This window comes from Mya arenaria, chromosome 1, assembly GCF_026914265.1.
Source record: "Mya arenaria isolate MELC-2E11 chromosome 1, ASM2691426v1".
Classification (NCBI taxonomy): Eukaryota; Metazoa; Mollusca; class Bivalvia; order Myida; family Myidae; genus Mya; species Mya arenaria.
The window spans coordinates 60,499,274-60,643,452 of record NC_069122.1 but is presented as its reverse complement, the minus strand read 5'-3'; the positions used below and the strand labels follow the sequence as shown (position 1 = coordinate 60,643,452).

Sequence of the window (144,179 nt, the reverse complement as noted above, 5' to 3'; positions counted from 1 at the left end):
GGCCAAATCCTAATAGCCTCTTATAGATCAATACCGTAATCAAGTCGTTTAATTTAACAACTTGATTACGGTATTGTTCTATAAGAGGCTATTAGGATTTGGCCGGCGTGAGGATGTATTTTGACCCAAATAGAACCACGAACCCCAGTCAAACTTATCGACTACCGGCTCAAAATGTTATGACTCATGTATATTTAATAAAATGATACCGGGGAGTCGTTTATCTGTGGATGTCGAAAATCTGCTTAAAGGGGCTGTACTCCGTATGATAAAATAGCGAAAAAAGGAGAAAATTGTCGAAAACTGACATAAACTTGGCATCGATGTGTACAATGCATTGAAACTTACTAACTGAAGTACCACATAGTTTGCAATTTATTTAAGTTTAGCAGTTATTTCGTATTTTTCCATTAAAAAGATTACTGGGTATGTCTACCAGGTAGAATTCATTCCATATGCGTGATTGGCTAGTCGGTGTTATCACGTGATATTACCGAGGTACGTGTATAGCTTAATTATGTAATTAATAGAGTTAGCCATCGTAGCTCAGTGGATACGACGCTGGACTGCAATTTTGGCGACACGGGTTCGAACCCAGTCTCCGACACATTTTTATTTTACATTTTGGTACTTTTTTTACAATTATGATATCAAAGCGAACACACTCCATTATATAATTGTCCTGAGATTCGTTCCAGAAAAAAACTTTTTTTTGGTGCGAATCTGGTGTACAGTCCCTTTAAGGGTTCATTGTACTTTGCGCTCATTATAAATAGATAAATGAAGGGTCTTCGCATTTATACAAAGCTTAGTTCCTTCATTCACAGCAACATATCGTTGATATACGCGAGATTAGCACTATCAGTAGTAGTATATGATAGATAGTAGAAGGAATAGTAGAAGCTGTTGATGTAGAAGTGGCAACAACAACAACAACAATTCAGCAGGAGCGGCAGTAGTTTTAGGGGTATCATCATCATCATCATCATCATCATCGTCATCATCATCATCATCATCATCATCAGTGGTGGTGGTGGTGGTTGTGGTTGTGGTGACGGTGGTGTTGTGGCGGTGCTGTTGGCAGTGGCAATAGCAGAAGCAGTTGTGGTAGAATCAACAGCAATAGCTGCAGCATTACCACCTGTATTACTAAGACTTAAGAGCACACGTATTGAATGACCAACATAGTCGGTTTTGTTCGATGGGGTTAAATACCTATTTACAGTAACGATCGTTGGGAGTCATGTTATTATTTGGGGTGTGGGGGGGGGGGTGTCAATATTTTACAGAAAAAAAGTCACTCAAGGGCAGTGACCATTGTCATGATTTTATGTGGGTCAAAATATGTTCTTTCACCGGTCACTGTATGAAGACAATGCCAGATGAAAACAAATGAACGCAATTTTCCAGATTGAAACATTGCAAAAACAAATCGCAATCAGTTATACGAAAATGCATTTTAAATGCCTCTGAATGTGTTCATGATGATATGAACAAAATTGAAGTAAATATAACATTCGGAGATTCAGTTTCGCCAATATGATGTAAGTTTCGTTTGTATTTTCAATTTTCCATGGTGTATACGTATACTGATGAACTCAATATTTTTTACAGTGAAAAAAACAACAAAGCTTTAAAAATGAATAATAAGAGTGTGTGTTTTTGTTAAAAAATGCGAACCCAATAAATTTGACATTTTAAAATCAATATCCATACGCTTAGTAAAGCATAGCCTTAAATATAATTCGACCTATGAGACGGCCAGATTCATATATAATGTAATATAGGTAACATTTTCATTCCAAATAAAACGGTTGGTTAAGCATACCATTTTCATTAACATCTGTCATATGTCTAAAAAAATAATGTTACTTATAAAAAACAACATATTTTTGTTAAAGAATAAGTAAATAATAAGTTTTAATAAATTAAGTACTCAATAATTATGTCTAACACTTGATACTTCTTCACGTCTTTCTGGGCAAAATCAAATACATTCTTCCAAATCTTGACCCGAACTACAGCAACTCCTTAGATATGATATAAGCATTAAACACATGGTCAGATTCTCGGTCAATTAGGGGTTAATGTGTAGCTGAAATTGACTCTCGTGTAGAAATGAAAAGTAGAAACATTGGTTGGTATATATCTTGGCATGCAGTCAGCGGATTATTGAAGACGGGTGTAGACCCATATACTAGGATGTTCCTTAAGAATACTCCCCGCATTTCCCTGTAAACCAATACTATGAGCATATAGGGATCGCAATATACCTGATGTTCCCTAAGAATACTTCCCGCATCTCTCTGTCAACCCATATACTAGGCATATAGGGATCGCAATATACCTGATGTTCCCTAAGAATACTTCCCGCATCTCTCTGTCAACCCATATACTAGGCATATAAGGATCGCAATATACCGGATGTTCTTTAAGAATACTCCCCGCATCTCCCTGTAAACCAAAACACTGAGCATATAGTGATCGCAATATATCGGATGTTCCCTAAGAATACTCCCCGCATCTCTCTGTCAATCCATATACTAGGCATATAAGGATCGCAATATACCGGATGTTCCCTAAGAATACTTCCCGCATCTCTCTGTCAACCCATACACTGAGCATATAGGGATCGCAATATGTCGGATGTTCCCTTATAATACTCCTCGCATCTCCCTGTAAACCAATACACTGAGCATATATGGATCGCAATATATCGGATGTTCCCTAAGAATACTTCCCGCATCGTTCTGCAAACCCATACACTAGGTATATAAGGATCGCAATATATCGGATGTTCCCTAAGAATACTCCCCGCATCTCTCTGTCAACCCATACACTATAGGTATATAAGGATCGCAATATATCGGATGTTCCCTAAGAATACTCCCGCATCTCTCTGTCAATCCATATACTAGGCATATAGGGATCGCAATATATCGGATGTTCCCTAAGAATACTCGCCGGATCTCCCTGTAAACCAATACACTGAGCATATAGGGATCGCAATATATCGGATGTTCCCTAATAATACTTCCCGCATCTCCCTGTAAACCAATACACTGAGCATATAGGGATCGCAATATATCGGATGTTCTCTAAGGATACTTCCCGCATCTCTCTGTCAACCCATATACTAGGCACATAGGGATCGCAATATATAGGATGTTCCTTAAGAATACTCCCCGCATCTCCCTGTAAACCAATACAATGAGCATAAAGGGGTCACAATATATTGGATGTTCCCTAAGAATACTCCCCGCATCTCTCTGTCAACCAAAATAGTAGGCATATAGGGATCGCAATATATCGGATGTTCCCTAAGAATACTTCCAGCATCGCTCTGTCAACCCATACACTATAGGTATATAAGGATCGCAATATATCGGATGTTCCCTAAGAATACTCCTCGCATCTCTCTGTCAACCCATACACTATAGGTATATAAGGATCGCAATATATCGGATGTTCCCTAAGAATACTCCACGCATCTCTCTGTCAACCCATACACTATAGGTATATAAGGATCGCAATATATCGGATGTTCCCTAAGAGTACTCCTCGCGTCTCTCTGTCAACCCATATACTAGGCATATAAGGAATCGCAATATACCGGATGTTCCTAAAGAATACTCCCCGCATCTCCCTGTAAACCAATACACTGAGCATATATGGATCGCAATATACCGGATGTTCCCTAAGAATACTTCCCGCATCTCTCTGTCAATCCATATACTAGGCATATAAGGATCGCAATATATCGGATGTTCCCTAAGAATACTCCCCGCATCTCTCTGTCAACCCATATACTAGTGTCACAGTGTGTTTTGTATCTTTCAATAAAACAATCTTTTCAACCTGTTAATAATATCTGTGTTACGAGTACAAGCTTGAAATTGACAGTATAATGTCGTTATACTCTGAACAGGTATTAGTTCAAGGAATTAGGAAATCATTGAAAGGTAATGCCAAAAGAACTATGCTGCAATAAGGACCAAACGCCACCCTTAATGACATCTTAAGGAAATTAGAGAACTCTTTTGCAAATATTGCTAGCAAGGATTCTATTCTTTCTACATTTTTCATGGCAGAACAGAAAAGCGATGAAAATCTTGTAGAATGGGGAATACGTCTTGAAGAAATGCTAAGACAGATAGCAAGAAAATCTAGGTTAGATTCAGATGAGAGGAAAGAAATGGTAAAGAAACGATTTGGGGGAGGACTTCATAATGAGGACTTGCGAAATGCTACAAGAGTACACTTTGAAAGTGGCATGTCCTATAAAGAATTAAGGAACAAGGTCAGGGAGGAGGAATATGAAATGCAGTTGACAAGAGAAAGATCGGGCCAGAGAAAAGTGAAGGTACAACAACAAGTTGCGGAAGCTGATGAATCGAGACTGATGCTAGATAAACTGATGGCGAAGCTGACAGATCTTGATCACAAGTTTGAAGAGTTGAAGAAAGACAATGAGAAGATGAAAACAGCGCAGAGTGGCCAAAGTGAACATAGAGAGTAACTACCCACGCACCTATAGGGGCGGTTACTCCTCGAGAGGTCGAGGAAGAGGCAATAACTCCGGAGTCAAAAAGCAGGGGGATTCAGAGAAAACACACAATGAAGCTTTAACCAGTAGATGTCTGGGTTGCTGGGCAAACACCAGGCAATGATTCTTATAGCCCTAAAAGGAAAGTTTCTCTCTTTGATAGGTTGGTAGGTCATAGCAATGAATCTGAGATCGTGATTGATGGCATAGCTACTAATGCATTGATAGACTCTGGTAACAACTATAAGTGAGCAATTTTATTTGGATATGGAGCCAAAACCGGAGTTACACAAACTTGAAGAGTTTCATTTAAATATTTGTGGAGCTGGTGGTACCAATGTGCCTTATTGTGGTTACATAGAAGTCGACGTTTCAATACCGCGAATTTCGGATGAAATTTACACGGTCCCGGTACTTGTTGTCACAACAACGGACTATAATCTAAATATACCAGCTATATTAGGAACAAATGTTCTGCGATGCCTTTCTAAAAGTGACTCCAATGATCTTCCTGACGAATGGAGAAATGTTGTGATGGCAATACACAGTGGTCGAGTTGGTGTAGTGAAGTCCACTAATCTTAGGCCAGTTGAATTACAGCCATATGAGACAAAAGTATTGTCTGGATTAGTAAGGAATACTTGCGATGTTACCTCTGCCGTTACCGAAGGTACTAGATGAGCTTCTAGTAGATTAGGCATTTGTCCAAGGGTAGTAAGTTTAGACAAACATGGTGTCACTACTAGAGTACCAGTTAGAGTTTTTAACATGTCAGCAAAGGCAATGTCAATTCAACCAAAGAGCGTATTGTGCGAATTACAGGATGTTAAAGTTCAAAGATCAGTGGATTCACATCAGAAACAGTATCCCGAAAAGGAGCACGAATTGGACTCGGGCTTAGCAAAACAAAAGTTCATTGAAAATATCAAAGTCGATTTGAGCCACCTTAGCGTTGAAAACAAAGACGCACTGGAAGATTTCTTCTGGAAATGGAGAAACGTTTTTTCTCAAGGGCCACTTGATATAGGGAATACTGACCTCGTCAAACATAAGATTGTCCTTGACAACCCAGATCCTTTTAAAGAACCTTACAGACGGGTTCCCCCTGGTCTTATTGACGAAGTAAGAGAACACCTGCAGGAGATGATTGACATGGGAGCTATAAGACCATCCCACAGCCCTTTTAGCTCGAACGTGATTATAGTAAGGAAGAAGGATGGGTCAATACGTTTCTGTATTGACTACAGAAAACTCAACTCTCGCACGCATAAGGATGCTTATCCTCTACCACGTATTGATGATACTCTCCATCTCCTTGCGGGCGCAAAGTACTTTAGTAAACTCGATCTAAAGAGTGGTTACTGGCAAGTTGAGATGAGTGAGTCAGACAAAGAAAAGACGGCGTTCCAGGTTGGTTCTCTCGGGTTCTTTGAGGCAAATCGTATGCCATTCGGGCTCTGTAACGCCCCAGCTACCTTCCAGAGATTGATGGAAAGATGCATGGGAGAGTTGAATTTGAAGGAGTGTTTGATATATCTTGACGATATAATAATATTTTCTTCAAGTTTTCATGAACATCTTAAACGGTTGGGATCAGTTTTCTTAAGGTTAGAAAGGCATAATCTTAAGTTAAAGGCATCAAAATGTGAATTTCTCTTAGATGAGGTTACTTACCTTGGGCATGTAGTGTCGAAGTGTGGTATAAAGACTGATCCCGCGAAGACAGAGGCAATCAAGAAGTGGCCGATTCCTAAGAATGTGAAACAAGTGAGAAGTTTCCTCGGTTTCGCCGGCTATTACCGGAAGTTCATCCAGAATTTTGCCAGTATTGCTCGACCCCTGAATGACCTTTTGGTTGGTTTATCGGATGAAAAGTCTTTGAAGACCAAGAAGAAGATATGCATACCGTTTACCTGGGGCGAGAAACAGCAGCACGCCTTCGATATGATCATTGATAACCTGTCTTCGGCGCCCGTGCTTGCTTATGCTGACTACTCGAAGCCATTTCGCTTGCACACTGATGCATCTTCTAGTGGTCTTGGAGCTGTGCTCTACCAGGAGCTGGACGATTGTGATCGAGTTGTTGCCTATGCATCACGAAGTATACGTCCCCCGGAGAAGAACTACCATGCAAGTAAACTGGAATTTGGAAATGGGCAATAACTGAGAAGTTCCATGATTACTTGTTTGGAGTTCAATTCGAGATCCACACAGACAACAATCCGCTCACGTATGTCCAGTCCACAGCAAAACTCGACGCATGTGGGCAACGTTGGGTCGCTGCTTTGGCTAGTTTCGACTTTTCCATTAAGTACAGACCAGGAAAGATGAATATCGATGCTGACAGTCTATCACGACAGACGCCCACCGCACAGAATTGGCGACACGACACCACAGGTTGCAACAGTACTGAAGACTAAAGACTGGTGTAAGGGTCAGGAATCGGACCCAGTGCTCTCCAAAGTTAGACATATACTTACCTTAGCACCACACACCGCTGAAGTAAAGGCAGGACTAGAGCTGGAGGTACGCAAGTACTTGAACAGTAAGGACAAATTAATCCTTAGAGATGGTGTTTTATATCATCAGGCAACAATTCGAGGGGAATGTGTCGATCAGATTGTTCTTCCCAAATCTGCCCGTGAACACGTTTTTAGGGCAATGCATGATGATCTCGGTCACCAGGGTCGGGACATGACAGTTTTCTTACACAAAGAACGTTTCTGCATTGGCCTGCATCGACTCTGACATTGCCAATTTGATTCGACAATGTGGTCGGTGCCTAAGGCATAAGACTACTGCCACTACTGCAACTGGATTAGTCAACATCAACTCTTCGACGCCTATGGAATTAGTGTGTATAGACTACCTGTCGCTGGAAATGTCGAAGGGGGGTTTTGAAAATGTTTTGGTCATAACCGACCACTTCACGCGTTACGCACAGGCAATACCAACGAAAAATCAAACGGCCAACACTACAGCGAGGGTATTATTTGAAAAGTTTTTCGTCCACTACGGGTTTCCAAAAAAACTTCATAATGACCGTGGTCAAAACTTCCTCTCTAAAGTCATCACTCGCTTGTGTCGTATTGCCGGAGTTCGAAGGACTAGGACCACTCCATTCATCCACAAGGAAACGGACAGTGTGAACGCTTCAACCAAACGCTTTTGAAAATGCTTGGAACATTACCCATGGAGAGAAAGGCGAACTGGAAAGAAGCTGTTCCAAGCCTAGTTCACGCATACAACGTCACCTTACATGAGTCAACGGGATACTCTCCGTATCAACTTATGTTCGGTCGCCGTCCAAGATTAGCAATCGACGCAGTTCTAGGGCTAGAACGCCAACCCATTACAGGTGCATCTCCTTCTGAGTATCTTTGAAAACTGGAGAAGAATTTAGAAGTTTCCTATAAAATAGCAGACAACACGGCGGCTCGAAGTGCAGCAAAAGCAAAGAAGTATTATGATCGGCGAGTAAAAGAACACAAAATCTGTGCAACCGATCGTGTACTTATTAAAAATGTTGGTCTGAAGGGCAAACATAAGCTGGCTGACTTGTGGAGTGAACAGGTCTACGTAGTTGAAGATCAACCAGACTCGAACATTCCTGTGTTCCGGTTTCGAAGAGAGGACGGCGTAGGTGGGATAAAAACATTACACAGAAATCTGTTACTTCCTGTCCCACATTTACCCTTGATTCGTGCTTTCAAAAGCGGCAGCGCAGATAGCTTGTCAGAGGATACAGTGACTGAAAGAACATCTGTTTATTCAGAGCTTGCTACTCATTCTTCAGATGATACGAGCACTGCAAGCATCGGGTTTTATCGACCACCACATTTGCGCAAACCGGACGAGCCTGGTCTTCTCTCGCGCCGTGTTGGTAGAAGGCGACTCCCACCATCTTGGCAAAGATCAGGAGATTATGTCATGCGCTAGTGGTGCACTTATTAATATTGGCTGTGTATTGTTATGGATCAGGAGATTATGTCATGCATTAGTGGTGCTCTAATTAATATTGGCTGCAGAATTTTTGTGTGATATTAGACACTGTAATGATTGATCTGTTTAACCAATGATGTATTGAATTATCAAATGCTATGCTTATCGTATTGGACAATTTATAGTTGCAAATTAAGTATGTTATTCGCGCAGGTTGAGTTATAATGAAAATTAAACTATTGTGTGAGTGAAAATACAGACCGGTGTATTACCTTTTGTTTTGTTTTAAACTGGTAGATTCACTTACAGTAGAGTAAGTTTGGTAGTTTGATTTTGCATCAACCTGTCGTTATATTGATTTGCTTGTGCGCATAGGTCATCTAGTGAATTGTTAGTTTAGACATCACATGTATTTCATACGGAAGAAATATGTTTAGTGGATAAGTAAGTCCATCGGATGACCATTGATTTATTTCAATACGCCTTCGAGTGTTGAGAGTAGTAAGGTAGAGTGGATTGATACGTGATGAAGATGACAACGTTTAATTGTGCATTATACGTAAAGGAATGGTAAATTCGAAAGGACTTATATTGAGGCTTTTATTTCAAATAGAAGTTACGCGAGATTTATTGTCGACAATTGTGTACGGTTTCGTTGAATCTGTATTGTCGAGGACGACAATTTAGGAAAGGGGGGAAATATGTCTCACAGTGTGTTTTGTATCTTTCAATAAAACAATCTTTTCAACCTGTTAATAATATCTGTGTTAGTTATTGGCACATATTTAGTACTAGTGGTATTGTACAGCGTAATGTAACGTATCACTTAGGTAGTAGTTTAACAACTGCTAACAATGGCATGCGTTTCCCACCAGTGATCACAGTAACGGTGTGTTCAGTCAAGTGTGATCTTATCGCCTATTGATAAATCGAATTCACTTGACGCTTTGCTTACATACTGTTTGGTTCACGCAATAAATATATATTCTATATATACATTACAGGTATATTATTCACATAAGGTTTTTGTCATATTTATCGATTGTTTTGTATTTGTCTTTTATTTTGCTATTTGCATTCACTAAGTTGCTTATTGTTCATGTTAATGCCGTCGACAGATGATTGCTAATGACTTGACGCTTTGCTTACATACTGTTTGGTTCACGCAATAAATATATATTCTATATATATTGCAGTCCTTCCCGTTGATATAACCCGTAACGCCCATACGGTGACACTTGGTATATATAATGATCGCAATATACCGGATGTTCCCCAAGAATACTCCTCGCGTCTCTCTGTCAACCCATATACTAGGCATATAAGAATCGCAATATACCGGATGTTCCTTAAGAATACTCCCCGCATCTCCCTGTAAACCAATACACTGAGCATATAGGGATCGCAATATACCGGATGTTCCCTAAGAATACTTCCCGCATCTCTCTGTCAATCCATATACTAGGCATATAAGGATCGCAATATATCGGCGCAATATATCGGATGTTCCTTAAGAATACTCCCCGCATCTCTCTGTAAACCCATAAACAGCATTTAGGGATCGCAATATATCGGATGTTTCTTAAGAATACTCCCCGCATATCCCTGTAAACCAATACACTGAGCATATAGGGATCGCAATATATCGGATGTTCCCTAAGAATACTCCCCGCATCTCTTTGTCAACTCATACACTGAGCATATAGGGATCGCAATATACCGGATGTTCCTTAAGAATACTCCCCGCATCTCCCGTAAACCAATACACTGAGCATATAGGGATCGCAATATATCGGATGTTCCCTAAGAATACTTCCCGCATCTCTCTGTCAACCCATACACTAGGTATATAAGGATCGCAATATATCGGATGTTCCCTAAGAATACTTCCCGCATCTCTCTGTCAACCAATATACTATAGGTATATAAGGATCGCAATATATCGGATGTTCCCTAAGAATACTCCCCGCGTCTCTCTGTCAACCCATACACTATAGGTATATAAGGATCGCAATATATCGGATGTTCCCTATGAATACTCCCCGCATCTCCCTGTCAACCCATACACTATAGGTATATAAGGATCGCAATATATCGGATGTTCCCTATGAATACTCCCCGCATCTCTCTGTCAACCCATACACTATAGGTATATAAGGATCGCAATATATCGGATGTTCCCTAAGAATACTCCCCGCGTCTCTCTGTCAATCCATACACTATAGGTATATAAGGATCGCAATATATCGGATGTTCCCTAAGAATACTTCCCGCATCTCTCTGTCAATCCATATACTAGGCATATAGGGATCGCAATATATCGGATGTTCCCTAAGAATACTCCCCGCGTCTCTCTGTCAACCCATACACTATAGGTATATAAGGATCGCAATATATCGGATGTTCCCTAAGAATACTCCTCGCATCTCTCTGTCAACCCATACACTATAGGTATATAAGGATCGCAATATATCGGATGTTCCCTATGAATACTCCCCGCATCTCCCTGTCAACCCATACACTATAGGTATATAAGGATCGCAATATATCGGATGTTCCCTAAGAATACTCCCCGCGTCTCTCTGTCAATCCATACACTATAGGTATATAAGGATCGCAATATATCGGATGTTCCCTAAGAATACTTCCCGCATCTCTCTGTCAATCCATATACTAGGCATATAGGGATCGCAATATATCGGATGTTCCCTAAGAATACTTCCCGCGTCTCTCTGTCAACCCATACACTATAGGCATATAGGGATCGCAATATATCGGATGTTCCCTAAGAATACTTCCCGCATCTCTCTGTCAACCCATACACTATAGGCATATAGGGATCGCAATATATCGGATGTTCCCTAAGAATACTCCCCGCATCTCTCTGTCAACCCATACACTATAGGCATATAGGGATCGCAATATATCGGATGTTCCCTAAGAATACTTCCCGCATCTCTCTGTCAACCCATACACTATAGGCATATAGGGATCGCAATATATCGGATGTTCCCTAAGAATACTCCCCGCGTCTCTCTGTCAACCCATACACTATAGGTATATAAGGATCGCAATATATCGGATGTTCCCTAAGAATACTCCCCGCATCTCTCTGTCAATCCATATACTAGGCATATAGGGATCGCAATATATCGGATGTTCCCTAAGAATACTTCCCGCATCTCTCTGTCAACCCATACACTATAGGCATATAGGGATCGCAATATATCGGATGTTCCCTAAGAATACTTCCCGCATCTCTCTGTCAACCCATACACTATAGGCATATAGGGATCGCAATATATCGGATGTTCCCTAAGAATACTCCCCGCATCTCTCTGTCAACCCATACACTATAGGCATATAGGGATCGCAATATATCGGATGTTCCCTAAGAATACTTCCCGCATCTCTCTGTCAACCCATACACTATAGGTATATAAGGATCGCAATATATCGGATGTTCCCTAAGAATACTCCTCGCATCTCTCTGTCAACCCATACACTATAGGTATATAAGGATCGCAATATATCGGATGTTTCCTAAGAATACTCCCCGCATCTCCCTGTAAACCAATACACTGAGCATATAGGGATCGCAATATATCGGATGTTTCCTAAGAATACTTCCCGCATCTCTCTGTCAATCCATATACTAGGCATATAGGGATCGCAATATATCGGATGTTCCCTAAGAATACTTCCCGCATCTCTCTGTCAACCCATACACTATAGGTATATAAGGATCGCAATATATCGGATGTTCCCTAAGAATACTCCCCGCGTCTCTCTGTCAACCCATACACTATAGGTATATAAGGATCGCAATATATCGGATGTTTCCTAAGAATACTCCCCGCATCTCCCTGTAAACCAATACACTGAGCATATAGGGATCGCAATATACCGGATGTTCCCTAAGAATACTTCCCGCATCTCTCTGTCAACCCATACACTATAGGTATATAAGGATCGCAATATATCGGATGTTCCCTAAGAATACTTCCCGCATCTCTCTGTCAACCCATACACTATAGGTATATAAGGATCGCAATATACCGGATGTTCCCTAAGAATACTCCCCGCATCTCTCTGTCAACCCATACACTATAGGTATATAAGGATCGCAATATATCGGATGTTCCCTAAGAATACTTCCCGCGTCTCTCTGTCAACCCATATACTAGGCATATAAGGAATCGCAATATACCGGATGTTCCTAAAGAATACTCCCCGCATCTCTCTGTCAACCCATACACTATAGGTATATAAGGATCGCAATATATCGGATGTTCCCTAAGAATACTCCCCGCATCTCTCTGTCAACCCATACACTATAGGCATATAGGGATCGCAATATATCGGATGTTCCCTAAGAATACTTCCAGCATCTCTCTGTCAACCCATACACTATAGGTATATAAGGATCGCAATATGTCGGATGTTCCCTAAGAATACTTCCCGCATCTCTCTGTCAACCCATACACTATAGGTATATAAGGATCGCAATATATCGGATGTTCCCTAAGAATACTCCTCGCATCTCTCTGTCAACCCATACACTATAGGTATATAAGGATCGCAATATATCGGATGTTCCCTAAGAATACTCCCCGCATCTCCCTGTTAACCAATACACTATAGGTATATAAGGATCGCAATATATCGGATGTTCCCTAAGAATACTCCCCGCGTCTCTCTGTCAACCCATATACTAGGCATATAGGGGTCGCAATATACCGGATGTTCCCTAAAAATACTCGCCGCATCTCTCTGTAAACCCATACACAGAGCATATAGGAATCGCAATAAACCGGATGTTCCTAAAGAATACTCCCCGCATCTCCCTGTAAACCAATACACTGAGCATATAGGGATCGCAATATACCGGATGTTCCCTAAGAATACTTCCCGCATCTCTCTGTCAACCCATATACTAGGCATCTAAGGATCGCAATGTACCGGATGTTCCTTAGGAATACTTCCCGCATCTCTCTGTCAACCTATATACTAGGCATATAAGGATCGCAATGTACCGGATGTTCCTTAGAAAACTCCACGGTCTCTGTCAAACTGTATACTTAGCACATAGGGATCCCTCAACCCCTATCCAGAGCACAGCTGCGCTTGCTTACCGACAAGTACTAGAACGTTGGTGATTAGTTCTTAACAACTTTCGTCAAAAGATAACTATACAGAAAGTGACACAATCAAAGTCTCCTACTTGCATCAGAAAGCAAATTTTACAAATATTCTTTTAACTTTGCATGTACAACACAATTAATCGATCATGTTCTTACTAATCAGTATAATTTAAGTGTTCCTTACTTGAATAATTGCCAAAAAATGAACACAGCAGCTTAAAAAGCATGCTTCATGAAAGTTGTTTTTTCAGTAAATGTATGTTTCATTGAGCATGTACTTCTGTCAGACCAATCATTAGGTAAAATTAAACCTTATTTCAGCAGTGACCATGAAAAATGAAATAAGCAAATTTTAGATTGGACTAGTTAAGTTATATATAAGTTCATTGCCATAGAAAAAATAGCACACACAGACAAAATATTAAAAGCATGTATTCATTCATATTTTTCATCCAAGCATATTTACTTCAATACCTGTACATGAGTCACAAGTGAACAAACTATCAAAGGTGATGTGGATGTCTACAAAGCAAGTTGTATTGGTGACACATTAATAGACACATTCATACCTTACTTTCAGTGTGAAATTTAACAGTGTATTTTATTACTTATGGTCTCATCAACTGTACAATGACAAAACAGAAAATGCGATATAACTGATAAGTTTCGCTATGAAACATGTGTTCAAATGCTAAAATTTAATCCGGTATTTCCCCGGTGTATATCCTGATATAAAATACTTGGTACATAGTTGTGCACAATTACAATGAATTACATCTTAATGGCTGTCTGTTATCAACAATATAATCACTTAAGATTGTGATAAAATACTAAGTATTGCCATCACACTCCATGGCCTCATTTACAATAACCCAGCCAACATTGCCCTGTCACTGGTACTCTCTGCCTCCTTCAGTAATGAATCCACCTCCTGATAACCGACAGCAGAGTGCTGAAATTGAGAAGTGCTTAACATTGATGAATGGAAATGTCTGACTTCTTCACACCATTACTATAACATATGATATTGGATGTTATATAGACACAACCTTACTATAACATTTAACATATGTCAGACCTAAATGATCTAGAATATTCATAGAGATCATTCCTTTGGATCCTTTATAACCAAAGACATTTTTAAGAAATTAATGAGTATTTGAGGTGCATGTTGCAATTTGGATGGTTATTAATCTTAACTGAATTAAACAATAAACAAAAAAACTACTTTTTATTCGGACCATCATTTGTGATCCCAGAACACATCACAAACGCTTCAAGCAACAAATCATTATAGTAATTCCTATGCAGTTTTTGAATAACTAAACAACATTACTCTTACAATTTGCAGAATGACAATCATTGCTTCCTTCTGCAACACTTTTGACAGGTAACACTCTGCCAATCTGTCAGGAAGTGTAATCAACATTAATTTCAGTCAGAGGAATCATTTGAAAGAGGAGGCCTAACGTGCATTTTTGATCATTTGATCTTATAGCCGATTTCACAATTTGTTTATTTCGCATCTCAAACCAAGTTTCTATGAGCTTAATTAACCACTCATTTACAAAAGTATATCATATTTGAATATTTCTTACCCAAACTCTTCATTAAACAAGTTTGCAAACTCCTTGTTTGCAATGCCATCAATAATGTGGTGTTGACTGCACCTTTTGGCCTTCGGGCAAATGTCCTGCCAGCACCTTTTGGCTCTCGGGCAAATGTCCTGCCAGCATCTTTTGGCCTTCGGGTAAATGTCCTGCCAGCACCTTTTGGCCTTCGGGTAAATGTCCTGCCAGCACCTTTTGGCCTTCGGGTAAATGTCCTGCCAGCACCTTTTGGCCTTTTGTTGTCTGTGCTTCTGCTGCCGTCCCTTGGTCTACCAGGGATTCCTGTCAGATTGGAATACTTTTATTTCAACATACAATGTTGACATACAATATAGCCATTAACATGAAATAAAATTTCTGCTTTGTATAACATTTCTGTATTTGAAAAAAAGGTAGTCAGATGGTAATTGGAGTTAAAAAATAATTATATTATTAATTTAAACTGTTAGACTGAGGAAAGAAGTTCACTGCAAACTCCTGTGCAAGAAATCACATAACAATGTCACATATGAAACACAAATTAATAACACGATATAGAATTTGACAAACTGTTAAACACTACAAAACACTAAACCTTACATAATCTTGAAAGTTGGATTGGTTTGTGTTGGTAGCCCTCTGTTGTTGCCTTAGTACCCGGGGCTTAAATGTTGACAAATAATAATTAGTGAAGGTTTCAGTTTTCCAACTAGCCTTTCCACTTTTACAAGAAGAATGAATTTGGTATTACAAAAAATCGTAACAAAATATGTCTTTATAATGTTTAATACACATTATTAATCATATATGATCAGGGTTTAGTGTAAGGATATCATTCACCTGAAATATTAACAATATATTCATATTTGCTTAATATGTCTAGCCTCATAAGCTACATAAAGCCAAAACAATGCACCATCAATCTGAACATTGGAAAATACATATTGTAACATTTTATAAATACCCAGTAGTTCATTCTGCATAGAGTGCAGCGAAATCTCTCCCCATCTCCCAGTCTCTCAAAATCTGCTTCAACACAGTAATTGGTGAAATGATAGGACCTACCACAATCATCACATGGAATCTGCAACAGATAGCTATTAACTAGGAAACTTAAGAAAAAAGAAGAAATGAGTGAAAGTAAAAATATTCTTCAGCAAAAATTACTTACACAAAAGGACAATTTGGTACATAGGTACATTATTCGAGTTGTATATGATTACCGTTTCAATATGGTACAAGTTGCAATTACCAATACGTATATTAAATGTTAAAATTTGGCAGAACAATGGAAACAATGGCAAGATATTTACTAAATCAATCTTTATTTTGTTTAAACATTTTTATACAACTCTTTCACCTATACAGAACCTGCGTGAATATACATGAATAAAAAACAACCTAATTGTAAGAATTATACCTTTGCCTGCTGTCCCACTCCTGGCATCAATTGTTGGCCAGACTTTAACAGGTCATCAGCGTCTACAGGTTAAAATAATATTTCGTTATTTTTCAATGTCAAACACAGCACTATAATTCTTAAGGAAATTTGCAAGTAGGATTTGATAAAGATTTAATAAAAATGCATAAAAACTTTTATTGTAATTCAATATAAATATGTGTGATGGAATAAAGGGACTGTACACCAGATTCAGCAGATTGGCACCAAAAAAAGTTTTTCCTAGGTTTGAACCCGTGTCGCCAAAATTGCAGTCAAGCGTCATCATACTCAGTGAGCAACGATGGCTTTCTCTGATCAAGTGACATAATTAAGCTATATCCTAACCTGGTAATATCACGTGATAACACCAACTAGCCAATCATGCATAAGGAATGAATTCTATTAGGTAAACATACCCAGTAATCTTTTTTATGGAAAAATACGAAATAACTGCTAAACTTAAAGAAATTGTAAACTATGTGGTACTTCAGTTAGTAAGTTTCAATGCATTGTAAACATTAATACCAAGTTTATGGCAATTTTATCATACGGAGTAAAGCCCCTTTAACAGAACTAGTTCTACTTGAGGTACTTCTCCAGTTTTGTTAAAATATTTTTTTTACTTTACTTGTACTTAAGTTTTCTGTATGATGTTTTGTCAATGATTATATTTAAAAAAATCATATTCTAGTAAAAAGGCTTAAGCAAATACAAAGATAGATTAAGAGGACACTGAGGTTACAACTGCTACTTACTTAAAAACAGTTAATCTTCTGATAATCTAAAATCATTAAACATGTATGATGTTGTATGAAGTTTTACAGCTGTAATTAGTAATAATTTGGGATATCACCTGTTTTGTTAAAAGACATGGTCAGCACACTATCCTGAGGGATAACCTTTAAACTAGAAGATACATGATGTTTAACCCTGGCAGCAGTCTTCAGTACTGAAAATAATAAAATAAATGTAACATCAAAACCATAAAAAAGACCAGAGATCTTAGCGATTGCTCAAATATCCCTTGATATACAAAAAAAGAAACCATGAAATGATTAACATGTGATATTTGTTTGGAAAAAGTAAAACTGTAAAATTGGTCATCATTTCATGCTTGTCAAATGTAAGTCAATTTGTTATATCATTAATTTAACTCATGGACCAATAGATGATTATCAAAGATTAATTTATGCACAGCTAGTTTGCAAGATAAAATTTGTTTTTGTTCAAGTTCTCAGTATGGAAGGCATGTTATAGGGTCTGTCATATTGACTACTCTATACTTTGTGCAGGCTTATCTGTTGAAGTCAATAAGTGGTTAACCAGTTGTAAAATGAAAAGATTTGCCAGAATCCGACACATGCACCTGCCTAAATAAAGTCCTAGTATAAAAAAACCCTTCTGTATTAATTATTATGCCCCCAAAAAACAAACCTTGTTTTCTTTTCCAACTTTGTTTCTTACGCATCTTGAGAGAGCCATTCAACAACACTGAGGGTCTCCTCCCTCTTATGGTGGGCCGAAGAAAAAGACCAGACTGGGCCGGGATTCGAGATGCCAGGTTCCTATGAACCAATAGGAGATCAACATAGATGTCTTCATAGTCAGCTGCGTCCCGTACCAAAAACATCATATTTCTAATAGAGGCAGCCAAAGTTTTACATGTGGATGCTATGGCCACAGGTTTTTTGTTAATTATGCCACCACTGCACATGCTCAGAGTTGCCTTCCTCTTTGCAGAAACATTTGCAAATGCAGATGCAGGTGAGTCACCAGAGGCATGGTCATGAACTTGACCTTCAACAAACATATCACTGTCACAACACAAATGTGGGGAATTAATAAAATCCTCTGACAGTGTGTGCCAACTGTTGCCAGGAATGTTTATCATGACATGCAACATATGCTTGCAAGGCCAGTGTGTATTTAGCCAGTCTTTACAGCTGCAGCAAGGCAGAGCTTGTCCCAAGTCAACAGTATAAACACTGTCAGAATCATAGCTGGTGACCTTTAACTTTCTTGGTCCTACTTCCTCTGCACTTATGGAAGTTGGATGGCCTGGTGTAAGCAGTCGTCCAAGACAGTGGTCAACAAACACTTTGGGTTTGCAGTGCAGAAATCTGGGAACTTCACTGGCATATTTCTTGTGTATGCTTTTGATGTTGTATTGAACATACCTAGAATTAGAAATAATACAAGCTATGATAAACAAAAATTGGCCTAGTAGTATTGTTAAGTGTACACAAATTGCTGGATGGTGTCTTTGTGGATATTGGTAAACCATAGAGCTACAGTGTCATGCCATTTCAATACTTTTGTTGGCAAACAGTTTAGTTAAAATGAAGTTAACTAACAAACGTTCCACTTATGTAGATTAATCCATTTCAGATTTAATGGATCCTTTAATAATTAAGGGCAATCTCCCCTGTATTTCTACACAACCATTTCATAAGTCTCAACATGTATAGTTTGAGAGACATACATGCCAACATTTTGGAGGAGTTAAACTTCCAAAATCGCACACACTTGTGACAAGAGCTCCCACTGTCACAAAATATGCCCATCCTATTTATAGAAATCAAATGTAGTGAGAATGGTTGTAGGTTACAACCGAATTGAAAGTGTAGTAACAGTAAATCAAAGTTTGTTTATCTGGAATAATGACTGAGACAATGTGACTAGTAATCAATCCCAACTGATATATTCTTTCCATGATCATTTTGACCAAATTAGCTGATGATTGGACAAAAGCTCCTGAGGTTATTCATCAGACAATAATGAATTTAGGTAGTATCTATAACGCAACGGCATAACTTTCGAATGTCTGACGCAATATGTCTGGTTATCAAACATGCTGGAAGCTATTATGACCATACACATGCATTCTGATAACATTTGGTGAAGATTGGACAATGATTATCATAAAGTATACATTTACCTAATGTAGTGCTCTGGAAGGAACTTTTTTACCAAAGTAGTGACCATACTGCTCAATGACCCCATCGTATAGTTGGCCAAGTAGTTCTCTTTAAACTCCTTGTGCTGCCTTTCCAGGCCATTTGTAGTGTTCACCCGCACAATCAAATATGTCTGACGGTGGTATTGTACCCATCTCTTCAAACAATAGTAAAAAAAAATTCTTCAAATCATTCTTAGGGCTATTCCAGTAAAACATATAACCCACGGGGGGAATGCAGTTTTTTAAATGGTATATATAGGAGGGTGCCCTTTTTCTCTAATTTGGACCCATATAGGGTAAATTTGCTTCTGTAGGGGGTTGGCATAATTGTAAAGTGCCTTCCCCCCAGGGGTTATATGTTTAAATGGAATAGCCCTTATGCAATGTAAACAAAATATTGAAAACTCTTATTCGGAAATGTAAATAGATGACCTGAGAGTGACAAATACAATGTTGTGTGCTTATTAAGGTCAATTGAAGGTCATGTGCAAGTGTTTCATCATGGTACATCCATATTCAAGGTATAAAACACTGGTCTGAAGCAAGCATAATCAATGAACAGATATCTGTGTTCTGTTTTAAAATAAAAATAATGTTAATCACCTAGTCAAAATGCAAACTGTCAAAACCACATTCATGTTTTTAATTGAAGTATTTTCTTCTGTTAAATATTAAATTGAAAGGGTCACATGCTCTCGTAGAATCACTAAAAAGAGTATATTTAAGAACATTTATTTATGAAATAATCTGTATGTATTTCATGTGTAAAATATAAGATATGTATCTGGTCTTAACCACTTATCAGCAGCTTAAAACATACATATAAATGATTTCTTAAAATGTCATAAAATGTCATAAGAAGAACTCTCAAATTCTGACATATTACTTGTAAATAATTATGATTTATTCACTTGATAAAGTGATTCTCTATTAACATAGACATTTGTGCCTTTATATCACCTCTGCCACAGATTAACAGTGTCTCTGAAACCATGTGTGGAACTTGTGATTTTCTTTCCAATCTACAGAGTCCTTGAGGGTTTCAACAGCTACATTGAACTCTTCCTCTGACTGAGAGTTGGCAATCCTCCTCATTCTGAAGCAGTTGTACATATGAATAATGATTTTTAGTTTAAGGATCATACTGGCATTTTGATGTTTACAATAATAGCAAACAAAAAACAACAGGATTAGAATGCAAATACAACAGGTCCATGTTTAATAATAAAATCAAATTTTGGGGTGTCTGTATTGATTCGAATCAGTGATTTTAAAACCAGATTTTCAATGCATCGAGTGAATCGTTGCACCTCCATAGGACATACTTGAATTGTATGATTGAAGACTACAATAGTAGATTCCTTCTGCAACAAGAGCTTTGATTCTGTTGATGATGACTTTGTCCAATGGCTGAAATGTCGATCCAAACTGAAAAAAGAAGGAATCAAAAGGAAAAAGTCATTTCAGAGTTCATCATGTAATTCCCTTGGCTCCACTCACTGAATGTCACCATCATCATAACATGTCAACAGAGATTAAAAAAACTAGTTAAAAATTACCAAACAATACTTATTTGGTCCATATAATGATTTAAATATCTAAAAATGATCAATGACAAAATAACCTTTTTATTAAATTTATGTACACTGCTTTAAGGTGATTCCTATAATGGCACAAACCATCATCAAACTGTTAAAGTGCCTTTTTAACCTTATCAGGTAAGACATCAGATGATGGCTGCAGAGTAAACAAGCTTAAAAAATAACAGAAGGTGGATTATCTTAACACTAGCTGTATTTCCTATCAAAAACAAGGAAAAAAGGGTACGTGTGAATAAAAGTCATTTTTAATAAAAGAAGTAACTGTATTTTCATTTTCATTCTGTTCCTAGTATTTTTTTTCCTAGTCTCAAGTTAAATAAAAATTGTCAACTAATTGAATTTTTTTTTTTTTTTAAATGATCATACCTCTCCTCTCACATGGTATTTGTGTTCAGCACTTTCTGGGGTAAAGCAATACACCCGATGTTCCAACACAGGCATGACTTTGTTCTGTAGGTCACTTTTCAGCCGATCAATTTGTGTTCTACATTGGTAATTGGAATCAGAGTGTATCTGAAATCATTCCGTAAACTTAAGCTATCACAGAAGTGATGAATTCCCCAGACAAGGCCTGGACACAGGAGTAGTAAAATTTCAACAATCATCGCCATAACTCTTGAAAGACAAAGTGGAATTTGACAAAAAAGTATGTGCATGCTCAGCCAAAAAGGTTCATGAGCCTGTGTGCACTACTATTGGTTATATATATATATATATGCAGACCAAGCTTTTGTGTAGCGACAAAATTTTAAGATGTAAAATGAAATAAATGCCTCCCAGATAATTTAACAAAAAACCCTCACTTTTAAAAAGAAGATTGCAATACATAGAAGTGCATTTAGTAGATTCCTACTTTGACTGCTTTATAGCAACCTGAACCCTCAATCATGCATATAGCAATGTATTAATGTCTTAATCCTTTAGCATATCAAAACCTAAATGTCTGATTCAAGAGTGGCTACATGACATCACAATGGAAGAGATCTGGACCAATGCTTAACATTTTATATAGAGCACCAGTTGACAGTGATTTTTTTTTTCAGACAGCTACAAAACCCACAGTTGTAAATGCTCTTTTTGGCAACAATTTCACACACTCTAGAGAGGTGTTCACCTTATACTCCGGAAACCTGACGATATATCGCAGCATGATGAACGCAGGGCAATTCCGTTTGTGGGTAGGCTGGACAAGCTTCCTTCCCTTTTCTTCTTAAGGATGATCAACCTTAAAGATGAAAACAGTTGTTACTTTATTAACCTTTAATCAGCCTCCAAAACACTGATCATATGCATGTCAGTCTTACATGGAAAAACAACCTATGCCCTGACAGAAAAAAGTGATAGTTGTTCACAATGATATGAAACATATAAATTTCAATTAACACTGGAAGCATGGCCTATTGTGAAACTAGGTTTTCAACTTGTTTTGGAAATCAAGGAGGGGCAAAATTATTTAAATAATAAAGCACAAGTAAACCTGATTGATATTGGTATTGAAATCTTTGTATTATTCTGATATTTACAAAAAACAACAAAACACCTTAACACAAATATTCACTTAGTTCAACTATAAATATTGAGATATTGCGTGACATTTTTATTATTTGATTGACCAATTTCATACAAATAAAAGGCAATGTTATCAGTAAAATTCATTATTGTATTTCTTCCCATGGTAAGTGTAACTTATGTTTTGTGACACAATACCCCTTCTATCCAACACAGACATGTACAAGTTTATCGGTTAACTTTAGCTTCATTTAATTGAGTATTCAGGGTTACTTTTTATTATTTTGTTATCTTTTTGCTATAGTCATAAAATCGTCAATACCTACCTTTTTTCTGTCTTCCATCTTTTTCTTTTTACCCCGATTTCTATCCGGCCCATGAAAACATTTACGTCGCTGCTTCCCAACAATTATCAAAGGAACTCCATCGTAGGAAATTGGGTTTGAGTCACAAGAATGCTCCCTCCAAAAAAATGAATGCTCGATGGATCCAGCTGAATAACAAAAGTAAGGACTGTCAGCAATTTGGCCCCTGTTAGCATATCCTACAACCCTAATTACATTCTTTAGAATTGAATAATCATGTTTTTACTTCCAAATATGGCCATTTACCTATAACAATTTATGTCGTAACAGATGTAGTACACCATGGCATGCAAAATGCAACAGTCAATTGTGACCATGTCCCAAACAGATCCAGGATAAACCGGGGTAAATGTGCTATGTTTTTAGAAGTGCCAAGTAAATGCGGTGGTTTAATTTCGAACCAAAATAAAGCGGGAAATGCACCATGGCTTAGTGCCAGGAAATATCTTTTCCTTTAACTGAATTTATACACGTTTCAGCCAAGCTTTTCCAGAGATTGATGAGATCTCACAAGATATTTAAAAATGATGACGCCTCATCCTGATTCTCGATCAGATAAAGTAATGGCTGTGGTCATGCTTGAAGGTCAATATAACTTGACCATGACAACATTCGTGACCCTGACCAACTTCCATATTTATGTTAAATATCCCACGTTAAAAAAATCAGACTTCGATCCAAGTGTATATTTTGTACTAACTAAAATCTACTGGTTGGAAATTTGTTCACCTATAAGGTTTGCACTGTTCAAATATGGCCATTTTGATCTCAAGACTTGTGGACGGATGCACACTCTTGATCCGTGTCATCTCAGGTGCCGCCGCTTTAAAATATTGAGAAAAAGGTGTGTTTTTTACGTCTTGTGTCGGTATAATTGACATACACGGCAAAGTCCCGATAACGGTTTTTACCTTTTATGGCCAATTTGAGGGATAAACACACGAATTAAATGGGCTAAAGTATGGTTTTACAAGATGCTTCGAATGGTAGATTGCTAAAAGTCGTGAACACCCGAATCGTGCAGAAAAGGTTCAAGAGCGGGTTCGAAAACCTGGTCAGTAAATGAGGAATGGGCATTTTGGAAATGTATCGTTTAACTCATAAAGAAGTTTAAGGCTAATCAGTCATATGCTATCGGAATGGTTACAGCAATAACAACTGAGTGAGGGCTATCCGCTTTTCCTAGGCACCAGCTAAAGAGTAGAAACGGTTTAAACCGATGTACCATCTCGGTGCGTATTCAAGAGCGGTTAAGAACACATTGGACAAAAGATGAAAGCCCAAATAGCCGTAAATGCTATAATATTTGGCATTTTCTCTGAGAAAAAACAACATCATGTTACAAAAACGTTCATGTCTGCTTAATTGAAGTGCGGTCGTCCATCTGTACGAGTAAAATAGGCTTTCAACGCTGACTGCGGCTGGTGAAAACACTTTTTTGTTATATTGTTCACTATTTTACACCTGGATTTGGACAAACTGCCAGGTCTTAATAGATATGATAATCCAATGCCGACAGAAAGGTCATTTGGACGCTAGAAAATCCGCCGTTATGGATTTTGCAGAAAAAAAGTGCAATGAGTTTTACCATGAATGCCACTTTTTTTTGGAGTAACAACTGCTACCGGGAACCGGGTTATACACATTTACCGGAAATTCTCTGTATTTTTCGGTTTCAAAAAAGATCATGAAAATCTGTTTTATTCTGTTCTACTGGAAATTAAAAAGGCTGTGGTCGGTCAAGCAAAGATTATACAAAATATAATTCCACGTTAGATCGAACCTCAGCGTACTCGCATGATGAATTGGCCGACAGAATTATAAAATGAGGTTCCGTATACACAACTTTTCACAAAGTTACATTACATTACCTTATTTTTTAAATAAATATTCTATTAGTCTATGATTTGCAAATTGTTATTTGTCAGTCAAATTTGTACCTATAAGTAAAAACGTTCGACTGCCAAATTCATGTAGGCTGTGGTCGGTCAAGCAAAGATTATACAAAATATAATTCCACATTAGATCGAACCTCAGCGTACTCGCATGATGAATTGGCCGACAGAATTATAAAATGAGGTTCCGTATACACAACTTTTCACAAAGTTACATTACATTACCTTATTTTTTAAATAAATATTCTATTAGTCTATGATTTGCAAATTGTTATTTGTCAGTCAAATTTGTACCTATAAGTAAAAACGTTCGACTGCCAAATTCATGTAGCCATAGGTACAATAATAGTTCGTATATATTACTATGTATACTGTATATATATACTAATCAATCTCTATTTAAAAAAACAACAACAACAAAAAAAGAAACATGTCTGCTGGGTGACTAGTCCACCTAAATGGCCGTCAACCAGTCTTTTGACAATTTTTAGACTATGGCAGACTGGTGACAGGGATACACATGAAATGTCAAAATAATAAAAAAGTATCCCTGATCGCTCATTATTGTAGCTACTGGGTGACAGGCAATAATATTACTTCCGATAGGTTCAGCCGAATGTCAATGACATCTTCGCAGGGTTGATAACTAGGAGAATTGTTTCAGTGTAATATCGTAATAGTCATATAATAGAGTTCATCCAATTTGCACAATAAGATACATTTCATTCACTTTTAATGTTCACTGGGCGAGATATTTTGCTTTCTTACATTGAAACGGGGGTTGAATGCCATTTAATCACTTTTATAGATAAAGGCAGCAATTCGTATGCAGAAACTGTAGTGTCATTTCAGAAATTATGTCATCGACATTGTGTTTAAGCTCTGTGCTTACCTCTCTTCTTCTTTCAATAAAGTGTGTCACCAATTAATAGGTATCACTGCACTGTTTAATTGTCACTGAGGGGATTGAATTTCATAAAAATGGAAATATTTTTATGATATTGTCACTTTCTCAAACAATGAAATATCATATTCAAATGATATTCTCAAAATTCACTTCTTTCACAAGGTGAAATATCATGCAACATGATATTGAAATAAACATTTTTCTTTTACTATATCCACAAAAAGATGGCTATAAAATGACTTATTGTACATTCTATATGAAAGTGATTTTATTAAGGAAATTGCACCGATGATATTGTGTCCCAGCCTTGTACATACTGAAGTTCAAAATAATGCGAGAACAGGAAAATTTTCGAAAAATTATCTTTTATATGTGCACTGTTTGAGATGATCAGATATCTGTTTTATTTCATGGAAATATCTTTTTAAAGCATATAGATATGAACAAAACCTCATGGTATACCTTTTCAGGTTCAGTTGGAATCTAAATATGACTACAAAAATCCCTCAACTACTCAATGATCAGCCAAATTCAAACATACCATAACATGTTCAGTATTTTATTCAATAATATAACATAGTAGATTATAATAATTTCCACAGGTCTATCTATGGCACAATTATGGTTAATGATTACAGAATAACCTAGAACTTAAAAAGAACATATAAAACAAGTTTGATGCTAAAATCACTAATGCTTCTCTTAAAGCTACACTCTCACAGATTTAATGTTTTTACAACTTAATGGAAGTTTCAAGTTACATAAAACATGAAAATCGATAGGAGATAAATGCAGTACTATAAATAAAATATGTATCAAAAAATAATACATATTTTTAATACAAAGACACAAATTAAAGAAAGCAGACTGTCAGGCCATGATAAAGATTTGTGGAGACATAACCTCAAAGGCATACAAAGACATAAGACTGTGAGATGCCCTTTTAGTACATTTCAATGATTAAGAATGGATCATTAGTTCCACTAACTCTGACAGAATTTACTTCATATCATCTAACTACTACATAAAATATCAGAGGTCAAATTCTTAGGCAATACTAGCAAGTGCATCCATGCAAAGACACACAGATCATAATATATCCACATTAAACACATTTTTTAAAGATGCACTCTTACTCCCAAAAAGGTTTACCACTACTAATACTATTGTTTTAATATTGCGAAAAGGATGAATGAATGTTGAAAGCAATGGTTCTCATGAAGGATACCGAGTTTGATTTGAAAGAAATGTGCATGAAACATGGTGTATCTACATTATGAGACTATTAAAGTAGATCACAGTAAATCTTTTAGCATTCACCAATCATTTAATATTTTTGCGTTTTCTGTTATTAAATACAGGGTTACAAACTTGTTACCAGTAATAAATATGTTCCATCAATGCATTATTTAGTAAGTAGTTAAAGGTTTATCACTCAAAATGTATGTTTGTTATACATGTGTATGCATTGATTTTGAATAAGAGTGTCACTTTAACAATTAATTTGATTTAAAAATTACCCGACAAGAATTAGAAGGAGCTTAAGAATATTGAATTTAAAAAAATAATAAAGCAATACTTTTCATAAAATCAAAAGCAGGGCTCTCGCGAGGGGGCTACTTGGGCGAAGTGGTCGCCTAAAATTCCCAGACTTCGCCCATTTGTATCATCAAAGCGACATTGACTTCGCCGAAAATTTTAGCACATTGTAAATCTGTCAATCAGCGAGTATTTGGCCAATGTCCCATTAGTCAAACCATCACAATAAGCCATTCATACAAATTGGTAATCTCCTAATCCGATAATTGGGCCGTGTCATCCAATTACCAAAACATCGCCAGTAGGCGGAGCTATTGAAAGTTAACCAATCAGAATGTACATTCAGAAGACCCTGATCAAATGATATAAGTTCGTTAAAATGAGATAGAATTGGAGACATAATTATGAAATATTGTGTCAAGCATTAATTTAAGTTAAAAAGTAATTAATATATGTATTGAACAAACAATGCAAGACATTTAAACATTGTTGCTTTTGAAGCAGACGGTCATAGCCATCTCGGGCCATCGGCAAGTAGGCGCTAAGAAAATCAATAACATGACGTATCACCAAATATTTGATTGGTTTTAGTGAAATGTTCATGATAAAAAATGATTTGTAAACACAAAAAAATATTATTTTTTTGCTTTATGTAGAGTTTACTTACAGTAATTTTCTCCTGTCACAGTTACGATGTCAAAAAAAAATCGGCGAGATCGCCATTTTGTCAGAACAATTTTCCGAGTTAATTTTTCAACTTCCCATTATGTATTGGTAAATTTTTCATCAAGGACACTGATTTAAATGTCATTTGGTTCTTAAATGTCAGCATATTTAAAATTATTTAGCCAGAAACAAGTAAATAACAGCACAGCTGAATGTGACATTCGTACCCTATCCCCGAACATACCAAAACAAGATTCGTCCACCTACTTTATTGACAGTTCATTTATGAGGTCATTATGATTATTTCAAATCCTTAGATGTATTTTTTGGTTCATTTTAGATGCTATTTGGAGATAAACTATGTGACATTGACAAATACACTTGCTGAGCTAAAAATGATACATTATTTTATGAACATTTTATATAGTTATAGCAATCAATTTGAATGTGAATATAAACTGAGGTGTGTGGTATGGCATAGTTTTTGTATCAGGTGTTATAAAAAGCATCACTTCTCCCTAAAGTCTCCCCACTTCTCCCTAAATTGACTGAAGGGAGAAGTCACTTCTCCCAAAATTTTCAGCCTAGTGAGAGCCCTGAAAAGGCAGCAACAACAGTCACAGTATGTTTTAGCATATGCTATTTAAAACAATCTCTCAAAATGGTCCAACTCGTACCCTACACATAAAAAATACAAGTTGTATTTAAAGATAAATTCATGGTAAGTAAACAGCTACAAATTTAAAAGAAGTGACACTCTTATTCAAATTAACATTTTTTGTATTTTTAACAATGTATCTTCTTACATAATGATGTAATATGTGCTTGTCAAAAGCAATAGAAAAATCAATTTAAAAAGTAAACAAGAATCGTGATGTGACAATACTTGTTTTGTTAATGATTGGCAGAAGAAGTTTCAACTGCTGTCTTCTATTTTTGTAACAGTGACCTAGATCCTATGCGCCCAAAACACAATCTCATGAAAGTTCTCAATAAACTCTTCCTATATATCAAGTTTGGTCACAGTATATCAACCATAACTTAGGTTATTCAGTACCAAAAAGTAATATTTTTTTAGTAACAGTGACATTGACCCTAAGGGGCCCAAGGCATTCAAATGAAAGCTCTCCATTAACTTGTCACATATATATATATACCGCCCAAACAATTAGCTTTCAAAAAACCTGTTAAGAATATATAAATATGCCTGACATAAGAAATAAAAATGAAAAAAGGGCAATAATTTGTATTTAGGGTTAAAATGGAGTTATGTCACCTTATTGCAAGATGTTCATCATTAATTGTGCAAGGTATTAAGTCCATTGAATGAAGGCTATTGAAGTATTAACCTCATTATGTAATGACCCTGAACAACTGTATGGAGTATTAAGTGACTTTAATGAAGGGTTTTGCAGTTATGAGTGAAAATCCCAACTTGGTCTTAAACTTTAACCGGACGCTAAAGCCAAAGCAGATGCTGAGGCGAGTGGTATAGCTCTCCTTATTATTCAAATAGTCCAGCTAAAAATGTTGATAAGGGCTATTCCATTTAAAAATATAACCACTGGAGGGAAGACATTTATTAAGTTTTTATGCCAACCCCATACAAAAGCAAATGTGCCTTTTGGGGTGCAAATTAGCAAAAAAGCCCACCCATATATTATTAAAAATCTGCCAAACCCGGTGGTTATATGTTTTAGAAGAATAGCCCTAAGTGTTAATTACACTAAATATCGCCTTATTACAGCTTTGTTATTGACTTAAGACATGAGATGTTTATAAATGTATATTAGAGAGGTCCAATATCTACCATTTTTGTTAAATTCCCAGTCTAATCAAGATATCAAACTGGTATGTACCGGTACTCCCATATTTTATTGAAATGATTCCCTTAACACCCTTATCTCTGTTACTTAAAAATACAGTTGTCATAACAGAGCCTGTCCTCTTTAAGTCCACATTGGCAGTGAGATTAAATTAAAATGTGATTCTGTTCATTCTTCTTCAAACAGCATTCATCGTGAATCTCGGACATCTTTAATCTATTGGAAATAGAAAGACCTTCATTGAAATTATTTCCATTTTCAGTTTTATGTATTTCATCATTATGGCTATTAAATAATAGTACAAATAATATCAAATTATTATAAAGATGATTTTGACTTCTGTCATCTTCATTGCATCTAATCCATCTACATTATACTATCCTTTTACAATTGACATCTTTTTTAAATATATATATATATATATATAAATACTGAATGTCTAATAAACATTACCTGTAAAAGTGTCATGACTTGCACCCATATCTGTTTTAACTGAGTCTGTATCTGAAAAGAGTGCATAAAATCAAAGCTTCACATGTAATAAAGAAATATATAATGATGCTATGAAGACAAACATGCACTTATAATAAACTAGAGGCCTATGTTCTACTGGCTGGGTTTGTGTGGTCAACATCACTGTTTTTGAAAAGAACCAACCCCTTATGGATTCTGAATACTCATTTTTTCATACTATCAAGGCCCATAATCTTATCATTTCAAGGTTTTTCGAAAGGAACTGAGCTCTAATGGATATCCAAATACTGTACAAGTTTCATCAAGATACAATCAAAACTGAAGACTGTATCTTGTTAACGAGCAATTGTTTACTGACACACTGATTGTTTTACTATCAAGGCCCATAATCTAGGCATGCATGGGCGGATCTGGCTGGTTTTCAAAAGGAACCAAGCTCTTATGGATATGTAGATACTGTACAAGTTTCATCGAGATACAATCAAAACTGAAGGCTGTATCGTGTTAACGAGCAACTGCTTACTGACACACTGATTTTTTTATACTATCAAGGCCCATAATCTAGGCATGCATGGGCGGATCTGGCTGGTTTTCAAAAGGAACCGAGCTCTTATGGATATGTAGATACTGTACAAGTTTCATCAAGATACAATCAAAACTGAAGGCTGTATCTTGTTAACGAGCAATTGTTTACATGATTTTTTATACTAGCAAGGCCCATAATCTAGGCATGCATGGGTGGATCTGGCTGGTTTTCAAAAGGAACCAAGCTCTAATGGATATGTAGATACTGTACAAGTTTCATCGAGATACAATCAAAACTGAAGGCTGTATCGTGTTAATGAGGAATTGTTTACAGACGCACGGAGGCACATACTACGTACACACTACCATCACATAAGACTAAATGACTAAACAATAAACCAGTCCATTAGTTGAATAATTAAATTTTATGATTTGTAATGTTCAGTCAACATTTAATGTATTGCACAAGGTCATGGTTGTTTAACATGTTAAACTTGTTAGGAATTAAATATCCAGTTATAAAACATATTATTCTTTGGGTTTAATTGCTGTAACGTTAGTTATTCAAATTAAATGACGCAACATGTTCAAATTGTCAATTCAGCCCATTTCTAAATTTACCATTACCTGGTATGTTTGAATTGTGTTGACCAGGTGGATGAGGTTAATGGAGCAATGGATGATAAAGCGGCTGACTGCGAGTGCTGACATCTCTTGGCTTCAGGAACTGATTCAGAAAATTAATTGAAATTAATTCTTCTTGTATATTTATGTTTTTTCCCATTAATGATTTTAAAAAAACATAATGTCATTGCTTTTAAAGTATAAGCATGACAGCAAAAACAAATACTATAAATAAGCATATATATGAGAGACTGTCCAAATTTCATTAATCTGCACATTTGTAGAATTCATCATGAAAACTGGGCACATAATATTTGTTCTTTCTGAAGTTATTATGTGTGAATTAACTGTATTACAAAAATTGTAATCAGATTTTGACTAGATTATGTACTGAACACATATGCCATGTAATAAAATAAAACTATGGCCTACATTGCTGTTTCAGTTCTTGTTTGGAGCACACCCAATATCAATGCAAAAGCTGCATCGCACATTTTTGTTCAAGATACATGTTTACAAGCGGCGCCATGTATAAGGCATTTTGAATAAAAAAAAATTCCTTTTGTAAGTAATGATTGAGCACATGAATGAAATGACATACAGAATGATCATATCAACATTACAACAAGTTTATAATATTACTTGTTTTCCTACCACAGATTCTTCATGTTCTTTATGAAAAAGAAATTAAGAAAGTAGTGTTCATACATTTTGAATTTTTAATCCAGTGTTCTTTCTTACAATGAATGTAGTCAAATTATGTAGGGTTGAAGTATGTAGTTGCATTGAAAACATGAGAAAACTAATGGGACATAAATCATTCAAAAAATTGTGTGCCTATGACAATCCTTTAAAAGAAAGAAGTTTGGAAGAAATTTATATACATAGAAAAAACATGATTTATTTGTAGTACCGGTAATTCTTTTGCAAGGCCCAGAATCACGCAATGCATATCATTTGGTAAACAACACATTTTTCAGGCATGTGGGAAAAGGCTGTGACCTGTACTTTTGTTTTTAAACTAATATACGATACATTTAAGGAGGTTGCAATTATAAGTAACTTCAATGAAATCGGCTCGGGTTCATATAAATCAGAAGAAGAAAGATACAGAAAACGAAATGTTATATACTTAATACTCTGTGTACAGCACTGATGATGATTGAATAACTGGTTATATACAAAACATTCCATATAATTTACATTGCATCAGGGACCCTCCATCATCTTCAGGGGTTTCATGCGCTGCAGATCCTTGACATGTGCAAGCTGCTATTGCCCTTCTCTCCATTTCTATCTCATTGGCTGCAGGCTGAAATTTTTTAGTCTGCTTAGCACATCATAGCCACTTGGCAGAAGGTGGAATGAATTAATATTAACTTCAGTTATTATTATATGCAGTTATGACAGTAAACAATCCAATGTTCTTCTATTACTTTTGATTAAAGGTTTTCTTCAAAGGACAAAAATGATAATCACAATTCTAATTGAAAAATATTTGCAAGTCATTACATGTATGTGTACCTTTTTTTCTCACAACAAGAAGTCTGCACAGTTCAAACATTTATACGTTCTTAATGTTGTTACTTGGGATGCCTCCTAGGATGGCTCAAGGCACCTGCAGAGAAACAATACTTGTCAGATAGAATATGCATTCAAAGATAAAACATTGGTTTATACACTCTTTTTTATCTCACTATTTGGACCAAATATAATACCATAGTTTTATAATAAATATTAGGTTTATCATTAAAGTTCTTCCAACATATATTTATCCATATCCTTTCCGCTACCATAGCCGCCTAATGCAGACCCTAAATTTGGGTGTCCCCATTACCTCTATCATACACCGGCGAACTACCACAGCAGTGTAAACCGTACTCAAATTTTCGGCTTCTGATTACCGCTATCGTACAGCGTAGGAATACCGCTTATTTTTATAATCTTGTACATGTTTTGCTAAAAGCAGAGACTTAAATCTCCTGATTAAAATGCGTTAGCAATAAGGTAAAATGTTCATCAATTTTGAAACAGTACAAGTTTATAACACAATTAAAGAAATTAATTACAAACATTATATAGTACATAAAATTATATAACATAACACCCTTATAAATCAAGTTTGCATTTCACGAATTAGTGGCATATACATTATCCCTAATTAGGTAATGTTCTAGTGAAAATGTACATTTTTCCTTATACTTAAACCCTTTAATAGACACATTAATACAATAAAATGCATTTTATTGGTTTTATTATGTAATGGCAACTAAAATATTCACTTATTAATAAATATGACATATCGGCATAACTACGCTCTGGTTGACTTCGGAAAAATACAAAACTCTCATTAATACACTACGGATATGATGAATTTTGAACAAATGTAGAAATAACCGTAGACGTGTGTTGTAGTAATTTGACTGAAGACAATCATCAGTAGGTAAACGCACATGCAAAACAGCGCAATGGTAATCCTGTGATATGTAGGTTGTGGTATTTTACATCTTCGGTATAAGCTACTTTTTAATGTTTATAAAACTACTATAGGCGAGTTTTGTAGATAGGAATTACTTATTTGAACAATTTGTTAAGAACATAAAGGATAATATTATGCATTAATACACTCTGGTAGTTCTAGTACAAACCTTTCAGGTAAATGTATTTCAAAATTGCCGGAGACGTTTAATGTTATGATCAATCTTGGAATTATACCACATGTGCATGCATAGATACACTATGGCAGTTTTAACTTTTGTAGTAACTCCATATCTATGTCTGTCGTTTTCCTCATAAATACGCTACGGCTAGTATATGATATTTCTAAAACAGCAATTTTGTACTACAGTAGTAGAAAAAGGTTTTCCAAAATACATTGTGTATTTCAAAAGTACAATGCTTAAAAAAATGTTTGTAAGGCAACGTTGCAAAATGTTTTTTTTATTATTTCAATCATATTATGCATGTGTGTGCTTGAATACGCTAATTTAGCCTGCTTAATTTTAATGCAGACATCACACTATCACAGTTTTTCAGGCACGTCTCATTCTATGTAAAATTCAGTAATAAAACAAAAAGTGAAACTTATGATTTAAGAAGTGGTGTAACAATGTTTGTGTCTCTAGTTCATCGTTATTTGGGTCCTTGACGTGTAACCCTTAACAGGGCCTATTTTTTACTGTTCGACAAATGGTCTTGTCCCTGTTGTTTTCATTATATTATACATATTTTGTTTATTCTAGTATTTACACATGCATAGAGCGATTACAAAACAATATGTTTTTTTATCAAATAAATCAGAAAGGAATTACAATAACGATTCTCTATCATGATATTTTACACACATGTTCATTCATTTCCCATATAAATGTATACTTATAGGACTAAAATCCAAATACGGATTCATAATTCATTCATATATCACGGTTATAAAATGTATAGATCATTTATTTGCATCATAGGAACTTGAGGAATACATAGGGATAAAATCAAACATGACCAAAATCAATAATGATAATATTTTTTCTCATATCAACAAAGAACACATGTACATAATTATATAATAGAAAAATATAGACCAAAATATAAATCAGTTTTGACTGTAACTATTATATTGCTAAAAATATCGCAAGATTTGTCACGGGAAACAACACCAGTATAATCACAGCATGCGATTAATGAAACGGCAACAGTCTAGTGGAGTTTCTGGTGCAATGCAATAGCATCGGTCTGTAAAAAGAAATCACATATTGATGAATATTTGTTATAAAGACACGTTGTTAGCGACAATTGCATCGTATATATGTAATTTCAAAAAATATGTTCTCATTTTAAGCATGAAATGTTTAATTCTATAAAAAAACATTAAAACAAACATTATTTGTCCCTTCAGGAAGAAAAGGTTGACACCTGAACAACATTTTGTTATGATTATTTCATCAATACTATATTGAAAATTTATTTAAATACATGATTGATCTAAACGGCGCTTTCTTGTACTAGACTATGAAATTCAAGATGTGCCATTAAACAGTAGAACTAATTTAATGTATGCATTTTCATGAACTTCAGAGGCCGTTCATTGTTTCGATTGAAGGGTCATTTCAAAATGCAACTATATAAAAAACCATATATTTTTGAAAATGTTTAACATACATGAGTTGTTGTTTTCCGTTCATCTGTGTTTCTGGAGCCATAGTCTTGTTGGACTTGACCTCCACATTTGGCCTTTTCTAGAGGTAATGCCACGATACTAAATAAAACATTCCCTTAAATAAAATAACATTTCATTTGAGTTTTAGTTTATAGACATTCGAATTATACTCGTGCAAGCTGACTCTGCACTGCACATTGCCAAAGAGGTCAAGTTAAAAAATGTCGCTTGTTTGTTTGGATTTCCTTATACGTGTGCTATTCCCGCCGATAAGTTGTTCTGCAACCTAAAAACAGAAACATAAAACATTAAACAGCTGATTGTTTTTTTAAGATGTTGTTCATGTTTCATTTTGGTGGTACATGCAACGATCAATGTGTTATTAAACCTGATTATGGTTACTATTTAACATTCTACAGCATGTTTGTAATATACTGTAAAAAACTATTACCATTCTCTCAAACAGCTTAGCCGGTAGCCGGAGGGTTGACGCTTTATACATGATGAATCACAAGCGAGATGTCCACGGCAGACCACACAAATTAGGTCCACAAATAAGCACTTTGTGTTGGTACACTGTAAATGTTGACTGTCTGCAACACCCATGCTCTTTTTTAATAAAAAAATACTTTGATGCATGTTTTTTTCCCACTTTCCTTTTGTATTTACTTCTTCCGTCAAAACCTTGTTCTGCCGGTTATTTATAATAGGATTGAAACATGTCATCGGGTTGCACACATGTTTTGATTATTCCCATGCAGTGGACATAAGCTTCCGGTCGGAAATATTTCATGCCATGTGTTTCCCTCTGCTGAGCATCCTAACTTTGCCATCTCTTTTCGTGGACTGATTTTGCTATTGACCAATATGTCCTTCCGGTGTTTAATGCGTGACACGAATGTATAGATCTTTTTCCAAACGCCAGAGGAACTGATGTTTTAAACTTGTCGGCAAATACAACATGATCATCCTGTGATGTTTTCTCTACAGTTCTCTACAACTGTTCGAGTCAACCTTACTTCTATCTTTCGACTTAAGTGAGCCTGGTAATTCCTGAGATACCCCATGACACACGGAGCACCAACGATTCTTGAATGGTGACCGTGACATTTGATCAATGCTTCATCGACAGATATGTATTTATGCATGTTGTATTAAGTCATGCTCCTTTCCTATACAACTTTCATAACAGGGGTCACTGTAGTTCCAATGTTACCTTGATGCGACCTTGTGATATTTGTCCGGTTGGTTTATTGTCTATTGCAGTGGTTTTCATGGCAACTGTGACAGCTATTTTGTAATGGATGTTCTGTTGTTATATTTGCAGTCACTATGGTTTCCATGGTAACTTTATAGCGATCACGTAATAGATGTCCGGTTGGATTTATATGAAAGTTATAGCATATATTTCAACAGTTTTAAAAGGAAGCTTTACTAGCGTTTAATGACCTTCAAAGGCAACGTCGCCTTTGAAATGGGTTGTGCTATGTTGATTACGTATTATGTTTATACAGGAAATACCGCTGCGTAGTTTTGCATACTTCTAGATTCAAGAACGCTACCAAAGTGCCCTTAAGTGACTGATTTAGTTTAATTCAAACATGAAATGTCTACCTTATCGAAGTTAACACACAGTCCGTAAACAAATATCACAGTAATACCACTGCGCAGTTTTGCTCATTTCTTAAATTTAACAGTGATACCACAGCGTACTTCTGATACAAGAGGAAAAGCATAACCATGCTGTTTTATTAAAGCAAATTTACAAAAGCCAGAGGCGAATAATGTTGAATGACGATTTTTAAAGAAATACCGTTGCTTATTTTTGCATGGTTATTATATTTGAAAGAAATTCCGTAGTGTAGTAACTGTTTCTAAGACAAAGTACCATAGCGTATTAATGCTGTTTTTAAAATTCACAATCCTTCTTATTTTAATGAAAAACGTACAACAAATTTGTGGAAAATGTGCATTTTGCGGCTGTGGAACTGGACGTACCTACTTTTTCGGTACGTTTCAGTCGTCTACAGTATTCCTACAGTAAAACAGTAGCGGTAACCAGCACCCTTGAAAAATTGGTCTGCATTAGGCGGCTACGGTAGCGCGTCGATGTATGGTAGCGGTATTCGAAAGGATATAAAGCACATAAACAAGGCAACCTGAAACTTAAGGATTTGATAAAAAATCCTCAAGTTTGTAAGCAGACAAAGTTAATTTGGCAATATTTCGACAAATTGGTTTGAGTCTAATTGTCAATTACTGAAATAAACAAAATTATGGAATAAAAATACTCTGTCAATCAGACAACAGGTGGGATTTTTCTTGTTGCTTGTGAAAAAATACAAAGTACTTAATCTGTTGTTTAATGAAATACCTTCTTTTTCATCAGAGGATTGATAATTATAAACCTAAGACAAGGTTTAACATTGCATTATCACTAGTGTACGAGAATGATGAAATATAGGCTATATCTCAAGCAACTCCAGTTATACCCCATCCCCTAAAGATCAGCCAGTGTTATATACTAGTACCTCTTCTTGACTTTAAGCTGAGTACAGTCATTAACTTTTTTTTCCTTTTCTTCTTTATGCAACAAAGTTGGTATCAGTAGTTTAAAATAAAATTAAGTGCACATTACACATTTAATATTACAAAATATTTGAATTTGCTTGACACATCCACTCTAGCTGTTAAATAGATACATGTGGTTTACTTGTAACATTTTTGCTACCAGTAATAATCAAATATATTATCAGTTTGACAGGTTATAATTTTCACCTACTGTAAAACCATTTTCAATTTTGTGTGGTATGAATCTCATTCATAATCCCTTGTATTTCCCACGTTTTTACAAATGCATCTAAATCCCATCGGAAAACATCCTCTTGTATACATTGATCGTATACTGAGGGCAATATACCAGTACTATTTTGCAAATATGTTGGTTAGTCAATAAAAGTTGATTTGCACTACATCTGTCAGTGCAATTATTGTTTGTATCAGAATTTTAGGTTTTTATTTTTGTCTTCTTTGATCCAACAATCTGATCAATTCATCAAAAAATGAAAAGAGAAAGATTGAATTAATGCAAGCCATTTAAGTTCAAATTCTATGGAGATTAATTCTGTTACTACTATATATTTTTATGTTTAATGTTACACTCTTATTCAAAATCAATACAAACGCATGTATAAACAAAAATAAATTTTAAGTGATAAATCTTTATCTTCTTCCTAAATAATGCATTTATGGTGAGTGCTAAAGATTAACTGTGATCTACTATGGTCTCATTGAAATACTGTGATTTCTGCATCTTTCTGTTAATTAAACTTGGTACTTTATACATGAAAACCATGGATTTAAACATTTTTTCATACATTTGGTATATAAAAACAATTGTATTAATTGTGATAAATCTTATTTGGGAGAAAGAGTGTGCCTAGTTTATCATGCAGATTTTTTTTCCAAAGTTTACAAGCAAACTTAAGAGAAAAACATACAAGTACTTTACATAAATGATAAGCATTCTTAGGATAGCAGTAAGCCAGTTAATATCCTCACAAGAGACAATGCTCATCAAGGAATATAAATGCATAGGAGTGATTCAAGAAAGTTAGCAACCATCTTTGATTTTGTCAAATCAAATATAGAAACCTCACTTTCAGATAGCTTTGAACATAACTGTAAACGAGAAGTTGAGCTAGACACAGGAAAGGATAGTGCGATTTTAATTTTTTTCACTCTCGGGGGCATAAAAAATACACCTCAGAAATCAGTGAGATAAATTGGTTTTACTTTAACTTACCCATAAGAACTCAGGCCAAAGAACATTTGGATTCCTCTTCACAAAGAATGGTGGGAATGAAAGATGGTGTGTACTGTCCCTTCTGATGCACTGTATACAGGAATGATACATGTCTATCAATCATTGTTATCACTAACTTCATGAAACATGGCTTGAAACGGGCCAATTTCAGCACAATTAAGAGAAAAAAAATAATATTTATATGACCATAGAGAAATTGTTTGTATTTTGAAAGTCATTTTGAAACTCATATTCTTCACAAAATTGCAGTGTCCATTCATTTTCACTTAAGGCTTGATGGGATAAAATAGTTTTCAAACTATACCATTGAATTGACCTTACGACAGCGGCTACTAGGCCACGCCCCCTGATATCAAGGGAGCGAACTCTGTCTATGTCCGTCAAACAAACAAGGAAGCAATGACTTTGTTTCACCGATATTCCTGACGGTTTGGGGCCAAATTATCATAAATGTGACATTTCACTGCGAAAACAACAGTAGGCAAAGGAATTTGTTACTGGCTGCTACATCGGAAAGCTCGATATATCTTTAGAAGACGACGATATCTAACATTTACGGGCTGAAATCTATCGAAGTCAGAGAAATCGGATAGCCGCCATGTTGTCAACATTGATATCGATACAAAGGAAAAGCGTGTGTGTGACCCATACTGTAAATGCAAACTAGGGTAAGTTTAACTATTAATAACGCCGGTCATTCTTACAGGATTGTTGAAACAAAGACTAAATCATCACACAATATGAGTATATCATGAATGGCCCGAATGGGGAACCCGGAAGTGACATAAAATGACAGTTACATGCCAGCTATATATAACCTTATATTTTATAGTATGAGCAGGTATGTTTTTTTAAGTTAATGCATAACAAGTTTCAGTTCTCAGCGACTATAAACAATAGTGTAATAGTTGACAGGTGACAGTTGTGGGTGATACCAATCTGTAACTTTTGCATTGCTTAAACATTCATATGCTTTAATTCTTGTTCTTACAGAAATTTCACACACTCTGCCTGTTAAGGTAAACCTGGGAGGAAAAGTGCCCCCGGTGTGGGGCTTAAACTCACGACCACCATAATACTAGCACGGCGCTCTAACCAACTACGCTGACCGGGCAGCTGGTTGTAACCAACGCTGCCACCATTAAAGTATTCTGATTGATGGATATAAGGAAGTCCCGTTGTTATTGTCTTCAACAAGCCTACCGCCACAGCCTGGCACAGGGGACCTAGTATAAGACCAGAAACCGCCCCCCCCCCCCCCCCCCCATGATATTTGCCAGTCCGGGCAATGTCAACCGCAAGAGAAAACCAGTGATGGTAAGTTTTACAAATAATCGGTAGGACCTGTTTTAAAGCTTTTTATAACATTTAGTTTTACTTTGCTGTACAAAAGTTATGGACTATTTGTCCAGAAAAAAGACAACAACCACAAAGCATACAGTTAGCTATTTTCTTGTCAATATTTCATTATTATATACATGTAGAAAGCAAACATCAAATGCAGTAGCATTTACAGCCAGAATTAAAATATTTAACAAGACATGTAACTGATTTATTTTAATAGTGGCATCTTTTATTTATTTCAGGAAAGTGTGGTCTTTTGAAGAGAGTCCTTGAAGTCGTTCAGCATGTTGCGTTGTTGGATTCATGGAAGGATGTACCTATGGTGTTAGCTTCAGTCCTGGAATATAACACCAGTTGTTTCATATTTAATATCAGATTAATACATTGTTGTGTTGAAAACATTACTTAAACTTTGACATTTCTTTGGTGCTTATACATGATATTGTAGGTGTACATCTCTTTATTGCAATGGCAAATATATTTTAAAATATATCGCATAAGCAGAAGTAATTTTTCTCTATTAAAGCTGCACTTTCACAGATTGATCGCTTTGACAACTTATAAAAGATATGATTGCATTTATCATATTTTGGCTCAGAGGTTTGCTTTGTGGTTATATATAAGAACTTAATTGAAAGAATGACAAAATTAGCCCCATTCTCAAACAAAAAAGTGTCAAAACAGAAATCTGTGAGAGTGCAACTTTACGAATGGGATAAACTTTCATTAAAGATAATAGATTTACGTAATTGGCACCAAATATAAGAATAACATTGAAATCATGTACATGTTTGACTTGTTCATTATTCATAATAAGAGACTACAGTGAGTCTTTACAGCACATGCTTGGCAGAATCAAGTGAACTCAATAATTGATATAAATGATTTATATGAAAATAAGAAATCTATGAAATTGTGTCGAAATGACTGCTACAATAGCCATTGTTTACATGAAATAAATTGATTTATACAGCAAATAAAACCTTGACGATTCAGACCGTTCTGTTCTAGTTTTTTTTAGGGTGGTTCAGATATTAATCTGATTTTTGGAGGAGGTCTAGCTGATGTGAGCCGGTCCCGGTGTAAGCTTGTCAAATACACCAAACAGTACAGTAGCTGCTTGAGGGTCAGGGTTTACTTGACTGGGTTTCCCGTCGACAAAGTGCTGATATGAAAATAAGAAATCTATGAAATTGTGTCGAAACGACAGCTACAATAGCCATTGTTTACATAGTAACCAAACAAGTAGATGAGATTCGGAAGCATGCGCTGGTTCGGACAAAAATTTAGTTGTACAATAGTTCCTAATTTACTTTGAAAGCGAAGCAGTTTATAAGCTTATATTAAGGTATCAACTAAAAAAGCTCTATCTTGAATGAAATCAATCGTGTCCATGTTGAACCTGATCTTAAATGGCCATTTCTGCCGATTTGACAACACAAGCGAAAGCATAAATGTACGATGTTTAAAGTTTAAAAATAGTAACACTAATTTAGGTCACGGACAACTTCAGTATTAAACAAATTTAAAGCGGATTGATTTGCCCCCCTTATAAGCAACTAACTAGTTATTTCAGAAACATACTTTTTTACAGACGTATAGATCTTTCGCCTTTGAACGATCTTTCAAAATTTCGAAGTTCAACTGTTGGTGATGTCTTCCACAGAGTCTGATCCAGCAATTGCATTTTTCTCGCTTGTTTCGGAAATGGAACGAATTCCACGCCGTTCTGGCTACCTTGTATCCGAATTACAAGTGTCATTACAACACCTTTTTACCATAATACTTAAAAAGGCGAGGAAATGTCAATGCATGTATATGACGGACTCTGGTCAGTTTGACGGACAAAATGGCGGATAACAACACGGCTTATCAGCGCTGTATTCTGATTGGCTGATAGGACCTGTCAATCAAATCCTGTCGTAAGGTCAATTGCTTTCAATATTTTGGCTTTCCATGTCAAATATTTATTGTTATCATAGATGCAAATAAGTCATTGCCTTAACACAAAAGTAAGTACCTAAACTGGTAAATAATCCATTGAAAAGAACTTATATTGATAATTGGCTCCAAATGTAATCTTCTGTAAAAATCAACCTTGCCTTTGCGAGCATATCCCTGGATCTTTCCTTTGATGTTCCATCCTGAACATACTTTGGCTTGCACCATTCTGGAAATGCGGACAATGGGCCTGTAACAATTCAAAACGAAATTTTACAACTATAATATTAAATTGGGGTGGGGCATCATTTCAAGATCTGTTCAAAGACACAATTAAATCAGTGCCTGAATGTACAACAAGGCAATCCAAAGGACAGCCATATCCCCTGCTGTTGTTTTTTAAGTATATTTTGTTTTTTTCTCACAACCTGAAATAACATTCTCGGATATCTGAACATAAGGATATTTGTTATTCATATTGTGTGTACTAAGTGTAGGACCTTTAAATGTTAGATGTGACCTTGACCATTGAGTTATGGACACGGGTCAAGGTCACTGCTAATCATCCCAATGAGGACACATTTCTACCAGGTAATATGGTAATCCATTCCTGCAAGTTATACCCCAGACACGAGCATGTGTACTATGGCCTTTAAATGTCAGATGTGACCTTGAATATTGAGGTTTGGGCCTGGGTCAAGGTCACTCCACATCATCTCAATGACAACATTTGTAAAAAGTTATATGGTACCCATCAATGCATTTGAAATATGGACCCGGATCAAGTTCACTGCACATCATCTCAATAAGGACAACATTTGTAACAAGGAAAATGGTAATCCATTAATGCATAAGTAAGTTAAAGTCCGGACACGAAATGTTATGGACAGACAGACGGACGAAATGCATTCCTATAATCCTCTCCCCACTCTGTTGCAGGGGAATAAAATCAGAAACTTTTTAACAATCATCATTCAATGTCCGTGGACTGGAGTTGCAAATTCAAAAATATTACAACTTAAAGCTGCACTCTCACTGATTTACCGTTTTTCCAACTTTTTTATTTTTTGTCTTGGAATTAGCAAACTTTTGCTTCAATATCTGCAAACCAGTGATGAAAGACCGTTGGCAAAATGTCAGATCGCAGATTTTCATATTTCCATTCCAAATTTAATGTTTTATGGCTTAAACGGTTACTAACGGTTTAAAAAAATGCATAAACATCAATTTTGGAGAGGAAATATGAAAATCTGCCATCTGATCTTTTGTCATCAGTCTATTATATCTGGTTTTCTGATATTTATGCCAAAAACTGCTTGTTCCAAGACAAAAAATAAAAAAGTTGTCAAAACGTTCAATCTGTGAGAGTGCAGCTTTAAGTCAATTTACAAACTATCAAGGTACTGAGTATCAGTGAAAGCAGCGTTCGACACTAACGGGAGTCTGGTAGTCCGAGACTCCTAAAATTCGGCTCGGACTACCGGATTTTCCGTCTAGGCAGTCCGTCGGACTCCTTCATTTCAAAATCCAATTGTACACAAATCGTATCCGAAGGTTAAAAGTATCCGAAAGCTCGTATGTAATTATTTTGCGACTCGTCAAATCGTTATCATTTAGACGCTTTTTAAAGTAGTAATTGACGTCATTGACTGGTATTCATGTATCTTTTAATGTTTGTAATATGGTAACTAAATCGATAAAACCCGTCAAACGGTGTTTAAAAAACATTCATCGTTGATTTTAGATGTAAACAATGTTTATGTCAATGGTAAAATGGATTTCGCCACCGGCTGCGAAAAATAAAAGAACTGAAAAAGAAAAAGAAAAAAACAAAGAGTTTGTAATTTATAGAGAAAGGAAATTCAGCAAGCATGGTTAAAACAATAGTCTTGGCTGATGTTTGAACTGACATCTGTATATGAGTACCTGACTGTAGGGAGCTTTTGTCACTGTGCGCTGTAAGGTGCGATTGAAAGCCATCAACAAACTTTTAAGGGCCATGATAATATTATAAGCTAAGAAAATGCAAAAAAGGGAAAAATAATTAAATTAATCACCAGCTGGCTGCTTGTTAATTCAGCTGAACAAAGCTATCTTTGACAGGTAGTGCATTCTGTTTATGGATGCTGAACATTATTCAAAAATAAGGACAGTCCTACACAGACTATGTCACCATGTACCAAGCTTATATTGCAAAGTCTGTTAGCATTGGCACAACATATAAGGCATGTCAGTGTCTCATTGCATTGATTGCAGATGAATGTTCCAATTAAACAAAATTCAGTATTTGATAATGCCCCGTTCAATTCCCTTATATCTGATGGCTCCACAGCCGCTTCACAAGAGGCCAAGCTTCTATATGCTAGATCATCAGTTCATGGCAATTTCTTCAAGTCATATTAGAATCTATTAGATAAATAGTTTCAGTCATGTTCATGTTATTTGAATAAAACAATTAAAATATAACATAAATGTGCTCTCAGAATACATTCTCTAGTTTGCCCTTCAGAAATGAAATACCAAAGACTCTGAAATCATTGAATAAATAGTCATCAGTGCTCCAGCCAGGGGGTAGGTCAGAAATGACACTTTTGATGTGAATTAAATTAGCCTTTATGGGACGCTTGCAAGGGCCAGTACTCAACTTTTTATGTAATGTGATGTTACTTCTTTCAATACTTACAGTTTGTTACCACAGCTGTTAACTTTAAGTTAGTGTCAAAAGTAAGTACATTTATAACTCATATCTGACATTGACTGGCAAACAAAAGGACACAGCAGGGTGTAGTAAAATGGCAGCCGGGTACTTGAAAAGGGCAGCGGGTGTCCCAACCTGTTATTTAGGGCTAGCTGGAGCATTTAGTCAATAAATTTGAATAAATGTTCTAATTATCCTGGACTCCTTAATTTTATGCCGGACTCCTTGATTTTGAAATTAAGGAGTCCGGTGGACTCCTTTTCTAAAAGTCTTAGTGTCAAACACTGGAAAGTGGCTTAAACATTGGCTTTCAAGGGGCTTTCTCAAGTAAGAAAAGTAAGATGCTGGGTTTCAAATTTGGCCACGCCGGTTTGAACCCGGTCTCCGACACATTTTTTTTATATCCAGGGTTCGAATTTAACTTTGAGGAGCACTCGCAAAATTTTGCGAGTGCATTTTGAGGCAACTCACAAAATGACAAATCAACTTGCAATTTTATTATTTGCTTTATTCCCTTATAATATTGTCTAATTAAGGTAGAAATGAACACCTAAGACATATTAGGAATATTGAAAAGTATCAATCTTGAGTTACTCGACTACTAGAACTTGTTGATGGCTTATTCTATTTGGGGAGTATGGAAAGACTCGTCTGATGCTGGCAGCTTTTTGATAACAAAGCTGTCCAATAATTTGACATTGTTCACTTTGTATATTTACCCTCGCCATCGGGTAATTTAATACCCATTTGACAAGCACGCTACAGATTTCATTAAGTCTATAAGTATAAAAAACAATAAAATAATAAATTTAAAATAAAAAAGCAACAGTAAATGTAGTGTGGATACTTTGGACCATGAAATATATCGATCAACAAAGTCTATTCATTTTGACAGTTGGGCGGAAATATATTCAAAGGTTGATGGGGTTTACATATAGTGCGCAAAAGCGCTAAATTTAGCCAATGATTGAGCTAGGTGATTACATCATTCGTATTTACTTTGTATTATGCACGCCTCGGAGCATCCCGGAAAGATTCGAGATAAAACTCGGCCTTTTCCGTATTTGTTCTATTTTTGAAAACCTACTAGAGCGTGACTCTGTACTGTCTTCTTTATACTGGTAGTGTAAACATGCCACTTATAGGCTGTTTACACTCGACTACATATCGGAATTAAATTCATGTTTATTCTACTTTCCTTTTAACATTTTGTGGTCTAGAAAAAGCCACTCGCAGAATTTTGCGAGCTTGAATAAAAGTCAAGTGCTCGCAATTTCCAAATGTCGCTCGCATTTTGCGAGTATGCGAGTCTAAATTCGAACCCTGATATCAAAGCGTTACACATTCTATTCGATAATTGTCCAGACATCAGATGGTAAAAAAACCCAGTAACTTCCCAAAAACAGCATAGAAATGTCCATGTGAGCTACCACGAGGCAGATCATTTATAATGAAGATAAACACAACAATTATGTCACATCACTGACATCAGCACAGTTTACCTGTTTAGAAATAGCACATAATGGGTTCCCAGTTAAAAAAAAGCATGGAATGATATGACCTTGCAAGTCATGTGATCACAGGGCTTTTTCTGCCCATTTTGGGAAAAAGACCCTAGACATTTTGGGAAATTTTGCGTCATGAAAATGCGGAAATTGGGAAATTTTACAGTGAAAAGAAAAAGCCGTCTAGTCTCCTGTGAATTAGGAAATGATTTAATATTAGTTTATTTTCCCTTTAAAAGACCCACAATGGCTGAAATGTCAATCCTTGGGGTGTAAATATCTATTGCAATAAATCATGACAGATAATATTTCATATCTCTGAATGTGATGAAAAGCAATAATTTCTGAGTTCAATTACTAAAAAAACTTCACATCACATAATTTATTAAGATGTTGAAAATGAATCAGTACAGGTAAAAAGAATTTCTTAAAAAAAATAAAAAATAAATGTTTTTGTTTTTTTTGATTGGGATTTTTTTCTGAAGATTGGGAAAAATATCTTGTATTTTGCTTTGGGAATGGGTCCGATAGTCGGACCCGTGGGTACTATAGAAAAAGCCCTGGATCATTTCATATCTTAAACTCAACTTTAAAGCAGTGTAGCAATACATATAGCCTGGAATTAACATAACTGAGTTTTTCCATGCCGGTACAAATAAAAGGTGAATTTCTAGCTATTGAAATGCATGTTTCAGTCCAATGACTCTATTGTTTCCAAAGTAACGTGTATATATTACAACGGTTTAATTTTGTTTGTACCGGAGGATTAGGTTGGGAAAACCAGAATAGCTATAATTCCGGACTACAACTATTTGCTGTGACTTTCAGCAGAGTAGACCTTCACTGTGTCTATGTCGTGACTAGCCTTTCAGTATACTAACCAAATCTGTGATATTTATATATTATATGCAAATTATATAGATGAAAAGCATTCCTTTGGCTGCCATTTTAGAGCACCTGCTGACACTGTATAGAAACACCAAACCTAATTGTACCCAAAGACAAAGCAATAATAGTTCCCATAATTGGGTATTGGAACCATGAGTTCACTGGACCACTTTATTGACTTTTACAGCAGGGTATGTATTGATCTATAATTCATTTTTTTTCCACAACAATATATAAAAGTTATGTAAATTCTAGACAATATTTTTTAATTGTGTGCAATTGTATTATGCGGTGTCCCTTTAAAAAATTAATAGTTTCATATCTAAATCATGCTCCAGTAAGAGTACTTAATTCTTTTAGGTATTGGATTTGTATCAACGCTGTTAATAAAACAGTAATGTCATATAATGAATACCACTGACACCAAAATGTATGATTTAGGTGTATAAAATAGTGTTTTTGTTTACTAAATATGTGTCTGTTTTGATGGATTTCTGCAACTGTTTGAAGAAACTAGTTTGGTCGTTAGCTAGTGAAAAGGAGTATACACATTGTTTCACTAAAAGCAATATATAGGTACCCTATGTCTTGATATCAATATTATTCATGTTTGAAGTGTGTGTGGACATTTTTTTAAAAAAAAGAAAAGATTACTATCTTTTGACTTTTCAATGTTATAACCCTAGAGGGTATTTAGCCTTTCTTGTATGCAAGGCTCACACCTGTCATTTTTCGGCTGTGAATTTTAACAAATTCACAGACAGGCTAAAAAACAGACATTTTTTTCAAATATTCTGTTTGTCATGTATAGTATACTATGAGAAATTTGTCTCTCAAACTGTCTGAAGAGTGACAATTTTAAATTTTTGAAAAAGATGATCACACAAGTTAAATTGCACCAGTCAATTGTAACAACAAATTCCCAGGTCTGGGGGGAAAAAAGCGTGGTAACCAATAACTGGTGCATTGCATGCCACTTCCATGAGACAGAATTGTCATATTCGGAGGCAATTGTGCAGAGACCATGAAAAATACCGTCATGTTTACATGTTGAAATTAGACTTGGAAGATAAACAAGCCCAAATGCTTTATTTAACATAAACACCTTGAGACAACCACCTTATAAAATAGAAAAAAATAGAAAAAGATGTAGCAAAAGGCAGATGTGGGAAACAACAGTCCGGGTGCAATACCCTAGCTCTTTTACGAAGAGACCCCTTAGTTCCTTCACGGGCTAGGTGTGAAGCACTGATACACAGGGTGCAACTTACCTAGACTAAACCAGTACTGAATACATCACTTTTTCAAGCACTACACTGCCAGGCACCAGACAAGGGAGCTACATGTACTTGTACCAACTTTTAAAGTATTTCAGTAAGAAGTGGCTTGGGAGTTTGAACCCTGACCTCCAACTCCTTAGGCGGACAACTTTACAACTGGGCATCGGAGACAGTTATAGATATCTACCGGCAGTATTAATTTACTGTGACAATTCACAAACATGTTTTTTTCATTTCTTAACTCCTGTGTACATGGTTGTAAACATCAGTTTATTGGAGCATTTTAAATGTTTGACAACTATTTCCTCATGATAAATTGTTTTATTTTGTTCTTTTACATGACAAGCAGCCAACAATGTGGCTCTTACTTCTAAATAGAAGATTCTGATGTTGGTGATGAAATTCACATACCGTGACGTCAACTTTCATATAACCTGATCTAATAGCCAAATTGCTAAAACATTGGCCTTTGTTTACCACGATCTATTATGCACCAGTCAATTGTAACCAGGCTCCCCCCCCCCCGAAGGTCTGACTTTCGGTCCGGCCAACCCCGGGTAAAATCCCCGCCCTGTGGGGACGTTCTGATGGTTAAACCCAGGCCAAATGACCCGCACCCCAGAGACTCTATATAACGCCCAATCTCGGCTTAATATGGCCCTATGACAAAACCACCACGGTCACCTGGCCCTGCGGGGTCACCTGGAAAGTAAAAACACGGCCCTTTTCCCCGGTATACCCCCAGACCTGGGGGAACCATGGTTACAATTGACTGGTGCATTATTTGATGAATACAGGGCTTGCCTTGGTCATTAATTTCATCTTGTTTGTTGAGTACTTTTTAAAAAAAATTATGCCATTTCATGTAAATACGCTTAAAAATCATAATGTAGCACACCCAGGAATGACCTCAGAAGATTCATGTGCATTTTTGAGGTTTTGTGGTTATGTTAACTTCAAGATATCTATAAATATAAATAATCTTAACATTTGAATTGCAATTGTTCCAAAAAACATTTGAAACAATAAATAACTTGAGTGAGGCTTATGCACCAGTCAATTGTAACCAGGCTCCCCCCCCCCCCCCCCCCGAAGGTCTGACTTTCGGTCCGGCCAACCCCGGGTAAAATCCCCGCCCTGTGGGGACGTTCTGATGGTTAAACCCAGGCCAAATGACCCGCACCCCAGAGACTCTATATAACGCCCAATCTCGGCTTAATATGGCCCTATGACAAAACCACCACGGTCACCTGGCCCTGCGGGGTCACCTGGAAAGTAAAAACACGGCCCTTTTCCCCGGTATACCCCCAGACCTGGGGGAACCATGGTTACAATTGACTGGTGCATTATTTGATGAATACAGGGCTTGCCTTGGTCATTAATTTCATCTTGTTTGTTGAGTACTTTTTAAAAAAAAATATGCCATTTCATGTAAATACGCTTAAAAATCATAATGTAGCACACCCAGGAATGACCTCAGAAGATTCATGTGCATTTTTGAGGTTTTGTGGTTATGTTAACTTCAAGATATCTATAAATATAAATAATCTTAACATTTGAATTGCAATTGTTCCAAAAAACATTTGAAACAATAAATAACTTGAGTGAGGCTTATGCACCAGTCAATTGTAACCACGCCCCCCCCCCTCCAGGTCTGGGGGATAGCGGGGACTTTGACTTTCGGCCCAGCCAACCCCAGCTAAAATCCCCGCCCTGCGGGAACGAACAGATGGTAAGATCCCCGCCAAATGCCCCCGCCCCCCAGGGACCCTAGGTATATTTAAAGCGAAGACAAAACCATCGCATTCACCCGGCACTGTGGGGCCACCTGAAAGGTAAAAACACGGCCCATTTCCCCAGCTATCCCTGGTATATACCCCACCCCCCCCCCCGGACCTAGGGGGGCCGTGGTTACAATTGACTGGTGCATTACAGTAGTGTTTATTCAAAATAGCATACGTATGAATTATAATTGTATGACCATGCACGTATACGGTATATGTGCCCTCCATAGCATAATTTTAATGGTGATTTTCTTTCCATAAAATGAACGATTTTTTTACATAAAAAAATATTAGATCGGGAATCTGTTGTCACATTAACCAAAGATGTTTCATACGAAATTTTAAGTTACAACAAAAAAGATAAGTGTGAAAAAAAATACTTAAAAAGTGTACGGATTTGTATCCTTAGCCTGTATGTAGTCGAAGTAAAAACAAAACAAGAGGCCCAAAAGGGCCTATGCTCTACTGGCATGGCTTTTGTGGTCATATCAATCCAGAGCATGTATGTATGGGTAAAAGGCAACAGACATATATAGTTTATGTTTTGTGTTTGGGTTACCTAAAAACGTAGCACGTTCAACATCTGAGCCCAGAAAGTATTGTAAGCAGATTAGTTGCATGAACTATTTTAATATGTGCCAAGTAAAAGTCATCTGACAAAAAAAAATGCTTTCAAAACTGTACTCATAGTAAAAAATTCTGTAGTTTTAAAAGTTAAAAAAAGTTGGTCAAAGTCAAGGGCATCCTAGGACAACATTGATCAATTTGAACAAACATTCACAATCAATTGTGCTGAGATGGATGCACGAACACACAAAAAGATTTTCAAACCTTTCCAGATTTATGTTTACCAAACCTGTGAACCCTGGGTGTGGCCAGTAATGACACCAGGTGCATAACTTAAACATTCACAAACAATTTTGTTAAGATGAATGCACAAACTATAGAACTTAAAGCTAAAAAATGGCCTTTGGGCTTTCAACAAGAACAAGGCAGAGTAATTCACAAAATCAGCTGCAGAAGCAAAAAGCAAATTGTCTCTCAAAATCCTAGACTTGCAAATTGTCTCCCTTAACTCTAGACTTGAATTTACATGTACATGTAAACTTGGCTAAATATAGAATTCGCTCATGCAGACCTGGCTAAAAATAGAAAGCATTTCTTTGAAACTTTCATGGCCCATAATCTAGGCATTCATGGGCGGATCTGGCTGGTTTTCGAAAGGAACCGAGCTCTAATCTATATTTAGATACTGTACAAGTTTCATCGAGATACAATCAAAACTGAAGACTGCATCGTGTTCACAACCAATTGTTTACACAATAGCATTTTTTTTATACTATCAAGGGCCATAATCTAGGCATGCATGGGCGGATCAGGCTGGTTTTCGAAAGGAACCCAGCTCTAATGGATATCTAGATACTGTGCAAGTTTCATCAAGATACAATCAAAAGACTGTATCGTGTTCACAAGCAATTGTTTACAGACGCACGAACGCACGACCGCACGGATGCACATACTACGTACACATTACCATCGCATAAGCTCTACTGGCCTTTGGCCAGTAGAGCTTAAAAGAACTAACAAATGAAAAACATCAAATATTATTTTGGAATTGGATCGATGCCATTTTCACCGTTGGCTACGACGCTAAACTCAATTCAACAAAGTATTTAAATTACACACATTTAACACCACTTATCTTCTCATGATTTCATACAAACATGCAACCAAGTATGCGTAAGTCTCGTTACCGGCAACACATTTCCTTCTTCTAGGCAGCCATTTTTGTTACAGTCAGCATCACGGTAGTGTAGCACCGCGCATGCCCACACCACGTGACTATTTTAATATTCCATATATGGTAAAAACCGAAAAACTTACCACAGCCTAGTAGACTGGTACCCTACGTTTATTTTTGATAAAAATCTAGGTATGCGCCAATCCGGATCAGCAGGTGCTCGTCAGTTGTCAATGTCAACAAAATGGCGGAACTTGCACCAAAGTAATGAATGATACGACAGGATTTTGGAGAAATATCTCTTGTTGACTGATTTATTTAAGCGGATAACCGCCTATATTCATTTATCTCAGTCAAGGTCCTTGATATCAATTCATTCACACACATTCACATTCACACTTGCCAATTCATAAGCCCAACTGAGTGGTCGTCGTGGCTCGAAACTGATATAAAGATAATTATTTATTGAAGTCTAAAAACTCTCATTAACGTAAACATAAAAACAAATTTTAATAAAACAAAAATAGTCAGCTAGGCTAAAAATAAAATAGTAATCCTGTTATAAGGGACTTAGGAATTTTCGAGAAATTGGGGCCAGAATTTAGCAAAGGTGCTTGTCACATTGCCTGGATACAGTAACACATTTTTTTTTTATTTTTTTTTTTGGTCAAAATAGTGAATATATGTCATTTAAAAATTTATTCCACAATTTTTCATTAAAGAAAATTAGTATAATGTATAAATAAATATGTGACGAGCACCTTTGGAATTTAGCTGAACTCACACCTGAAGGACCGCATATCAAGTTTATAGAGATGCTTTGGAATAATTTAAAAGTGTCACAATAATACATCTGTGCAGATACGGACATTACGGACCAGACATAACAGACCAGAATTGGGGATATAACAAACCATATTTAGGGACATTATGGACCATGATAAATAATTTTTCTAACAGTTTGTTTTAACTTTATAACATATCATATTTGCAGACAATGATATATAATTTAACTCATAGTTTGTTTTTACTTTATAATGTACCATATTTCCGGACATTATGAACCATAAACTATATATCACTCACAGTTTGTTTTAGAACAAAATTTATAAAATGCCATATTTGAGGTCAATTATTGACAATGATTTATAATTTTACATACAACTTGCAATTCGGATTTTTTATATGTTCTTAGAGGTGATAGATTGCTTTCTGAAATAAACTTTGGATTGTCATATTTGTTTGTTTTCCATTTCATCTGTTTTAATTAAAAGGTTCAGTGAAAGTGCGCCATCACACTGGGTTTTCACACTTTCATGATTGCCAATTAAAGGCTGTCAGTATAATGTTTGTTTCTTTTATTATATACCATTCCAATTATAATTACGGGCTACAATTACAACTAATTAACACTGATTTATGCAACAGAAATTGCCAGAAACAGTTTTAAACATCAGTTGGAGTGAATAAATTAAAAAAAAAAATGTTAATAACATTATAAATCATGGTTTGTAAGTTTCTCAAGATGGTCCGTAATGTCCCTAAATATGGTCCGTTATGTCTGGTCCGTAATTTCCATAGTCTGGTTTGTCCGTAATTTGGTATATATAGGGGCCCAACTGTATCGTACACACGGTATGCCACAATATATACAATTTTAACAGGTTGAAATTCAAAAATTCTTCAAAAATCTTCATGTTAATTCACTTACAGCTATTGCTTTATACTACTTCAAGGCATAATTGTAAGTTTATTAATAGCTTGGCATCAAATTTTCTACAAGTCCTGCTATATAAATTACAAAATTTAAGCAAGCCTGGAAAACATTTTACCAGTGCAGGGCTAACAGGCTTGTGTTAATTTCAACTGCTGGCACATTAGCCATTTTTAGCACTGATAAAGTTAAGAAATTCTTAAATTGGAATGAAACTTAAAACAAACCTCAATATTTGTAATATTTACTGATATATATATATATATATGTATATATATATATATTATACCAGAATAAGTACAAAAATCATTAAAAATAGTACAGTAACGAGGGCATACAGTAATTTTATTAACCACCTATGCAAGTAATTTCAATGTCAAAGTTATTTTGGCTATAAAAAAAGAAGGATATATGGTAATCCATCAATGTATAAGTAAGTTAATATGCAGACACGAGCATGTGAACTCTGACCTTTAAATGTCTTGTGTGACCTTGACCTTTGAGGTATGGACCCGGGTCAAGGTCACTGCACATCGTCTTAATGAGGACAACATTTGTACCAAGTAATATGGTAATCCATCAATGCATAAGTAAGTTATAGTGTGAACACGAAATGTTACTGACAGACAGACAGATGGAAAGACTGACAGACGAACAAAGTGCATTCCTATAGACCCCTCCCCACTCTATGGCGGGGGATTAAAAACCCATCAATTAGAATAGGGTTCAATCCAAAAAATATCCCCTTAACATTAATTAACAATTTTACAATACAAATATCAACACTGAAATCTTTATTCATTAAATAATGGTTAATATTCAATAAAATAGGAGAAATTCAAGATACTGATCATCACTTGTAAAAATGAGCATAGACTGCATAGTCCCCACTGCGCGGCCACCTTGAAGGTAAAAACACAGCCCATTTCCCCGGCTATCCCCGGTTTACCCCTAGACCTGGGGGCCGTGATTACAATTGACTGGTGCATTAATAATACAAATAACTACAGATAACATTTGAACGTCCATGAAAATGTGCAAAAACATCAAACAAGTATCCATAACAATTTGCACATAATTTTTATGCAGTTATCATATTTTTGAAACCTCGAACTATTCCAAAAAAGTGAGGGCACATATGTTAAACATATTAAAAATGTCAAGAATAAAAGTAAAAAGTATAATAAATCTAAAAAATGCTATGTGCCATGCAATGAATAGTTAAAAATAACACATTTTATCCAAAAAAATGTATCCAGGTGAAATGCAAATTTTGTCCCAAAAAAGACGGTACCGACTTCTGAAGTATAATTATTCGACTAAGTTTGTCTTTTGGGTAAATAAAGAAATAAGATATCGATAATGTATATTCGTCGGAAATGGAGTGAATAACACCAATATACCAACATGTTATACAAAGGAATACAAAAACGTTTTTACATCAGCTCACCTGATTATTTACTACCTACACCGCCGTTTTGTTTGGGTTCCCGTTTTCCTTATACTTTTCGATTGCACGACGGGCACCTGGTTTAGCTGATATCTTTTTGTAGAAAGGAGAATAAGGGTACCAGTCTACAGCCTAGTGGAGAACTGTCAATCCATTCGGCATTCGGAACTCCTCGGCCATTTTTTCAAAAACAACCTCGGATGTATATGGACGGTTTACATACTTAAAAAGTGGTACGTTTAAGTCCGCTGCAAATAGATCGCGTAGTAATCTTATTTAGTAGTTAAAATTTATGACTTAACTCTTGGGAATCGTAATTATGTTTGTAATAATACACTTCACTGGCAATCAATTTAAACTGAGAGCAATGAATACAACTCTTAAACACTACATTTAATTAATGCTTTTATTAAAAAAAATACGGACTACTTCAACAAATGTACCGGCATACATCCGAGGTTGTTTTTGAAAAAATGGCCGAGGAGTTCCGAATGTCCATTCGGAACTCCTCGGCCATTTTTTCAAAAATGAAAAATGGCCGAGGAGTTCCGAATGCTGTCAATCCGCTTTACTCGGCCCAGTTGTCTATCCTAAATTATGATCGGACCTGCTTGAGGCCATCAGAATTATTAATGTCGTTCATCTTTGTCGTGATATTTTTTTTTTTTACTTTTATGTTATAAAAGGAATGGCAATATTACTATATTATAGTATATTCCATACTTTTTTAGGAGTCTATCATGAACTATTTTAATGCAACGTTTATAAATACGTTGAAACTGTTGTCTATCACAGATTATTTAGCTTGACGAAATAGGCTATTGAGCAAACAGATTTTAGGCTTAAAAGTATCACGTTTATGAAACTGTTGTCCGCATCTCAATAATATGTACATTTTAATACGAAGTTGTTAGTGTCTATCAAAGAAATATTTTAATTGATATTTATGTATGTCATACAAAAATAACCCTATCATATACCATTTCTTTTATGGACATTTGAAGGTACATATTAACAAAATCAATTGATATATTTTAATTTTTGCATCAAATATGTTCTTTGATAATATAAAGAAAAGTACATTGATCAAACAAGTGTAAGTGAGAAAGAAATAGAATTGGCTTCAATTGCCAATCAATAATTTCTGCTCACAGTCTGCAGTCTATCACAGATCAATGAGCAATTGCAATGACCAACAGTTAACACAAACGCTTCCGTGGGAGGGGGGATGGCACACCCAGTACATGCCCCATCACTAAAGTCTTCAAAGTTTGCATTCTATCTCAAAGGAGTGGAAATTAATAAACTACACCTTTCAAATGCCATCATGTGCAGGCGATGTGAACTCATAAAAACAACAAATTCAAACAGCGCAACCTCCTTTAATTATGTCCTCTTGATGTTTCTTCATCCGTATATAAACAACAGTTTCCACGTCTTCCAACAATTTCCAATACTGGTGAAAATGTATCCATCATCCGTGTGATATTTGTTGAAAACAAGAAAAGCATACATGCCATAAAACTGAGAAAAAAGTTATTTTCTCCAGTCTTGTAGCAGAACGCAATCCTTGAACATGTGCAAGATATGCCATGAAGTCAATATCACCACTACTTGAAGGCCACCGATGTGTTATGTTCACTTGTATGTCTTTCTGATGTCTTCACAAATTGTTTACGTCTAGCGGACGGGGGGAGGGGTACGCCCCTTAGGTATTAAATGAGAATCAACACCTTCCTCTGTTTATCTTTAATCTGATCTAAACCAAAGGATGAAATCCTTTTCCATCACGACATAAACATGTATACTACGTTCAACAGCACATTAATGAATACAAAACTGAACTAATTTTCCCCTCCCCCTTGTTGAAAAGTCCTATACATGTAGCATAATAGTGGAGTGTGGAAAAGGATGACTGCTACCTGTAATTAATAGACAAGTAAGAGTTATTAGTTATCTCCTCCCCCAGGGACAAGTTTTTAAGGGTACGCCGAAAACTTAAAAGTAAACAAAAAACATCCAACACAAATGAATCATCAATACAAGAAACTAATTAGTCCTAAAGCGCAGTGGTCAAATTAAAAAGCCTCTAGGAGAAAGTCTTTGCCTTTGACATTGTCAACACTAAGCAGTCTTTGTAACACTAAATTAATGTAATATACAGCACAACTCATGTGGATATCATTCATTATTGTCACGGCGGCAAGGTCTCCGGGATGTCAGCAGCTCCTTAGTCCCTGCTTTATTGTAAGGTTGAAGACGGGCAAGGGCACGTGGTACACTGGTCATAGGCCTATCTGGACTAGAGTTTCGGTGGTCCGACTGGTCAAAGCTCAGACGCTTTGGCTCTAAAGTTGATTGGGTAGTCTGCCTTGGAGTAGAAGCCCTGGTTGGCCTACCTGGTATGCTTTCCGAAGGAGACGCCTTGGTGGGTGTTTCGCTTGAGCTAAGCGGGGTTTGAGAACCTCCTGGTGGTAGTGATGGAGTCAGAGGCATGGAAACCTGTGGTGTTACCCTGGATGGAGGAGGGCAATTGGAAACTTCTTGTTGTGGTCGTTCCACAGCGGGTGTCACCGACAAACCTGGCAAGGGAGTGCCGTGGAAAGGGGTGAACTTTCGAAGGTGTTGTCGGTTCCGGATAGTTACTCGGCCTGTACCATCCACACGGATAACATACTGGTGGTACTGCCTTACCTCTACAACAGTCCCAGTGCGCTCCCACCTCCTTGGATGGTTGCCGACCAAGTTTTGCAGATAAACATGATCTCCCACCTGCAATGGAGGCAATCTGTGCGTGTGTTCATTCCAACGCTCATGATCCCTTGAATGTCTTCGGGCAAGGGCCATCTCTCGATGCGACATCAACTCAGTCCAAGTCTCATGAGGAGAGTATCGACCCCTTAGGATTGGGATAGCATCACGGATGGGTCGTCCAAACAGTATTAATGCTGGGGACGATTTTGTCTCGGGGTCAACAGAATTTCTGTACATCAGTAAGGCTCTCTGGAACTTATCTACATCAAGGGATCCTGTTGCAGTAACATTGTCCATGAGCATGCGTTTAACTGTTTTAACAGCTAACTCCGCCCTGCAATTAGCATGTGGGTTTGCAACGGACGTAATCCTGTGTCGAACTCCCCAGGCCTTTAAGAACTCCTGTGTCTTTCCAGCTGTGAACTGTGGTCCCCCATCAGAAGTTAACTCTTCAGGTATCCCAAATGTCACAAATGTCTCCCGCAGTCGCTTGATAAGGCCCTCCGCACCTGATTCTGACCTGTGTACCATAGGCCAGTTTGAGTATCTATCGACTATCACCACATAATCCTTGCTGTTATAAGTGAAATAGTCACTGCAGATCATCTGAAATGGGTAGTCTGGAGGTGTTATGTCTGAAGGAGGCTGCATCGGGTTGGACTTGGCCATCTTATGGCAGTGTACGCACTGTTCCCTCACCCTGGCAATATCAATTGAAATGTCTGGCCAATACACAGAGTCCATGGCCCTTGCACGCATTGCGCTGACTCCTTGGTGGGCTGCATGGAGTGCATTAAGTACCGGCTTGCGGAGTACAGGGGGAATAACTATTCTTTGGCCCATGAGAACCACACCGTCCACAACACATAGGCCTGCAGCAAAGCGATGAAAAGGGCGCAAGGGCACTGGTAGCTCCCTGCAGTCCTCTGGAAACCCAGCCTCCAGGATGTTGACAAGGTCAACAAACGTCGGGTCTGATGCTGTGGCCTCTCGTACCATGTCCCAAGTAACAACAGTGATGATCGCATTAAGTGCACTGCTTGCAGCGGCAACTGTATCACTGTCATTTGCCATATCATTATCCTCGGCGTGCTGGTATAAGCGTGTCAAGGTGTCACGGTAGAACTCTGTTGTATTACTGAGAGTATCAGTTTCCGGTGCTTCGCCTGGTAACAGAAGACGATCTGGCTGACCAGCAGGGTGTCTTGAAGCTGCATCTGGACCTAGGTTCCTTTTGCCAGGTACATGAACGATTGAGAATCTATATCCTAGGGTCTTCTCTTTGAGGTTTAGAAGTCTCCTGTTGTCAATGTCGGTGAGCGACCTGTCATTCAGGATCTGGAGAAGGGGTTTGTGATCCGTGGCTACGATGAGGTCTTTGCATCCAAGAATATAATACCGTGTTTGGTGGAGTGCATACACTACAGCCAAGGCCTCACCTTCAATGGGAGCATACCTGCTTTCAGCAGGATGTGTGAACCTACTGCCAACTAGACACAGTTTCCAGCCATCCGGACAGCAGGCAGGAGTCTTGCTTTCACAGTGGCAGTACTTCTGCATCAAGAAGAATCCAATTCCATCTACAGACCAGTCTGTGGCCAGGCATGTCAGGCGAGTGGGATCAAATAGGCGCACACCTTCTTTCATCTCCTGGATGATGACCTCTTTGGAATGGTGAAACAGTTCATCTAGTTCATTCGTCCATTGAAATATTGCAGATGGCTTCAAAAGAGCACGAAATGGCTTCATTTGTCTTGTCATGGCAAAAGCATATGCCCCCTGATTGATTAGTCCAAACCAAGCTCTCGCACCAGTAATGTCAGATGGTGTAGGAAAGTGTCTTATTGCATCCAGAAACTTTGTACTTGGTCGTATGTTCGTTGGTGTGATGGTAAGACCTGCGAAATCAACAGTGTCCTGGGCAAATTGGAACTTCTTCGGATTCAGGGTGATACCATTTCGAGCACACAGGTCAAACCATTCACAAGCCTGGAAGAAAGCTGCTTCAATGGAATTTTCCCACATACATGTATCATCTACACATTTGACCTTGTTTTTGAAGTCTGCAATAATGGCGTCAAAGCGTTGATTATAAGCATCTCCACTGGCCATGAATCCCTGTGGAGCCACCTTGTACCTGTAGCGCCCCCATGGTGTAATGAACGTCGTGAAATGTCGGTCCTCTTCACGGATTGGCACAGAGTGGTACCCATTCCAAGCATCTGTCACTGTTTTTTTCATGCCCTGTGGAACTCTATCGGCCAGATGGAAGGGGCTTGGTACATGATGGGTTTGGCGGACAGAATGGCGGTTTTGAGGTTGCAAGTCAACTGTACGTCTGGGGGTACCATCAGCCTTACCCGTTACCACCATCCTGGAACACCATGTTGTGGGGGTATTCGAATCGACCCTCTCAAGCACACCGATGCGAACATCCCTCTCTAGATCAGCATAGACTTTATCCTGCCAGTGGATTGGGACAAGTGCTGGTTTGTGGACTGCCACTGGTGGGGCACTTGGGTCAACATGCAGTTGGAGGGGCTCACACTTCATTAGTGGCAGTGGTTGATGTTCGCACACATTAAAAGTCGTAGCACTGTAGTAGTCGAGAAGCCACTCTTTCAGGGCTTCCACATTGTCCTCTGTTGCACTCAAACCATTGGGTAAAGTCGTGGGCATAGGTGGCGGTTCCTGTCGACGTCTTGGGCAGGAGCAGGTAATATTCTCACAACTATCCATGGAGGCATTGATGTCAGGGGATGTTTCTGCCGTTGCTTGTGGGAAGTCAGTGTGAATTATCCCCAGAGAGACGAGTGCTTCCCTGCAGAGGAAAGCTTTTTCCATGGCATCTGAGACATAACAGAGCAAACGTGTTGACCTTGCAGACCCATCAACCGTACAAGTGGCAATGTTAACAACAATGGCTCCCATAACTCCAAGATCCTCTCTAATAGCCCCACGCATCACAAGTTTGACAGGAAGGAGGTCGTGTTCCTTTATTCCTAGATTTTTAGCGGACTGTAAGGGTATAATTGTACTTTGACAACCTGTGTCGGCCACCATGGACATTGTGATTGATTTGAGTTCTGAGGCATCTCGCATAGGGTGTCCAAACAATGCATGTTCTTCTGGCAGTGGTGTCATATTCACTAATATCATAGGGTGGGGTTTGGAAGGTCTAGCCACCCACTGACCATCGTATATATAATGTTCGAGAGGTGTTCCACCCTCTTGACATCTGGATCCTATAGCCTGGCTAGTCCTAATAGCTGATCTGCCCTGCTCCGATGTAGAACACAACTGGTCGAAGACGTAACTAGCTTTATCATAGTCAGAATCCTTTGTTGAACCTCTAGTGACATGTGAATTGGGAGGGTTCCTAAGACTCGTACCCTGGCGACAGGCTCTTGATGAAGAGTCACGGTGACCCCACAAACCGCAAGTAGTGCACTTACTACAACATTTGGTATAGTGTCCTTTTGTTGCACATTTACCACAGGTGAATGTCCAGGCCTCACAGTTTCTAGACCTCGTCTTTCGGTCATTCCTCTGACCATGAGCAGGGCCTCCACATGCCCAGCATTTTGCTCCAGGAACTGGGGCAGGTTTTTGGCTTGAACGAGCAGCATACATGGCACCAGCTGAGTCGCCCACTGCACTTTTCGTCACTTTGCCCTGTTCTTTCTGGGCAATAAAAGACACAGTTTCCTCCAGTGTTCTGTCTGTCTTAGGATCACCAAGCAAATCAGACATAATCTCTGGGTCAGCAATGCCCCTAACCAGGTTGTCCTTGATGATCTCATCACTAAAATCAAAAACATGTGCACAGCCCGGTTCCTTGCAGGTGGCCTTATACTGGCAGAGTGAAGCTTGGCCTCGGAGACTGGCCAAAAATGTCCGAATACCTGTCCCAGGAGATTGGGTCATCCTGTTAAGTTTAATGCGGTGGACCAGGGTGCTCTCGTCTTTGACAGCTAGTCTCTTGATTGCACCCAGAAGATCTGCTTCTGCCATGTTCGCAACGTCCCCCTGAATATCACGCATAATGTCTGTGCGTAGATCTGAATTGCAACAGTAGAACAGGGCAGTGGCCAGGACGTTGTCAGCGATAGACATTCCCACCTTGTACATGTCCCACTGTCTGGTGAATGCTGACCATTGGTCTGGATCACATCCGGCAGTAATGGACGGTGGGTCCAACTTCAGCTTTTGTGGTGCTGGGCGGGCCAGTGCTGTGTGGACAGTTCTGTCGTGAATCTGGAGCGCGGCAGTTAGAGCAGCCGCAAATTCTGCACCCAGGTCCTGTGACTTCCATTCGCATCCATCTATCGGGCACTGCAACACCGGCATGTTGTGGAACTGTAGGGTTTCAGGATAATCAGGTTGTAGCAGTCATAAATGAGAATCAACACCTTCCTCTGTTTATCTTTAATCTGATCTAAACCAAAGGATGACTGCTACCTGTAATTAATAGACAAGTAAGAGTTATTAGTTAGGTATGTCCTCTCTTGGGGAGCGGAGTACGCCCCTTAGGTATGCCCTTTCTTGGGGAGCGGAGTACGCCCCTTAGGTATGCCCTTTCTTGGGGAGCGGAGTACGCCCCTTAGGTATGCCCTCTCTAACGTCTATTCCTGAACTCTCCCCTGCTTTTAAGATAAACTTTCATAACCACTATCACTTATTACCTTATTATTATAATAAAATTCATTAAACTTATCTTGAAGCCATATGATGGCAGATAAACAATGGTTAAAGTTAAATGAACAGTAATGTTCATTTCTATTTTTTTTATTGATAAGATTAATCCCAGTATGAAAGATTCATTTTATATTAGAAAATAAATAAAATATATATGTTTAGGAAAGACAATTAAGAAAACCATGTTTTATGATAGACAATATTTTTTTATGTAAATGATAAATAAGAAAAAATATTGTCTATCATGAAAAATATTTCTTACTGTCTATCAAGAATTGTTTTTATTAGGCCATCCTTAAAAAATTGTATGTTTGCTGTAACGCTACCCATCATTTTTACAGTGAGTAGGTAGGTAGGGATTTTTTTTTTCCATTGTGTGCCTTAAATTACTCAGTAAATAAGTTTCTTATCATTTCAGATTGCTTGACACTTCATTTTGGACAGACCTCATCCATTAATCCATTATCATGTAGTACAGTGTGATGACTATCATCAGACATGTCTCATTCCATCATCCTCATTTGGACAGATCCCATGGACACAGACTTAGATACTTCATCAGTGTGTCTACATTGTTGTACAACAAACTCTTAGGATTACAATATAAATAGTTACAGAACATTATAATAATAAATTTGGTATTTATAATGAACATCCAAAATAAGTTTCCTGTTAATAAAGTCTAATGCATTGCATCATTTTTGTTTATTGGCTTTGTTTGAGTAACATTTTTAGAAACCTACTCACAATGTTCCTGGGCAATCTCAGTCATCCTGAGTTGTTTACCAGTTCTATAAAGTTCCCATACTCCTATCAGTAACTGAGAACAGCAAGAGTGCTGGTGCAGAAGCTGAACACTGTTCTTCCTGTTGTGGTGTAGTTTTAATTGTGATCGTGACATACTTCAGAGTCTTGTCAAAGTCATATAAGACACTTATTTTATCGTAAGTATCTGGACTGAATTGTGTAGGATTTTCCAGATTCGAGGACACCTGCACCGACGCAATTTTCTCAAAATGTTCATCTATTTCAGGGTCAATTGCGACATTTTCAGTTAAAGCGGAAAAGACATCAAACCAGGACTCGTTTGTGCTGAATTTTCTAATGGAGTTTCGAGCATGGAATATGGTTTCAGGCCCCTTTTTCTCGATAACTGTAACCGCAAAGGTTACACGCTCGCCTTCGTCGGCCATTTTGTCGATAAAAACAAAAGTCAACCGCATGACGTAATATAAATGAGCCGAAGGAAAATAATGAGCGGAAAGAAAATATAATGAGCGGAAAGATTATTTTCCGTACGCTCGGAGATGCGAAAAAAAAAATTTCGTCCTGGAGGGCCTTAAAAAAAGTTGAGTCGCGGTAATTTCGTGAGTCGGTCGCGTTACAGCAAACATTCAATTTTTTAAGGATGGCCTTATTGCCTATCATGAAATATCTTTCTAACTGTCTATCATAAATATTATCATATTTTATGATAGACAATAAGAATTATTTTTTAATATTTCTTATTGTCTATCATGAAAAATATTTCTTACGGTCTATCATGAATTATTTTTATTATTGTCTATCATGAAATATTTTTCTTACTGTCTATCATAAATTTTAATAAATATATTTTATGATAGACAATACGAAAACAAATTATACATAATTACAGTAAAGCAAAAACCATGATTGACTTGTAAGAAACTTACTACTTGTGTTTTCATGTAATTATAGGACAAATAAGAAAAATATAAATAATTCTTATTGTCTATCATAAATTTAAAAAACAACAACATATTTTACGATAGATAATAAGAAAAAATCTGGATAAACAGCTAAAGTTCAACATTTCAAGAATAATATTTTACGATAGACAAGAGAAACTGCGTTGATCATGAATGATAGATAATATGACAAATAAGACCACTTTTTTATGCTTCAACTATAAAATTTTCATAATTTGTTTTCAAGATAGACACAAAAAATGTGTTTCTCCTTTGTTGACTTTCGTCTATAAACTCGAAGTTAGAGCAATATTAAAACCATTACCAAGATTTCCAAATCCTTTAGGCGAAGACCATGACAAAAAACGAGTTGTCGTTTCAATTTCATGTGTTCGAATCGCATCCAGTCCAGAGCCTCCAATAAACTTTTTTGCATGGTCGCCGCCATGTTGTATCACCTAAAACGACCAATTTACGGTAGTCGAGCTACTTTACATTACTTTACAGTATATTAATAATTGTGATGCCCAATAAGAGGTCGTATAATAATCTGAGATAGACAATAGCATCGACGTTACTCTATACGACAGAAGAGAAGCCGGCAATTTTCGGAGTAAATTCTTTGGAATTAAAGCAGTATGGAGCATTCTTCGCTAGTTTTTGGAGTAATGGTCGGCATAATAGCAGGTAGGGAACTAATGTTTATACTTTTTAGGAGTTGTTAAACAGTACAGTACTTACAAAACTTTTCGAACTTTACACAGGTGCGCGACCGGTAATTTAGTCAGGAGAGGCTATTTTGGGTAATTTGTACCAATGCGCTTTTTTATTCCCGCTAAGCCAAATTAGACATACTAATGTGTTTGTACTTTTACATTTTTACCAAATATGCAAAGAATTTTAAATACTGCGCTCCTACATGTAATTAAACATCATGCCAAGAATCCTATCCATTTTCGATTAAGAAGGAAACCCCTGTATGCTAGCATATACTTGGATTTTAGCTGCATATGCATTATGACATAATTTATGTTCCATTCAGTGGTTTTGTGCTAAGGGTTAAGGGGCTGACTTGGTTCTCCATGTATTTTTTATTAGTTATCTGCAGTAACAGCTAATTCATTTCATTTAATGGCCATTACGACCAGCATGAAATTCAGGAGAGCAATGATTTTGGTCATTTTTCAGAAAAATCTTTCTATAGTGCATGTTTCTTAGGTTTAACCTTCATCTCATTTTGTTTATTATGAAACTTGTCAAAAATAAAACAAACATTTCAATAATAGTTTATTATTAAGTATTGACATGATTTTCTTAACTATAAAAAGTAAAATTATTAATTAACTAAGCTAAGCATTACATCTTTGATATTGTTTATGAACAATCTCTTTGATAACAATATTTAACTATCTAAACCACACTCTTGAATTATGTTTAAAGATTGAAAACATCAAGTACAAATGTACTAACTATATTTCTTAGTTCCCCTAAATATTTTCCTCACTCCAGCCAAATCCTAATAGCCTCTTATAGATCAATACCGTAATCAAGTCGTTTAATTTAACAACTTCATTATGGTATTGTTCTATAAGAGCTAGCTATTAGGATTTGGCCGGCGTGATGATGTATTTTGACCCAAAAAGAATCATGAACCCCAGTCAAACTTATCGACTACCGGCTCAAAATGTTATGACTCATGTATATTTAATAAAATGATACTGGGGAGTCCTTTATCTGAGGATGTCAAAAATCTGCATAAACGGGCTGTACTCCGTATGATTAAATAGCGAAAAAAGGAGAAAATTGTCGAAAACTGACATAAACTTGGCATTGATGTGTGCAATGTACTAACTGAAGTACCACATAGTTTACAAGTTATTTAAGTTCAGCAGTTACTTTGTATTTTTCCATTAAAAAGATTACTTGGTATGTCTACCAGGTAGAATTCATTCCTTATGCGTGATTGGCTAGTCGGTGTTATCACATGTATTACCGAGGTACGTGTATAGCTTAATTATGTAATAAATAGAGTAAGCCGTCGTAGCTCAGTGGATACGACGCTGGACTGCAATTTTGGCGACACGGGTTCGAACCCTGTCCCGGACACATTTTTTTGTCATTTTGGTACTTTTTTTTACAATTATGATATCAAAGCGTAACACATTTCATTATATAATTGACCTGAGATTCGTTCCAGAAAAAAACATTTTTTGGTGCGAATCTGGTGTACAGTCCCTTTAAGGGTTCATTGTACTTTGTGCTCATTATAAATAGATAAATGAAGGGTCTTCGCATTGATACATAAAGCTTAGTTCCTTCATTCACAGCAACATTATAGTTGATTAACGCGAGATTAGCAGCATCAGTAGTAGTTATATGATAGTTAGTAGAAGGAATAGTAGTAGCTGTTGTTGTAGAAGTGGCAACAACAACAACAACAATTCAGCAGGAGCGGCAGTAGTTTTAGGGGTATCATCATCATCATCATCATCGGTGGTGGTGGTTGTGGTGGTGGTTGTGGTGGTGTTGTGGCGGTGGTGTTGACAGTGACAATATCAGAAGCAGTAGTGGTAGTATCAACAGCAATAGCTGCAGCATTACCACCTGTATTACTAAGACTTAAGAGCACACATATTAAATGACCAACATAGTCGGTTCTGTTTGGTGGGGTTAAATACCTATTTACAGGAACGATCGTTGGGAGTCATGTTATTATTTGGGGTGTGGGGGGTGTGTCAATATTTTACAGAAAAGGAGTCACTCAAGGGCAGCGACCATTGCCATGATTTTATGTGGGTCAAAGTATGTTCTTTCACCGGTCACGGTATGAAGACAATGCCACATGAACACAAAACTAAGCAATTTTCTAGATTGAAACATTGCGAAAAAAAAAGGATCAGTTAAACGAAAATGCATTTTAAACGCCTCAGAATGTGTTCATGGTATGAACAAAATTGAAGTAAATTTAACGTTCGGAGATTCAGTTTCGCCAATGTGATGTATTTTTTCAAGTTTCGTTTGTATTTTCCATTTTCCATGGTGTATATGTATACTTACGAAATCAATATTTTTTACAGTGAAAAAACAACAAAGCTTTAAAAATGAATAATAAGAGTGTGTGTTTTTGTTAAAAAATGTGAACCCAATAAATCTGACATTTTAAAATCAATATCCACACGCTTAGTAAAGCATAGCCTTAAAAATAATTCGTCCTATGAGACGGCCAGATTCATATATATAATGTAATACAGTAAAACTGCGATCGCTCGAGGTCGCCAGGGACCGAGCCAAAACCTCGAGGGAACCGATGTTTCGAACGACCCGATTTTCAATTTTCCAGTTTGATATGAAATATCTTTCAGTGTATTTTATCTAGCTTTCCCCCCAGTCATGGTTCCTTCACTAGATTGCTCAGGTGTTCGACAATTTGTAAGTTCTTTCTCATTTGCCATTTTGCAAAGCAAAGTGACAAGAAGGAATTCTTTTCAGATATTCCGATGTTGGATCGATATGGTAGTGTTTTATTCATATTTCTATTACTCATTTAAATTTCTCACAATTAACTTCTCGTCATTAACTTCTCATAATTATCATCTCAAATGCCCATATCAACTAATATCGGTCAAGCGTTAACAGTGATAAACGATTTTTCACACCTTATCAAATTGCCTTTCAACTGTCATTGCAATTTTTACAACTTGCGAAAATTTTAACACCTGGCAATTGTTTGTTTATTTTGGAACACGCGTTCGGGAAAAAGTGTGAAATTATGACCTCGAGGGAGCCATAAGGTTTTGTGCACGATTTGTGTACTTGGGACCGATGAAATTGCTCGACTGCTCGACATAATTAGGTTTCGAGGCAGCGTGGGTTTATTTTATATGAAAATAGAAGGAAAAAAGTTTGGGACCAAGCTCCGACCTCGAGGGAACGCCGGTTCTCGAGCGACCGCTTGTTCGAGAGAACGCAGTTTCACTGTATAGGTTACATTTTCATTCCAAATAAAACGGTTGGTTAAGCATACCATTTTCATTAACATCTGTCATATGTCTAAAAAAATAATGTTACTCATTAAAAACAACATATTTTTGTTTAAAAATAAGTAAATAATAAGTTTTACTAAATTAAGTACTCTGTAATTATGTCTAACACTTGATACTTCTTCACGTCTTTCTGGGCAAAATTAAATACATTCTTCCAAATCTTGACCCCAACTACAGCAACTCCTTAGATGTGATAACATGATTAAACACATGGTCAGATTCTCGGTCAATTGACCTTACGACAGCGGCTTCTAAGCCACGCCCCCTGATATCAAGGGAGCGAACTCTGTCTATGTCCGTCAAACAAACGAGGAAGTAATGGCGTCTCGGGTCGTTTCGCTTTCCGATATTCCTGACAAATTATCATAAATGTGACATTACAATGCGAAAAAAATAGAAGTCAAAGGAATTTGTAACTGGCTGCTACATCGGAAGGCTCGATATATCTTTAGAAAATGACGATATCTAACATTTACGGGGTGAAATCTATCCAAGTCAGAGAAAATCGGATAGCCGCCATGTTGTCAATGACATCGATACAAAGGAAAAGCGTGTGTGTGACGCATACTGTAAATGCAAACTAGGGTAAGTTTTACTTTTAATAACACCGGTCCTTCTTACAGTATTGTTGAAACAAAGATTAAATCATCGCACAATATGAGTAAATCATAAATGGCCCGAATGGGGAACCCGGAAGTGACATTAAATAACAGTTGCCTGCCAGCTAAACAGTATAACCTTGTATTCTATAGTATGAGCAGAAATGGTTTATTGGAGTTATGCATAAAAAGTTTTAGTTCTAAGCGATTGAACACTCCCCCTTATGAATAATAATGTAATAGTTGACAAGTGACAATCGTGGGTGATACCAATCTGTAACTTTTGCATTGCTCAAACATTCACATGCTTTGATTTTTGTTCTTACAGAAATTGTGGAACATGTTCACACACTCTGGCTGTAAAAGTAGACCTGGGAGGAAAAGGGGCCCCGGTGTGGGGCTCGAACTCACAACCACCAGAACACTAGCCCGGCGCTCTAACCAACTATAAGCTGACCGGGCAGCTGGTTCTAACCCACACACACTACCCTCCCCCCATTTACCGGTTAAGGCTGGTGGAGGGTCTCCTGCTATTTACCGTTGACACCATTAAAGTATTCTGATTGATGGAGATAAGGAAGTCCCCTTATTATTGTCTTCAACAAGCCTACTGCAACAGGGGACCTAGCATTAGACCCCCCCCCAGGCAATGTCAACCGCAAGAGAAAATCAGTGATGACAAGTTTTACAAATAATCGGTAGGACCTATTTTAAAGCTTTTAATAACATTTAGTTTTACTTTGCTGTACAAAAGTAATGGACTATTTGTCCAGAGAAAAACAACAACCACAAAACATTAGCTATTATCTTGTCAATATTTCATTATGATATACATGTAGAAAGCAAACATCAAAGGCAGTAGCATTTACAGCTAGTATTAAAATATTTAACAATACATGTAACAGATTTATTATAATATTGGCATCTTTAATTTACTTCAGGAAAGTGTGGTCTTTTGAAGAGAGTTCTTGAAGTTGTTCAGCATGTTGTTTTGATGGATTCTTGGAAGGATGTACCTCTATGATGTTAGCTTCAGTTCTGGAGTATAACACCAGTTGTTGCATATTTAATATCAGATTTATTAAATACATTCATTGTTGTTTTGCAAACATTACTTAAACTTTGATATTTCTTTGGTGTTTATGTATGATATTGTAGGTGAATATCTCTTTATTGCAATGGCAAATATATTTTAGAATATATAGCATTAGCAGAAGGTATTTTTCACTGTTAAAGCTGCACTTTCACAGATTGATCACTTTGACAACTTACACAGGATTCGATTGCATTTATCATATTTTGGCTCGGAGAAGATTGCTTTGTGATTTATATATTAGGTCTTAATTTAAAGAATGCCAAAATAAGCCGATTCTGAGACAAAAAGTGTCAAACTAGAATTCTGTGAGAGTGCAACTTTAAGAATACTGTTAATCTAGTGTGCATGTGATCCGGACTCTGAACATTGGATGAACTATCATTAAATATTGTAGATTTACGTAAATGGCCCAAAATATAAGAATTACAATGAAAATATGTACATGTTTGACTTGTTCTTTATTCATAATCAGTCTAAGTCTTTACAGCACATGTTTGGCAGAATCAAGTTCTAATGAACATAATAATTGATTTAAATGTACAGTGAAATAAATTGTTTTATTCAGAAAATAATACCTTAACGATTCAGACCGATTTGTTCTCGTTTTTTTTTTGGTGGCTCAAATATTTATCTGAGTTTTGGAGGAGGCCTAGCTGGTGTGAGCTGGTCAAATACAGAAGCTGCTTGAGGGTCAGGGTTTTCTTGATTGGATTTCCCAGTCGACAAAGTGCTGATATGAAAATAAGAAATCTATGAAATTTGTCGGAATGACAGCTACAAAAGCCATTGTTTACATAGGAACCATACGAGTAGATGAGATTCGGAAGCATGCGATGGTTCGGACAAAAATTTAGTTGTACGATATTTCCTGATTTACTTTGAAAGCAAAGCAGTTTATTAAAAACTACATAACGGTATCAACAAAAATACCTCTATCTTGAATGAAATCAATCGTGTCCATGTTGAACCTGATATTAAATGGCCATTAATGCCAAATTGACAACACAAGCCAAAGCATAAATGTACGATGTTTATAGTTTAACTAGAAATGTGTCCATAGGACACGGATGCCCCCACTTCGATTTTTTGTCACAGAAAATAAGCCATAATGATTATTCAGGATAATCTGAGGGCCCTAACTCCTAAATGATTAAAGCGATTTCCATGGCTATCGAACTTGATCAAGATATTATGGTCACAAACATGTGTTAAAAGTTTGGTGAGGATTGGACAAACAGTTTTCAAGAATTAGATCGGAAACAATCTTCGGGACGTATTTTTCAAGTCTTTTTTTGCAAATAAAGGGCCGTAACTCCTAAATGACAAAAGCGATTTCCATGGCTATCGAACTTGATCAAGATATTATGGTCACAATCATGTATGTAAAGTTTGGTGAGGATTGGACACATACTTTTCAAGAATTAGATTGGAAACATATATTTTTGAAGTATTTTTGGCAAAAAAGGGCCGTAACTCCTAAATGACTAAAGCGATTTCCATGACTATCGAACTTGATCAAGATATTATGGTCACAAACATGTGTTTAAAGTTTGGTGAGGATTGGACAAACGGTTTTCAAGAATTAGATCGGAAACAATCTTCGGGACATACGTACGTACGTACGTACGGACAAGGGCAACCCTATATGCCGCCACTTTGTGGGGGCATAAAAATAGTAACACTTATTTAGGTCATGCACGGACAATTTCAGTATTAAATAAATTTTGAGCGGATTGAAATAAGTAGTTTTGTTCAAAAAAATACTTTTGTACAGACGTATAGATGTTTCGCCTTTGAACGATCTTTCAAAATTTCCAAGTTCAGCTGTTGATGAGGTCTTCCACAGAGTCTGATACAGCACTTGCATTTTTCTAAATAACTCGCTGGTTTTGAATACGGAACGAATTGCTCGCCATCTTTAGTCGGCCTGGCTACCTTGTATCCGAATTACAAGTGCCATGACAACACCTTTTTACCATAATACTTAAAAAGGCGAGGAATTGCCAGCGCATGTATATGACGGACTCTGGTCAGTTTGACGGACAAAATGGCGGATAGCAACACGGCTTATCAGCCCTTCATTCTGATTGGCTGATAGGACCTGTCAATCAAATCCTGTCGTAAGGTCAATTAGGGGTTAATGTGTAGCTGAAAATGACTCTCGTTTAGAAATGAAAAGTGGAAAAATTGGCTGGTATTTCTTGGCATGATTTATTTAATTAGCTGCTTTTTTGGACTACAATATTAGTCATGTGATTGAAAAATTCAAGGTTTTAAATAGATCCATGTCATTCAATAGATTATTTGATACATGTCCTTTTCTTTCCGTTAGGCCACTACTTTTATATAAATTGGTTTACAAAACCGGCGGGTCTAATTTTCCGAAAAGTACAAAAAAAATAAAAAATGAATTTCACTTTTTTTTTCAAGATTATTTTCCCGACCGTATTGATTTTGGTGCGAAACGAAAGAAAAACGAACAGATAAGAGTACGAATGCAGTAGATCTCGACTGGTTTGTTGTTCCGTAGCCGTATTCGCCGATTTATAGTGATAACATGTGAGCCAGTCAACTGTTATGGCAGCGCCGTTGGCAATGGCGAAATTGACGATAGCAGTCATTCTTTGTATGAAATAATTAAGTTAAATATGCAGGAGTTGTTAAAATAACAATAGCAAAATACATTGGCAAATCTAACAGCCGACACAAACAATAACTGTCACGTGATTGTTGTTTTTCCCCGCAAATTTAGGTCATGAAAATATTGTTGTTTATAGATGAAAAATATGTGGCAGCGGCTGCTATCGAATAAGTAGACACAAATATCTGTAAATTATGTGTGAGAAAATTATTGTTTAACATTTTATGGTTAAATATCAAATAACAGTGCACTTAGTGTGAGTGGTGAAATCGAAAGTAAAATTTCTATGTTGACACCGGTGATCTAGTTTCACAAGTTCGGTCGGTTGTGTTTATGGATTTTAAATCACAAACTGGTTTGGAAATACTTGTCATTGAGTCAATGTAAAGCTTGTGTTTATTCTAGATTACATGTTTATTCATGTTTGGGTTAATAGTAGAGAAAAAACAATGAAAGAGTTGAACACATGTGTCAATGCCATTTACTAATGCCAGGAGTTGTGTGCAAAACATTAAGATAAAACAACACGGAAAACTATTTTGAAGTCCATTTTAATTTGTTATGAACTTGATATTTCACTATAAATGAGATTTGTTGTTGTAACCAAGGAATTCTCTTTAAAATGAAAAATAAACAATCATGAAGTATAGATGCCCTGTGAACGCATGATACACAAAATTGCGGAGTTGGGAGAAGATGAAAATATCCGATAAATAATTATGGATTTCACTGTTACTATCATTGGTACATAAAGTTAAGTCACATGCTAGATTTATTATTTTGCTATGTGATTTTTATGTACTGATGTGGTAATTTGCTGCAAGATTTGAATTTGAAATGGATTTGCTGAACATCGCAGGTAAATATCCCGGTCCGAAAATATCCGGACTTAGCATGGATTGGGTTACATACAACTAGGACCCCGCATGGTAAAGGTTATTAAAACTCAAATCTAGGTCTAGTTTGGTTTTTAGTTTTTCAGGAATTGTTTGCACAATATTAAAGCACAATGTCTTCATACAATATTACTTCCTTATTTACAAAATTGGAAATTATTTCACTTTATTGACATTTCCAATATTGAAATAACTAAAACAATGCTTAGAAAATGTAGTGTATTGTCTTAATACAGTGCAATTCTTGTGTATTTTAAAGCGTAAAATTTGCTTTCCCTTTTTTCCAATTTAATATTGGTCAGTTTTTAAGTGTTCTGCATTCACTTTTGCTTTAGCATACCCTTAAAGCTAAACAAATGTCCTGCTGAGTAATATTCAATGTATCTTTGATAAAAAGTGTAGTTTATACATGTAAACATGTTTTATAGTCAATTTCATTGATGTTTTATATGCACAGTATGTAAGATTTAAACTGTGTGTTTAATTAGAACTTTGAAACTTTGAATGTATTAAAACATGCATTAATAGCAGTTTAAAAATTTAAAATGTCAAGTAAATGACATAAATTTTCAATGTTTTTATGTTGTTCTCTGATTTTCACCCTTTAAGAGTATGTTTTGTGACTTTTTTCCTTTTTTTTTTTTCTTTTTTTTTTCGACCACCCGGTGGACATTTTTTCCAAAAATTCTTGTAAACCAAAAAATAAAAATGGAGTGGCCTTATTTAAATTTAACAAGATCAGACACATTTTATACAACTTAATTAAAGGAATTATGAATGAAAGGGATACAGTTTGAATCTATTTTATATTCAAGCATTTGAACTATTCAGGGAATCCCTGTAAAATTTTAGTATTCTTAAAGAAGCAAATTATGTCATTTAAAACGTACACGCCCACATGAGCAAATGCCACATGTTGTACCAATGTTTAATGTCACAGTCAAACTAAGAGAAATAAATGGGAGAAACATGTCTCCCATTATGACAACAATGGGTGCATGTTTTCTCATATTGAATTCAATGTTATTTGAATTTGGGAAAACTCTTCAAAATCTTAAAGAACTTGATTTATAAGACAGCTTTCAAGGCGTGTATCTGTCACCCTAATTAAACATAATAGAAGATTTGCCAGGGGCACTAAATAGTATTGAAATAGAAAAATTCATTATCATGAGCTTCATCAACATCTGTTTTCTAGCTGTGGCTTATAAATCTTGACACCTTTTACCCTCTTATGGTTTTGATGGTAAAAGACGGTTTTCCAGTTAAAATAACATGTCAAAAAAGTCAACAGTTTAATTTCACTGGGGGCTTTTTCTCAATGTTTGTCATTTTCATCAGCTCAGTGTCAAAGACATCATTTTGTGGCTAAATTATATCCAAATCTTGTAACAGGAGGATTCAAGTGGCATCCACCATATAGGGCTATCGTTACTCCAAACATCAAGTATCCTTAATCAAATATTTAATTAAATTGTCTTGTTTTAATTTCCGAACAGTAATGTAACAGTGGTATGAGTCATGTATTTCCTTGTATTCTATATGGGTGCAGTTCCTTTTCTCAATTTTCCTGTTATTTTTGAGGTTTGTGACTATACAGAATTTACCGTAGTATCTGTAATCAAATATTGTCCTGTTTAAGGTTACGGACAGTAATATAACAGTGGTGGTCATGCAGTCATTGCAGGAAGAACTTTGAATGAACAAGCCCTAATTCTTACTCTAGTGATTGACATATTTTTGAATTGAAAAACAAATATGAGCAAGCCCAGAAAGCATTTCACCAGTGCAGGGCTTGCGAGCTGTGATAATCTACCCCTGTATCAATATAGTTATATCAAGAATTGAATTTGGAAGCAAACTTGGTTTATTGTCTTGTACAGAACACCTGTGTAATTCTTTGTGAAAGACATAATCTTAATTAGCTTGTTAGAGGATGTCAGCGTGCCATTATATGTGGGTTGTGTCATCTTGTTAAACTATATTGCACTCAATTAGCTAGCACACAAAACATACAGGACTACCTTTATCTATTTCCCCGTCATTTCTTTCAGAAATTGGCTGTTTGCACAGGCACTTTTTTCTATCAACTGCTATAATCTCCCCGTACCTCTGAGCAGAATGAATGGACTTAGATGTTTGTTGGCAATGACTATGAGTCTCCACATTTCATGTAATAATTGTTTGCTTCATATTTCTTTTTACAGAAACACACTTTTGCCTTTAAAATCATTTCAGTTCACAATTTTTTTTAAATAATTAGAGCTTGCCGCTTAAGTCTCGGTTTTTGCACTCAAACGCCTATGGCTGCGCATTATATTATAGCAATTAAAGGAGTTAAGCAGTGGTTTTGAAATTAAAGCTTCACTATTTGTTAAAGGTTCTGGCCTGTAAGATAATATGACAGAAGATGCCCCAAATTAAGCCATTTACAAAGAGTAACCATAGTTTGGCTGGACTGAAGGATCAAGGACTTATGGCTGGGCTGAACAAAGGTTAATTTATTTGTAGTCATATTGAATCTACCCATCACATATATACCAGTAATTGTATACTTAAATTGGCCTGAACGGTATTACACATTCAGCAAAAGTAGAAATAAAATCATTTATTGGTACAATTACCATGCTAATTTTCCAAATTTTCCCAACTTTGGTAGTGGCTTGCCTGGTTAGCACAGTGGTAAGTGAATTGGCATGATGATGAGTTCGGTTGGTGGTCATCAAGCCTGAAAAGAGTGTTTTCCAAGAGTTTTCGGTTTCCTTAGCAACATTATAATGACAACACTCTTGCACAACATTGTGCAAACAAGTGTGGCTTTAAGAATAGGTAATATTTATTTGTTATATTAAAATTAAAGGGGCTGTCTCACATATGATAAAATAGTGAAAAAAAAGAAAATTGTCGAAAACTGACATAAACTTGGAATCGATGTGTACAATGCATTGAAGTACCACAAAGTTTACAATTTATTTAAGTTTAGCAGTTATTTCGTATTTTTCCATTAAAAAATATTACTGGGTATGCCTACCAGGTAGAATTCATTCTTTATGCGTGATTGGCTAGTCGGTGTTATCACGTGATATTACCGAGGTAGGTGTATAGCTTATGTCACCCTATGAGAATTAGCTTTTGTAGCTCAGTGAGTAAGACGCTGAACTACAATTTTGGTGACGCGGGTTCGAACCCTGTCTCCGACACAGTTTTTTATGGCTTGCAGTGTTCTTATTAAAATTTGCATTGGCCAATGCTCAAGTTGATACATTAACCCATTTCAATCGGGATACACTTAAAGGTATAGTTTTTGACGTACTGAACTTTCACTTTATTTACTTTCGTTTTGACTGTATTGTTTCCGATTTATAAGTTTTCCGGTATGACTGGATGTTATGTGCAGAAAAGATAGATGCGCAGAAAATTTTAATGAAGAAGTTATTTTAAAACTCAAAAATCTAGTTAAATTGAAGCTTTTTATTGCAATTTTGGTTGAAATGGATGGGACTTTCGACCTCAGTGACGATAGTGATATTGGGATGGTTATAATGACGAAGTTTATGTGAATTTAGGTAAACAGAGGACATATTAAAACATCGATAGAAATCACAAAATATGACATTTGCATTATTTGGTTGAGTTTTTTTGACGATCTTGAGTTCTAGAATGATTGAATGACAAAGAGGATCACCCCAATGTTTCCAAGTGGGAATACAAAGAATAGTTGTCCTAAAGAACAATATGACCCAAGAAAGCCAGGCTATTGCACTACTGTCATTTATCAATAAAACTGTTATGGGGGCAAGACTTTTTGACCTACTGGTTGAGGATTCAAACTGCTATGCCGTTACCAACATCGTGATGAACATCCACCGGCCCGATTTGCTCCGAAGTGGAGGATGATATAAACTGTTATAACTTTTTATAGATTTAAAATATTTTCATAATTCTTTCTGCATTTTAAAGATAGATTAATTTAGAAACTTTCTTACATAGATTATGTGACATTTTAAAAACAAATATGTGTGATTTTTTTGCTTTCAATTTGTGCATATTTATTTTTTAGTGATTTTTTTTCATCATCACCTGTTTAACTTGCAAATTTTTATTTTTTTTAAAATCATTTGCTACTAAAACTTACATAAACATGTGCATATGTTTATTTCCTTTCCAAATATGTAATCTTCATCGAGTCTTATGCCAATAATAAAGAAGTTATTAGTGTTTATACAACACAATGGTCATATAAAGTCAGATGGCTTATCAGTTATTGGAAAATGCCCAGATATTCAAGTTATCATATTTAACTGGGTCTCAGAATGAAATGGGTTAAGTGGGCAATTGTTAACAGTGGTCAATCCTCGAAAAGTCATCAACCGCAAAGGGTCAGCAATTCTGCATAACAATGAAAACCACTTAACAACTTGGCACTCTGAAGGCTTAGGGTAAAAATTGTTGAGTCTGCCTTATAATGAAGTATTTTAAGTTTATACAGTTGTTAGTGTATTGATACAATAAAGTGCTCATGATCATTGTATGATTTAATTTTTATTGGTATTGCTATTGCTGTAGTACCAGCCTTCTTAATTCCTATGTAGCAGGACACTGACTGATCAGTTAATGAATGCATGATTATAATACAGTACATTATACAATATTAAGTGTTTTCACAATCTAAAAACCTTCCTGGGTTTCAAATGCCTTTGTTGTTTCAAGTAGAGATAAATTCTGCATAACAATGAAAACCACTTAACAACTAGACACTCTGAAGGCTTAGCGTAAACATTTTTGAGTCTGCATGAAGTGGGCAATTGTTAACAGTGGTCAATCCTCGAAAAGTCATCAACTGCCAAGGGTCAGCAATTCTGCATAACAATGAAAACCACTTAACTACTTGGCACTCTGAAGGCTTAGTGTAATCAAAGCGCGAGGCGCTGAAAGACTATCTACTAGACTATATAATAACATATCTAAATCTTTATGGCGTCTTGTGTCATTTTGTTTTTTGTGAATGTCGCTTCAATCGTCGTAATCCCCCATCCCCATGTATTTAGTGTTACAATGCATGCCCCTGTTTTCGTTGCTTTGATTAAATATCATACGATAGAAAAATACAATACATCATATATATATACTTAAAACTGCCGTCATATTGGGACTCCGTGTCAAACACAACTATTGGTACCACACAGAAGGAGAACACGTAGAGCTTTAAAACCTGTCAAAAGTGCTGCTGCATGGTATTCTGTTTGCGATGCCAGCAATATATACGAGTGATTTGATGTTAATAACTTAATATATAAGCTTCATAAACACACAGTAACACCTGGGTCCGACCCAATAATATAACTGGGGCATAGACCTAATTCTATTTATAAATAAACACGTGTAATAGTTATATACGTAAACACTATATATTGGGTCAGTTCACCTTATTCCAAATACTAGTATTGGGACTACGGCATGAAGATATAGAAGTCAAGTTCATCGCAACTAAATGGTGAACACATAATCGAAGGCCAAAATACAGTGTACCAAATAGTTGGGTTGCAATCAGTCAAGCGCTGACCAGCCAAATGAAAAACGTATAGCAACGGGGTAGAGTCACATGTGCAAAACGTAGCTACCTGTACATATTGTTCTGCTGTTTTAATTGGCACCCAAACATTTGACATAATAAAACGTTTATGTTTTGTTTTAGTTGTTAGGTTCACTACCAGTAATAGTAATGCCAACGTAACCGAAACATGCCCCAAGGGACGTTAGTTTCAGGAGTGCGTAATTTGGTTAGTTTAATATAATTTTTATGCAAAATGTATTGTCGATATTCATGATGTTTTTTTTTGTGAATAAAATTAGCTTTAATTTGATATAATGCTTATTCTGCATTTTATTCTAGTAACTTGGCGATACTTGGCGATACTTATCCCTACCGATGTGACAATACTTTTCTGCTTGACGCATGTTCAATTTGAAATATTTTGAGAACCTATGTACATCAAAAATTCCCTCTCAATAAAAGTCCAAGAAATTAATACTTTGAGTGGAAAATCAGAAACGGAAGTAACATTTATGTTTTGTTTGTATTGTTCATCATAAAAATATAGTGCACTGTATTTCTTTTTCGTTTTTATCATCTAGATGTGTGCGTGTAGAGCAAGTCAAATACTATATGAGGGTGTCAACCTTCTAAACACTGCCTAAGTTTAGGGTATGCATACTGAATACGGCTTAAAATTTTGGATAATCGTACTGAAAACTTAAGTGTTTGTTGTTCGTGTACTGTGTACCGATCCCCTTTGGCAGATTTCACGTTTTGGTGACCAAAACTTTCCCGGCGAATATTGATTTTTAAAATTTATTGCAGATTTGTGATTTCAACATAATCTTTTACAGCAATTTCTTATCTATCATATTTTAGAACATTTGCAATGATTTATTCATGCATTTTTATAAAAAAAAGAATTTTGTATCACCATACCATTTGTGCTAGTGTTACAATATTGCCGGTAAAAACTTGTTTTTTTTTAATATTTTGATCCAAAGAAGTATTTTGTCTTGCACTAAATGGTTCATTTATCTATAAAACAGATTGTACAGACAAAAAATAAAGATTGTTTCGTTTTTCTCAAATAAATTTATTGAAACAAACCCAAATTGGACAACAAGACAGAAAATGTTTTCTGCAAACATAGGTTTTTTTATATCAGATCAGATAAGCTATAAACATAAATGTTTTGTTGTGGTGATATAAATGTCTCTAGTATGGTGCAATTATCATTACCTTTGATATTAAACATATATATTATAAATTGCTAATTGTGAGTATGTGCTAGTGTTATCACAAGACAGAATGAGTAACATTAGCAGTATGTCACATTAGCAGTTGGACAGAATGTTTCACAACAAAATAAAATACAGACCTACCACAGACTGTTTGAGCTTGATACAGTATAAAACAAACTATATAAATGATTGATAAACACAGTCAATTGATAATCACAAAAAAATCATAATAATCATACAAGATTTGACAAAGTTGCAGAGTGACAGACGTACACATTTTATGAGCTTCTACAGTTGAAAATAGTTTCTTTGACTCTTCATTTAGTTTAAATGTTGTTATAATGTTTTACTCATTTAGATTTTAATAACCTGTTGTTACAATATAATTCAATTGCTTATCATATAGTTCCTACTAGTTTTGTTCATGTTGATTTATAAATACACTGTTGACCTAAGTTTATATGGTGTCAGACTGAATGAAGAATCCTGGAAACACTGTTCCCACAGCAGTTTGATTAAACAATCTCGTAAAAAAATATACCAATCTGGATAGAATAACATCCAATATGAAAAACCAACAATAGAACTAAAGATCAGACTGTTGTGTGTCGTAAAGGCCTAGCTTAAGCCTTTTAAAAGTGACCCTCCCTCTTTTAAGGCCTAATTTAAGGAATATTTGGCATGATAATCCCCTGCTGTGCATCTCCTTCTAATCACACTGGTTTGACAGTAGGGGCCAATTTCCTGTGTTACCGGTAGGTTTATTGGCTCATGGCCATTAAGGGTCCATTTCGATCTTAAAATATCCCATACTGCGCAGCAGGATACTCAGATCGGAGATCTGATAAGACAATTAGGCAATTATGCACCAATCAATTGTAACCACGGCCCCCAGGTCCGGGGGTATACTGGGGATAGCCGGGGAAAAGGGCCGTGTTTTTACTTTCCAGGTGGCCCCGCATGGCCGTGTGAGTGCGGTGGTTTTGTCTTAGTGCCAAATTTAGCGGAGATATAGACTTATATAGAGTCACTGGGGTGCGGGGGCATTTGGCCGGGGTTTTACCATCAGTTCGTTTCCGCAGGGCGGGGATTTTACCCGGAGTTTGCTGGACCAAAAGTCAAAGTCCCTGCTATTCCCCGGACCTGGGGGGGGGGGGGCGTGGTTACAATTGACTGGTGCATTAGATTAAGATCCATTTACAGAGGTTGTGTACAAATACAGTGTCATAAGAGATTGATCAGAAATCTTTACCCCGAACTGTATATGCCTACACAGTGACATGAACACTGATCAAAAGATCTTATCATAAAAAAGGCAAACAAACATCCAGAACTTAAAAACCTGTAACAAGAACCACCCCACCTGCAGTAACCTTGCATATAATCCAACCCGACACAGCAAAAGACAATTCTTATAAAATAATGTTTAATGTAAGTAAATTGCAACAGTCAAACAATTCAGACGATTTACACATCATCTTCTTGTCTTTAAGGGTATGGTTCTGAAAAAGAAATTAAATGATTACATACTTTCTGTTGAGATATGAGAGTGTTCTAAGTTATATATGTCTGCCTCTAACACAAGAAGTCGTGGGTTTGGTTTGATCCCCACCAGGGGTACTTTCTCATTGCCTCACAAAACTAACACAATACGTAATGTTTTCTACCAAGGGAACAGATTTGAGAGATTAAATTCACAGAGCTGTCTTCACAATCTTACAAACTAAAACAAAACACTCGAACGTAAATGCCATAAATTCAAACATTTTAAATTTTTAGCAACAGATCATTTTAGATACTACTTTTACTAACACTTCTTATTGTTTCGCTACATTCAAAAAACAGTTTTGTTTGAAATACTACAAGAATACAAGGTCAATTTATTATCTGTAAATCTATTCATCAGACTCCTTCCACATGGAACAACATTTAGATCGTCAACTTGCGCCACAATACCACTGGTCATAATGCACCAGTCAATTGTAACCACACACCCTAGGTCCAGGGGTGGGGTTCAGGGAAAATAGAAAAAGTCTTATCAGATCTCCAATCTAATAAGACCTGCTGTGCAGTTTTCAATGTTTTATTATGAAAATGGACCTAAACTAGGCCTTTAACTAATTTATCGTATTTTTTATTGTATATATATATAACACTGGCATTCAGTTAATTTAATCTGGGACAGTTTGAAATTGAATAAAAAACAGTCACTAGATTGAACAGTTTTAGAAGCACAGAAACAATGTTCTTAAACTTTAATATACTGGGGGGGGGGGGGGGGGGTTCAAACAGGAATCCAAAAGTAACACCAGGGGAGATGTCCTATTGTCCAATAGCACACATTGTTCTGTCCAAAATGTAACACTAGCATTCAGGTGACTAAAATAAGGTAAAGATACAATATATAACACAAGTTTGTGTCAAAAATAAGATTTGTCATAAAGAAACAATGAATCACAAAATGAGCATACAAATATTGACTTTCATCTCAAGCATTCTCTCTTGGTGATGTCAAACTCTGCTTCTGTCCTATGTAACATTAGGGGAAAAGTCCTTTTGTCACATTAGCAAACATATTTCTGTCCCAATTATAACATAAGATTTCAGTTTACTTAATCAAATTCAGATTAAGTATTAAACAGTTAAGCTTGTATCAAAAGCATACAATAGATCACAAAAAAACAAAACATAAATATGTGTTTTATATAAAAAAGAAGGTTTCTGTCCAATGTAACATTTGCAGTTATGTCCATTTGTCACGTTATCATCTATATTTCTGTCCATTTTATAACGTTTGCATTCTTAATTCTGTCCAATAAATAACGATATCAAACACAAAAACGGTATGAATTCAATATAAACTACGTTCCTAATGAATGAATACTTACAAACGATAGTTTACAGACGACATTGTTATGTTCGAATAATTGACTCTGGGAAAGTCATCAAATTTCAACGATTTTCTTGCTTTATTAAGCGCTTGTCTTAATGCTAGCATGACATAATGTTAACGTTACATCGAAGGACAGAATGAGCCAAACTTGGATGAAGTTTTTATTAACGGTATTCACCACTATTTTTATCATTTCAATATCAACTGTGAACCAGTCCAATATAAAAGTAATCGCTACCCGGATGTTAACCCTCCGTCGGTGTAAATTATTCACGAATAGAAAAGGTGCTATCGTCATGCTAAAATGGGACAGAATCGATTTTGCGTAACATGAACACATTTTTAGACCTAAAAAACTTTATGATCGGGAATGACCAATTTCTTGTTACATGCAATACTGTTTTTATCTGACACATGTATAGTCTTTGTTTTCAGTGATTTAATAAAGGTGTGTTTAGGCTTAAAACAGTTAGCAGTGGATCATGTCTGCTAATGTTACACAACAATTGGAGGACAGATTACCGTAACGTTATCACCATGCGCAATTACCGAAAATTTAAGTATATTACGTGTAATGTTGTGAGCATAGAAGCTCCGCCTCTATATGCAAATTAGTAACCGCCCTGCTAAGGCACCAAGGTGGAACCCCTAGAAGTATCAGAGAGGCAGTATGATTCAGACTATTGATGTACTCACATGTTATACACTTGTAGAATAAATGTAGTAAATATTTAAGTGTCTTTATTACATACCTACATTAAAACACAACAATGGCGACGAGGATAAAAGTGTAAAACACATGAAAAGCGGATTAACTGTGTAAAAAAAAAAACTGTGCTGTGTAATTAATTTGTAGGACTGATTATTTACCAAAAAATGGCTCAAGGATTACCAGTATTCCCATCATTCAATGTCACTGAAACAGCAGTGGACAGTCGCTGGAAAAAGTGGTTAGGTCGACTAGAAATCATGCTAGTTGGTATGGATGTCAAGGACGCTAAACGCAAAAGAGCGTTACTTTTGCACTACGCTGGTGAAGATGTTTATGACATTTTTACAACACTTCCAGACGTCGAGGAAACGTTTGACGCTGCCAAGCAAGCACTAACCCAGTATTTTGCACCCAAGAAAAGTATTGAGTTCGAAGTGTACAAGTTTCGACAGGCAAAGCAAGAACCTCACGAAAACTTGGACAGTTTCCACACACGACTCAGAAAGCTTGGAGAACACTGCGAGTTTGCAAATACAGACAAGGAAATTAAGTCACAAATAATACAAGGCTGTACGTCAACAAGACTAAGGCGCAAAGCGCTCAGATCAGAAATGTCTTTAGACGAAATAATCAAAGAAGCGCGATCTCTAGAACTATCTGACAAAAACGCAAGCGAGATAGAACAATCAGCCAACCACAACAACAGTTACAACACCTGTACAATCAGGCAAAAGCGAAAACCAAACCATCGTCAACAACGACAGTCTACCAACACTTACCGTCAGTCACAACAGAAAACACGAAGCTGCAGAAACTGTGGTAAGGAGTATCCGCACATGAATGGCCAATGTCCCGCTGCCGGCAAAATATGTAATTTTTGCAAGAAAATGAATCATTTTGAGATTGTTTGTCGTTCAAAGCACAAACAGTCAAGGCCAGTGCATACATTGGGTACCGATAATTGTTCAGACTGTGAAATTTCGGACAATGATAAAAGCAGTAACGAATTTGCATTTGGACTTGCAATAAATTCAAACAAGCCAGACATATCATGCAAACGACCTACAATCAAAGTCAAAGTCGAAGGTCATGCCCTAAAAATGCTCGTAGACACAGGGTCATCGATAAATGTCATTGATGAAAAAGCATACAACGCCATGAAACCGAAGCCAAAATTAAACAAAACGGATACGAAAGTATACGCATACGGTTCAATTGAAGCTGTCAAAATTATGGGCCAGTTTCAAGCAATGATAGAAACCAAAGACAAGTTTACGACAGCCATGATATACGTAACGAAAGGAAACAGTGGCAATCTGTTATCATACTCTACATCAGTGTCACTGCAAGTCGTTCCGGAAATATATTCAATGACAAGCAAAAGTGAAATATGCGATAAATTCCCGAAGGTATTCACAGGAATTGGGAAATTGAAAGACACACAAATTGAGTTATTTGTAGACAATACAGTTCAACCCGTTGTGCAACCACATAGAAGAATACCATTTCACCTTCGAAAACAGGTGGAAATTGAACTCAAAAGGCTCGAAGACATGGATATAATCGAAAAGGTAGATGGACCAACAGACTGGGTATCACCGATTGTCGTAGCACCGAAACCGAAGAGCAAAAACAATGAAATACGTATCTGTGTAGACATGCGCCTCCTTAACGAAGCCATTAAAAGGACTCGACACATTATACCGACAATAGACGATCTTATTGTGGACTTAAATGGTTCAAAAATATTCTCAAAATTGGATTTAAATCAGGGATACCATCAACTTGAAATCTCAAAGAAATCACGCAACATAACCACATTCACTACACATGTTGGTCTAAGACGATACAAAAGACTAAACTTTGGATTAACATGTGCATCAGAAGTTTTCCAAAATGCAATACGGACCTCACTTGAAGGACTTGAAGGTGTACAAAACATCAGCGATGACATAATCGTGTATGGCAGTTCGCAAGAGCAACACGACCGTAGACTGGCAGCCGCCCTACGACGTCTACAGGAAAAAGGCCTCACACTGAACAAACAGAAATGTGAATTCAACAAGAAAACGCTTGAATTCTTCGGCTATATTTTCAGTGAAAACGGATTTTCTGCTGACAAGAAAAAGTGTGAAATAATCAAAAACACACCTGCTCCACAAAACGCATCAGAAGTACGAAGCTTCCTCGCAATGACAAACTATGTCTCCAGATTCATACCAAACTACTCCACAACGACAGAACCTTTGCGAATGCTCGTGAAGAAAGATGTCAAATTCGTTTGGGAAGAAAGACAGCAAAATGCTTTTGATAAACTCAAATCGGATCTAAGCAGTGAAACTGTAATGACATATTTCGATCCAAAATTGAAAACACAAATTGTTGCAGATGCAAGCCCCGTAGGCATAGCAGCAATCATGCTTCAAGGAGGGAAAGTAGTTAGCTATGCAAGCAAATCATTAACAGATACCGAGAAAAGGTAGTCTCAGACCGAGAAAGAAAACTTAGCTATCGTATGGGCAATTGAACACTGGCATATATACCTCTTTGGACACAAATTCACCGTCATAACAGACGCAAAAGCGCTTGAACACATATACAAAAACCCAAAGTCCAAGCCGCCAGCCAGACTGGAACGGTGGCGAATGAAAATGCAAGCCTATGATTTTGATGTCATATACAAGCCAGGTGAATCAAACATGTCAGACTACCTAAGTAGGCACCCTGATGTCACAAAGACGCAAGCAAGCAACGCAGGAAAAATCGCAGAAGAATACATGTCATTCATTACATACCATGATGTTCCAAAAGCGATGACGTTGCATGACATAATCAATGAGACTAGCAGTGACAACGACCTACAACAGGTGATGCAAAACGTCAGACAATCCTCGTGGAAATCAAATTACAAAACAAATACGGTACTAGATACACTTGCACGTGTGAAAAATGAACTGACAGTTGTGACGTTCAAAAAAGGCGAAGTTCTCTTGCATGGAAATAGAATCGTGTTACCTAAACAGTTGCAACAGAAGGCTATGTCAATAGCACACGAAGGACACCCAGGAATAGTTAGGACCAAACAACTATTGCGCGAAAAGGTGTACTTTCCAAAAATGGACAAAATGGTTGAGGACTTGTGTAACAGTTGTATTCCCTGTCTCGCAGCAACTGATAAAAACTCCAGGGAACCACTTCAAATGACTGAAATGCCAAAACAGGCATGGGATTCAGTGAGCATGGATTTCTGTGGACCATTTCCTGATGGAAAATATCTTCTTGTTTTGATTGATGACTTTTCAAGATTCCCAATTGTTGAAATAATAACATCTCTTAATGCAAAATCAGTTATTGAGAAGCTTGACAAAATATTCTCAGAATATGGAATACCTGAAGTACTGAGAACTGACAATGGACCGCCGATGAATAGTGCAGACTTTCAAAACTTTTCAAAACAATTTGGTTTCAAACACAGAAAAATAACCCCTATCTGGCCTCAAGCAAACGGAGAATGCGAGCGTTTCATGAAAACAATAGGAAAAGTAATTCGTGCAGCAAAAACTCAAAAAGCAGATTGGCGCACAGACATGTATGCATTCGTACGCAACTATAGAGCTACAAAACATGCGACTACAAAATACAGTCCAGCAGAACTATTATTTGGAAGACAGATTAGAATAAAATTACCATTTGCACCATCGAAACCTTCAAAGGAAAATGTGCAAGTCAAAGCTCGTGAAAATGACGCATATCAAAAAGCTAAAATGAAATCGTACGCGGACGCAAAACGGCATGCAAAGCCGGCAACATTTAACGTTGGCGACTCTGTACTTGTCAAACAACACAAAACAAACAAGTTCTCCACACCTTTCGACAGTCAGCCATATAAAATTACAAAGATAAACGGTTCGATGATAACAGCGAAAAGAGGAGACAAGTCAATCACCCGCAATTCGTCCTTTTTCAAGCTGATAAGGCTACAATACTCCGACAGCGAGGACGACTTCGACGACTTCTACCGTCCTGGCACTGTACGTACGGACGAACAAGAGCCTTCACAACCGAGACGTTCATTGCGAAATCGAAATCCCCCAGAACGTTTCCAAGACTTTGTGCAAAAGTGATTTATTGTGAAAAGGGCATAATAATCCCTTTATGGATTTAGATTAATTTACCAATATGTTTGCGCATTCTTTGAATGTTTAAGAAATGGAATATTTGTTTACTTTGTTATCATTTTAATTCAGGTCATTTCGATGCTAGTGCAAATTTCTTTATATGTAACAGTGTAATTCTAGTGACCAGTCTAAATTTATTGAACAGACTCAACTTTCTATCGAAAACTGAGTTACCTGGAATTCTTTGGAATTTACAATCCTCCCAGAGACATGCTATTAATCTCAGAAAACGACCAGTGTAATGACAAACAGATAATTTGTTTTCAAAAACTTTGTGGTGAATCAAGCAATTAGTGCTCACCGCTGCAATAAATCTGACACCGTTGGACATTAGCTCTATCTGACACTGGCCATAATGCCACAATTCGTAAACTGCCAGAACATTAACTACTCTCCTAATGAATTGACTATCATGTGGTTAAACAAATTTAATGATTGAAATTGTTTTAATATTAAACTAATCTTTGGCAGATGCTGAAAGTTTAAATCTGAGAAAAGATGGGATGTAATGTTGTGAGCATAGAAGCTCCGCCTCTATATGCAAATTAGTAACCGCCCTGCTAAGGCACCAAGGTGGAACCCCTAGAAGTATCAGAGAGGCAGTATGATTCAGACTATTGATGTACTCACATGTTATACACTTGTAGAATAAATGTAGTAAATATTTAAGTGTCTTTATTACATACCTACATTAAAACACAACATTACGAACGAAATACAATCATTTTAGATATATTATTGTTTTAATTAACATTTCTTGCAAACATTATTCAACAGACAAGAATAAAATACTTATTAGATGTTACTGAAAAGCATCCTCAAAAAAGTGGTATATTGGTACCGGGAAGATTTTCTGTCTTTTTTGTCCTAAATATCGGCATATTTCTACATTTTTTTACCTTATTTAACACAATATTTTCATTATTTTAATACAAATCACTTCTATTAGGTGTTCTTATTGGGTTGAGAAAGGCAATTGCTGTATATATGACGTTGACAGCATTCAATATGCAAAGGGCAGATTTCACAAAAAAGGCAATTATTTGGCCCATTTGCTTTCATTTATTGTTATTGCATGTCAACGTCATATATATACAGCAATTGTTACAACACTTTTTTATATATATGACCCAACACTTCCTTTAGGAAAATGACAAAATGCCTAAACACAACTGACCCAACAATTACTCATTTCATGACGAGTCCTGGGTTAGGGATGTGACATAGATGAATACAGGTCTTGAATTTAGATATCAAATGCTTCGAAAATCCTTTATTAAAAACCTGTGAGTTCAAATTATGAGGACTCTCAAAGAGTTTGGAGTTAAAAATAAAGATAGTAGAAAGAGGATTCCAAATATTTCTACATTTTTACCAGTTTGACAGAAACAAGATCCCAAGTAAAAGTAGTTTGGTTATAATAGAATTAGAAATTAAGTCTACAAAATATGTTTAGAAAGGAATCGTAACAGAATTGAAAGGGTAAAAGAAACCATTTAATATTCAAGATAAAAATAATTTTAAGGGGTCTACCTGCTAAGATTGCCAATACAACCAGTGAAAGCCATAAAACCTATAGCTTGAAATTTGACGGTACCAAATATTTGTTCTAAAAATTGAATTTTGTATCAAGATAAGTTAAAAGATTGAACTTATTATAAATATACACATATTCCATCTAGTATGCTCATTATGAAAAATATACCTATCTATTTTTAGGTACTGACCCAAAACACAATATATATTAATACAATTTAAACCAAATATTTTGAGCGCTTATCTGATAATAATTAAAAGCATGATTGGACCCAATATGTACATGTAGGTGAATGAACATTTACTGCACCAAATATGTAGTTGTATGAACATGATTATAAACTAGAGCCAAAAGGTTAATGAACACCATTATGTACTTCTCCCAATATGTAGATGTATTAACATCGTTGTATACTAGACCCAATAGGAAGGTTAATGAGCACAATTATATACTGGACCCAATATATATGTTGGCAGGGCATCTTCACCTTCTTTGCAAAGGGCTGTATTTCGGCTACTTCATAATTGTGGAAAATGGCAAATTTCCCCCATTATCTAGATATTTGTTCCCAAAAGTTCTAGCTCAACAAAATTACAATATTTAAATTAAATATAGCCTGTTTGTGCAAATTGTGTTTGTTTTCTTTTATGGTAACATAAGAAGCATGCCGCATAATTTTGGGCTATCTTCAATAGTTCTGTTCCAATGCGTCTCCGAGCGTTTGTTTATATTACGCCGGAAATTGTCAACTTTCACCCTTTAAATTATACCGTGTTTGAAATTATCTGCCCTTTGATGACGTTATGTGAGGATCGCCGAAAACAGAGTGCTATTTATGAGAGATGTTCAATATTCAGTGTTGGAATGCGATATACGGTACAGAAAATATTTGATGTCCTTGGAAATATATTTATTTATTGAAGAAGAATACGTTTCTTATAAAAATTAGCTGAAATAGTCACGCTTTGAAGCAAATAATCAGTTTGTCAAATATTTTCGCAACTTAGTTGATTGTTTAGTATAAAACATTCATAAGGCCATTGCAAATATATGTTTTCACTCCACATTCTTATGTAATAAAATAATATTTGACACATATCTAAAGATTTGTTGCTTTTCTTCATTTTTGTCTTCTGTTTGCACACATTACTGTCAAACAGAATCTGCTGTAATCCTGAAAGCCATACGACATGCTATGATGAAATATTTGGCGACAATAAAGCTATAAGGACCAGAAGTACTGCAGCTGAAATGATTAATGTGGAAAGAGCAAATAATAAAAAATAAAAACGTTAACAGGTGATTTTATTGTCACCTTCAGTTGCCTTAATCAGATTATGAACATGATTACGGTATATACCAGACCCAATATGTAGGTCTATGAACAAGATTACATACTGGACCCAATATGAAGGTCTCACATTGTATACTGCAGTCAATGAGAATATTGGACAGTCGAAACTAAATCTGTTTTGGTTGGTTACAGTGTCCGGTGAAAAAAAGGTCAGAACCTTTTAGGGTTTTTTTGGAAAATTTACTTTCATCTTCTATTTCTTTGTTTTCAATAAATGTTCTGAGTTATTTTTAACTACTACATGTATATCATGATTATTCAGTGTGTTAATCCGTGTATTACTGAAAATACATGCAAGGTTCCGATTTCCGCACCTACTCTTATACTAAATAATAGACAGACTTTTACGGAAATGTAAGGATATTACAAAATTCATTTGTGTTTTCGGCAGAGTGGTTTCTGGCAATCATGGTATAAATTAATGGAACGATTAATGAAATTGGTATTCAAACCTGGCAGTTAGCCAGCAAGATATATGTATGCAAAGCCTAATCAAAAGAAGCCTGCATTATACGCGAAGCCTAATCATATGAAAAAAGTAAGTTTTATTTCGGACATGGCTAAATTACACTGTGAACTATATCCAAAATAGTTTCATTATAAAGACAGCAAAATGTGTCTCCTGTGATCAACCGTTTGGACCGATAACAAGCGTTTGCAAATTAGAAGATATGAAGGTGAAATGACTTTGCCAAACTTTTAAGTTCAATGCTGTTCTGAAAAGATCTCAGACATTAAAATTATGCATGCATTATTGACACTGCCATTTTGTTTTCCTGTTGCCAAAGCATTTCGGTAATACATATCAAGAATGAAAGTTTACTCTCAGGATCGCATAGGATCTGGGACCAGAGACAGAGAATCAACAAAAATAACGAATAGATATCTACTTTTTGAATTTTAACCTTAAGTTTATGCCTAAGATTAGGTTTGGCAAGGAAAAAATAGGATCGGTCGGGTTACCGGAAACACATATATTTTTATCTTGGCCTAATTAAAATATGATAATGAACAAGCAAATTCGTTGAATTGATATCCCCCGCCTGATTAGGCTAAGTCAAGGAATGAAAATCAATTGTTGATGAAATACATGGAAAAAAATAAATGTATATAATGTAACATTTAGAATTGACCAAGAAACCTAGTTTATGACTCCAATTGTTACCCAGTTTCAAACTAATCTAAGATTTCATCAAGGCAAACATTCTGATCAAGTTTCATGAAGATTGGTCCAGATATATTGCAAAAAATATATCCTCGAGAGTGTCCACAAGGTTTTTTAAGATTTGACTCAGTGACCTCATTTTTGACCTCACATGACCTACTAGTTTCAAACTATTCCAAGATTTCATTGAGGCATTTTGATTAAGTTTCATGGAAATTAGAGCAGATGTATTGCCTCTAGAGTGTTCCCAAGATTTCTGTAAGATATGACCTAGTGACCTAGTTTTTGACCCAAATGACCCACTTTTAAACGCAGTCAAAATTTAACCCAAGAGAACATTCTGACCATGTTTGAACTTAACCCTTTAGCACATAGACAAGTGGCCAGATTACACCTCCCAGTCAATAGCCAACTTACTGATAAGCAGTACTTATCTGCATAGGTACTTTTCAGGATATTTGAAAATGAGAAAATGAATACAGCAGTATGACCTTAAAATCAATATAACTCCAAATAATTGTTTCCAAATCTTTTTTATGTGAATACATTTTTATAGATAATTAAATTATCTAATAAATGGTGTCAATAATGAAATATAAAATTATTTTATTTTATCTGTGAATGCATTTCCAAGATGGAATTGTAACCTTTCTTTGAAATGTCATAATTGCATTAAATCAAAGGGTAATAAAATGCTGGGATCGATCTAAATTTTATTACCCCTGTCATATAAAGACCCATATGGATTAAAAAGCCGACAATTGATGTTCTTGTGTATAATACACAGAAATGTGGCAGGAATATCTGGTGTCATCCAGCTGAGAGATCCAGTCCAGAGTGTCTGTTTAACTTTATTACCCCCTCATAAAATTCTTTACAAAAAGAAAGCAGAGAAATGTTTTCAAAGTAATGAATAAAAAGATCTAGATCATGAAACGCTTGCACAAATGTGTTTACTTGACCTATTTTACGACCGGAACCATGCTGACCATCGATTAGCTCAGCAGAAAATTTACTCATCATTTTCTCGGCTACTTATTGTTTCTATTGTTTGTAACACAAAATATTATCTTCAAATAATTATAATCTTTTTTGATTTTAATGGTTAATTCAACTGACATAATATATTCAATGATTTATGCATCAATGTTTTTGGGGAAATTCCATACTGTACAGTACTTCACAGTGGGATCTCACGCCTGTGATTGGCAGTATAAATAATAACCTTCAAGTTTTAGCAGACGACATTTTCGAGGGAAAATCAATACACAAAAGGTTAAGCTTTAGCTTTATAAACATCCGGGATATTGTTTACAAAAAGAAAGATGCAAAATTGAAGTATTGAAATGACCCTATTGAAATATGCGGGAGATGCGTATACATCTAGTAGTGTATAGGGTCGGTCAGATGCGTTTACATCTGCTACTGAGCTATGTAGGCCTATCTCGTATACATGCGCTAAAGGGTTAATCAGACCAATCACCACCATAAAATAGTTTCGGAAATGATTTTTGAAAGATTTGACCTAGTGACCTTATTTCTTATCATATGTGACCCGGTTTAAAATATGTCGAAGACTTCATCAAGAAAAACATTCTGATCAAGTTAAATGAATATAAGACCATACATATCGCATCTAATGTGTTTCAATTTTTTCTAAGATTTGACCTAGTGACCTTATTTTTGACCCCCTGTGACCCACTTTTTTGTGTGGTCCATATTTCTTCAAGGGGTACATCATGACTAATTTTGAACATAACTTGGCCAATCATTACCATGACATGGTTCTGGACAAGATTTTTCTAAGATTTGACCTAGTGACCTAATTTTCGATCATATGTGACCCAGTTTTATTTACGACCAAGAGTTCAACAAGGAAAACATTCTGATAAAGTTTCATGAATATTTGATTATGTATAATGCCTCTAGTATGTTCAAAAGATTTTTCTAAGATTTGACCTAGTGACCTAGTTTTTGACCCCATGTGACCCACTTTTAAGGTCGAGATACGATCAAGGGGAACATTCTGACAAAGTTTGAACATTTTCTGATCAATGCCTACTTAGATATGGTACCGGACGGACGGACGGAATGACGGACGGACAACGCCAAAACAATATCCCCCTCAGGAAATCTTCGATTCGGCGGGAAATAATAAACTGTGCTGACACTCTTTCCACGCTGTTGAATATATATTGTCAATAACTAGAACTCTACTTTCATTTTTGCATTAATATCATGTCTGATTTTGGCTTGAATTACAATTGTACTATTTGTTATATTTTATAACCATTCTGTATCTTTAATCTTAAGATAAATTAAAAGAGAGAGAACTAGCTGCTCCATGGATTGCCAAACCGGCAGAGGACAAAAAATGATGACTTAAAAGATCTGAAATATTAATTTTCTTGTCCTAATGTTTAGTTTCCTTTTTTTTATTTTATACAGAAGGACACATCTAATTGAAAAAAATCTAAACATGTTTTAGTGGGAAACTACAAAACTTATCTAAATAAGAGGCTTAAAATTATGATTTAGGCTGATGTTATTAAATACTGATTGAAACAAAGCGACAGGAAAAACATTGTTGTGACACCAGTCGCAATGTCCTGTAAAGATATTTTTGCATTGACCTAAAACGTAGGTGTATGAAAACCATTATATACTCGACCCAATATGTAGGTGTATCAAAACCATTATATACTCGACCCAATATGTAGGTGTATCAAAACCATTATATACTCGACCCAATATGTAGGTGTATCAAAACTATTATATAAATATACTGGAATCAATTAATGAACATCATTATATTCTTGACCCAATATGTAGGTCTAACACGTTAATATATATATATATTTACATGTCAGGGCTTTTTCACCAAAATTTGTGAAGAGGCCTAGCCTTTTCATTTGGGAAATTTAAACGCGTGAAATTCTGCAAATAGGGAAATTAAAATGTGTAAATGTCTCAAAAATGGGAAATTCTACATATGAGGATTGAAGACACCTTTTAAACACTGGTCAAGGTATCCATATGAAACTTGGAACTCGTGTTACAAAAAAATAGGCTTATATCTTACAAGTGAGTCTAATTCAGCTGAAAAAGAATAATTTGCTCAAACAAAACAGGATCAATTTTTATTGTAAATTCTTGAAGTAAGATCTTCCTTTTTGGGAAAAATATCTGGGAATTGTGAAAAAAATATCTGTAAATTGGGAAAATATATATGTATACCATTTTTCCCAATTGTGAAGTAGCCTAATTTCGGCCCCTAGCAAAGAAGGTGAAAAAGACCAGCATGTACACCTCAACTTCCATTCCTTCAATGAACTGCCTTTCGGCTTATCAGCCGATGAACGCAACACCTTTAGATATCTTCGGATCGCAATTCATCGCATAACAATATACATGAAAATTGTTCATTTTGTTAATATTGTTTTGTCTCAGCAGGTCCCGTAAAATATAAATCAACATGTTAAAAAGTGTTAATTTATGATATATGTTAACTGTATTATTGCAATAAGTGTTTCAATTTAACGTTTAAAATTGATTTCAAGTGGTTGAACTTTCCCACGTCCTTGTGACATCATTTGACAAAATGAATCCGGTTACAGTCAGGTCGTTCCATTTACAGAATGTGTAAGAAAAGATTACTGAAAGCTTTTCTTATATATTGTTTTAACAATTCTTAAATGAAATAATGAACTATTGGTTTAAATATCCTTTGGACTCCACACACTTTGGGCACCCCAATTGCGCTCATTTATCTTGATAATGACATCAACCCCGCATTTCATTCCTTAAATAATACTAGACACAATATGTAGGCATATCAACACTATTATATACTGGACCCAACATGTAGGTCTATGAACTCGTTTACATATAATACAGTACACTCAATGAATAAGACCCACTTTCCTCCCTCACTTCGAGGGATAAAGTTGATGATTGCAGATTTCCTCCTAGGGTAAAACTGTTGCCCTCATTAAAATCCCCCCCGAGTTCCTCTGAGTGGCTAGCTTACCACCGAGTTTTATATGAACGAAAGCATTGAGAATCGATTTTATGATCCTGCGGCGGAACTCCCGAGTCTAATCAGATAAGCAAGAAATCATTCTTGTTTAGAAGCTATTTATTTTTATGCTTTTGCACATTGTAAAGCGTAAAAGATTCTTACATGTACCAACGTTTAATTTGCCGTTGTGTCCATAAACACCAATTGAATATTGCCTTGAATAACAAACAATGAATCATTTAAGTATTGCCACTAATTTTATTGCATCATAATGCAGCCAAATATTTACAAAATTCTGAACCATGACTTCTGACATCAAGCGCGTGTTCAATACAGTGTAAAATATACTAATTGTTATTATTGGTGGTTAAAAATAGCTGTGACGTTTAATGCAATTTTCCACAGAAAAAGAGGCAAAAAGACTTCAAAACCATGCGCTGTGAACTTTTAACGCGTGTTGACCTGATTTTTCGAAAATGTGTTACCTAGTCTTTCTCGGATGAAATGTGTTTATCAATGTATTCAGTCATTAGCAAAAACAGGTTTATAAGATGCATGTGCAACAAGTGAAATATGACTGCATTGTTGTGGTAAGCTAATTTCATGCAAAACGGGCAGAGGAAAAAGAACAAAAGCAATTTACTGGAGCCGTCGTAATCTGTTGAAAAAAAAATTAGCGTAGATTCTTATCAGGTGTCGCGGAATTAACCCCTCTGAGGAACGCCGTGTTCGTTATTCTTTGGTCGGTTGATCACCCACCAAGGGCCTTAAATTCGAACTCTGAGGAACGCCGGACAGTGGATAAAATCATTGTGTTGGCCGCGATAGCTAAAATCCGCGGAGGGAAACGGAAAGTGGGTCTACCTCGTTAAATGTACTGTACTAGACTCAATATGTAGGTGTTTGAACAGCATTATATACTGGACCCAACATGTAGGTCTATGAACTTGTTTATATATAACACTAGACCCAATATGTAGGCATATCAACACCATTATATACTGGACCCAACATGTAGGTCTATGAACATGTTTATATATAATACTAGACCCAATATGTAGGCGTATCAACACCATTATATACTGGACCCAACATGTAGGTCTATCAACTTGTTTATATAAAAAACTAGACTCAATATGTAGGTGTATGAACAATTGAACAACATTATATACTGGACCCAACATGTAGGTCTATGAACATGTTTATATATAATGCTAGACCCAATATGTAGGCGTATCAACATCATTATATACTGGACCCAACATGTAGGTCTATGAACATGTTTATATTAGGGATGGCAACGAGTACCCGAGTACTCGATCAATCATCCGAGTACCTGAGTACCAAAACACTGCTCGAGTACTCGATTTTTTTTGATTTTTTTATGAATTTCACCAAATACATGATTTACAGATGTAAGTATCAGAAACGGCGCGTTCCCAAAAAGACAATTTACGATCCCTCTAAAACCCACTGTGTACACAATTGACCTGAATAAATTTATTGACAGTTGTTGTGATAGTTGCAAACTGTCAACAAAGGGCCCAAATTTGCAAATAGCACTGATGTCAATTTGCGAAGTTTTGATAGCGGTACTTCGCCTACAAAATTGTATTGTTTACCAATTAGTGAGTTTTCACAAAACAATGGACGTTGACGAGCGAATAAGGAATAAGTAACGAACGTTACGAGCAATGATTCTTGAATGGGCGTATTGTTTGCAATGATTATCACAATTGATTGGTGGATATCTAAAACTAGGAATTATGCATATTTATGAGGTAATCAACAATATTTCAGTATGGAAAAAGATCAGTTTAAATATTATTTCATAGAGTAAACAACTAAACAAATAAATAAATAATTTTCGTTCATTGTTATTCTAAATTGAGTTCATTATTGAGTGAAGTCTCGATCATCTAGACGCTTGAAATGATCCTAGTTTTACTTTCCATTTATATTTTAGTACATATGCATGTATAAAATGCAATGAAAAGGCCAAATTAAAGTCATGAAACAACATTTGTTTTCTTTTTCTTGATTTTTTTCTGTTAAGGTACTTAATGACAGTCTTATTTAAAGATAAAAATGACCAATATAACGACAAATGCACAAAGTACATGAAACATGTTAAACGAACTTGTCTTTCCCGAAAACCAATAAGGTTTCAATTTATCCGAGTAATCGAGTACTCGATCGGAAGATTGTCCGAGTACTCGAGTACCAATTTTACTACTCGTTGCCATCCCTGGTTTATATATATATATAATACTCAGAACCCAATATGTAGGTGTATAAACACCTTTATACACTGGACCCAATATAAAGGTATATGAACATTTTTATATACTGGACCCAATATGTAGGTGTATGAACTCCATTATATGCTGGACCCAATAGGAAGGTTAATGAACACCACCATATACTGTGCAATATTTTAGATTTACTTGTACATTAAACAATGCAATGCTGTGTGCGCTAAAATTTTTGCGTTTTATTAAAAATGGAGTACATCCATCAATAGACACACAGTTCAATTCGAAATCGACGACAAATAATTTTCCCCTTGCGAAAAATGCCCATTTTCCCCCCAAAATAATATTTTATTTCAAGCAATGAATTTCTTCAAAAATAAACAAAATCTTGACAAGACTAACCCTTCACAGCATAATGTATGCATACAAAGATGAAAAACTGTGTATTTGCTATTATATTTGCTTTTTTGCGATCAGCTTACAATGATAACAGCTAGGCAGGCAATTGTACAGCCAACATGCCTTCCAGTATCCCTGCACTTTACCGGTATATAAAAGTGCCAATCTTCACTGAAACACTGACATATTTTTTGTCTAATTTAAAACCAGAACTTTCAAGACCAATTTTTTATCATGTTGCATGACAGTACCAACTGTACCTTAAATACTTTCCAGGAGTTGTGGTAAATCATTACACAAGCTCAAAACAGGCAATGTTTCAAATTTCAGGAGCCAAAACTCTAGTTGTTGGTCCAACACAAACACATGCAAAAGCCACTAAACCTAGCCTACATGCATATATGAATTTTCATAATTAAAATGATTTTGGAACTACAAACAACACAAATTTAATAGGGAGAGATGGATGCAAATCTATTTTTACACAAAATGGAGACAGAAAATAGTGCTAGCTAAAAGTTTGGATATATATGAATAAGAAGGTGGAAAATGAGCAGCTTGACCTACCTCCCTATTCCCATATCAGTTGATTCCAAAGGAAAGATAGCTTATTCCTCATCTTTCGTAGTGACCACCACTGACCCCCATACCTTGCCTGAAAAACATCAAATAACTTTTCAGAGTTTAAGATGAACCCTTATTTCTTTTTAATAAATCTATCTTCATTGACATACAAGAACAACTGAAATGGGACAATAGAAAGTATTGGCCTAGCACTGAATGAAAACGGGGAACGGAACGTAAAATCATGTAGGAACACCTGCTTCTAAAGTGACTATTATAAAAAAAATGTTTTAGATCACTATAGGTGCTCATGTTAACAACATACACAGTGTGCGAATTTACCGGTCGCCCGATCGCCATGGCGATGAAAATGGGGACCAGGCTATGAAAAAATTAAATCTGATAGCCTAATTGGCTATGAAAAGCTGACCTTTGTAAATATTAAGTAATCATTTCAATCATACCGTATCCCAGAAGAATGCTTATTTTTATTACGTTCAGTAAATCATTAGGTAAGGTGCATGAAACGTTCGGGTAAGTATTTACACAAACACTGTCTAGAAAATGTGTAAAACGCGGCTCTACAGTGCTTTCAATTCAACCGAGCTCCCGGGTTTTGACGCACAGAAATCGTAAATGACCCGAAATTGACGCATCATAAATTTGTAGTATGCGTCAGTTTTGACCCGGGAGAATTTCAGTGTGAGAGTCGGTATCTTCTGAAAGGAGGCTCATTATGCATGATCTAAATGTCTGTTTAATCCGAAAGAGCAATTAACACCCGAAGTGACAAGTGATTATCGATCTGGAATCTCATCGGTAACTGTGTCAATTAGCAGCGCTCAAACTCAATGACGTAATATTAACTCATCAATTTACGGATACTTTCAGCTTCTTCGCTAAGTACGATGGTTTTGTAAAACAACAATGCTAAGATTTATTTTGTTCATTTATCTTAAGTTGCTTTATTATATTTCGGGTTTATTTTAAAAATACTCATATAAGTTAATGTTAATGTGTAACAGAAAAATAACATTTTTCGTAGCACACATGGTCTAAAAAGCGCAGGAAACAGGTGCATGCTAACTTCCTGTTTATGTTAATGAAAGTGAAAGGAGAACTGCGTAAATCGTTGTCAGTGTTACAGTTAAGTCCTAGGACAAAACAACATTGCATAACAGTTATGCCATTTATGAAAAGTACAATTTGCAATATTGGTAATTTTTAAGGAACGTTGAATCTTTCTGTTTACTTCTGGAAAAAAAGAAAAACCTGAAAGTTAAAGTAAGAAAGATGTCGTTGCAACTAAACAAACGCTGGTGCATATTGGAATTTGACAAGTGTTGCTGCTGATGCCAATATGCTTTTTTAAGAAATCATTATGTAATTTATTTACTTAGGTTATGTTTCTTAGTTATTTGTGAGTTAGATTATTTCTTGCTTTTGATATGGTACCATAAAAAGCTTTTGTAGATGCCTTAATAAATAATATTTAATTGCATGTGATTTTGTTTTTCTCATGAAAACATTTTTTTTTTTTTATTGATAATGGTGTGATGTTTGCAAATAAATATGTATTTAAGATATATTTGTTATGTTAACCTTTAAATTGCATTTATGATTAAGGAACAATCATCCACATGACTGAAGTACCAAATATAGACAGATGGGTTAACTTAAGGCACAGAATTGGTGACTTGGAATGATGTTTAAGTTTCTAAGCTTTAAGATTCCAAGTTTATTAAATATAACTCATGTCACAATTCATGACAAAAAGAGTTTTGATATACTACATATTACACAATAGGAAACATTTGTTTTAGACTCTTGAAATGGTTGAATAAAAACATTTTGAATTGTGCATCAAATGCGCTACTTTACCTACAAATTCTATGAAAATTCCTGAAAATCAGACATGGAATTTAAACAAATCCTGATTTTTGGTCTTATTGAAACCCCTGATCCTTACTATATGTCAAAGGAAAGTAAAAGCTACATAGCAACATGTTTTTTGTTAGTTATTTTTCATGTTAACATTGTTTGGCTACAAGATTTTGACATTGGCTATGAAAAAATTCAAAGTCGTAGCCCCACTGGCTATGGTTCTAAAAATTTAGATTCACACACTGCATACATGACGTTTAGTAGGAAGCAAGCCAGGATTTATCTATTTTTGGCAAATGACATTGGGAAAAACTCAAAATCGCTTGTGGGGATCAACGTTACCAAGCATGTGCAATATGCAGGGGCCACTTTTTCAAAAAGCAATTGCATATACATTAAGTCTCCAAAATATGTGCTGTAGATCTACATTTGAAGCATTGAAGTAATAGGTGTATATAAGCCATTACCTTCGCTTCTCCCAGACTCAGACACCTTGGGCTGACGAGCTAGGCCCTTTTAGATATCACTGCTGTTCATGCTTGATGCTGGGTTGCCATCTGGGGAGAATATATGTTTATTTCTGGACACTAACAATTTAGTCAGGCTGTACACAAAATCCTGTGACTTCAGGTTTGTTTGGGCAATCGCGTCCTGATGGAACTTTTGGCACAGTTGCGTTGACAGTATCTTGTCACTGGGAGATCGGGGCATTCCTGTAGACACACAAATCAATCAGGCTGTTCTTCTGAGACAGATCTGTTAACAGACAGAAAAGTGTGTTAAACACACATAACACACTGTTAATGTATCTTTGTATTATTATACAAACAACAATTGTGCTTCATAATTTATCAGATTTATCAGATTTTGCTCCTTGTATACATATGTTGTGAATTGCATATGGGTTAAAAATTGAATTATAACCCATTTGATTGATAATTTAGCCAGTTCACGTCCTATGAAAGGGAAAAAGTAATATTTTAAAAATTTCTTGATTTGCAGGAGACATAAAAGCTTGTTCTTTGAACTGTTAAAAGTCCCATTTTTTATGTAAACTAATATAGAAGCGATGATTTTGTTTATTAAAATGGCATGTTTAATATAATAAAATACTAATTGCAATTGTTATGCCGCAGACAAGAAGTGCTTTCTGACATTATCAACAGTTAAAAGTTAGTATATATAAAAAGCCGCATCAAAGTCTTTGACAATATTTGTTTTGGCGACTCTGCACTTCAATATTCCACTTGTTGTTTTCCTAGCCAAAAATGACAGATCCCTGCACTAAGTTCGTAATAGGTAGACCGTAGTTAAAAAATGTCAATGCTTTGTTGACAGATCAAACTGAATTTTGTTTCATGAAACACTAAGTGAAATAAGAAAAGGTATTGGAAAAATAGTTTATTTTATTTGTAATTTATATGTTTTTATTTAACAATGCAGTGTTAAATTTTGTGGAATTACAATTGAAAAATAACATTTTGTCCCTGACACGCGGCAAAAGTAATCGTTTATGACACTGCAGTTAAAGTAAGAGCTTGTAAACTTGCTGGATCTGTGGCTAATAAAATCATAAACATTGATGAACTTCTAAATCCCTAGAGGAAAATGCTTGAAAATTTAAATTTTCAAAGATAAATCATTTATAAAAATATAAATTAAATATAAATAAAAGGAATCAGTTGTATAATGATTATCACAAAAAGAACTGGCAATCACTAAACTTATAATATGTGGAGAAGGTTTATTACTTTGAGACTTTCTTCCTGGCTTCCTTTAGATTTTCTTTAAGCTGCAGCAAAATTATGCCATGAAGTAAGAAATACAATCTTATTTATTTCACTATAATATTTAAAAAAATAATTCTTGGATTTAAAAAAAAAATATTCGCTCTTTCTCAATTTTCATCAAACCAAGGAGATTTGAATCAGGATTTTTAAACCTTTGGGACATATGTTTTACCAAAACACTAAAACGATATATCATGAACGGTATTTGAAAATGTTTCCATACATTCGTCAAGAGACATTTTACAGGATAACCATTTGATATTTATTTCATTAAATAACTGGAAATTATGTAAATTCCATAAAATATGTTCCTCTGTTCTGTATTCCAAATCACTTTATTTTTATGCACATAGCTTTAATTATCAAACATAGTATTATGAGTATTTATACTTAACATCATCGAGCATTAAAAGGTGTGTTTCAAATGATTTTAGTTATAAGGCATTATATAACTTTTAATAAATTAATAAACATCCTTTGGAATTTCAATTATCAAAGGTGTTTTCGCCGTTTACATTAATACTCTTAACACATAAACAACTCTAAATAATACAAAAAATAGGTGTGAATAACATAATACCAATCAACATTTAATAGGCAAGCACGCTTCCTTTTAAAAATAGTCTGAAAATGAGTAGGCCAATTTGAATCACGCCGAAAATGTAATTGGACCAAGTTGACCCGACACTGTTCAAGTAAACAGTGCATAATTAAAGTTTAATGTTAAAATGTTTAGAATTCTCTTTTTTTCAACTGGTGAATAAATAATATATTGCTATTCATGCTGTAAGACTAAGACAAAATGACATAATGTCATTAAATTTAACTTACTGTTCTACTTCCGAAAACTGTTGCATCCGAATATAGGTTATGTTCACACATGTCAAAATAACTCTTGCACATCAAAACTTTCATAATAGTAATTGCATGTATTAGATTCTTTTATTGATAATTGAGATACAACATGATCGATAATATCATTTATGTCCAAGAAACGTTATGTACTTACCAATTTTTGTTTCGTCTTCGTGTTGTTGTTGTTGTTGTTTGTCGAATTATGGAGTCGTCGTCGCCTATGGTCTCGATGTACTATATCGAATATTTTTGCCGATATCATCTTTGTGCTTTATTCTATGTACTTGTACTCTTGTTACTTTTTTTTTTTGGACTCATCGAATTTTGGAAAGTTGTGTGTTTTTTAAAAAGGAATTATTTTTTGTTATTTTTTATAAAATTAAATATTTATAGCCTGTTTGTTTCTGACAGATATAAGCTTAATGAATCCATCAGTTCTTCTTTCGCACAGGTATTCGTTATTTCTTCTATTTCACCCGCTAATAACCCCAATGTAATTGCTGCTTTGGGTATGCAATATCTGTATAGTATTTGCATAGTTCTTTCTTCCAGTCCTCTTCTAGCTTCATCATACTTTTTACAGTAGAATAAGAAGTGGTCTACGGTTTCAGGAACTTGGCAGACACTGCAACAGTTGTCTGTTTGTTCTGGTGTCTGTTTTGCCCAGTGATCTTTTAGCCGGGTGTGACCACTTAGGAGTTGGTTGATTTGGCTGAAACTTTTTCTTTTCTTTTCACCAACGCAGTTTCTTACCCCGGGTGTGACAAAGATGTCATGTATGGCGGAAGACCTCTCAGAGTTACGGTATTGTGCTGACCATTTTTCATTAATTGCTTTTCTTTTCATCATTTGCATGACTTCACTTGCATCTTTCTTTTCATCATCGAATTCTGCTTCATCAAATTCTGCTGCCTTCTTAGCCCCTTTTTTTGCCTGCTCGTCAGCAAGCTCATTTCCCTCTATGTTTTTATGGCCAGGTATCCAGTGCACATGGAGTGTATTACCATTGTCCTCTAAACTTGTTACAGATGTTTTAATGTTAAAAACGGTTTCAATTTTGTTCTTGGGAATCTCTCTTGAAAATGCTGTTGATATTGATCCCTGGCAGTCTGTGAATATGTGAATGTTTTTTCTTTGTGGTGTTGTAGCTGTTAGGAAGTCCAGTGAAAGTTCAATACCCGCCATTTCGCCAGAAAAGTTATTGCCAAGTTTTGACACGCCCTTATTTAACAAATTATTATTTAATGTTGTTGTACCTGCGCATTCACTCGGTCGGCCATATTTAGAAGGAAAACGAAATCCAACTGGAGCATGCGCATAGGATACTAGACGCATGCGCAGTATTCCACCATATATATATACAGATGAGATGGATATATAACATTTACGGGAAATATATATTCGCAACATTTTCGGACCCAATAATCATGTTTTAAGAGTCACGTTTAACTGAATCAGTAATATAAAAGGAATGGATAGAACCACACAATGTTGTTGGGTCTAGCCACTATTGGGCCTCTGTCCCAATTATCTACATTTGTCCCAATAATCTACATGGCGACCCAAGAATTCGAGTGTGATACGCACAAAAGACCCGGTAATTCGGCAAGTTTAAAACTATATATATATATATATATATATATATATATATATATATATATATATATATATATATATATATATATATATATATATATATATATATATATATTTCCTTTTATTAACATACACGTTTTGTTTAGGGAAAATCATTTTATTACAAACAACTTCAGCAATAATTCCATTCCAAATGCACAACCTTATATCAATTCAGTCGACGTATCCCAATGTATTTGAAGTTCCAGTAAATGCTCTTTTCAATTGCGTCTAAAGGTTTTCGGTGCTTTGATTAGATAGCATACGTTAGACAAATTTTATGAACTTAAAACATTTTAATTCTTTAAGGAAAATGATTTTATTTTTACGAGCAACTTTAGCAATAATACCTTTTAAAATGCAGAACTTACCAGATGGTTGTTTTCCCGCGGTGAGGACAAACATGTGGTCAGTTAATGTATGTAGAAACTATGTTTAGAATATAGGTTAGTTAATGAAGTTGAAACTGTTTTTAGATCCATTTTATCATATGCCACAAAAGAACACAAATGAGATCAGGATTTTAGTTATTAACTGATTGCAATGGGACAAATAATTAATTGGAAAAAGTTCTTGATTTAAGAATTTATCTTCACATTGTTTGTTACATGTTTTGTACACAGCTTTAAAAAGGTTGGTTTTTATATTTAATTGCCATTGTTACTGATCTTTCTGATGTAAAAATCCATTAGGAGTGGCATATTGGTTACCTGAGCCAAAACCAACTGACGATTTTACAAAGAAGTTGATTCTCATTTAAGCGGAGTGTGTAAACCTATATGCCTTATTTCAGAGATGATCCAAATATTCAAAAGGTCCTTGTCCTGAGGTTACAATGCATTTCGTTAGTTTTAAAGAGGACAATTTTTACAAATCATTAATGTTCGTAATGTTTATGTTTGAATATTTAGAGTCTGAGCATTGTTTATAAATGATTCTACATTGAATGGGTTTCTTGCTTTGCAGTTATGTACATGATTATGTCTGCAGTGGAGCCTGATTTCCTAATCAGGAAACAAGGGGATTCCGCACTCAGTGATTTCCTAATCAGGAAATAAGGGGATTCCGCACTCAGTGATTTCCTAATCAGGAAACAAGGGGATTCCGCACTCAGTGATTTCCTAATCAGGAAACAAGGGGATTCCGCACTCAGTGATTTCCTAATCAGGAAATAAGGGGATTCCGCACTCAGTGATTTCCTAATCAGGAAACAAGGGGATTCCGCACTCAGAGATTTCCTAATCAGGAAACAAGGGGATTCCACACTCAGTGATTCCTGATCAGATGAAACAAGGGGATTCCTGATCAGAGGAAACAAGTCACCTAATTTTCATTAAATTTGCCCTGAGACCATGTTTGTGTACTTGAAAGATAAATCTAAAATCCTAACATTCTTAATTACTTTTAAATTCCCCATTCTTTATTTCTCCTTGTTTCCGAATCAGGCAAATTCATTCACTGGTCAAGATTCTCAAAAATTTACCAAAAGTTGACAGTCATTTAAAAAAAGAAAAGAAGCAACACCTGCACTGTGAACATACAATGTTTTGTGCCTGTAGGATGCACATCTTGACTTCTCTGGCCATGCCCAATTAATGGTATATTTGTCAAAAGTGCATGGGTAAACCATGACTGGACAATTGAGTACGATGCAAGACAGTGCTCTAATAAATGAACTAATAAGCCTTATTATATATTTTCAGGTGTGATTGCACAGGAGGCGACTATATCAGTGAATCAAGCAATTGTTGTGAAGCCCACCCCAAATCCCCTTACTAACCCTGGAGATCGCGTGGACATCACCCTCCAATGTATCTGCAGTCGGACAGATCTCAGCTACTACATTAAAAACAAGTATGTTCTCGTAACAAAAATATATGAGTGTTTATTTTATAAACTATTTCCTTAATAATTTTGATTTTATTTTTTTGGAGAGAATAAACAATCTTAATGGAAATCAGACATTAAAAGTTGATATGAAGTTTGTTCAATGTCTGGAACATGGCTTGTTAATTGCTTAGCAATGAAGTTGTGCTGAATTATTCTTCATTAAAATGACCCTTTGAGTTCGCGTATGTGCAATGTTTAAATCAAAGCTTACCATACTACCAGTAATTGGGGCCTGTACAAAACTAATTTTAAATTAACAAGTAAAATGGGTACTTTGCATTTATTTTATCTCTTATGGCGTTAAGTTAAACCACAGATCTGTTTACTGGTATGTAAGGGAAACAATTACATGTATTTCAGTTCTGTAAATTTAAAAGAGTTATCTGCTCATTACAGCCTGGTTTATATCCCATGATAATGATTGAAATTACATGACTGGCTAAAGCAAAAAGTGGAATAACCAGAATCTATATTTGATTGATCTAGTTTCTGTTTTGACAAACATTTTGCATATTTGAAGTTGTTTTTGTTTTTAAAAGATAAGTTTATGATCTTCAGTTATATGATACCGGTAGTTAGTTATTCTTACTAATAAAGTTTAACTTAATATACATTGATTCCATATTGGAAACTGTTGTTAATGTTGATTTTGTAATGCATATTATGTAACCTTCCACAGAGTAATCTGGAATTTTACGAGCAACGTTGATGGAAAAAACCATCCTGTAACAACTAGCTTCTATAAGTACTCAGGATCTGAATCAGCTTATGCACCAAAACATTTTGGAAAAGGACACTTTGACTTTGAATACATGCCTGATCCTGCAAGTGGGGAAATGACCTTTATTCTGAAAATTAATGGTAGGCCTGAGCGATTCCCCTTTGCTTTACTCTTGCCATTTACAAAATGGTGGGGAGTAAAGTAAATATTACAGTGTTGCTCAAATACTTCTGTATGTATACTATATTCTGTCTATAACCTGAGTGCTGTAGATAGTTATTCATAGTAGCTGACTGACTGATTAAAACTAAATGATGACTTATGTGTATGAAGACAAGATGAGCTGAAAGCATTTAAGAGTCTTAAGTCTTTCAAGTTGAATGTTAAAGCTTCTGATTAATTACGGACCTGGTCTTCATACACTAAATAACACTCGGATATCAGGATCTTGCAGACATTTTAAAGTATCCATGTAACCTTTTTGGTTTGTGATTGAAAACAAGTCTTGTAATCACTTAGAATGATGTTTTTTGGGGGATAAGAAATCATTCAGTATTTATCCTTCTGGATGCACATAAGACCTTGAGTATGCTTCAGAACGTAAATAAGAGAGCTTACTGTACTTTAAAATGATGTATAGGAAGCTATTTCATAAACAACAAACCTGTTGAAACCAATGTATTAAGCTTGTACCCTAGTGTACTTCTTTGAGGTTACACATTACCAATTTTGACTGAAGCCCCCTCCCACATGATTTTGGGTGAAAAATGATATGCGTACTATGCATCTATATTGACAAATACACTACATGTTAGTGCTATATGTATGCTGTAGACTGATATCCGAGTTCATTATTTTACTGATGTCAATTTTAAATAAAATAAAAATGTCATCAATATGAATCATTGGCATGGCTAAGTTGCAAAGAATGCTTGACAAATGATGAAAAGGCAACATTTCAATTTCAGCATTTTTATGAAATTTGTACATGACTGTGGAAACTCAAATCCCAGCTAGAGTAATTTTGTTTTATTTATATATATATATATATATATATATATATATATATATATATATATATATATATAGACTTTTTTTGTCTGTACATGCTGAATTTGTTGTTCAGAGTTTGGTCAAGTAATAAAAAAGCTAGACATTGAGCATCATTGTATAATATAAACTTATATACCTATAAAGCTTTACACCAGTCTTTTAACAACTTTGTTTTACTTAATGTGCAGTGTTCTTTAATATTACATTTTGTCTCTTTTTATTTTGGAAATAGCTGTTTGCAAATGAACTTAGCATTTCAAGTTGTTGATGCATTGAACGATCGTGGCTTTAATTCAGCGCAAATCGGACAAGTAAATTTCAAGTGCAACATCTATTGCTTGTCGATTTCTCACATCAAAGGAAACAGACTAACTATTATATAGGCTGGCTCATCCAGCAAAGCATCAATACAGCTACTTTTTGAATTTGTTTGACATCAGCTCATCAATTGAAGCATAGCTTTAATATCGCTCAAATGGACATATGTTAACAAACAAATCTCTTTGAAGTGCCAAAACCTTACTGTTCGAAACAGCTTTTTGGGTGAAACAAATCATCTGTCTTTTCGTTGAAAAATAGAAGTGTGAGTGTGATTTTATTATCTGATTGACAAGAAGCTTTGCTTAGTTCATTTGCAAACACTAGTATTTGTTGGAGCTTTTACTTAGCATTGGTAACAGTTTGGATCTAAAAAGTTTGGTGTTGGGATTCGGAAACATACTTGCTGAAGTGTTTTAAACTGAAATGAATTGGGGCAAATTTATAACTTACGCTTGAAAGCAAACCAAATATTGTATAATTATTTTGCTCAACTTATAATGAAGAGTCTGTATTGTATATTTATATCTTTATGACTCTGTTGCACAATTATCCCCCTTCCTGTTTTTGCATTATTTTTTTATCTTCCTTCCCCTTAGGACCCCATTTATTATTTCCCCTCAATAATCAGTGTGCTTTGACCATCCAGTTTTTCATAATTTTCCATACTGATTTTATAAAGCATGTTAGTAAGGCATGGACATTTTAGTTGTTTTGGTACTGTGAGCATGTAAATATGTTATGGCAGGAAAGTTTTCACTCATTTCTGTTTGTCTCCATAATGATTTTCAAGTTTCACAAAAAGAAAACATTTATTTAAATACCTTCAACTTGAAAAAGATTTGAAACAATAAGATCTGTAAAATCATCTTTCAAAAACAATATCCATTTACTTATAACCCTTTTAATTGAAATAAGAAAATGCATTTGTACTAAAATGGGTGTATGCTAAAATGACTATGGTCAAACATTATTCATTCATCATTCATCCTCATGTTTATGTAAGCTACCATTACTTTTTGTTTCTGATACCTTTGTTATGTTTCTACCCTGTTTTGTCTTTTCTTGGTTGTCTGTTGGCTACCCTATTGTTCATTTTCGTGTTTGTCTGTTCACTACCCTATTGGTCATTTTCGTGGTTGTCTGTTTGCTACCCTATTGGTCATTTACATGTTTGTCTGTTCACTACCCTATTGGTCATTTTCGTGGTTGTCTGCTTGCTACCCTATTGGTCATTTTTCGTGGTTGTCTATTCGCTACCCTATTGGTCATTTTCGTGGTTGTCTATTCGCTACCCTATTGGTCATTTTCGTGGTTGTCTATTCGCTACCCTATTGGTCATTTTCGTGGTTGTCTATTCGCTACCCTATTGGTCATTTTCGTGGTTGTCTGTTCGCTACCCTATTGGCCATTTTTTTGTTTGTCAGTTCAATTCTCTACTGATAATTTATTTAGCTTAATTGAAATGATATATCTTGTAGGTATATGGATAGTTTACTTAAATTGACTTGTTTAATTTGTTACAGTGGGATAACTGTTTTAACTTGCCTACCTTAAGACAGACCCTGGTTCGAAATGGCCTTTCATTCTGTTTGTTTTCTGCTAAATTTAGTTTTCCACTTTCTCATACAAAACATGGCCTTTTACAGTGTATATCTTAGTAGGAGTACAAGGAAGATACTTATTGGACCTGTAAACTTATAAGTTTATGCCCTCAGGTTACCTGCTTTGAGTCTTTATTTCACAGCATAACAATAAAGTCATGCCACTGATACAATGCATGGCTGGTATTCATAAAGCATCTAAAGTCATTTCCTGAATTAAGTTACCTTCCTCATTCAACTTTCTAACTTGTCATTTGATATGACCTTATAAATTCTGAAAAGCAATATTTTCATTAAATTTTACATAAATTAAAAAGATGTTACTGCTTTAAACATCTTATATGGTTCAACCACTACAATGAACATTTTAATAAATCTAATAAGTTGAAGGAAGTGCCTAAGATTGATTATGAATACAGCCCTGTACTCTATGTTCACCGTTGCTAACAAAATACTTTGTTGCATCTTTAATGTGCAGGAGTCCAGAAATTACACGCACCTGGTAGTGGCACATATGAGATCATGTTTGGTGTTTCGTATTTTAATTTATATTAGTCACTATAGCGAAATACCAGATGATTTTTTTTTCTTGATGTATATTTACTTTCAGCATTAGTTGGAAAAAGAGAACCTCTCATGGTCAAATAACCTTGACAAACCACTCCTTTTACCTGACCGAAAATGTTGAATTGATTCGACCAAATGTTGAGCTTGATGTTCCAAAATATACCTTTGAGTACGGTCCTACTACTGGAGGATATAGATTTTCCCTCTATAAATTATGTTAGTTAATAACACATTACTTGAGTTGATGTGGTGTGATATTTTTCATCCCTAGATGGTACTGACCTTGACCTTATTAGGTCACACACTTAATGTACTAGCCTGATATAGTGAAGAAGTGAATCTTATAGCTGTTCTGTGATTTTAACACTAGCAGATTAAGATAAAACAAAAACATTTATTTTCAGTTCTTAAAAAAAATTGAATTTTTGTTTTGTTAGGATAACATGGGAGTTTAAGGACCACAAAGGCAAAATAAGAAACCTAACATCTGGTTTCTATCCAGCTGAATCATCAGCAGAATTTTTCAGAGTAGATCAGGAAATCCACATTATGACCTGACATACACTCCTGAAGGAAATGGATTCAAATTCGCTCTTAAGATTATCCGTATGTAATACCACAAGAAAAAGCATTAGCACAACCAAAACTGCTTCATTTCCTCTGTTTGTAAACATTTTCTGAAAACGGTAAATAATTAAGTTTGGACTTTTCTATTACTCTAATCATCCAATGTAATTTGTGTTTTCAATTGATAGAAACATACAGGAATATCAATAAAATTTATGCAACCAACACTTCATGCCAATTTCATCAAAATGTAACCTTCCTAATATAAAGGACAATTTTGTGTTATTTGTATGGCACAAGGCAGAAAAATCACACAACAAATTTCTTCTGAGATGTTCACAGTGGGTGTACTTCAGTTTGGATGCAACTAATCAAGGCTGATTTTGTTTTACCTTAATACTAAAATTGTTATGCCTCTATTTACATTTCTTTTTCTATAATATTTAATGTAATAATTAAAGTCAAATTAAGCTGCCTGAGATTGGAGTTCCTTCTGTATCTAATGAAATAGCTGTAGAACACAATAATTTAAATTGATAAGCTCTGGTTTGAGATTTCTTTAAAAAGTCTGATGTAAGCATAGTAATTCCTATACATCTGCCTACAGATTTTACACATATTTCCCATATAATAGTATACACTTAGTGAAGCATTCATCATAAATCATCGTCTTTTTCCCCATTCCTACAAATTTTATTAACCAGATTTTCACAAAGTGAAACCTGGTTTTAAGAATGGCCTTTGTCATTGTTCGGGCTGGGGGTGAGCATTGTCAAACTCATCTATGGTACTGAATAACATTATTTGGGGTTGCCATAATTTGATCAAACTTTGTATATTGGAAGGGTTTATGAAAATCTTTCATGGAATTGTGTTTTGAGCCCCTAGGGTGAAGGTCACTTTTATTTTAAATAGAAAAGAGTTGATACTGAATAATTTTAATTGGAGTTGACACATTGTGACTAAACTTGGTATGAAGTAAGGGTTTATAGGGAAGTTTCATGGGAGCCCGTAGTGTTAAGGTCATGGTCACAGTGACAAAAATTAGAAGTATGGTTGTAACTGAATAATTTTATTTAGGGTTGATGTATTGCTTGCTGTGCTCCTCTCTTGATATAATAGCAGATACATTTGCAATAGCATTTTAACTTTCAAAAAGTAGGGCATCAATAACCAGAAGCTGATCCCTTTTGCATCACAAATAGTGTGTTTTGCAAACCTAAACAGATTTCTTTGCCTATAAGTAGATGTCTTCATTTATTTAGTATATATTTGAGAGAAAAATATCTTGTTTTAACTCTTAAATTATCAACTCTTTCACCTGCATTTTCACAAGTCACGCAATTACTCATTTAGATGTTTTCTATTCAGATGCCGGGTTTGCTTTACATTCTGTGCTAACATTCAAAAGATTTATTGTTTTCAGGGTTATGGTGTATTTCAAAATACTCTGAGCTACAATTTTCTGGTATGCTCATGTATGTTTTTATTAGTTATAAGACTATTCATACATTGTAACAGCATCAACTGGAGTTGTACTTCGACATCCACTAGAAATATGAAGAAGCTTTCATTGCAAAGTTTCTCTTTGGAATCTGATGTACCGATGACAAAGTACAATCTTTTATATGAAGAAATAGCCACTGGTTATGCATTCACTTTAAAGATCTCAGCTATAAACAAGTTGAATTTACATGGAATTCGTTAAGTGGTAGAAAGGGACATGCTTGCTGCATTATATAAGGTGAAACACTGCTGTCACATACTTATAGACATATTTTTAGAAATAAAACATTTGTATTTTTTTACCTTATATCTTTATCATATATTTTTCATCTCTTTTAGAACATTCTGGACAATCACTTCTTCTGCAGGGCATAAAGAATATAACATACAACTCATTTTACTTGCATGACAGTGTAGATGAAACGAAACATTCATTGCAATATTCACAAGAAGCCAATGAATATCACTTCATATTGTCCATTTTAGGCTGTTATGCATTCCCCACTTCATTTTCCCTTGTGTCCTTTCAATTTTCTGTTTTATGCTTTAGGTGCTGCATGTGTTTGTTTGTTGCCAATAGAAATGATATTGTTTAATATTCTTATTTGCACAAGTATCCTGTTGTTAGCTTTTATTTTTAGTGAAAAAAAGTGTTTCTGAAATTTGGCACCTTTATATTTACCCATGTAATATATTGGTATTCAAGATAATCTGATATTGTTTGCTAAAACCCCATGAAATTTCCAGGAAAAGTTAAAAACCTGAACAAAAACCTTTGAAACTTTTCACATTAATATGTGAACCTTAGCTGGGTCACTAAGCAAGCCAAATGGCCATCTCTTAACTTTTTATTGTAGGACAATTTGCATACATGTCTTCATCATCTCATGTGTTTGTGCATATATATGCTATCACTGCTTCTGCCATTGCCAAGCTTTTCAAACTAATAAATATGTAATTATGTTCTTTAAGAAAACAGTTTAGAATATATGCATAATGCTGATACATATACAATCAACTGTTGTGAAAAAGAATGGGTTGTGACAATGTTATAACCGTGTGGTAATCATTCGAAGAATTCTGAGCTTTTTGCATTACATATTTATAATATGTGAATAATGTGTTTTTTTCTGAACATAACATTAAAGATAATATAAAACCAGGTTGCTTCTATTGTATTCAGCATTTGAATTGTATAATTACCATGGAACAACCTCAAAACATAATATACAGTTAATATATTTTATAAAGTTTTGGATGTGACTTGCGGGGTTTTTAATATTCAATCAAAATTGAGATCCATGGAATTATGAAATATTGTGTTCTCATCGCTCATGCTTCACAATCCTTTGCTTGACAGAGTTTCCTGGTCATATACTGACATCAGTGGAACCACCATTAAATTGACAGATGGTTTTTATCCGGATAAGGCTGCTGCAGACACATACTTCAATGGACAAGATTCTATATTTAAATTTGAATATGCTCCTGATGCAGCTGGTTATTCCTTCACTCTACAGTTGAAAGGTTGATAGAGGAAACTCGACTGTTATTACTGAAACAAGTTAAAATGGATGGCTTAAATTTACAGTTTAAGTTATGGCTTGATATATTAAAAAAAATAAGATTGCTATAAACAACCTCATTAAAAAAATATTTTCATGCACAAATTGACCTGATTTTATTTTGAGTTGAGCCAGCTTACTTAATACATAATACAGTTAATTATATAATATTATTTATATATGAGAATGTAGTCGTTTAAATTGATCAGTTGTCATCAATATATATGCAAACAGCTACAGAAACATGCTCAGTAGCAAAAAGTTTAAACATAAACCCGGTTTAGTGGCAATGGGCAAACACCAAAGACATAGAACACAAAATCACAAACAAGAAACATAGAACAGCACAACACTCTACAAACAGCACAGTGCATAAATACTATATATATATATATATATATATATATATATATATATATATATATATATATATATATATATATATATATATATATATATATATATATATATATATATAAATGATAGGTATGTTTATCAAGAATTGTTAGGTACCGCCTTGGAACGGTCAGTAAAATGTAAATTTACTGGGGGTTTAAACCAGTTTATGTGCACAAACCTCACTCTTATCCCAACAATTCTTAATAAAGATAAAACGCAAAAGGTAAATCTTAGCAAAGTATGCATTAACTTGAGGAAACTTATCAATAAAACAAATAATAATAAAAAACTACTTGCCAGGGAAGTTATTGCTTTTTAAGACACAATATCCGGTCAAACAAATATGGAATGCCTTTTTATTTTTATGTAGACTAACTTCTCATAGAATGAAACAGTTTAGTTGTTGTTTTACTAATTATAAAACATTGCATAGATACATTCCAGTAATACATAGTCATTTTTATTCAAGTAATAATATTAAAACTTAAATATTAACATATTTTAAGCAGATATGAAGATGCAGTATCCGAGAATATAAAATAAAAGTTGTTCTCCTGATATAATCAGATTTTATGAGAGAAAAAGAAATTTCTACTTTTGCAATATTTATGCAAATAAAGAAATGTCTCTAAGTAATAATTGAGTTAAATAGTTTAAGGATGGGCATGTGGGCGATAAGTTAGCATGGTATCAATACCTGCATTATGTGCAACATTATGATGCTGTTCACTGCATGAAATTTATTGTACACATTTAAAGACATTGTATCCTTATTCTGTCAATTTTGGTCCCCTTCTTGATCACAGTTTCTTTCCAGATGAGCCTTCCCTATAAAATGTTCCTCCCATCTGTTTTATGTCAATGTCTATGTCACCATTATCTTCATTATCTTTACCATCATCATCTATGTCATTATCATCATCATTGGCATCATTTGTATAACAACCCATTCCATTTATTCACTGTTGGCTTTTTGCCAGGATTGTGGGAATGATTTAAGCAATTCAAGAATGCTAATGGCAATGAGAATGGGCAAAAAAATAAAAGAATAATGGAAATTTAATGTGTTTTTTTATGTTGAACAAAAATGTTAAGCTTTATATTCTGTTTGGTGAATAACCCTTAATAGCTATCAGCTCTCTGCTAATTACATTGTTGTATACTTTTTCCTTGCACTGCATGTTTGAGGTGCTTTTCTAGTGTTCTTGTTGTATAGTACTCGTGTATGTTATTATTCTAGTTTGATTGACCTGTTGTGTGATGGATCAAGATTTGTTGAGTGAGCCCCAGAAAGGGAACATTAATTGTGGGTCTTTTTTGCAATTTCTGTTAAATATATTAATGGTTTTTATATTTTAAAAAATATTATAGTTTTTGGTTGTCTTACTTGACAGGTCAGTCTTAACTGTGAATATTGGTGTATGAAGGTTTAGATGCATATTAGTATGGTTAAATATGTGCTCAGAGTTCCTGTCTTATTAACAAATATATATAGATTTTTTTTAATTTGTAAATGAATATTTGTCTTAGATTTAATGCATGTCATTTGTTATGATATGTATTTTGATGTACAAAAATGTTTAATCTGAGCAAGACAATAATCTGACCACTGCGCTTACCGTAGATTTCTTTTTGTTCAGAATGTTCATTATAACATTAGTGATTATACTTTGTAATATTTTAAATAAATATTTTAAATCTGTTTTTTAATGAAATATATAATGTAATGTTTGTAAAATATTTAATATTCACTACTTTTGTACCAGTAATGTATCATATATTGTTTCAATGAACAAATTTGCCTATATTATTTGAGGCTTAATATCTTGATGCTCCTATTAACCCTGTACCATATTTTGCAGGGGTAACTTACAGTGATGATGGTGTTTACACTTGTTCACTTCTCCAAGGTGGTACAACAGTCATTGACCAGAAGACAGTCCAAGTTACCGTTGTTCGTAAGTTAACTATTGACAATGTTTATCAGATAGTTAGAATGATGTTAATCATGTCTCATCTAGCTGGAATGATGATAACCATGCATGATGTTGTCAGAAATATTATAACTATGTATGTCTCATATTGTCAGAATGCTGATAAATATGCCTCATATAGTTGGAACATTATGATAACCACGTCGCATTTAGATACGATAGCGATAAGTTGGTCTCATACATACAGTAAGAATGACAACATCTAGGTCTTGTATAGTCAAAATGTTGATAACCATGTTTCTTAAGGTCAGAATGACAATAACCATGGTCAAATAGTAGGCATGAAGATATTTTGGTTTCATAAATATAGCCTGAATGATGATGACCATGTCTCGTATAGTCAGTATGACGAATTATGGCTCAAATGCAGTCATAAGAAGCTAGCCGTGTCTCATATAGTCAAAATAACGATAAATAAGTATCAAACTTAAAGTTGGAATGACAATAGCTAGGTCACATATGGTGGGAATGATGATAACCTCATCAAATATGGTGGGAAAGATGATAACCACATCTCATATGGTGGGAATGATGATAACAACATCTCATATGGTCGGAATGATGATAACCATGTCTGTTATGTTGGGAATGATGATAACCACATCTCATATGGTGGGAATGATGATAACCATGTCTGTAATGGTCGAAATGATGATAACCTCGTCTGATATGGTCGGAATGGTGATAACCACGTCTCATATGGTCAGAATGGTGATAGCCACGTCTCATATGGTCAGAATGTTGATAACCACCGGATTGGTAATAACCACCGAAATGATGCTAACCACGTCTTATATGGTTGGCATGGTGATAACCACGTCTCATATGGTCAGAATGATGATAACCATGTCTCATATGGTGGGAATGATGATAACCACGTCTCATATGGTCAGAATGATAATAACCATGTCTCATATGGTCAGAATGATAATAACCATGTCTCATATGGTCAGAATGATGATAACCATGTCTCATATGGTCAGAATGATGATAACCACCGGAAAGGTGACAACCACGTCTCATATGGTCGGAATGATAATAACCATATCTCATATGGTCAGAATGATAATAACCATGTCTCATATGGTCAGAATGATAATAACCATGTCTCATATGGTCAGAATGATGATAACCACCGGAAAGGTGACAACCACGTCTCATATGGTCGGAATGATAATAACCATGTCTCATATGGTCAGAATGATAATAACCATGTCTCATATGGTCGGAATGATAATAACCACGTCTCATATGGTCAGAATGATAATAACCATGTCTCATATGGTCAGAATGATGATAACCATGTCTCATATGGTCAGAATGATGATAACCATCGGAAATGTGACAACCACGTCTCATATGGTCGGAATGGTGATCACCATGTCTCATATGGTCAAAATGATGATAACCACCGGAAAGGTGACAACCACGTCTCATATGGTCGGAATGGTGATCACCATGTATCTTATGGTTAGAATGATGGTTACCATGTCTCATATGGTGGGAATGGTGATAACCACATCTCATATTTTCTGAATGATGATAATTATGGCATTGTCTCATGTAGTTGAAATGATGAAAATTTTGGTATTGTCTCATGTAGTCAGAATGATGAGAATTATGGCATTGTCCCATGTGGTCGGAATGATGATAATAATGGCACTGTATCATGTAGTCAGAATGATGATAATTATGGCACTGTCTCATGTAGTTGGAATGATGATAACTATGGCACTGTCTCATGTAGTCTAAATGATGATAATTATGGCATTGTCTTATATAGTCAGAATGATGATAATTATGGCACTGTCTCATGTAGTTGGAATGATGATAATTATGGCACTGTCTCATGTAGTAGGAATGATGATAATTATGGCACTGTCTCATGTAGTCTGAATGATGATAATTATGACACTGTCTCATGTAGTTGGAATGATGATAATTATGGCACTGTCTCATGTAGTCAGAATGATGATAACTATGGCATTGTCTCATGTAGTCGGAATGATGATAACTGTGGCATTGTCTCATGTAGTCGGAATGATGATAACTATGGCATTGTCTCATGTAGTCTGAATGATGATAATTATGGCACTGTCTCATGTAGTCAGAATGATGATAATTATGGCACTGTCTCAGGTAGTCTGAATGATGATAATTATGGCATTGTCTTATATAGTCGGAATGATGATAATTATGGCATTGTCTCATGAGGTCGGAATGATGATAATTATGGTATTGTCTCATGTAGTCGGAATGATGATAATTATGGCATTGTCTCATGTAGTCTGAATGATGATAATTATGGCATTGTCTCATGTAGTCGGAATGATGATAATTATGGCACTGTCTCGTGTAGTGGGAATGATGATAACTATGGCACTGTCTCGTGTAGTTGGAATGATGATAAATTGGCACTGTCTCATGTAGTCTGAATGATGATAACTATGGCATTGTCTCATGTAGTTGGAATGATGATAATTCTGGCATTGTCTCATGTAGTCGGAATGATGATAATTCTGGCATTGTCTCATGTAGTCGGAATGATGATAACTGTGGCATTGTCTCATGTAGTCGGAATGATGATAATTATGGCATTGTCTCATATAGTTGGAATGATGATAATTATGGCATTGTCTCATGTAGTCGGAATGATGATAACTATGGCACTGTCTCATGTAGTCGGAATGATGATAACTATGGCACTGTCTCATGTAGTGGGAATGATGATAACTATGGCATTGTCTCATGTAGTTGGAATGATGATAATTATGGCATGATGATAATTATGGCATTGTCTCGTGTAGTCGGAATGATGATAACTATGGCACTGTCTCGTGTAGTCGGAATGATGATAACTATGGCACTGTCTCATGTAGTCGGAATGATGATAACTATGGCACTGTCTCATGTAGTCTGAATGATGATAACTATGGCATTGTCTCATGTAGTTGGAATGATGATAATTATGGCATTGTCTCATGTAGTTGGAATGATGATAATTATGGCACTGTCTCATGTAGTCGGAATGATGATAACTATGGCACTGTCTCATGTAGTCGGAATGATGATAACTATGGCACTGTCTCATGTAGTCGGAATGATGATAACTGTGGCATTGTCTTATATAGTCGGAATGATGATAACTATGGCACTGTCTCATGTAGTTGGAATGATGATAATTATGGCATTGTCTCATGTAGTCTGAATGATGATAACTATGGCATTGTCTCATGTAGTCGGAATGATGATAACTGTGGCATTGTCTCATGTAGTTGGAATGATGATAATTATGGCATTGTCTCATGTAGTCGGAATGATGATAATTATGGCATTGTCTCATGTAGTCGGAATGATGATAACTATGGCACTGTCTCATGTAGTCGGAATGATGATAACTATGGCACTGTCTCATGTAGTTGGAATGATGATAATTATGGCAGTCTGAATGATGATAATAATGGCATTGTCTCATGACGCCAAAATGAAATCAGCTGAAAAGAGGAAAATTAGCATCCCTGTTTATTGGATTAATAAAAGTCAATATGATGTTGATATGTTGTTGGAGTCATACCTAATATAGAACTGATTAACAATCCTTGCTTCCTTTTTTCAGATCCTGTGGATTCGGTGAATTTGTCGCTCAAGCAGGGAGATAATGAACTGTTCAGTGCTATGCAGCCTGCTGGCGTCAACGAGGCTGCCAACAAATTAAAACCTGGAAATTACACGGTATGGCTCATGAAAATTTTTATCTGAAACCGTTAGTAGCATATTTAGTCATAAAACATGAATTTCGAACAGAAATATGAAAATCTGCAATTTGATCTTTTGTCAGAAGGCACATGCCAAGACAAAAAATAACAAAGTTGTCATAATGTTAAATCTGACAAGAGCGCAGCTTTAAAATTAATGTACTAGTAAACTTTGTCAAATAATACATGGAAAATGTATTGTGTATTGGGAAGCGCTTCATATCATAATGGCTTCATTAATTCTTTTTAGCTTTAAAACAGTCAAAGTACAAAATTTGCATTCTCATTCATCAGCGGTTTGATAATGATTCTACTAACCTCTGATAAATGAGAATGCAAAATTGAGTGCAAAACTATATATACTGTGAAATCATTAATGTTTGTGGGGCATTAATGTTAGTGGTTTTCGCGGGTAGGGTGATCCACAAATTTAAGATCCCACGAAATCAACTGCCATGTTATGTACATACTAGTTTATTCGTTACAGAAGTATCAGTATACAGCGTTAATACCGGTCTCACTGTATATTTTACTATCATGGTTTTGTTATTATATATCTGCCTTTAACAAATAATAAACCAAATCAATTAAATGTGTTTTTATTAACCAAATGATAGAAGCACGTGTTAAAACATGTGCTGTTAATGAAATCTCCAGGTTTACAAGATGTGCGTGATGAGTGTCTGTACTTGATTTTTTTAGCTCACCTGTCACATAGTGACAAGGTGAGCTTTTGTGATCACTCGTCGTCCGTCCGTCCGTCCGTCCGTTCACAATTGCTTGTGAACACAATAGAGGTCACAATTTTGACCTAATCTTTATGAAACTTGGTCAGACTGATCATCTCTATGAAATCTAGGTCAAGTTCGATATTGGGTCATCTGGGGTCAAAAACTAGGTCACTAGGTCAATTATTAGAAAAACCTTGTGAACACAATAGAGGTCACAATTTTAGCCTAATCTCAATGCAACTTGGTCAGAATGGTCATCTCTATAAAATCTAGGTCAAGTTCGATATTGGGTCATCCGCGGTCAATAATTAGGTCACTAGGTCAATTAGTAGAAAAACCTTGTGAACACAATAGAGGTCACAATTTTAGCCTAATCTCAATGCAACTTGGTCAGAATGATCATCTCTATAAAATCTAGGTCAAGTTCGATATTGGGTCATCCGCGGTCAATAATTAGGTCACTAGGTCAATTAGTAGAAAAACCTTGTGAACACAATAGAGGTCACAATTTTAGCCTAATCTCAATGCAACTTGGTCAGAATGATCATCTCTATAAAATGTAGGTCAAGTTCGATATTGGGTCATCCGCGGTCAACAACTAGGTCAATTAGTACAAAAACCTTGTGAACACAATAGAGGTCACAATTTTAGCCTAATCTCAATGCAAGTTGGTCAGAATAATCATCTCTATAAAATCTAGGTCAAGTTCGATATTGGGTCATCCGCGGTCAATAACTAGGTCACTAGGTCAATTATTAGAAAAACCTTGTGAACAAAATATAGGTCACAATTTTAGCCTTATCTTAATGAAACTTGGTCAGAATGATCATCTTAACATAAGCTAGGTCAAGTTCCATATTGGGTCAACCCAGGTCAAAAACTAGGTCACTAGGTCAATTAGTAGAAAAACCTTGTGAACACAATAGAGGTCACAATTTTAGCCTAATCTCAATGCAACTTGGTCAGAATGATCATCTCTATAAAATGTAGGTCAAGTTCGATATTGGGTCATCCGCGGTCAACAACTAGGTCACTAGGTCAATTATTAGAAAAACCTTGTGAACACAACAGAGGTCACAATTTTGACCTAATCTTTATGAAACTTGGTCAGACTGATCATCTCTATGAAATCTAGGTCAAGTTCGATATTGGGTCATCTGGGGTCAATAACTAGGTCACTAGGTCAATTAGTAGAAAAACCTTGTGAACACAATAGAGGTCACAATTTTAGCCTAATCTCAATGCAACTTGGTCAGAATGATCATCGCTATAAAATGTAGGTCAAGTTTGATATTGGGTCATTCACGGTCAATAACTAGGTCACTAGGTCAATTAGTACAAAAACCTTGTGAACACAATAGAGGTCACAATTTTAGCCTAATCTCAATGCAACTTGGTCAGAATGATCATCTCTATAAAATCTAGGTCAAGTTCGATATTGGGTCATCTGCGGTCAATAACTAGGTCACTAGGTCAATTAGTACAAAAACCTTGTGAACACAATAGAGGTCACAATTTTAGGCTAATCTTAATGCAACTTGGTCAGAATGATCATCTCTATAAAATCTGGGTCAAGTTCGATATTGGGTCATACGCAGTCAATAACTAGGTCACTAGGTCAATTATTAGAAAAACCTTGTGAACAAAATAGAGGTCACAATTTTAGCCTTATCCTAATGAAACTTGGTCAGAATGATCATCTTAACATAAGCTAGGTCAAGTTCCATATTGGGTCAACCCAGGTCAAAAACTAGGTCACTAGGTCAATTATTAGAAAAACCTTGTGAACAAAATAGAGGTCACAATTTTAGCCTTATCTTAATGAAACTTGGTCAGAATGATCATCTTAACATAAGCTAGGTCAAGTTCCATATTGGGTCAACCCAGGTCAAAAACTAGGTCACTAGGTCAATTAGTAGAAAAACCTTGTGAACACAATAGAGGTCACAATTTTAGGCTTAACTCAATTCAACTTGGTCAGAATGATCATCTCTAGAAAAATATAGGTCAAGTTCGATATTGGGTCATTCGCGGTCAATAACTAGGTCACTAGGTCAATTAGTATAAAAACCTTGTGAACACAATAGAGGTCACAACTTAAGCCTAATCTAAATGTAACTTGGTCAGAATGATCATCTCTATAAAATCTAGGTCAAGTTCGATATTGGGTCATTTACCGTCAATAATGTTCACTTTATTTAGCAAAGCTACAGATGAGCGATACAGGGCCATCATGGCCCTCTTGTTATTTAATGAAATAATTAATCGATTACATTGGAGGTTACTGAGCACCCAACGTGACAAAGTACAAAACAACGCGTTCAATATATTTATTAAACAAAAACGTGTGAATAAATATTGAAATGATCTTGTTTACTCAAATATACGCACCTTTTCGGTGTTTTCTCAGTTTGCAAAATTCTTATTGGTATTCAATGGCTTCCCCTATCTGTATTTATGATCAGGGTACATCTTCTTTAATGACCTTAATTCCCAATTAAATTGATAATTGACATGGGTATATGCACTAATTGGCATCTCGTACGACTTTAGCGAGTGTCATAAACCGTGTGACGTAGAAAGCCGGAAATCACGGGCCAGCGCGTGGAGAATATGTAGATGATCTAGGACGATCGCATATTCGATTTTTTTAAGTACCCACGAAATTGTATTTTTTTCGGCAAACCACGAAATTTCATGCCAACGAATATAAATGATTTCACGGTAGATCATTTTTAGATATCATCGTTGACAAATCAAAATGCTCATTACATTAAGCATTCTTGATTATTGAACACTGACCATCGATATGCTGTTTTGCCGCTAATTTATTTTTCATTAATTTTGTTTAGCACTCTATTTCGCTATTTACACTCAGAATCGGGGCGATTGAACCCGAGTGTAGTACTATAGCATCATCACTGTGGTGTAAGAGAATGAAAATTTGTTGAAAAGAAATAAAAAAAAAGTTAAAGAATAACCGTTAATCAGAAATCGTAGGGACCCAACAAATTACTTCGGATAAATGGTGTTCAGAATAGCGGTGTTCAACTGTATATTAAAAACAGGATATTTATTTATTTCTCTATCTGCAAGGCTATGTGCCAAGCTGAGGGCAGTAACCCTGAACCAGAAATCCATCTGATGATGAATGGAGAGAAATACTCCAATGCTCCAATCACCATGAAATCCGTCATTGACAATCAGCGTCCTAGCTACATGAAGAAAATAGACAAGACGTATGATCTTACACATCGGGAGATGGAACAAGTCTTGTCATGCGAGGCAAACATTCCTGGCGGAATGTACCAACCACAGGTCGCCTCTATGAAACTGAAAGTACAAATTGGTAAGTTTCTCATGGACTTGAATGAAATACAGCATTTCTTTATATGTAAAAAATGAGTTTTTTTCAAACAATAGTTTCAATGTTGTTTTCCCATTTTTATAGGATGTTTAAATACATGCAATTAAAGAAAATACAAGTGATAGTGTACAAGATCAAACTGCAATAATAGAATCATCAGAGGTCATTATTCAAAGGGAAGAACTACAGCACAAGTTTTTATGACCCTTGATGATTCAAAAGCGATATTGATAAAACCAAAAATAAAAAAGGACGAGAAAATCAAACAATACAAAACTACTAATATATCATAATTCTGCTCTCAAACTTTAAGACTATTTTATTTCCAGTCAAGCCAACAATTGATTGCGAGAATATCACACGCTCAATCGGTGATAACTATGTGTCAATCGAATGCACAATAACATCCCAGTCTGATGTTATGTGTGAGATGGTGTCATGGCAGTTTGCTGATAGGAATGAAGTGATCACTCTAGGCGAGGCTGTCAAGGATCCTGAGCAAAAATATGACATTGTGAAAGCTGAATGCACTGCGGTATGTAAGATAGGAACCAATATCTAATTCGTTCAAATTCTTGATTTTTTGTTTATAAAAATACTATGTTTGTTAGTTTTTTTTGGGGGTGTTTGTTAGTGGGGTGGAGGTTTGTGTTGTTTGTGTGTGGGGGTGTTAGTGGGGTGGGGGTTTGTTAGTGGGTTGGAGGTGTGTGTTGTTTGTTTGTGGGGGGGGTGTTAGTGGGTTGGAGGTTTGTGTGGGGGGAGGGTTGTTAGTGGGTTGGAGGTTTGTGTTGTTTGTTTGTGGGGGGAGGGTTGTTAGTGGGTTGGAGGTTTGTGTGTGGGTTGGAGGTTTGTGTGGGGGAGGGTTGTTAGTGGGTTGGAGATTTGTTAGTGGGTTGGAGGTGTGTGTTGTTTGTTTGTGGGGGGGGGTTGTTAGTGGGTTGGAGGTTTGTGTGGGGGGAGGGTTGTTAGTGGGTTGGAGGTTTGTGTTGTTTGTTTGTGGGGGGAGGGTTGTTAGTGGGTTGGAGGTTTGTGTGTGGGTTGGAGGTTTGTGTGGGGGAGGGTTGTTAGTGGGTTGGAGATTTGTTAGTGGGTTGGAGATTTGTGTTGTTTGTTTGGGGGGGGGGTTCAGTGGGTTGGAGGTTTGTGTGTGGGTTGGAGGTGCATGTGTGGGGTGGCAGATTGTGTGTGAGCTGGAGGTTTGTGTGTGGGGTGGAGGTGCGTATGTGGGGTGGGGTGGGGTGGCGGTTTGTGTGTGTGGTGGAGGTGTGTGTAGTGGAGGTGCATGTGTGGGGTGGGGTGGCGGTTTGTGTGTGTGTGGTGGAGGGTTGTTAGTGGGTTGGAGGTATGTGTGTGGGTTGGAGGTTTGTGTTGTTTGTGTGGGGGAGGGTTTTTAGTGGGTTGGAGGTTTGTGTGTGGGTTGGAGGTCCATGTGTTGGGTGGGTTGGCAGATTGTATGTGGGCTGGAGGTTTGAGTGTGAGGTGGAGGTGCGTATGTGGGGTGGGGTGGCGGTTTGTATGTGTGGTGGAGGTGTGTGTGGTGGAGGTGCGTGTGTGGCGTGAGATGGCGGTTTGTGTGTGTGGTGGAGGTTTGTGTGTGGGTTGGAGGTTTGTGTGTTGGATGGAGGTTTGTGTGTGGGATGGAGGTTTGTGTGGGGGTTGGAGGTTTGTGTGTTGGATGGAGGTTTGTGTGTGGGATGGAGGTTTGTGTGAGGGTTGGAGGTTTGTGTGTTGGATGGAGGTTTGTGTGTGGGATGGAGGTTTGTGTGGGGGTGGAGGTTTGTGTGTGGGTAGGAGGTTTGTGTGTGGGATGGAGGTTTGTATGTGGGATGGAGGTTTGTATGTGGGATGGAGGTTTGTGTGGGTGGGAGGGTTGTAAGTGGGTTGGAGGTTTGTGTGTGTGGGGGTGTTAGTGGGGTGGAGGTTTCTGTTGTTTGTGTGTGTGGGTGGGGGTTGTTAGTGGGGTGGAAATTTGTGTGTGGGGTGGGATGGTGGTTTGTGTGTGTGTGGGGGGGGTTGAGGTTTGTGTGTTGGTTTGTGCTTTCTTTGTGGGGTGGAAGTTTTTGTGGGGATGTCGGCTGGAGGTTTGTATGTGGGGTGGTGGCTGTTTGTATGTGGGGGGTTGGGTGGTGGTTTGTGTGTGTGTGTGGGGGGGTGGCTGTTTGTATGTGGGGTGGTGGCTGTTTGTATGTGGGGGGTGGCGGTTTGTGTGTGAGGTGGAGGTTTGTGTGTGGGGTGGAGGTTTGTGTGTTGGTTGGTGCTTTGTGTGTGGGGTGGAGGTTTGTGTGGTGGAGGTGGTTTGTGTAGGGTGGGGGTTTATGTGGGGTGGAGGTTTGTGTATTGGGTGGTGTTTTGTGTGTGTCGGCTTGAGGTGTGTGTGGGGGAAGTGTAGGTTTGTGTTAGTTGGAGGTGTGTGTGGGGGGGGGGGGGTGCTTTGTGTGTGTGGTGGGTGGAGGTTTTTGTGTGTGATGGAAAAAAATAAAGATATTTAGTCTGCCTCTTTTTCCACTTTTTTTACGAGCATGGCTTCTTTTGTGCATAAATCCAGTCACTATTCAACTATTTGTTGTTCATATGAAGTTCAAATTGTAAGTATTGAATTAATGAACCTAGGGTGGTATTCATAAAGCGTCCTTTTCTAATTTAAGTCAATTTCTTAAAATTTCTATTGTCAAATGAAAAAAATGTATAGGTGTTTTTAAGTTTTATGTATACCGCCCCTGATATATATATTTTTTTTTAATTGAATTGCTTAATTTGTATGTACTCTTTGTTGGTTCGTTGTATTCTCAAACTCTAACCCACTTATATATATATTCTTCAGGTTGATGAAAAAACTGCGAAGACAACATTGACGATATACAAGGCAAACGCTGCCCACTTCAAGGCAGTCTACTATGTAAACTACGGAGTTGGTGAACACATGCACAGACATCCTGTCAGCATAAACCTAGACACAAGTAAGTCCTTGTTAACATGTTAAAAGTCTTGTTGGCTGTTGAAAAAGTTGAAATTCTTTCACTCAATCATTTATTCACTCTGATTACTAGGCCTTTCCATGAAAACGGTATCAGCTAGATTTTGCACCTAAATTGATAAAATACTATCCATTCCCTGTTAATTCAAGTCGCAATTTCATTGTTTTGTAACTGGAACTGAATTATCGTGGTGATACTACACAGCGTTAAATGCGAGAGCTGGCAGTTACAGCGAAAGAACTACAGGGGTGTAGAAATCGGCCGGAAGCCTGTAAAATAACCCGGTTACTTTAGAATCTTCACCTGGCTATTTTCCCCCCATCAACAAAAATAAAATCTGTTATTTTGTCATGTTTTTATGTTTACATCAGTTTAAAACCTCGATTGATGGTATTGTTTATTTTGGTTTCCGCGCGTTCGGACTACAATACAGCATTAGCTCGATTTGTGACGTCGTTAGTCACATCCCCCTCTGGGATGTTTTCAAGTTCTAGGTTTGGGTTTCCCAGCCTTCCGAATACAATAACATTAGCTCGATACATGACCTCATTAGTCGCATCCCCCATGGGGATGTTTTGAAGTTTCTGATTTGCGAAGCAATGGAGGGTGAAAAAAATTATATTTTTTCCAGACACCAAAAAGCGTAGTTAGTTTGCAACATGAGCTTGTCTGGCCTTCTGTTAGTTCTATTACCAATTACACAACATTCCTTTTTGTATATGCGTGTTTCCCGGATGTAAACACAATGAAACAAGCTTGCGGTGCTGTCACTGCTAAAAATCATCCATTCTTTTGATGAATTTTACATGTACCTTTGATGAGATTTTGTACCTTTAAATGTCACAAAGTGTCAAGATATTTCTTTTGGTTGTTAAAACAGAATATGCTAGCTGCAGGTGAAATATCTAGAACCACAGAAAATGAAGTTAGATGTTTAATTTTCAGAGGATCACAGACATTCAGTGGCTGAAAGTATATAATTGGTAGAGAAGAAATTACATATATGATTAGGAGGGAATTGCTAGCAAATGGCAAGGCATGTGGTCTGGAATGTTATAATAGTATCCTGAATCTGAATTTGACAGTTATTTGGTTTATTAGTTAGCCCTCACTGGTGGGGGGGGGGGGGACTCACATATAGTGGGGTAGTTCTCAGATTCAGTATCATATTCAAGTACATAAGTTTCCCTGTTACAAAATAAACATGCACCAGAACAGAAATTTTGGTTAAAAAAGGCTTAAATTCTTCCCACAACGGGCATTGGCCCCTTGACCGTAACTGGGGGAGGACACCCAGACACACCCCCCCCCTTCCCGCCTACTTTTAGGATCTTCCCTACTACTTAAATTCATTTCTTCACCCTTGGGACTAATTATAATTAATACTGTCAGTCAAAGAAAATGCACCACAAATTACCAGCAGCCAATTGTATTAAACTTCAATTAGTTGTCAACAGGTTATCTATTGGCAAGTTGACTCATTAAGATGATTTGATTGGTTAGTACCGGGTAGTTATTATTGGATAAATATTGACCAATCATTTTTGATTCCTTTGACTAAACCAAAAACTTAAAGTAATTTTACTTGACTGGCCCCTGATGTCATGTGGTGGTTTTAACATTTTCCATGCAATTGAGTGTAGTACAGATCTTACACAGGAACAATTAAATGCAGTGTCAACACATTGCTCAAAAGGTCCATTCCAAAACAGTGCATCTGATTATGGGCTTTTTAACCTCTACTGCAGCCAATGGTATAAAACAGGTTCATTTTTTAGTTCGGTTGAACTTAGTCAAAAGTATTTACCCAATCATGACTATTGACCAATTAAATTGCTTGCATGGGCCAACTAAACAAAATATAAGCAGCCAATTGTATGAAACTGAACTAGTCTTTGGGCTAGTTTGAAATTAAAATCAATTTGCAACACTACAGTAGTAATTAAATTACTATTGACCAAAAAAGATTATCAATCCCCAACCAAACCATAGAAATAACCAGTTATGACAATTGACTGCTGGTTTCTACTTGGGACATTAATGGTTATGTCTTCACATGATTAATGCTCTTGCTTTATAGCTGTCTAAGTAAAAATTTGACATTTAACTTTCCCCTTTAAACAACTGTAAATTGTCCTTTTTTCTTGCAGCAATCTCAGGCAGCAACCTCGTTGTACCTCTTTCGATGTTAGTGTACATCGTCATGGCAGCTGTTTCCAAACTTTTGTAACATCTACATCACCTAGAACCTTACAAATAAAGAACATCCACATCAGCTAGACGCTCTAAGATCAAGATCATTCATAAAGTAGCTCATGAACATGGAGTTTTGTGAAATAGAAATATGGAAGAAGCAATTTGTAAAGAATTAATCATTTTACATGCCGATGAGATTCTGTACATATTTGTCAATAAGTGTGATAACATAATAAAATGTTGAGAACAGAAGGGTATTATTATAATTTTGAGATGTGGAAGTAAAATGATTGCCAAGTTCTTTTTGTGACTGATACATGTAGTTGAACTATTCCATGGATAGGGAAGTAAGAAATATACATGTTTTGAAATAGAATAAAATATTTGATACAAATATAGTAAATAGGTTATACTGGTAACTTTTGTGCAATGTAGATGTCTACCAATTAAAACTTCTGTATTAGATATGTAGTAGTAGAATTAACAATCATTCATTCCAAGACATTTAGTGCTATGTTCAAAAGTCGATATCCACGTTAATGACGTTTACTTTGACGTTGTATGTGGGTTACATGTAGTATGCATTTCATATGTCATTAATTTTATTTGCATTTTGTAATACTTGCTTACATTTTATATCAACTTTTATGTGACCTATGACACGAGATAATACTTTTCGTGGAAGTGTGATTGATTCTTCGCAAAGAGTTAAATGTTCAAGAAATGTTTAAATTGTCGAACAATGTTGTGATAAGTTTATTCCACAACTGTTGCAAACATGTTTCAAATTGCGATCAGTTTATTCCAGAATGATTTGTATTGTGATCAGATGTTGTATATAAAATCAAAAAGCTCTGTTGCAGCTGCTTATTCTTTTAAACTAAGTTTTTGAAGTGTATAAGCAATGCATTAAAACTTTTGTTGTTCATTCCTTTGCTTTTTTAAATGCACTTCTATGAAGCTTGTCATTGCTGGGAAATATTCTACCAACTATATCTGTTTCATATTATTTAATTGTTAGGGGTTTTAGATTTGTGCAAAATTAATCGTGTATATACATAATATTCGTCAAATAATGACTAATAACCCAGATTGGAAAAAATAAAACAAGAATAAATTTAATCGTTGAATCAATTATATCAATATTCACATTTGTTTGAGGTTTTATATTATTAGAAATTGTATCAAATCAAGAATTTGTAATTAAGTATTGGAAAGTTTAATCAATCGTATGAGTCATTTCTATGGTGAATTATATTGACCTTGACCTTGTTCATTGTCCATTCTTTACTGTGTAAGTATGAATATTGTATAATATTTTCAGCATATTAGTAATGTTCTATATTGCAATTATAACATTTGATGACTGATTGTGGTGTTAAGCTGAAACCAATTGATGCCAACCAAATGTGAACATTTAGACATCTTTGTTGAAATAGCTTGCTCTTGAAATGTTTTGTATTAAAATTGAAAAATGAGCAACCCAGTTTTGCTTAAGAATTAGTACAAGTTCTTGTAAATTTTGTGGAAAAATCTACAACAAATCACTTGGTTAATACCCTTTATAGTGAATGAATTGTATAAATGTTCTCCGATTTTGAATCAATTGTATAGATGTTTAGCTTGTATGTATAGCGTTTTTCTGTTTTTACTTTATCTTTGAAAATTTGTATGTACATTTTAAATGCCTTGTTCTAAACACAATGCTGTCAGCTTGCAAATTCACTTTCTTACATTAAATGTTGTTTCAATGTTAAAAAAATAGCTGAACACAGGCTTGGAGCAAAATATACGTAAATCCAATTTTGATATCCTTATTAATCACACAATATTTTTAAACTTGTTCCTAGTTGTTTTCACACATAGTTCAACCTTTTCAGTTCAGTTTCGAAAGCCTTGCATATTCCTCTATTCTGACCGGATGTCAAACAATACATGCCTACTTCATTGAAAATATCGCTATTCATCGTGAATGCAGTGCCCTTGTGTTAGCAGAATTCTTCGCTTGAATATTATTATTTTATTTGTATAGCAATATCATCTTTATTCATTTAATCAAATGATCTAAATTTGACGTTAAATAGCAAATGTGGAATTGAATTTGTGAATTAAATTGGTAATTCTGAAATTCTTGATTGTTGTTAACATTTAGGAGTAATCGATACAGTACTTGAGGCGTAAAAGTTATGTTGATTTTGTATGGTAAATTCTAAAATATAAATAAGTTGAAAACAACCGCATCTACTTAAGCATATCTGTAATTATCTTCTTTGTGTTTATCAAATCTTCCAAAGAAGTGTTGGGGCTGGGAAACCGGCATATTTTGTTACGCTTACTGCAGTATGATGCAGTATGATGCAGGTGTGTAACAGAGCCTCCACTGTAATTGTGCAAGCTGAAAATCCAAGTGTTGTACAAACCTCTATGTCAGCTGTCATTGTGTCTGTGTGTTCAGTTCTTCATAGGTTTTTATTTAACAATTTCAAAATAAATTTTAGATCTGTCACCTGTTGTCTCGTCTATTACCACATCATAAGAGGTGTCGGACCCTTTTCTTAAAAGGACTTGTAAAGAACGGACCTGATCTATTTGTCCCTGTTCATTTATTATATGAACACCTGGCCCCAATTTCTCGAAACTTCTTTAATAGGCGACAAAAGCTAAGTAGCTTATTTCATTAAGCCCAATTTCTTACTTATGAATTGCAATCAGCATTTAGCATACAGGTTTAGCATACAGATAATTTCCATTCAAAATCCAAAAACTTGAATGAATGTGAATATTGCACCAATCATACCAAGACAAAAATCAAAAACTTACCTTAATCCTGTTACAAGTGACTTGCCGTAACTATTTTTGTGATATTGGGGGCCGGTATATTCGTTGCTGTTTATTTATTATAAGAACACCTGAATAACTTAAAAACAGTGAAAGTTTGTCTTCTTACATGTTGTCCTTTTTCAAGCACAAGTTGGAAAAGTTCGCTTCCGTGATGAAAGTATGGTCAACATCTTTGCAAAATTATGTTCCGTTCCCTCTAGTGTGTTAGTGATTACATGCTTGCCGAGACACAAAATAGCTGGAGTTTACTCTGACCTTGAACCACCATATCTGTACACATAATTCCGAGATGAACATTTGTGCCAAGTTATTTCAAAAGTAGTCCAGCAGATGAGTTGTGGAACAAACACAAAAAAAACAAATATCGGATCTTGTAACAGTAATAGTTTGACTCTGGCCTTGAAAGTCTGGAACGTGGTCTATGAACATCCAATTCCAAGTACTATATATCTTGACCATGAATTGACTTGCACACTACCCGTGCAGAAATTACCAAGACAGGTGCGGTAATGGAACAGGAATTTTCCAGGAACTCCAGGATTGAAATTTCTTCAAAAAAAATCCTGGGTCCAGTGTTTTCTCAGGAAATTCCTGGAACCAGGAACTTCCTGAGAATTTCTTGGGACCAGGAGTTCCTGAGAATTCCTGGGAAATTCTTGAGGACCAGGAATTTCTTTTGAGAAGGTAGATTTTCTCTTGTCCAAGATAAAAACAGGACCATATTTTATCTTTAGTTTCATTAAAAATAAACCACAACATTAATTTCATTCCACTTATTGTTTTACTATTTACAAACAAACCGTTGAAACGATTATTTGAATTTTGTTATTCGCTAGGCAAGTTCCTTTGGCATATGATCTCTGTAATGTCTCGAGTCTACGAAATCGTTGTGCCAGTGTACTAGACAAGAGCCCCGCAAGTAAACAGTCTGTTACTGTTTTTTTTCTGTTGAACAAGTATGCTATGCATTGAAGAATTTTGTCTCGCAACAAGACTGTTATTGTGTTCCAAGTTTCATTAAACGTTTTTGAATGCATCAGACAATAATACCAAGGCTATCGCAAAGGCCCAATACTTTTTTCTTTAAATAAAAGAACAAGATTAAAATTGCCATGCATGACCAATTCATATGACCATGACATTGAATAAACGGATGATAAACGGGCTATGCATGTTTCCCATGACAGTGAACAAGTTTGATATATCCTTATAGCAGTTGAGTCATTATGCCATGGACACAGAATGGTTGACAAACCCTCCCCCTTATAACATTACATCTGGAATAAAACATGGCTGTGCCCTTCTAGGTAGTGAACATCTAAGGACTACCATACATTCAATCTCGAGAACAACTTCACCAAAAGCAATGGAAACATTAACTTTCAGGTTAGTTTCATTTGAACTACTAGTACATTTAAGTTTCACATGAGAGTAACAATACTTGTAAACAAGTTGATTGACGCTATGATGTTCTGGCAGGTGCAAAAAACTATTTCCTTAAAACATGTCTAGAATTATTACTATGAACTAGTATGAGGCCAATAATACATCGTTTTACATCATTAAAATAATATTTTATCGCTGTCTCAGCTGAGTTTAACTGTTTAAAATTAGCGCATACTGGTTTCCCAGTTTATAGTATGTATTTTCAGTATGTGGAAAATCTGTAATTAGTAGATAGATACACAAACACTATTTTTATATTACCGGGATTCACATAGTGATTTCCACATTGAAAAAATATGCAAAACTGTGAAAGATACATGTGTAATGAGCAATGTGATATGCAAAGTTTATGCATATATATTGTCGTGCGAGGCAAACATTCCTGGCGATATGTACCAACCACAGGTCGCCTCTATGAAACTGAAAGTACAAATTGGTAAGTTTCTCATAGACTTAAATGAAATACAGCAGTTCTTTGTATGTAAAAAATGAGTGTTCTTTCAAACAATAGTTTCAATGTTGTTTTCCTATTTTTATAGGATGTTTAAATACATGCAATTAAACAAAATAAAAATGATAGTGTACTAGATCAAACTGCAATAATAGAATCATCAGAGGTCATTATTCAAAGGGAAGAACTACAGCACAAGTTTTTATGACCCTTGGTGATTCAAAAGTGATATTGATAATAAAACCAAAAATAAAAAAGGGACAAGAAAATTAAACAATACAGAACTACTAATACATGTATAAAAATAGCTTTGTGCATGAAGATTACATGGATATTGTAACCAACGAAAAATATAGAAAAGAACTATTTCGATTTAGACTTTCATCGCATTCACTGTATATATAGAAACTGGTAGATATGATAATGTAAATATACATGATAGATTATGTAAACTCTGTACGCAAAATGTTTTAGAATCAGAATATCACTTTCTTTTATGTTGAAGTGCATACTCAGAATTAAGAATTAAATATTGTATAAGGTCAAGTTGCCCATCTCAAGCTAACTTTAAGCACATTATGATAAATAGAAACCGTAAACAGGTTAACAATCTTGCAAAATTTGTTTTCTATGCTATGAAACTAAGAAATGAAAAGTTATAAGAATTAGCTGCTTCTTAATAAATCAAAATTTAACGTGTAGAGTATTTTAATATAGACCAGTAAATTTATAATGATAATCATGTAAATACAAAAGAAATTTTTGATTAATGTTGTCTCACTTATATAAAGTTTATTTATGTTTGCGTGTATGTTTATATGTTTGTCATGTTATTTGTACGTCTTGGCCATAATTCATGGTTATATTTGTAAATGGCCCAAGGCAAATTTGCCGATATGCCAATAAATCGGTATTATAGTGCGCTCTCATTCCTCCTTGCTGTTTCCCATCTAACTCCGAGCCTCCATCTTTACAATGAGTTCCTGTCTGTATTGTTCGAACGAACGCAGTTTTAATGATGTAGATCAGATAATATTTGTTCAGACTGAACCAAATAAAAGATTCAGAGTAACCTGAAAGGTATGAACAATATGCTTTAAATGTGGAAATATATGTAAACTAATTGTGATGTGCTTATTTTATTGTTTTATACCACATCAAAATAGGAACATTCATGAAATCACCACAAACGGGCCGCTAACTACAGAGATGTTTTATTCGCCGTCAGTCCAGATTATAATTTATAAGTAAAACTATCTGATTTTTAGACTATCTGCGCATGCCCGCAGGTAGTCTTAAGACAGCAAACTCCAAAGAACTACTTCTATTCATGTCGTTTTAACCCATTTTTTTTGTCTCAATGCGCTCTATGTTTAGCAGAATGATGTCGAAACCATAAAAATAGATTGTTCGTATTGCAGTACGAGTATGAGTTTTTGCTTGTTCGGCTATTTCCGCGCTGTAATTATGTATCCAGGCGTTTCATTTTTAGCAGAATATAACTATTTTTAGATCGGTATATTTATCAGATTAATGAGGGTCAAACTAATGGAGGCTCTGGTAAGAAGGTAACATAAGGATATTCACTCAGATATTAGTTTAGCCCATGATGTTCCAGAAATTATTACCGACCGCAAGTGTCCCATTGCCTGCAGGATTTGTTATTTTAACCTGACGTGACCCTGAAGCACGCTTATTTGTTATGGCACTTTTTTATTTTACTTTTATGAGATAAGAAACAAAAATAATTTTCTGAGTGTTAGAATAGTTGTATCTCAGGTTTCGCGTTGCTATTGCTTCAAATACTATACATTGTAATTAACCTGCTACACAATAACAAGATACTATTCATTCTTTGATTTTAGGCGTTTATACTTCTGTTGAGATGTTTTCATTTTTTGCATAAAAAGCTTCGTTCCGGTGTATTCTTGGCATAGTTTTAGACATAAGGCTTTCAATTTATATAAGCACACATGCCCTGATACGACAGTGAGTCATTCATACGTTTGGTGAAGCAAAGTAGTTCGGATTAAACCTGTAAACATCCAAAGAGTAAGAAGCATTCATAACAGCACTAGTACTATTCCTACACAGGTACTTTCACAAAACTTTAATAACATTAAATTTATCAATATTTTTCTAAAAATGCACAATCTTAATCTCATTCATAGAACAGACTAGTTCCGATAATCTAAAAATAGTTTCAACTACATTAACTGACCGATATTCTAAACATAGTTTCTACATACATTAACTGATCACATGTTTGTCCTCACCGCGGGGAAAACGACCATCTAATAAGCTCTGCATTATGAAAGGAATTGAATTGGCACATTTAAAGGGAATTATTGTCGAAGTTGCTTTGAAACAAATGATTTTCCTTAAACAAAACGTGTATGCTCATAAAAGGAAATGGTATATATGATGTATTATACTTTCCTATCGTATTATATCTAATCAAAGCAACGAAAAACCTTTAGAAACAATTGAAAGGGGCATGCATTGTAACATGAAATACATTGGGATGGGGGGTTACATATACAAAATGACACAAGACGCCATAAAATAGATAAAGATATGTTTGTTTCCTCGCCCAATCTGGGCACAAGCTCTCTTGACCTTCGGCACAGTTTTCGCTTTTATCTATGTGCCCTTCACCCATTGCCATTCCCATTGTTCAAATCAAATTTGCAAGTCTAACATATTTTTAGACTATCTGCGCATGCGCGCAGGTAGTCTTAAGACCACAAACTCCAAAGAACTTCTTCTATTCATGTCGATTTAACCCGTTTTTTTTTGTCTCAATGCGCTCTATGTTTAGCAGAATGACGTCGAAACCATACAAATGGATTGGTCGTGTTGCAGTCCGAGTATGAGTTTTTGCTTGTTCGGCTATTTCCGCGCTGTAATTATGTATCCAGGCGTTTTATTTTTAGCAGAATATAACTATTTTTAGATCGTTATATTTATCAGATTAATGAGGGTCAAGATAATGGAGGCTCTGGTAGGAAGATAACATACAGTAGTGATATTCACTCTAGTTTAGCCCATGATGTTTCAGAAATTATTACCGACCGCAAATGTCCCATCGCCTGCAGGATTTGTTATTTAAACCCGACGTGACCCTGAAGCACGCTTATTTGTAATGGTGATTTTTTATTTGACTTTTATGAGATAAGAAACAAATATAATTATTGTCTTAGTGTTAAAATGTTGTATCTCAAGTTTCGCATTGCTAATGCTTCAAATACTATACATTGTAATTTACCCCAGCTACACAATAACAATATACAATTCATTCTATGATTTTAGGCGTTTATATTTCTAATGAGATGTTTTCATTTTTGCATAAAAGCTTCGTTCCGGTGTATTCTTGGCATAGTTTTAGACATTAGGCTTTCAATTTATATAACCACACATGCCCTGATACGACAGTGAGTTAGCATACGTTTGGTGAAGCAAATTAAGTAGTTCGGATTAAACCTGTTTAACATCCAAAGGGTACGAATCATTCATAACAGCACTAGAACTGTTTCTACACAGGTACTTACATTAAACATAAATAACATTAAATTTATTAATAAACTTTAAAAAGCACAATCCTATTCTCATTTATAAAAACAGACTAGTTCCGATAATCTAAAAATAGTTTCAACTTCATTAACTGACCTATATTCTAAACATAGTGTCTACATACATTAACTGACCACATGTTTGTCCTCACCGCGGGAAAACGACCATCTGATAAACTCTGCATTTTAAAAGATATTATTGCTAAAGTTGCTCGTAAAAATAAAATCATTTTCTTTAAAGAATTAAAACGTGTAAGTTCATAAAATTTGTCTAACGTATGCTATCTAATCAAAGCACCGAAAAACCTTTAGACGCGATTGAAAAGAACATTTACTGTAACTTCAAATACATGGGGATACGTCGACTGAATTGATATAAAGCTATGCATTTTGAATGGAATTATTGCTGAAGTTGTTTGTAAAAAAATGATTTTCCCTAAACAAAACTTGTATGTTAATAAAAGGAAATGATATGATGTATTGTATTTTCCTATCGTATAATATCTAATCAAAGCAACGAAAACCCTTTAGAAACGATTGAAATGGGGCATGCATTGTAACATTAAATACATTGGGATGAGGGGATTACTACGATTGAAGTGACATTTACAAAACAAAATGACACAAGACGCCATAAAGCTATAGATATGTTTGTGTCTTCGCCCAGTGTGGGCACAAGCGCTGTCGGCACATTTTTCACTTTTATTTATGTGCTCTTCACCCATTCCCATAGTTCAAATAAAATTTGCAACTCTCACATATTTGCCCGCAGATAGTCTTTCAGCGCCTCGCGCTTTGATTGAAGAAATATATGTATGATTCTGTATTGATCTGCATATTTAAAAGTAATCGAACTTATAATGGCAGACTTTCTCTTAAATTATCCCATAGACTATCTTTCAACTCCTCATTAAATATGATTGCTAAATATTTAGTTATTTAGGTGTGCGTTATAATGCAAAAAATATTGATACAACTTAAATAAAAACTAAACACTAAAAATTCTGACTTTACGAATAGAAAATGCTTATATATCTATTAGTGTGTAAACTGCACTCTACTTTCAAACATAAACTAAAATGACCGTGTGCTTTATCATCCTAAAATGTCCGTGTACTTTATCAATTTGGTTTTGTTCATTTTTACCTTTGAAATAACAAGAAGTTAAACAATACACGCTGAAAACTATAAAATTCATAAAATTTGCTTAAAATAAGACTTGTGTATGAATTATTTACGGCTAACATGAAGTAAAGCGATAGATTTGTCAAAAGACGTGTACTTTGCCTTAGATTTCAACTCGGAGAAATCAGTTGGTCAAGATTTTCAGGAAAACTTTAGGATATTAGAGAAAGTTCTTTGTTACAGTGGAAAGAGCTCTTAAATATAAAAAAGTTATCTTTAAAAACCGCAGCGCCATAGCCACACTGAGGCACACCGAGGCAGCTGCCTCGGTTAAAATTTAGACAGCAAATAAATAAAATAAATAAAAATAATTATAAAATGAAAACTAATAAGATCGACCTCTGAATTCGTGAAACGACTACAATGTTTCATTTAATTATGAAAAATGCCGTAGCAACAGACACTGAGCCAAACCGAGGCACCTTCTTTGCTGTCATTTAGCACTGCCGGAATTGTATCAAACATCCTACATTCTATGGTTTTAGGCGTTTATATTTCTAATGAGATGTTTTCATTTTTGCATAAAAGCTTCGTTCCGGTGTATTCTTGGCATAGTTTTAGACATTAGGCTCTATATATTTCTAATGAGATGTTTTCATTTTTGCATCCTACAGCAATGCGTTTTTCCTCGCGCATTGAGGGCACGCTCTATGTATAGAATGGCACTCCGTATTATTCAACTGGTTCCACATGAATTTCAAATATTTTATATTTATAATAGGCTGGACAATTAATACATGTTTTATCAACGAATTATTGCATGTTCCATTTTGTCCATGCTTAAATCTGGGCTGCATGTATCAAATATATAAACATTTAATGAAATTTAATGGAATGAAAAGCTCCGGTTGCTAAGTGTAGTTTAAGGAATGTTTGACATGACAATCCCCTGCTGTGCATCCCCTGCTTATTGCACTGATGTCACAGTAGGGGTCGATTTCCTGTTTTATTTGTTTATTGGCTCAGGACCATTTAGGGTCCATTTCAATAATAAAACCTCCAAAACTGCACAGCAGGATATTCAGATCAGAGATCTGATAAGACAATTAGGCAATTAGATTAAGATCAATACACAGAGGTTGTGTACCATATACGTTTATTGTTTGTTTGTTTGTTGTTGTTGTTTTTTGTTGTTGTTGTTTTTTGTGTGTGTTTTTTTTTTTGGGGGGGGGGGACTTATTGAAGGATTAAATTAAGCCTTTAAATAAGCAAACACAGACATGTCCTCATGGACATAATTTAAGTTATTATAAATCTTTCAGCACGAATAATTCCTCTCCGAGGAAGATGGATAAAAGTCCAAAACCGCGAGATCGGAAATAATAACTATTTTATGAACTGAGTAAGCACTTATGATGAAAAACTTTCCAAACCAAATATTGCGCAGTTTTTACATCGCTGCAGCCAATTACAATGGGACATAGTCCGAACAATTCTCGAGGAAAAGTGTTTGATGGTGCATCGACAGTGAGTAGCCAAGTAATTGGCGTTCAGGCTCCTCAGATTACTGACCTTTATATATCATGCTTTTAAGAAAGTATTGTTTAAATCAAATAGTTGTCTCATCATGCACTCAGGTTCCATCAATTTCCAATTTTATGAACACATTCCAACAACATACTTTCTTTTCTCACAACTTCGCAAAATACACATGCCATATAAAAGCGCAGTGTCTGACCTTTGAGCCGACTCTCCGCAGTTTGAGGAGGAAATGAATATGTCATATTTCAGATTTTCAGTGGACTACAAAAGGACAGACTCTCTCTATTCTCTCGGTTACAAGATTGTTATCAAGAAAGGATTCCATTAGAACCCTGCCAGTTATAAACATATATTCATCGCATTAAAGATACTTTTAACGAACAAGATGCGGCAAGTTATTTGAAGTCAATGGAAAGCGGTATATACTTGCAATTATAAGACTTTTTTATAGATATGTATGACATGTCAGTTATAATAGCTATACAAATAAATAAATTGCCAGTGAAACCAGACAAAATCAAAGTGATAATGACGGTGTAAATATATCAGAACAGAACAGAACAGAACAGAACAGAAAATTTATTGTTAACTTGAACATATACAGTTCATCGTTGTTACAATAACATAACACATGGCATGGCAATAGTTGATAAATGCGAGAGTGCATTATACATATATACATATATGAACTAACAATGATTTCAACATGTTAAAAGTTATTATTCAAAGCAGTATATCGTAGTTTAAAAGCATGTTTGCAATACAAAGCTAGTTTTCGTAGACATGCAGCATTTTCCGAGTTTAATAATTGAATGAATTTAAACATGCTTGGTCTTGCATAGTAAAATCTAGTTATGTATTTTTTCCTAATGTCATAATATTTCGGACAAATCAAAACAAAGTGATATTCATCTTCGATATCTTTTCAAAGTACTTATTTCCTTTAGAGCTTAAAAATACCGTAAATGTTTGTACCATTTCATCCGTATAACAATCATTGCTTTTCATTGTTAATAACTGTCCACATAAAATATCAATATCTCGACTTATATCTTCTAAAAACTGTTCTTTATGCTCTACACTCCATTTGAAGATCACTTTGCTATTCAATTGTTCGGATTTTACCGTTAATACCTTAAGATTAAATGAAATCGGGGCGTGATTAGAGAATGGTGTAAAGTCGTGTACATTAAAGTGTTTAATATAATCAAAATTAGAGCTTCTAGTTAATAGATAATCTACCACGCTCTCCCCGTTATGTGTGTAACATGTTGACCTTCCAACGTCGGCGTCATTTCCAAGACGTCCGTTGCAAACACGTAAGCCCTGAGATTTACATATATCTAGTAGAAATTCACCGAACCGGTTTGATGTTCTATCTGAAGATTTTCGCGGCAACTGCGTATCAATGTCCAATAAAGTTTCGTCTCCTAATATATGGTCATTTCTTACAAAATCAGCCTTTTGCCCAATTCTTGAGTTTAAATCACCGAACACATATACAGAGCCTAGAGAATGAAAATGTGTAATTTTCTCATCTATCTTTTGAAATACATCAATATTAAACATATCATGACTAGGTGAATTCTCGGGAGCAATATAAGTGAAAAGTAAGTAAACATTATTATTCATTCGAAAAAAAGTCTTATCTAACTTTAAA

At 35.6% G+C, this 144,179-nt stretch overlaps 3 protein-coding genes and 2 long non-coding RNA genes across 7 annotated transcripts; 1 reads left to right on the top strand and 4 right to left on the bottom strand.

Annotated features, from left to right (window-relative positions):
• Positions 1-14,127: 14,127 nt before the first annotated feature.
• LOC128239419 (uncharacterized) lies at positions 14,128-23,574 on the bottom strand. Of its 2 annotated transcripts, XR_008261880.1 has the most exons (14): positions 23,058-23,574; positions 22,337-22,447; positions 21,589-21,735; positions 20,947-21,049; positions 20,582-20,717; positions 19,601-19,776; positions 18,097-18,839; positions 17,516-17,611; positions 16,642-16,703; positions 16,186-16,305; positions 15,822-15,884; positions 15,231-15,524; positions 14,975-15,038; positions 14,128-14,584 (listed from the first exon to the last, which is right to left on the bottom strand). XR_008261880.1 is itself a non-coding variant. In XM_052956044.1 (13 exons), exons 6-12 carry the CDS (start codon positions 19,663-19,665, stop codon positions 15,279-15,281), a joined length of 1,395 nt encoding a protein of 464 aa, XP_052812004.1. In that variant the 5' UTR covers positions 19,666-19,776; positions 20,582-20,717; positions 20,947-21,049; positions 21,589-21,735; positions 22,337-22,447; positions 23,058-23,574; the 3' UTR covers positions 14,128-14,584; positions 15,231-15,278. The 2 variants fall into 2 exon arrangements, 1 of the variants encoding a protein (XP_052812004.1); XM_052956044.1 differs by lacking the exon at positions 14,975-15,038.
• A 2,867-nt stretch (positions 23,575-26,441) lies between these two features.
• Positions 26,442-39,602, bottom strand: LOC128203584 (uncharacterized). The gene is made up of 6 exons (XR_008255989.1): positions 39,511-39,602; positions 33,077-33,170; positions 32,756-32,864; positions 31,556-31,655; positions 30,383-30,433; positions 26,442-30,145 (listed from the first exon to the last, which is right to left on the bottom strand). It is a non-coding gene; the product is annotated as an uncharacterized LOC128203584 (long non-coding RNA).
• Positions 39,603-40,967: 1,365 nt separating this feature from the next.
• LOC128203639 (uncharacterized) lies at positions 40,968-42,971 on the bottom strand. Its single transcript, XR_008256003.1, has 3 exons — positions 42,460-42,971; positions 41,874-42,040; positions 40,968-41,212 (listed from the first exon to the last, which is right to left on the bottom strand). It is a non-coding gene; the product is annotated as an uncharacterized LOC128203639 (long non-coding RNA).
• Positions 42,972-57,627: 14,656 nt separating this feature from the next.
• LOC128203366 (uncharacterized) lies at positions 57,628-65,481 on the bottom strand. Its single transcript, XM_052904799.1, has 2 exons — positions 65,363-65,481; positions 57,628-63,091 (listed from the first exon to the last, which is right to left on the bottom strand). Exon 2 carries the CDS (start codon positions 62,978-62,980, stop codon positions 58,058-58,060), a length of 4,923 nt encoding a protein of 1,640 aa, XP_052760759.1. The 5' UTR covers positions 62,981-63,091; positions 65,363-65,481; the 3' UTR covers positions 57,628-58,057.
• A 106-nt stretch (positions 65,482-65,587) lies between these two features.
• Positions 65,588-134,048, top strand: LOC128203454 (uncharacterized). Of its 2 annotated transcripts, XM_052904911.1 has the most exons (9): positions 65,588-65,724; positions 108,038-108,188; positions 108,904-109,085; positions 118,387-118,482; positions 122,135-122,250; positions 126,101-126,353; positions 126,701-126,906; positions 129,193-129,328; positions 131,497-134,048. In XM_052904911.1, exons 1-9 carry the CDS (start codon positions 65,676-65,678, stop codon positions 131,574-131,576), a joined length of 1,269 nt encoding a protein of 422 aa, XP_052760871.1. In that variant the 5' UTR covers positions 65,588-65,675; the 3' UTR covers positions 131,577-134,048. The 2 variants fall into 2 exon arrangements, with proteins under 2 accessions (XP_052760871.1, XP_052760948.1); XM_052904988.1 differs by lacking the exons at positions 65,588-65,724; positions 108,038-108,188; positions 108,904-109,085 and adding an exon at positions 115,780-116,087.
• The last annotated feature ends 10,131 nt before the right edge of the window (positions 134,049-144,179 follow it).

What these genes read in the sequence shown, in the direction of transcription:
- LOC128239419 (XM_052956044.1), bottom strand. Translation starts at nt 19,665, where the DNA reads ATGGGGTCATTGAGCAGTATGGTCACTACTTTGGTAAAAAAGTTCCTT. An exon ending in CATGTCTTTTAACAAAACAG is followed by an intron (nt 16,704 to 17,515) that starts GTGATATCCCAA and finishes TTTAACCTGTAG; the next exon opens with ACGCTGATGACCTGTTAAAG. An exon ending in TATGCAGAATGAACTACTGG is followed by an intron (nt 15,885 to 16,185) that starts GTATTTATAAAA and finishes TCAACATTTAAG; the next exon opens with CCCCGGGTACTAAGGCAACA.
- LOC128203366 (XM_052904799.1), bottom strand. Translation starts at nt 62,980, where the DNA reads ATGCCGGTGTTGCAGTGCCCGATAGATGGATGCGAATGGAAGTCACAG.
- LOC128203454 (XM_052904911.1), top strand. Translation starts at nt 65,676, where the DNA reads ATGGAGCATTCTTCGCTAGTTTTTGGAGTAATGGTCGGCATAATAGCA. An exon ending in AGCTACTACATTAAAAACAA is followed by an intron (nt 108,189 to 108,903) that starts GTATGTTCTCGT and finishes AACCTTCCACAG; the next exon opens with AGTAATCTGGAATTTTACGA. An exon ending in AGTCCAAGTTACCGTTGTTC is followed by an intron (nt 118,483 to 122,134) that starts GTAAGTTAACTA and finishes TCCTTTTTTCAG; the next exon opens with ATCCTGTGGATTCGGTGAAT.